The 144,179-nt window shown below is 42.0% G+C and overlaps 2 protein-coding genes across 4 annotated transcripts in view; both read left to right on the top strand.

Moving 5' to 3' along the window:
* Nucleotides 1–45,209, top strand: part of LOC127033210 (cholesterol transporter ABCA5-like) — a 68,053-nt gene extending 22,844 nt beyond the window's left edge. The window contains exons 10-40 of the mRNA XM_050920992.1: nucleotides 731–878; nucleotides 2,408–2,576; nucleotides 4,285–4,343; nucleotides 5,094–5,204; nucleotides 5,475–5,650; nucleotides 7,563–7,682; nucleotides 8,600–8,738; nucleotides 8,937–9,027; nucleotides 9,263–9,402; nucleotides 11,539–11,658; nucleotides 18,809–19,010; nucleotides 20,519–20,688; nucleotides 21,756–21,883; nucleotides 25,171–25,308; nucleotides 26,798–26,911; nucleotides 27,648–27,818; nucleotides 29,010–29,123; nucleotides 30,309–30,446; nucleotides 31,066–31,140; nucleotides 32,027–32,118; nucleotides 32,662–32,785; nucleotides 33,642–33,759; nucleotides 33,891–33,982; nucleotides 34,145–34,320; nucleotides 34,784–34,859; nucleotides 34,955–35,049; nucleotides 36,307–36,426; nucleotides 36,665–36,814; nucleotides 37,912–37,991; nucleotides 39,690–39,745; nucleotides 40,097–45,209. Of these exons, the coding sequence (XP_050776949.1) occupies nucleotides 731–878; nucleotides 2,408–2,576; nucleotides 4,285–4,343; nucleotides 5,094–5,204; nucleotides 5,475–5,650; nucleotides 7,563–7,682; nucleotides 8,600–8,738; nucleotides 8,937–9,027; nucleotides 9,263–9,402; nucleotides 11,539–11,658; nucleotides 18,809–19,010; nucleotides 20,519–20,688; nucleotides 21,756–21,883; nucleotides 25,171–25,308; nucleotides 26,798–26,911; nucleotides 27,648–27,818; nucleotides 29,010–29,123; nucleotides 30,309–30,446; nucleotides 31,066–31,140; nucleotides 32,027–32,118; nucleotides 32,662–32,785; nucleotides 33,642–33,759; nucleotides 33,891–33,982; nucleotides 34,145–34,320; nucleotides 34,784–34,859; nucleotides 34,955–35,049; nucleotides 36,307–36,426; nucleotides 36,665–36,814; nucleotides 37,912–37,991; nucleotides 39,690–39,745; nucleotides 40,097–40,204 (3,810 nt within the window). The 3' untranslated portion in view covers nucleotides 40,205–45,209. The remainder of the gene's footprint in view (nucleotides 1–730; nucleotides 879–2,407; nucleotides 2,577–4,284; nucleotides 4,344–5,093; nucleotides 5,205–5,474; nucleotides 5,651–7,562; nucleotides 7,683–8,599; nucleotides 8,739–8,936; nucleotides 9,028–9,262; nucleotides 9,403–11,538; nucleotides 11,659–18,808; nucleotides 19,011–20,518; nucleotides 20,689–21,755; nucleotides 21,884–25,170; nucleotides 25,309–26,797; nucleotides 26,912–27,647; nucleotides 27,819–29,009; nucleotides 29,124–30,308; nucleotides 30,447–31,065; nucleotides 31,141–32,026; nucleotides 32,119–32,661; nucleotides 32,786–33,641; nucleotides 33,760–33,890; nucleotides 33,983–34,144; nucleotides 34,321–34,783; nucleotides 34,860–34,954; nucleotides 35,050–36,306; nucleotides 36,427–36,664; nucleotides 36,815–37,911; nucleotides 37,992–39,689; nucleotides 39,746–40,096) is intronic.
* An 11,335-nt stretch (nucleotides 45,210–56,544) lies between these two features.
* Nucleotides 56,545–133,809, top strand: LOC127033211 (ABC-type organic anion transporter ABCA8-like). Of its 3 annotated transcripts, XM_050920993.1 has the most exons (39): nucleotides 56,574–56,807; nucleotides 62,548–62,657; nucleotides 63,318–63,528; nucleotides 67,203–67,361; nucleotides 68,526–68,626; nucleotides 71,318–71,544; nucleotides 73,622–73,760; nucleotides 83,786–83,971; nucleotides 85,338–85,485; nucleotides 87,261–87,432; nucleotides 88,520–88,578; nucleotides 89,374–89,484; nucleotides 90,534–90,709; nucleotides 91,830–91,949; nucleotides 100,078–100,216; nucleotides 102,053–102,143; nucleotides 103,038–103,177; nucleotides 104,428–104,547; nucleotides 106,394–106,595; nucleotides 108,225–108,391; nucleotides 109,826–109,953; nucleotides 112,626–112,763; nucleotides 113,624–113,737; nucleotides 115,439–115,609; nucleotides 117,113–117,226; nucleotides 119,577–119,705; nucleotides 120,892–120,960; nucleotides 122,912–123,003; nucleotides 123,834–123,954; nucleotides 124,763–124,880; nucleotides 125,133–125,224; nucleotides 126,423–126,601; nucleotides 128,836–128,911; nucleotides 129,631–129,725; nucleotides 131,161–131,280; nucleotides 131,581–131,721; nucleotides 132,005–132,084; nucleotides 132,181–132,236; nucleotides 133,193–133,809. In XM_050920993.1, exons 2-39 carry the CDS (start codon nucleotides 62,556–62,558, stop codon nucleotides 133,289–133,291), a joined length of 4,902 nt encoding a protein of 1,633 aa, XP_050776950.1. In that variant the 5' UTR covers nucleotides 56,574–56,807; nucleotides 62,548–62,555; the 3' UTR covers nucleotides 133,292–133,809. The 3 variants fall into 3 exon arrangements, 2 of the variants coding, with proteins under 2 accessions (XP_050776951.1, XP_050776950.1); XR_007769019.1 differs by lacking the exons at nucleotides 129,631–129,725; nucleotides 131,161–131,280; nucleotides 131,581–131,721; ... (1 more) ...; nucleotides 132,181–132,236; nucleotides 133,193–133,809 and having other exon boundaries at nucleotides 56,545–56,807; nucleotides 126,410–126,601; XM_050920994.1 differs by lacking the exons at nucleotides 126,423–126,601; nucleotides 131,161–131,280; nucleotides 131,581–131,721; ... (1 more) ...; nucleotides 132,181–132,236; nucleotides 133,193–133,809 and having other exon boundaries at nucleotides 56,546–56,807.
* The last annotated feature ends 10,370 nt before the right edge of the window (nucleotides 133,810–144,179 follow it).

Below are 144,179 nucleotides of genomic sequence, written 5' to 3'. Positions count from 1 at the left end.
CCCTGACCACACTATAGCAAACCTTAAAGTGGCCATCCTGCAGCAAAAAAACTTCAGGACCAGACTTCAAAGAGAAACTGCTGAGCTTCAGTTCATCTGCAAATTTGACACCATCAGCTCAGGATTAAACAAAGACTGTGAATGGCTAGCCAACTACAAAACCAATTTCTCCTCCCTTGGTTTTCACACTTCAACTAATAGAACAGGGCCTCATCCTCCCTGATTGAACTAACCTCATTATCTCTAGCTTGCTTGCGTATATATACCTTCCCCTGGAAATTTCCACTACATGCATCTGACGAAGTGAGTATTCACCCACGAAAGCTCATGCTCCAAAACGTCTGTTAGTCTATAAGCTGCCACAGGATTCTTTGCTGCTTTTACTTGTCAAGTTACTAATACACTGCAAATATTTGTCTTACCTCAATGTTTAATATTTTTCTATAAATTTGTAATTTTTTTATTTTTTATTCATGGCCTAAAGCATGACTTTTTATAATTCCCTGCAACAAACATCTTAATATGAACTAAAATACTGTGTGCTGTTGTTTTTTTCTTTTGAAACTAGCATTACATCTTTTTTGCATGTGTTACCATGACAATCGCCCACCCTTAGTTCTTATATAACATTACTTTGTAATTTTATTTTTGTACTGTGTTGTCATGTTTTAATTTCAGGTTGGTGAAAATGCAGTTTGTAGCATCTAAACTTTTTCATGTTGGTTTGCAGGTCATGTATCTGGAAGATTATGAAGATGGTGCAATATTTTCAAATATAAATCATGGCCCTTATCCACTAGTTATTTCTCTTATTTTACTGGTTCTGGATAGCATGTTTTACCTACTTCTAGCTGTCTATCTTGATCAGGTCATTCCAGGTATGTTGTTTAGAATCCGAGATAAATATTGAAGAGAACCACATAGATCCTGAATTTCATAACTTGAAATCTGGCAGCTTTGGGTGTTAAAAACTTCTGAAAACCGGACCTTTAATTGATGGCTCTAACATACGGGAATTAAATAAAATGTCCAAGATACTTTGGTATATAGTAATGCCGCTTCTGTGTTCTTCTTTTTCTTTAACTTCATGTAAAGCAACACTCATGTCAAGCAAAAAGATGAGAAGTGTGGCTGTTAAATATTTAGAAATGTTTTAAATGTTACTTTAAAATATATGGTTTTTCATTCAAATAAATTTTACTTTTCTGAAATATACTAATGAAGTGGGGGAAAAAACACAGATTAGGGTTTGATTCTGCTTGGTTGTGTCTTGTTGTATCTATTTTGTGGTCGTCCCATCTCAAAAAAGATATATTTGAATTGGAAAAGGTTCAGAAAAGGGCAACAAAAATGATTAGGGGTATGGAGCATCTGCCACATGAGGAGAGATTAATAAGACTGGGAATTTTCAGGTTGGAAAAAAGACGATTAAGGGGGGATACGATAGAGGTCTGTAAAATCATGAATGAGGTAAAGAAAATAAATAAGGAAATGTTACTTAATCCTTCTCATAACACAAGAACTAGGGGTCACCAAATGAAATTAATAAGCAGCAGGTGTAAAACAAACAAAAGGAAGTATTTTTTCACTCAGCACACAGTCAACCTGTGGAACTTCTTGCCAGAGGATGTTGTGAAGGGCAAGACTATAACCTTGTTCAAAAAAGAACTAGATAAATTAATGGAGGATAGATCCATCAATGGCTATTAGCCAGGATGGGCAGGGATGGTATCCCTAGCCTCTGTTTGTCAGAAGATGGGAATGTGCGACAAGGAATAGATCATTTGATGATTACCTGTTCGTTCGTTCTGGGGAACATGGCATTGGCCACTGTGAGAAGACAGGATACTGGGCTAGATGGGCATTTGGTCTGACCCAGTATGGCCGTTCTTATGTTATGTTCTTATTATTGTTCCAGAATAATTTTCTTTCCTTACTGACCAAGCTGTTATCACAGTCTTTGCCATTGTTGTTCTTGGGAATTGTCTGTCCAAGATGTTATGTTATGTTATTGATGTGTTAATAAGTATGATACATCTAGGAACAAATTTATTAATACCTGTGAACATATTCCTCTCTACTGCATGCCTGAGATCTTTCAATAGAAACTCCTTTGCCTCTGATCTTTCTCTTTATGACCTGTGTATTTAAATCACTCTTCTCAAGATCCTGATTCTGGAAAGTGTTTAAGTACTTGCATAAATCTATCACTTCTCAGCAAAACACTTAAGGATAAACTTCGCTGAATAGGGATGCTTTCCTTAATCAGAACCTTAGTGGTGGGTTTAATGCCAAGATAAGGACTGTGGCATGATTAGGCCCAGTTTTTGTAGCCAAAATTCAAACACTGAATCATATTTGTGTTTAACATTCAAAAGGCTTCCTTTCTTTCTTCCTTATTGCTTAGGTGAGTTTGGATTACGACGGACATCATTTTTCTTTATGAAGCCCTCATTTTGGTCAAAACGTAGAAGAAATTACAAGGAGTTATATGAGAGTAGTGTTAATGGACTCTTAAGTTTCAGTGAGATGGTTGAACCTGTATCTTCAGAATTTCAGGGAAAAGAAGCTATCAGGTATAACTTCCTGCTATGGCACAGATTCATTGTCGCACTTCCCCTGTTTCGTGTGTGCCTGGGAATTAACAGTAATTTTCAGTCTGTTGATTCAGTTAGCATATGGTATGCATTACATCTAGTTCTTTACACATTTAAATAGCCTTGTCCATTTTCTATGTAGCCACGTTTTCCGTTATATGGATGTTTTCCAAAGACGACAAAGTTGGTTTTGGAAAAGGAAATGTTTACCTACTGTATGTCAATCAAATCAAACCTCCTGAAAATAGTTTTAGTCTAGCAGGATGAAGCAAAATGAAATCCAGGTTCTTTGGTTTCAGTGATGCCATAAGTGGTTTCAGATGCCGAAGTCAGGTGGGTTTACAGTTCAAGAGAAAAATACTTCTCTGTTAAATCTTGCAAACTGGATTCAGATAGGTTTTGTAAATCCTTTTGATATTCATATGAAGAATTGCACATTCCACGAAAGCCACAGAGGGGAGCCACTAGACTAGCTTTCCCGGGACATGATCTACAACAGCACCATAAAAGAAAGCAGTAAAAGTGATCCATTTCCAGCACCTTTTGCAGTCCGTGTGGAAAATGACATTAATTCTCTTACATCTGTACCTTCATATATTCCCAATATTTTAATATCAGCGTTTATTCTCAGTCTGAGCTATTAAATCACTGCTCTTGTTATTTGCTGTTATGGTGGCATGATAGACATTGAGAAATAATCTAAATCTCCATTTTTCTTACATGGTTCCGTTAGTCTCAAACAAAAATATTTGTGTTCAATGGCCAGAATCAAACTAATTTTTTTTTTGTTAATGTCTCAAAAAATTGTTTTGAATAAATCACTTCAGTGTGAAGGTCAGTTTTTTTTCCCCCAGATCTTCCTAAGATGGATCATTCTTACTCGTTGTCTCATTTCACATCAGCCAACGCTTTCCCCTGAGTCAGTGGTGTCAGCATCATCCTCCCATATTTGTCATCTTCTCACACAAAGATTTCATACCCTTTTCCCCCACCTTGCTCTCTACACATAGATCATACCTCCTGACTTCATCTGTATGTCCACTACACTTTCAGAGTTCAGATAGTTCTCAAAGATCTACCTCTGTCATGGTGCCTTTGGAGAAACTAGCTGAACTACCTTTATCTTAATACATTTGAGGCGTAATTGTGGGGGAGGACAGGGATTTCATATATCCTTCTTAGGAGAGAAAAACATACCAGAGTTAAGTTAGTCTGTCTTACCACCACTTTGTCCACTCTAATAATACATTTCACCTCTTCTGTCTGCCATCTGCCTGTCTCCTGTGAGATGACTGGGGCATAAACTGGGCCTTCTTTTCTGTTTAGAAAGTGCCTAGTACATTGTTGGTGCTATTAGAAATAAATAACAATATGGGTTACTTAAAGAATTATTCAGTTGCCATGATAGAAAATACTGAAGTCAATGAGGAAACACCCCTCTGCCCTGTATTGCCAGCATAGAGAGGCAATAATACAATAATTCAAGCAAAAGATTGCATAAAGATGTCCACTCTCTTGGTTTGCTTACATGTTTCTCCAACACATTTTGTGTGATTTCAGCATAGCTGGAAAATATGTCAAAACCTTCCTATATCAGCATTGCAGGGTGGTTCATCTTGATCTTTTTTTGCAAAAGAAAATGATATTTTTAAGCTCTTCTTTAATAAAATGACATGTCTTCTTTCAGAATCAGCTGTGTTCAGAAAACATTTAGAAAAAAGGGTGAAACTGTGGAGGCTCTCAGAAGTAAGAAAATTTCTACCTTCTAAGCTTCGTATCAAAAATGGAAGGAGAAATGCTTTTTCTTTGGGTGGGAGCATGAAGTGTTTAAATATGGTTATGTGTTCTCTCTCATGTCTATAGCCAGTCTGCCTGTAACGGTATGACAAAGGGGGTCGGAACAGACGCTATAGGATTTCTCTCCTCTTCAGCCCTTTTCCTTGTGGGGGGTCGTCTTTCCCTTCATTCTCTTAGTCCCCTTCTCTGTCTCCTAACTCCAGTGAGTATGCACAGAGGAACCTCTTATTGACTCCTGTGAGCTGGTGGTATGGGAGCCTCTAACTTGGTGGTTCTCAAACCGCGGGCTGCTTGCGGCCCAGTCAGCACACAGTTGTGGCCCATGTCACATCCTCAGGGCCATACAGGAAGTATATATATCGGGGGGAATGTGGCCCACGTAACACAAAGAGAGCTGCATATGTGGCCCACAATGGTAAATAGGCTGAGAACCACTGCACTAACTGCTTCTAAGCTCAGGTCTCCTCATGGGCAGTGCTCGCAGGGAATCTAATCCCCACTTCTATTTATTGCTGTTGTTGCAGTTTTACCAGGCTATGTTAAAAAGTTGAGGTAAGATGTTCCTTGGAATACAGAGTAAATGCATAGCCTATATGTCAGTATTTTAATTTACTGCAGTGACCATGAGCCTGTGCAGAATAACACAACAGGTGTCATTAACCTCTTATTTCACTTGTTCCTTTCGTCTTTCTGGGTTAGGTTTATCCTTTGACATATATGAGGGTCAGATTACAGCTTTACTTGGGCATAGTGGAACAGGCAAGACAACACTGATGAACATTCTTTGTGGACTCTGCCCACCTTCTGATGGTGAGAATTCTCTGGCTTTAGGAAAAATTAGGAAATGTATGGCTGTAATCTACTAATTTTAATGTCCTTTTTTCCTTCTTTCAAAACCTGAGGCCACTGACGTTTGAGGATATTTCAAGTTACACTCCTTTTCTCAGGCTATTTTGAAATAGGTTAATTTTAAATTATACATACATTTTAATTGGTGGAGTTAGCCCGTCTATGCTGATAATCAAAGTAGTGGTTGGGTTTAAAAAACACTTCAATTTTTTTTTACTTTTTGTTCTTTAGGGTTTGCATCTGTCTATGGACACAGAATCTCTGAAATTGATGAAATGCTCAATGTACGAAAGATAACGGGGTTTTGTCCACAACTAGATATACATTTTGATGTATTAACTGTGGAAGAGAATTTATCAATATTTGCTCATATTAAAGGGATACCTCCCAATGCTCTGATACAAGAGGTAAGTCACTCAGGTAAAAATTCTATACAGTGTGTATTCGCTGTTTATTAAAATAGTTTTATTGATTGCATAATGGAAGTCGCTTTGCAAGTCTTGTTTACAATAAGAGACCTAAATACACTGTTTTATTTAAGAGAGAATATAGCAAGATACTTTCTTTAAATAAAGATTATTGAATTTGTTCTAGAAGAACAAAATAATGGAACATCTAAATACTAATGCGTGTTTACAGACATTGGTCTCCTGTAATTTATCCATTCTTGATAGGTTACACTTCAAGGCCTTGATCCTGGAATAGACACTGTGTTGACAGTTGGTACCGGGGTTTGCCTCCAAGAAGCTCATTCCAGGAAAGAGTCTTAAAAATGTTAATGACTTCTCTGTTTCAGTCTTCACTGAGAAGTCTGAAGGAATGCCTAACAGTGAATGCTAATGGGAAGGGGGTAGGTTTAGGTTAGAAGATAAAATAAAAAAAGAACAAGTTAAAAATCACTTAGAAAAGTTAGATGCTTGCAAGTTACCAGGGCCTGATAAAATGCATGCTAGAATACTCAAGGAGCTAATAGAGGAGGTATCTGAGCCTCTAGCTATTAGCTTTGGAAAATTATGGGAGACGGGAGAGATTCCTGAAGACTGGAAAAGGGCAAATATAGTGCTCATCTATAAAAAGGGAAATAAAAACAACCTAGGAAACTACAGACCAGTTAGTTTAACTTCCGTGCCAGGGAAGATAAGGGAGCAAGTAATTAAGGAAATCATCTGCAGACACTTGGAAGGTGTTTCAGAGTAGCAGCCGTGTTAGTCTGTATCCGCAAAAACAACAGGAGTACTTGTGACACCTTAGAGACTAACAAATTTATTTCAGCATGAGTCTGTTTTGGGACCGGCTCTGTTCAATATCTTCGTCAACGACTTAGATATTGGCATAGAAAGTATGCTTATTAAGTTTGCAGATGATACCAAACTGGAAGGGATTGCAGCTGCTTTGGAGAATAGGGTCATAATTCAAAATGATCTGGACAATTTGGAGAAATGATCTGAGGTAAACAGGATGATGTTTAACAAAGATAAATGCAAAGTGCTCCACTTAGGAAGAAACAATCAGTTTCACACATACAGAATAGGATGAGACTGTCTAGGAAGGAGTACAGGAGAAAGGGATCTAGGGGTCATAGTGGACTGCAAGCGAAATATGAGTCAACAGTGTTACACTGTTGCAAAAAAAGCAAACTTGATTCTGGGATGCATTAACAGGTGTGTTGAGAGCAAGATACGAGAAGTCATTCTTCCACTCTACTCTACGCTTGTTAGGCCTCGACTGGAATTGTGTGTCCAGTTCTGGGCAGCGCATTTCAAGAAAGATGTGGAGAAATTGGAGAGGGTCCAGAGAAGAGCAACAAAAATGATTAAAGGTCTAGAGAATATGACCTATGAAGGAAGACTGAAAGTTGTGGAATCTCCATCTGTGGAGATATTTAAAAGTAGGTTAGATAAATGTCTATCAGGGATGGTCTACATCAGTGTTTCCCAAACTTGGGACGCCGCTTGTGTAGGGAAAGCCTCTGGCGGGCCGGGCCGGTTTGTTTACCTGCCATGTCCACAGGTCTGGCCAGTTGCGGCTCCCACCAGCCCGTCCCACCAGGGGCTTTTCCTACACAAGTGGCATCCCGAGTTTGGGAAACACTAGTCTAGACAGTATGTGGTCCTGCCATGAGGGTAGGGGACTGAACTCAATGACCTCTCGAGGTCCCTTCCAGTCCTAGAATCTATGCATGTTAATTAGAAAAATTTTAAATGATCAGTAATTTGTCAAACTATAGCATAAGATTGCTGATAATTATGCCAGTCATGTTTTAATCACTATATCTCATTTCTATTGACATGAAACACTTTTGTTGGTATATTTTTAAAGGTGCAGAAAGTGATGAATGATTTGGATATGCAGCCCATCCGAGATAACCAAGCTAAAAAATTAAGTGGAGGGCAGAAGAGAAAGCTGTCGATAGGAATCGCTGTTCTTGGGAGCCCAAAGGTAAGGAGGCATAAGCACAGTACTAAGTTACTGCTTGTTCCGTATCTATGCATGCATAGTGTACCTGTGCTCATATTACTTGGCAATTAAAGCAACGCAAATGAGGCGCAAAAATATGTCAACTGTTCCTGTGTTTCATACCAACTCTGGCTTAAACAGTTAAAATTGCCAAGTTGAAGCATGCAACCTTTACACTGCAAAGAGTTAACTGTGTTAGTGAATGTAGTAACTGGATTATATCATGCTTTTCTGTGGTAAATTAGCATAAAAAGTTACACTTCATCTGGAATGGAGGGTAGTGCATTCCACCCTCTAAAAACAGTACAGTACAAGTTGTCAGAGAGAGCAGGCTCCTGGCCTGAAAAAGCCATGCAAGCACCTGGGACATGACAGAGAGTATATGGCGCTATCTGATTACAGAGTTCAGTGGTTGCTATTTGTGACCTGTAAGGTGTGATGCTCGTTTAGACTGGGTACATGTTTAAAGGCTGCAGTGTACAAATGTGACAATCCCCTTCATGATTTCCTGCCTTTTTTTAAAAACATACATATTTCATTTCACCCACTATTGGTAAAAGGAACCAATGTGTCTTTTTACCATTGTAGTTTAAATTTATTTGTAGTGGGAACTGAACGTATCCAGTTGTGAAGATGCATTTCTGTGACATAGCGTGTGATTTTTCTGTTTATCACAAACAGGTGATGTACTTTTTTTTAAAAGAAAGTAGTGGTGATGGCTGTTTTGCATAGCTTTTAGTTGGTTAAAGTAAGAAAATTTTCCCACCCTACCTTTTAAACAATAGAGCATAACTGCCCTTGAATTAATAGTCTTCCTGGTTTCTGTAGATGTGGGTATCTCAGATGTGACTATGGAGGGTTTGGATTTTTTTATGCCCTTTTTCCTAATCATTATTTAGGTTTTACTCTTGGATGAACCAACTGCTGGTATGGACCCATGTTCTCGGCACATTGTTTGGAATCTCCTGAAAAACAGACAAGCCAATCGGGTAACAGTATTCAGTACTCATTTCATGGATGAGGCAGATATTCTTGCTGGTGAGTTTTGCTGTGGCCCTTTGGGATATATTTACTGGGGGCTTGCAGAGTGTAAATTAGAATTGTATTTAGCATATAAGGTGAACAGGTGCCCCTTCCACTGTCAGTCGTCAGCAGAGTTTTCTCTCTTTCGTCATGCCATTGTTTTATGAGTAGATTGAGGGTCCTCAGAATAAAAACACCTGTTTTTGTTTCTAGATCGAAAAGCTGTGATTTCTCAAGGAACGCTGAAATGTGTTGGCTCGTCTCTCTTCCTCAAAACCAAATGGGGAATTGGCTACCGCTTGAGGTATTATTTTGTAGTTTATAAGCCACCTTCATTGTGTTACGTTATATTTGCTTTGTCTTCCCATTAAGATGTAGGATAATTTTAAAATATCCTACTAAATTTTTAAAGATTTTATTTTTCTTACATTTGGGAAAGTCAGAAATCACTTTCACTCTGTTTTGTTGTTCTGTTGGCTACACTTTCAAAAAATGGCAATGAAGAAACAAAGAGGTTTTAAAATACTCTGTATTTTTAGCATGCATATAGATGGGTATTGCAATACAGAAGCTACAACAGCCTTGATCATACAGCATATCCCTGGAGCCAGCTTGGTACAACAGAATGAACAGCAGCTTGTGTATACCTTACCTTTTAAAGACGTGGACAAGTTTTCAGGTATGATGATATTGTAATTCAGTGCTAAGCTTTTTTGTGTGTGTGTGTATGTGTGTGTGTAGGGGGAAATCAGTTGATCATAATGGCACCTTCAGAGAAGTATGTTGTCATTTTTCTTTATATATGTACTTTTTCTGATGTTTATAATTAGACAGTGAAAACTGACAGTAATGTTGAAAATTTGTAAGTATGTTCTTTGCCTTAATTCCCAGTCACTCATTCATTTCTTGGGCACGTGGGGACTAAGGCCTACTCTACACCTGAAACTGAAATCAACCTAGCTACTTTGCTAAGGGGGTGTGAAAAATTCACACCCTTGTGAGACAGTTAAGCTGACCTAAGCTCCGGTATAGACTCTTCTAGGTTGATGGATTAACCTAGCTACCATCTCCTGAGGGTGGCTATATTAAAATGACAGAAAAATCCCTTTCATCACTATAGTAAGTGTCTACACTACAGCATCATAGCAGTGCTGCTGGAGCACTTGTAGTGTAGACATAGTGTTAGCCCTGGTCTACCCTAAAGTGTTAGGTCGATCCAGTTAAATTGCTTAGCGGTATGAAAAATCCACACCCCCTTAATGGCATAGATAAACCAACCTAACCCCTGGTATAGACGGTAATAGTTTGATTTGAAGAATTTTTCCATCAACTTAGATACCATCTCTCGGGGAGGTGGATTATCTACGCCAACGGGAGACGCTTTACCATTGGAGTAGGTAGTGTCTGCAGTGGTGCAACTGCTGTAACGTTTCAAGTGTAGACAATCCCTACGACTGCTTTACAGACTGTATTCAGCATCTGGAGAAGAGGGGGTCCATCAACTCTTTCTTTCTCCTAGTAGCTGCTCAAGGCAGCCTAACCTTCCTCGACAGGAAGCCTGATACGTTAACTGTGAGATGAGGCTTTGGCAGTAAATACGTAAAGCAGAGGAGGATGGGTTTTAACAATGGAAATGCAGAGGACCCTCCTCTTGGTCCAGGATAAAGCTCTTATACTACGCATGCCCTTTTTGCTTTTATCAAATTGAAATAAAAAATAACTTGGACCATTTTAATGTACGGATGGCAAAAGAGATACTAGCCATACAGAGTCCGAGCCTGTTGTGAGCTGGAAAGGACATTGTGTCATCACAGGGAAATTTGCTGCTATGAGAGAGGGATTGTGGAACAAATATAATAGATTGAATGAAATCCCAGACAAAAACTGCTTTAAAATGGAGTTAAGGTTGAGAGTATAGATGTAAAATACATTGCAGGGATCTTGCAAGGTTGTTTGGGTGCTCTGACTTTGCACTTCCATACCATAATACTCTGCATGGAGGTAGGACATATAGAGTCAATCCTCCTCTGAATCGGATGGAAGGAAAACTTGAATCGACAAGTCCTACCTAAGCGATGAGTCCCTTAAACTCCAATCTAGAGAGTCATTCTGTCTCTCTCTATGGCCCAATGAATATTTATGTAGTCATAAAAAGTAGAGCAGCTTCAACAGAAGAGATTGGTAGCGGAATGCCTATAGCCTGGTGATTAGGACCCTTTATCTGAGAAGGGGGAGATCTGAATTCATGTCTCTGCTCAAGAGTGGGGATTCAAACTTGGGTCTCCTACAACCCAAGCAACCACTGGGCTAAAAATTACACAGACACATGGAGTTTCAGGGGTGTGTGAGGAGGGGGTAGGGACTGTATGCATCTTTTTGTGAATAAACCATTCAGAAAATTTCACGGAGCTCTATTACTAAGATCACTTGGGACAAAGCATAGGTCTGACAGGTGCTGCATTTCTTTAACGGCTCATTTTTAAATTAATTTTAACTCATAAACTATTTAATAGACTTACTTGTAAGTTCTCAAAAGATTGACTTTGGACTTGGAGAGTAAATGCTGTTGTTTTGGGGAGAATGTGCTGTGTTTCTCATACCTAACATACTGATTGAAGATCTGCTTTAAACGCAAAACTCATCTCAGCATTAACGACCTGGGTCTCTATAATTAACGTATTGTACATATGTTGTGTGTATTCATTAAAGAGTCTCACCTTGTGGGGCACGCTATGAGTTTTTATTAAATGAGAGGCAATTCTGGTGGGCAAATGTAATTTTGTTGCCAAGCAATCACATTATTTCACCTCTACAGGATTGTTTTCTGATCTAGACACTCATTCACATTTGGGTGTTATTACTTACGGAGTTTCCATGACAACATTGGAGGATGTGTTCCTGAAGCTGGAAATTGAAGCAGAAATTGATCAAGCAGGTGAGAAATAACTATATTAGCCTTTTTCTTTGTGTCTTGATTAGTCGTGGTTAATTTTTGTAAAATTGTATTGAGCACTTTTCACTATGAAAAGCAGAAATAATAACACAAATGTGCTATCATAGAATATTACATCAAACAGTATGTGACACTTAAGAACACATGCTGTTGTGGGGCTCCTTGAAATACCTGACCAGAACAGCAAACAGGGGGCAAAGAGGTTGGAAAATTATCCCTATCTGAGGTCCAGAGCTGTACAGGTCTTGTGCTGAACCTCTGTACAGGGATACAGGGAATGTCCTTTTCTTTTTTTTAATAAGGCTGAATCAAAAATATACATTTCCCTATGGGATTTTGCACTTGCACTCAATTGTGGACACAGGAAATACAATTAGATTTCCAGCCACTTGATTTGAAAAATGTATTTGTACCTCTAAATAGAATTTAAATATCTAACCATCATTTATACCTACAGTTAGTTGCACGCCATATGATTGTTGGTGTAAAGTCAGAGGCCTGTTGGAAATGTTTCTTACTGTCCTTTAGGAGATTACTCCAAAAGTAAGCAATACCCTTCTAGGTTCTATGTTTAATAGATTAAAGTATCCTCACCTTCTTCTTCGAGTGATTGCTCATATCCATTCCAGTTAGGTGTGTGCGCCGCGCGTGCACATTCGTCGGAAAACTTTTACCCTAGCAACTCAGTGGGCCGGCAGGTCGCCCCCTAGAGTGGCGCCATCGTGGCGCTTGATATATACCCCTGCCGGCCCACCCGCTCCTCAGTTCCTTCTTACCGCCCGTGTCGGTCGTTGGAACAGTGGAGCGCGGCTTAGCTGACCTCCACTTCCCTAGCTACTCGTAGTTCTCGTATATAGTTATGCAGTTATAATCCTTTTATATATATATTTGTATAGTTATACGTTTTTTTTTTCTTTGCTAACATATTTAGTTTAGTAATTGTTAGCGGGTTTCAGGAAGTAGCCCCTTCCATGAACCCGGTGCCGGAGCCCATGCACGGCTCGCCGGGTTTTAAAATGGGCTCGGCCTGCCAGAAGCCGATGCCGAAGGGAGATCCACACGACTCCTGTTTGAAGTGCCTGAGGGAATCGCACTTGACAGCTAAGTGCCCCATTTGCAAGGCTTTTAAGCCGAGAACAAAAAGGAGCGGGACTTTCACTTACCCCTCCACCTTTGGCGCCGAGCGATGATCAAGCGGCTGGCAGAAGCGCCTCCTCGGCACCGGACCCCGCCGGTACTGCCAAGGCCTTTCGGCACCGGCCGTCGCCGGCACCGAAGTCGACTCGGCACCGCTCCCTTCCTCCGAGGTCGAGAGAGCCTACAATTCCTGCTGGTGCCTGACGGCTCCCCGGCACGCGCCGTGGTTGAGCCCCCTGCTCCTGCTGCTTCCGTGCCACCTGCATCGCAGCCAGAGAGCTCGTCTAAGTCGGATTGCCCGACACCGACACCTGCAGAGGCACCGATGACATCGGCACCGTCGATTCCAGTCCCCCAGGGCCATTGAATCCGGTGCCTGACAGCTCCCCGGCACGCGCCGTGGTAGAGCTTACTGCTCCTGCTGCTTCCGTGCCAACTGCACCGCAGCCAGAGAGCTCGTCTAAGTCGGATCGCCCGGCACCGACACCTGCTGAGGCACCGACGACGTCGGCACCGTCGATCCCGGTCCCACAAGGGCCGTAGAATCCGGTGCCTGACGGCTCCCCGGCACGCGCCGTGGTTGAGCTACTGCTCCTGCTGCTTCCGTGCCAACGGCACCGCAGCCAGAGAGCTCGTCTAAGTCGGATCGCCTGGCACCGACACCTGCTGCGGCACCGACGACGTCGGCACCGTCGATCCCGGTCCCACAAGGGCCGTAGAATCCGGTGCCTGACGGCTCCCCGGCCCGCGCCGTGGTTGAGCTACTGCTCCTGCTGCTTCCGTGCCAATGGCACCGCAGCCAGAGAGCTCGTCTAAGTCGGATCGCCCGGCACCGACACCTGCTGCGGCACCGACGACGTCGGCACCGTCGATCCCGGTCCCACAAGGGCCGTAGAATCCGGTGCCTGACGGCTCCCCGGCACGCGCCGTGGTTGAGCTACTGCTCCTGCTGCTTCCGTGCCAACGGCACCGCAGCCAGAGAGCTCGTCTAAGTCGGATTGCCCAGCACCGACACCTCTGAGGCACCGACAACGTCGGCACCGTCGATTCCAGTCCCACAAGGGCCGTAGAATCCGGTGCCTGACGGCTCCCCGGCGCGTGCCGTGGTTGAGCTTATTGCTCCTGCTGCTTCCGTGCCGACGGCACCGCAGCCAGACAGCTCATCTAACTCGGGTCGCCCGGCACCGACACCTACCGAAGCTCTGACGACCTCGGTACCGTCGATCCCGGTCCCACGAGGGCCGTCGAATCCGGTGCCTGACAGCTCCCCAGTATGCACTGTGGTTGAGCCTGCTGTTCCCTCCACGCCGGAGACATTACCAACGGCGAGGGATCTCATTGCCATGACAGAGTCGATGCTGCCTGACCCCGGCACCGCCGGTGCGGGTAATACAGTCTCTTCATGTGACCGTCCTCTGTCAGCACAGCAGAGCGGCACCGTTCATGATCACGGTCCCGCAGACACTCCAGATCCTGTCGGCACGCCCGACACCACTTGCAGTCCCGGTGCTGTTTTCCTCATCGGTACTGGTCGCACTCGCTGCACCGGTCGGTATCCCGTTCGCCGACCCGCTATTGGCACCGTTCCGACTCCCGGCACCGCGACAGGTACCTTGACTCCTGTAGCCTCTCCCCGAGCCTCGAGATCTCGGTCGACCTCCAGGCACCATTCTGGTTGCGGGTCTGGATCTCGTTTCAGGTACCGGTACGCCTCCCGGTGCCGGTTCCTGGTGCCGAGTTGGGCAAGGTCCGATAGAGTCAGAGACTCTGCCTGTGCCTTCTTTTAGTACGTCCATGGCCATCCGGACACGCATCCGTGTCATCCCACATGCGCAGATCTTATGCTCAGGACCACGATTCTGATACGATGGCCAGCGGGCGCCAGCCCCGAAACCGAATGAGGCTTGGCGAATGAACCGGTTTGGCCGCCAGGTGTACTCTGCAGAAGCCCTGCAGCTCTGGGTAGCAAAGCAACAAGCCTTGCTTAGCTGCAATAATTATAGCACCTGGGTGAAGGTAGTTTAGTTTATGGAGTTTCTCCCTCAAAAATCCCGCCAAGAGTTCGCTGCCGTCTTGGAGGACGGGGGAAAAATGGTACCCAGAGCGTCCCTCCAGGCCTCGTTGGACGCTGCAGACTCTGCAGCCAGGACTCTGGCCTTTGGTGTCGCCATGAGGTACATCTCATGGCTTCAGGTTTCAAACCTCCGGCCGGAGCTGCAGTATGCCATTCAGGATTTACCCTTTGTTGGTAAAGGCCTTTCGCGGCAAAGACAGCCCCAGGCTGCCAAGCCTGATGGACAATAGGGTCCTAATGCGCTCTCTCAGCATGCATATGCCAGCGACCAAACGCAGGCCTTTCTGTCCCCAGCCGCCATACTCTGTGCCTAGCCAGAGACAGGACTTTGGCAAACGACGAGGCCAAGGTGGTCGCAGACGAACGTCAGGACCCCTAAAGAGCCAAGGTCAAGGTCCCTCGCAATTACTACTGGGACCAAAGACGAACCTTCCAAGGTGCGCCTGAGGGCGGTGTACCAGTCACAGGCCGGGATCCCAATCCCGCTTTCTCCTGGCGTTGCCCCAGTTAATTTCAGATCGCTGGATCCTGCGCACGGTGGAGCATAGATACCACCTCTAATTTGTTCCAGCCCTGTCCCCCTTCAGGGACCCCTCTCACGAGCAATTCCTCGTACAAGAGGTGCAGACGCCGATGGACGAAAGGGGCAAGGGGTTTTGCTCCCGTTATGCCCTAGTCCCCCACTCGAACGCAGGTCTCAGACCTTCCTAGTCCTGCACGGACTCAACCGGTTTAGAATAAGGTTGAAGTTCCGCACGGTATCCCTGGGAACCATTATTCCATCCTTGCCTCCTGGGGGCTACTATGCCGCCCTGGATATGAAGGACGCGTACTTTCGCAACGCCATCTTCCCTCCGCACAGGAGATACCTCCGCTTTCTAGCCAACTGTCAGTACTTCTGGTTTACGGCCATAGTCGCCGCCTACCATCGCTGATGTCGGATATGCGTTTTTCCGTATCTGGACGATTCGCTTATCCGAGGAGACTCTGAGACACAAACCACTCAGCGCGTGGGCATCGTCACGGTCTTATTCACAGGTCAAGGCCTGATGATTACTATAGAGCAATCCACTCTGGTTCCCACGCAGAGGTTGGACTTCCTAGGGGCTATCCTGGTCTCCTACCTAGCCGGAGCCTGCTTATCACAACTGCGGTTTTAGGCGATGGCAACAATCATCTGAGGTCTGCAGGCTTTCCCAACGACCTCGGCTCGTACTTGTCTCAGTCTCCTGGGTCCATGGTTGCCCGCAAGTTTGTAACCAAACACGCCAAGCTCCGCCTCCGTCCTCTCCAAGTCCGGCTCACCTCGGCGTACCACCCGGACAGGGAGCCAATGGTCATGGTAGTCACCGTTCCCTCGAGCACCTTAGGCTCCCTAGAGTGGTGGCTAACTCCCTCCCTGGTGTGGGCAGGGATGCGGTTTCATCCGCCCCAGCCCTCACTGCCCCTGACGACGGACGCGTCATCTCTCTGCTCAAGTGCTCATGGTCACCTCCGAGCTTAAGGCCTTTGGTCTTCTCGGGAGCTGGCATTCCACATCAATGCCCCAAAAATGAGAGTAGTCCGCCTGGCGTGCCAGGGGTTCCAGCGGCAGCTGCGAGGCCGTTGTATCTCGGTGTTTACAGCCAACACAGCGGCCATGTGCTTCATAAATATCCAGGGAGGGACATGGTCCTCCCCCATTTTGTCAGGAGGCCATCCATTTCCGGGACTTTTGCATGGCCCACTCGATGGAGCTGGTGACGTCCTTTCTCCCAGGCGTTCGGAACGTCTTGGCGCTTTGACTCAGCAGGTCTTTCCTGTCTTACGAGTGATCACTCTGCCCCATGTGAGGCGTTCTGCTTTCCAGAAGTGGAGATGTTTCCTCACATAGACCTGTTCGCTCACCGCGAGAGCAGAAAATGCCAGATGTTCTGCTCCTTCCAAGGTCCCTCCTCGGGATCGATCTTGGATGCATTCCTGATGCCGTGGAAAGGCCAACTCCGTTATGCCTTCCCACTGTTCCCACTGGTTCATTAGGTCCTGCTCAAACTCCGCAGGGGCAGAGCGCACATCATCATGATCACTCCAGAGTGGTCCAGGCAGCACTGATATACCATGTTGCTCGGCCTGTCAATAACAGACCCAATTACCCTGCCACCCCACCCAGACCTCATCACTCAGGGCAACGACAGGCTTCGTCACTCGGACCTGCAGCCTCTTCGCCTCACGGTGTGGCTGCTGCGTAACTGAGCCGGGGTGACAGGAAGCCTTCCACCTGGTCAACGTACCGGGCCAGGTGGAAGCGTTTCGTCTACAGCTGCAATACGCTCAATCTTGCTCCGGCTGAGGCCTCGATCCCCTCTATTTGGCCTGCCTCTGGCCTTCAGCGGCAGGACCTGGCGGTATCATCGCTGAGGATACACTCAGCAGCCATCTCTACCTTCCAGCCAGGCTAAGGTGGACGTTCCGTGTTCTCACGCTCTATGGGCTCGAGATCCCTCAAGGGCTTGGAGAGCTTGCACCCTCGGGTGCGCCGCCCAGCCCCAACCTGGGACCTCAACGTAGTTTTAACCAGACTTATGTCTCCCCCACTCGAGCCGTTCACGACTGGCCCTCTGCTATACCTGTCTTGGACGACAACTTTCCGCGTAGCTGTTACATCGGCCAGACGGGTCTCCGAGCTCAGAGCTCTTACGGTGGTTCCGCCGTACACTAGGTTTCACAAAGACAAGGTGCAGTTATGACCGCAACCAGCTTTCCTCCCTAAGGTGGTTTCGGCCTTTCATGTTACCCACAGCTCAACGCAATGGGCACAACCATTGCACTCCTTGGACATCTGTGGAGTGCTCGCATTTATATTGCGCTGCCAGAATCATTTCGTAAGGTGCCCCAGCTCTGTCATGGTAGCGGGCCAAAGGGAGGGCTTGCTTGTTTTCCTCTCGGAGGATCTCATCTTGGGTGATGGCGGACTTCCGCACTTGTTATGATTTGGCTCATATTTCCCCAAGCCACATCATCGTACAGTCTACCAGGGCTCAGGCTTCATCTGCCGCCTTGCTGGCTCGTGTTCCTACCCACGAGATCTGTCGCGCAGCTCCATTGGTCCTCGGTCCATACCTTTGCTTCGCAGTATGCCCTGGTTCGACAGTCAAGAGATGCTGTAGCCTCTGGCTCAGCAGTTTTCATGCTGCCACATTTCACTCCGACCCCACCGCCTACGTAAGGCTTGGGATTCACCTAACTGGAATGGATATGAGCAATCACTCGAAGAAGAAAAGACGGTTACTCACCTTTGTAACTGTTGTTCTTCGAGATGTGTTGCTCATATCCATTCCACACCCGCCCTCCTTCCCCACTGTCGGAGTTGCTGGCAAGAAGGAACTGAGGAGCGGGTGGGCCGGCAGGGGTATATATCAAGCGCCATGATGGCGCCACTCTAGGGGGCGACCTGCCGGCCCACTGAGTTGCTAGGGTAAAAGTTTTCCGACGAATGTGCACGCGCGGCGCACACACCTAACTGGAATGGATATGAGCAACACATCTCGAAGAACAACAGTTACAAAGGTGAGTAACCGTCTTTTTCTAGGCTTCGTTATTAACTACAGGGTATTGAACTATCCTATACTCGGAAAGTTGTTTAGGAAGAGTTTAACAGCTGAATACTGCATGATATCTAGCAATATTGGTAGTTGCATAGGCTAAAATAATTAGGCTAATTAAAATCTCCATCTTTTGGGTGTATGCTGGTTGGATAGGGGATCAGAAAGGAGTTTTTTGCTTCTGTACAACATGGCACAGTTGGTTTAGATGCATTGTATAGACTTTCAACCACCACCATTTGGCTACTCCTGAAGGCAGGATACTACATCATGTGGTCCTGTGACTTGATCAGGAACGGTAGATCCTATGTTTCGTTTATATCCCCCTCTTTCCCTGCAGATTATAGCATATTTAATTCCCAGTCAGCAGGCGAGGAAATGGATACAAAATGGCTTGATGAGATGGAACAAAGCCTACTGATACTCTCTGAGACAAAATCATCTGCAGTAAGCAATACAGCTCTCTGGAAAGAGCAGGTCTCTACTATAGCAAAGGTTCACTTCCTTAACTTAAGGCGTGAAAATAAGTCATTGGGACTTATGTAAGTATTAAGATGGCTTCCCGTTTCATTTACCAAAATCCATTTGAGTGTCAGAAGTTCACATGCTTTAGATATGTTTTAGTAGCTTGTTTTATGTCTGTGGTGTTTAATGTAGCTTTTCATCATGGTTTTTAAACTGGACATTAAGAACTTTGAGTTGGATGATGAGTTGGAGGGCGTGACATTGGAGTTTAGCTCTTTAGTTTATGGAGATGATGTCCTATAACTGGCAGACATGTTTGAATTAATCATGGGTCTCTTTGCTACCATGGAAAATCTGTGTAGTAGGCTTGAACTTACAATGAAGACATAGTGGTTGCATCTTGGAAAAGGAACAGTAGAAAAAGTGTTGAAATGCAGAAGACATAGAACAAGTGGAATCTTATATGTGCTGCCGAAGCTTGATCAGTGCCAACGATTCCACCAAGGATTAGGCTAAAAGATGTGGCTTAGCCATGAGTGCTGCACAGAAACAGATGACAATACAGACTGATCAAAATATTATATTTGGTACCAAGGTGAATATTTATCACACCAGTGTACTAACAGTATTACTCTGGGGTCTGGGAGCAGTGGCATTAAATGAAACAGACCTCAGAAAGCTGCAGGCAGTAGTGGTGAGAGTTTTTTGAAAGATGGCAAGTGTAATGTGGAATGATTTTAAGACATGAAATTAAATGGCCGGGGGGGGGAATGTGAAATTAGGGCATGGGAGTGATTACAATAAAAAAGATTGCAATGGTGAGGACGCTGTAGAATAGGGGTTCTCAGCCTTTTCCTTTCTGAGACCCCCCACAACATACTATAAAAACTCCAGGACCCGGTGGGGTCAGAAGGGACTTGGGCATCGGTATAGTTTGACTTCTGTTTTGGGTGGGCAGGGATTTGGGCTGTGGATTTTAGCCATGCGGCCCCGCAGCCCCCATGAAACGGTTCATGGACCCACTGTTGAGAACCGCTGCCATAGAAGGCAAACAGCTAATAGGATGCCAAAGAAAATAATGCAAACACAACCAAAGTCAATCCGACTAGAGGCTGACCACTGTCTAGATGGTGTGACATCATATGCTGGCGCATGATCAGGCTGGGTTTATTGGAGGAACAAGCCATGAACGTGTGTGTGTGTGTGTGTGTGTATGTATGATAAATATTCGCTTCCCTGGGTATGAGCCTCTTCTGTAGATAATACTGATGATACGATGTATGTACTGTTTTGGTTACGTTGTTGCCTGCTGTAGCCTCCAACATCACTTGCTTTTTTCCAGAGCAGTTTTGAATTATGGTAAGAAGTCAATAATGAGCTTTGCCTTTTACGTGTTTTAGTTTTTGTTAATTGTAGTCTGTGAACAGAATCAGGATGTGGGTGATTAGACTTCCATTAACCAAAATGATAAATATCTATTGTGAGTCTGAGACTAACACCTGAGGGACGACTTGTTTTAAATAATGTGCAAATAATTAGTATCAGTTTCCACTGAACTTTACTTAAATCACTTCATTTCTTTCAGGTTGTTGCTTTTTTTAGTGTTCCTTGTCATTCAGATTTTAATGTTTCTTATACATCACTACTTTAAAAATCCTATGGTTCCCATCAAGCTTTCCCCAGATTTGTACTTGCTGAAGCCTGGAGAAAAATACTACAAGTACAAAACAAGTCTCCTCCTTCAGAACTCCACAGGTGAGAATTAAAAAAAGCAAATACAGTTATACTGGATTACTATTGTGTATTTAATACTCCAGCTTTAATAATGTCTTTTTAAATGTAACATCCCATTCGTGAGAGACAGTAAACCATACAGAACGTGAAGGGAGGTGGAATGGACCCTGGATCTTCAAGAAAGATCACTATAATGAATGGCTGGTGGTTGAATTTTTTTAATTTGCAATGTAGAGAACATGAAAGCATCTAATATTCTTTAAAATGGGAACATTCCAGTGTTAATCACTCATGGGTGGTGACTAAACCTGAGTGAACCTCTATCCAAACTTGATTAAAAACTGCTGTCAGGAGCTGTTTGATTAAGATCCAGAAATTTTTCAGTCTTTCCATTGGGTGGCATTCTGACTCTATATGCTGCTGTGGGAATGAAAATGGCTTTCTTCAATGACCCACCCATGCAATTTAAGGGTGGGACTTTCAGAAGTTCCCAGCATGGATGTCAGAGGGAGCAGAGTTAGGCCAATGTAGTGTAGTTCAATTCCATATCCATCCACCCTTATTTTTTTAAGGTTTTGCTGGGTAAAGTCCGTGTACCTCTAGTTATGACAATAAGAGAAACACATTGGTCCAATATCTTAGACACATGCCATTTGTTTACCTTACAACTTCCATTGTTTGAATCCTGTTTTCCAAAAGAGAGTAATATCCTATCCATGATAGATAACTCCAGTTAAAACGAGTCCCTCTCACTGAAACTTTGATTATCCAAACTTATGATATTTTGAGAAACCATTTCTGAACTATAATTTACTTTAATTTGATGTACAGGAAACAAAACTACTTTTTTTCTAAGCTTTTTGTGTGGAGGGAGCTGAACTCAAAACATAAGAACTATTTAAAATATTTGAAGAGTCTCTATACGTGTAGAGAAACAACAGTAACTTCTCATAAGGAAGATTATATGGGGAAACTACTCTCTCATTATCTTGATATAAATGCGTTCATAATTTCAGTGTAAAGTTTGCATGCAACTAAATACTTCTGTGATGAATAGTCATGTGTGCTTTTTTATTGCCTTATATTAGGATCAGCTATTGATGATCTCATTGGTGCTCTCAGAAGCCAGCAGATATTGACTGAGATGTTCAATGAAAGTGATTACATGTCAGCTGCACCCCACAGTGCAGCTTTAAATGTGTCGCTTTCAGAAAAGGTAAGTAAGATGGGCATGTGTTGCGGTGCTGCTGGCCTTTTCTCCATACCTCAGAAGTAGTTTTTGGTGCTTTGTTCTCTGAAAGTTGTTTTCAGGAGATGACACTATTGCTCATATTTAAAGTAGGGCTGTCAAGCGAATAAAAAATTAATCGCATTGTTAAACAATAATAGAATACTGTTTGTTTAAATATTTTTGGATGTTTTCTACATTTGCAAATATATTGATTTCAGTTACAACACAGAATACAAAGTATACAGTGCTCACTTGATATTTATTTCTGATTACAAATATTTGCTCTGTAAAAAACAAAGAAATTGTATTTTTCAATTCACCTAATACAAGTACTTAGTGCAATCTCTTTATTATGAAAGTTGAACTTACAAATGTAGAATTATGTACCAAAACAACTGCATTTTAAAAAAAAAATGTAAAACTTTAGAGCCTACAACTCCACTCAGTCCTACCTCTTGTTCAGCTAATTGCTCAGACAAACAAGTTTGTTTATATTTGCAGGAGATAATGCTGCCTGCTTCTTGTTTACAATGTCACCTGAATGTGAGAACAGGCATTCTAATGGCACTGTTATAGCTGGCATCACGAGATATTTACATGCCAGATGTGCTAAAGATTCATATGTCCCTTCATGCTTCAGCCACCATTCCAGGGCACATGCGTCCACGCTGATGATGGGTTCTGCTCGATAACAATCCAAAGCAGTGCAGACCGACGCATGTTCATTTTCATCACCTGAGTCTGATGCCACCAGCAGAAGGTTGATTTTCCTTTTTGGTGGTTCGGGTTCTGTAGTTTCCACATTGGAGTGTTGCTTTTTTAAGACTTCTGAAATCATGCTTCACACCTCATCCCACTCAGATTTTTTAAACCTTGGGTCAGGTGCTGTGGCAATCCTTAAAACTCTCACATTGGTACTTTCTTTGCGTTTTGTCAAACCTTCAGGGAAAGTGTTCTTAAAAATACACATGTTGGGTCATCAGCCAAGACTGCTATAACATGAAATATATGGCAGAATTCAGGTAAAATAGAGCAGGAGGCATACAGTTCTTCCCCAGAAGTTCAGTCACAAATGTAATTAACACATCATTTTTTTTAACAACCGTCATCAACATGGAAGCATGCCCTCTGGAACGGTGACTGAAGCATGAAAGGGCCTACAAATGTTTAGCATATCTGATATGTAAATACGTCGCAATGCTGGCCACAAAAGTGCCTGTGAATGCCTTTTCTCACTTTCAGGTGACATTGTAAACAAGAAGGGGGAAGCATTATTCCCCATAAATGTAAACAGACTTGTTTGTCTTAATGGTTGGCTGAACGAGAAGTAGGACTGCGTGGGCTTGTTTTACATTTGCTAAAGTTTTACATTGTTTTGTTTTTGAGTGCAGTTATGTAACAAATATGGATATTTTTGTAAGTCGCACTTTCACAATAAAAAATTGCACTATGGTACTTGTATGAGGTGAATTAAAAAAATACTATTTTTGAATAATTTTTACAGTGCAAATATTTTTAATCAAAAATAATAATTTAAAGTGAGGACTGTACACTTTGTATTCTGTGTTGTAATTGAAGTAAATATATTTGAAAATGTATAAAAACATCCAAAATATTTAATACATTTCAATTGGGACTCTCTTGTTCAACAGTACAATTAAAACTACAAGTAATCGCGATTAATTTTTTTTCGTTTGCATGAGTTAACTGCGATTAATCAACAGCCCTAATTTAAATTAGAGTGATAGTAACAGTTAAATATAGTCTGTGCTGTGCACCTGAACCTCCACTAGCCTCTCCAGACACTTAGGGTTTTTTGAGAATAAGTTAATTCTAGAGCTTTTCAAATGTGGGGTAATAACACAATGAAGAAAATATTGCTTTTTGCCTGGCAGAAGATAGTTTGTCTATTAATAGACTGGAAATTTTAGCAAGGTAAACATAGCTTCAGTATACTAGTAACATTAGCTTAGTAAAATTTCCATTGCACATTTTCCATATTTTAATCAAAAGTCAAGCGAGAACTTATTTAATTTGTTTTTATCTGCCTGCCAGTATGTAAACGCATGGCATATAAATCAGTTATTTCATTTGTAAATTATCCAGAATGCTGGGGTTAAGGTTCTATGTAACTGGGATGTGAAAACATGAATGGTACCACAAGTGATTAAATTTCTAGCTGAATAGAAGGCTCATTCTTTGGTGTAATTGACATTGACTTTATTTAAATAAAAAACAAACCCTCACATTTGCAGTCCTTCTAAACACCTCTCATTCAAAAAAAAAAAAGTAAAATAAAAGATATTTTAGCATATGCTAACGATGGATTAATACTGTAAATGAGGGAATTTCTTTAAATATATTTTACTTAAATGGTCTTTTTAGTTAAACATCAAAAACATCTCAGAGTTTAATACATTAAATCTGTGCACCCAACGTGATCTCTCTTCATATTAGACTGTCAGCTCATTCTCAGTTCACCTTCGCAACTCACCCAAACTGCTCTTGCAACAACGCTCTAGTATGGAAAGAGAAGCGTGTGTATTGGAGTGCATGTATTAATATGTAAATCAGAGCACTGTCTTTCAAGACCAACGTGTGATCTGAACTGGAAGAACATGGTAAAGTTTGAAGAAACATGGATTGTACCTCATGTTACTAAGAGGAAACAATGTGGAACACTAAAGTCCTGCCATTTGTTCCCATTTCTTGGTAAAGTTAACATCAGATTGTTACAGAACAAGGGGCGGATCCTCAGCTAGTGTAAATTGTTATATCTCTGACTTTAGTGGGACTATAACAGTTTATAACAGTTGACTATCTGCCCCCATATGTCATAAGTGTTATCTGAGGAAGACTGCTGTGTAGCTCGAAAGCTTGTCTCTCTCACCAACAGAAGCTGGTCCAATAAAAGATATTACTCCCCCCCCCACACTTGTCTCTCAAAGACCATGGGACCCAACCCTGCTGTCTCTCGAAGACCATGGGACCCAACCTTGCTGTAACAGCACTCCAAACAAGTATTAAAGTTAGCTAACAACCAACCTTGTAGCTAAAGGGCACATTTTCATAAAGTTATTTTCGTTGGAATTAATTTGGTTAAATTTCTGTCCTTTAGATTGTGAATATTTTTACTGCATTAGGATAAGTGTTAGTAACACTATGCTTTTAGGGAGTTCTATATTTTACAAAGGGTTTTTAATCTTCCAACGATATCTCAGTACTAACCTTCATGCTGCAAATTTAACACTTAAAATATTTTTCTTTTGTAGAGCTACATCTTTACAGCTGTATTCAACAGTACTATGGTGCACGCTCTGCCTGTTTTGATGAACATCATTAGCAACCTGTTTCTCCACAATTTAAATGTGACTGAGAATATTCAAATCTGGAGTAACCCATTCATTCAAGTAGGTGGATTTCAAATCAGGAGGTATCATAGGCTTAAAATTGCATAACTACAAAGGAAACAATAGCAAAATTGCAGTTGTGTATGCAGTTTTGTGGCTTTGAATATTTGGGCACTTCCTATATTGGAGCATGTGAAAAAATGTAGCTGTAAATCAAAAAGATTCAATAAAGTTCCAAGTGTGGCCATTTAATTCAAGCCGATTTTATTGCTATCTTTTTCACCATTTGAAGCCTCTAACGTAATGAAATATTGCACATAACGCAGTACAACTTTGAATTACAAAAATCATATTCAGATTTTTTTAATATAACTATTTACTACATATAATTTATATTATGGTGATGCCTGAGGGCCCCAATCCAGGGCACTCTACAGACATAGACAAGAGATGTTCCCAAACCTAAGGACACAAATAGAGCATGAGTAGGGGGTTGAAATATGACACAGAGGCAAATTAGTATGGTGATGAACTAGCACAACTTTGTTAATGTACTGTAGGGCTGGGACTTTTTAATTGGTTGTTGGGGGTAGCAAGAAATGGAGTGGGAAAGGGAGCGGGCAAGAGGAGTGATCAGAGCTTGTCACCCACCTAGCTTTGATTAGACTGTGATAGAGGGGAGTCGTAAGGAGGGATTTGGAACAGGATAAGGTAGAATTTTATCAGTGTTTTTCCCGCGTATAAGGCACAGTCTGGGAGAAAGCACACATTTGTATAGGGTTGAACTGGTGGGCAGTAAAGGCTGGGAATGTTGGCAGAACAAAGGTGGAGGTCAATGTTTTGATGGGTTACTAGTTCACCTGGGTAGGGTGGATCTCAGTTTTGAAGGGCTTTAAAGATAAGGACAAAGGGTGATATCCTAGTCCTGTTGAATTTAATGGGAGTTATGCCATTGACTTACCGTAATTGGGACCAGGATTTCACTCAAGAAGCTTGTATATGATGGGGAGATGAACAAAGAGCCAGAAGAGAGACTCAAAATATGTGATAATGTGATTAGCGCAACAAGATGATCTTGACAGCAGAATTCTCAATAGACTTGAGAGGAGCAAGGTTGCAGTTATCAAGGATAGCAAAGAGGAAGGTTAGTCAACTATCCATTTTCTTTCTTTTCTGACTATATTAATTTTATAAACTGCACAAAAATCTACACAAAATTTTATTGCAGTGTTTTTATCTCAGCTGCTATACAAAAGGTCTTAACAGCTATGAAACTAAATGGAACTAAATGGTAATCAGTCCCATCCCTATCATAAACGTCACTTTTCAGATAGAATAGGCTTCTGTATTGCCATACATGCTGCATATACAAAAATGATATTTTAAAGTTTTGTATGCTTTTATAATAAGCTGTAACTAAAGTGTTAGGAGTCTAGGTACAAGAGCACAGGAAATCATGTTTAGAAACTTTAAAAAGAAAGTTTGAGGAGTTGTTTTTTGTCTCTAGTATATTCTAATTTCCCAGTGTTGAAGTCTAATTATTTTTCAGGAAATTGATGACACAGTTTTCAGACTGGAGGATTTTTTTCAAGTGATGTTACTAGGAATCATTGTAACGGGGGTACCACCATATTTTGCCATGGAAAATGCAGAAAACCATAAGGTAATCTTCAGTTTGAACTATGCCGTTTGGGTTGTTTTAAATCTTCAGTATGTAAACAAATGTAAAACCTTCATCTAAGGTCATTACTGGATGACTTGGTAATGGCTGTTGTCTGGGACGCAGTGGTGGGATGATTTGTAGAGTATACAACAACTTCAGAACCAAGTGGTCTGTCAGGAATCCTCAATTTTCAAATAAATTTAAATGTGTCAGACTGTTTACTGGATGCACCTACCCAAAGAATAAATGTACATAAGTTAAATTTTATATAAGACTAACAAGTAGTTGTGGAGACAAATTATATGAATCAAATATGAATGTGAGCGGAAACAATGGGTTTTGGCATAGAGAGGAACTGGTTGTAGATTGGAGATGGAATTGGGCACTCTAGTCTTTTCATAAGCTACCACCAGCTGGATGCACAACTGAATCTAAAGAAAGTAGGATCATAGAGGGCACTCAGTCTGTATTCCTACTGGGTGTTTTGCTTCTACCCTTCTTCTCAAAACGAACAGGTCCTTTTGTGGAAAAATGTGGATACACAGACCTCCTCCCCGGCACCTAAAAATTGCAAATTGGGAATAACTCCAGTGAAGACACTGGAATGATGCTAGTGTAAAGCCTGTATATTTGAGAGCAGAATTAGGCCCAAGTTGTTTAAGCATTGATAAGAATTAACATAACTGCCATTTGTGGCATTTTTGACCCCTGTTGTAATTTTTTTTCCCTCTAACAGATCAAAGCTTACACTCAACTTAAGATCTCAGGTCTTTATCCATCTGCTTACTGGAGTGGACAAGCAGTCATTGACTTTCCTTTATTTTTCATTAGTGTTGTTCTGATGATAGGAAGCTTATTTGCATTTCATCGTGGTGTTTATTTTGATACTTGGAAGTTCCTTGCTATTGTAAGTCTAGTTTTATTTACTTCTCTGTTCTCATTAAAGTGCTTTATCAAAGTGTATATGAAATATGACTTGTTCATTTTTGTTTGCTGGTCGGAAAAATTTCACCCAAACGTTATTTCACTGGACTTTGCTGGATCGCTGAAATCTAAATGTTTCATGGAGGCCGTTTAGTTTTGACAAAGTTCTGATAGAACCTGGCCTGCCAGGCAGATTTATGTTAGAAACTTGACTAGCTTCCTACCAGCACACCCACCTGCTAGGTTACTGGGGATTACAAACTTCCAAGCTGCCACCTTCACAGCATCCTGCCTGGCAGATTGACAGGGTGCTAAGAGTCCCAGCTCCCATACTTGGGACTCCTTGACATCTGAGGCTGACAGTCCCCTGTTCTGGGGAAGCTTGCCAGGGTCCCCTGCCCTGGGGCTGAGGATCCCAGGCCTTCCAGGGCCCATGCTTCAGGACCCTGGAGCCAGAGCTCTTCTCTTAGGTGAGAACTATGAAACTTTGAGTTTTCCTTTTGAGCTTTTCATATTTGGAATGCTATCATTTGACTGTGGTTCCATCCCTTCCCCCAACTTGCCTGCTCTTGTTTTAATTTCTGCAGAAGTCAGTGAAATTAATTGAGGATGAGACTTGCAACACTTACCAAAATATGCATGTCATTAGTGTTTATGCGAGTCCCAATAGAGCCACTTGAGAAATGATTTAAGGAAAAGATTTAAATTTAACTGAAAGATGGGACTTGCTGCCCTGCTTGCATTTTTTATCAGAAAGTTTTAATAGCACATATGATGCTGAGTACAGCATCTCAAAACAATTAAATTAGCTTTTAACTTACAGAGGGTCAACTGCAGATGAAAATGTACTCTCAAAGTATTTAGGCATTTACAAAATAAATGTCAATAACAGGTTTGTACCCCTGGGTATGCTGAATATTGTGACAGCACAGTATATGATGAATCTTTCTAAGACAGGATTTCTCAAACGGGTCACCGCTTGTGCAGGGAAAGCCCCTGGTGTGCCGGGCCGGTTTGTTTACCTGCCCCGTCCGCAGGTCCGTCCGATCGCGGCTCCTGCAGATGAGGCAGGTAAACAAACTGGCCCGGCCCGCCAGGGGCTTTCCCTGCACAAGCGGCGACCCCTGATTGAGAAACCCTGTTCTAAGAAATGTCTTTTTTTTCCCCCTTGCAGATCTTCTGCCTTATTGGCTATGTACCATCAGTAGTGCTGTTCACTTACGTGCTCTCTTTCACCTTTAAAAAAGTGCAAAATGCCAAAGAATTTTGGTCGTTTATTTTTTCAATGGTAAGTCAGTCTCTTGTTGTATTTACTTAACTTTAAACATTTTCTCCCGTAAAGCCAAATCAACATTTTTTTCAGTTATCATTTTTGGAAAATAATCCCCTCCTATTTAAACCATTTGACATTTCTCTAACTTGCAACTGAAAAGGAAATAAATTAAGCAAATGACAAATGGTTTAAATATGAGGCAATATACATGTTTCTTTTCTTCCTTGCCAGAGCAACAGACACTTTTGAATAATTATACTCAGAGTGGAGTAAGACGAGGGATTACTTGTGTTACAGTCTCTGGGCTGGCTGTTCTTTCAGAGACCATCTTCCAGTCCCCTCAAGTGCATCCCTTTCTGGTAGCAGGCCTGGCCCTCCACGTCTCTTTGGTGTAGGATACTGCAGTCCAACCACTCTCCAACCAGGTCTCTGGGTTATACTTCTCTGGGCGCCAACCATGTTACCTAGTAGGTGCAACTGAGCCAGAGTTCTATTTTGGCAGCCAGTGGTCAGTAATAGTGTGCAGAAGCAGTTTCTTCAAAACAAAGATGCTCAGATGGTACACACAGCTGAGAGAAGTGGATTTAAAAATAACAAAGACCTATATGCATGGTGTCTTGCTCACATGTGGCATTCCCCTAGGTAGGCACGACAATGTTGCTGTCCCCCATTCTCTCTGGGCGTCAAGTTACACATAACTTGCTCCCAGACCCTGGGACTCAAGTTATTGTGTCTGGATGTCAGCCTTGCTGCGTGCTGACTGTGTCCCTGTTAGCTTCCAGCTGAACTGACCACTTCTTCCTTCCCTTTCTGCCAGGGCAATTTTTTAATCCCTCAGCGTCTTTTCATATCCGCCCTAGCCTTGAAATAGGAAAACGTGCTAATTTGGTTGGTGCCAGCCAGGTAAGTTCTTTCCCCCAGTTGAAGGCTAAGTAGGTACCTGAGAAGCTGTCTCTTCTGTGTCATTGTTTTACTCATCCTAGGTACCTTAACAGCCCCCATTAGAGCCTGCTTTAACTGCATTGAGTCAGACGACAATATAAAATTGAACAAGGAAACAGAGTCATACATAACATTCCTAAGAAATAATACAGACAGTTTTCTAACTTATCACAACTTGTATTAAATTTATCACCATGTTAGTTTGTGAGATAAGCTGGGATAAAAATACGTGTTTTTTTTCTTTTCTTTTGTTTTTAGGCTGCTTTGATCTCTACTGTTGTCACTGAAGTGGCATTCTTTATGAAATATTTCATGGTAACCACCATTTTTCATTATGTGTTCTGTGCCTTCATACCAATCTATCCTCTTATTGGATGCCTGATTAGTTTTATAAAGGTAAGCTTTTGGGGTATTGGGATGTTGGTTGATTCCTTTTTATGAGGAATTTAACTTTAGAACTTTGAAACTCCCTTCAGGGGCCCTAGTACATGGGCTAGCAGAATACATATATATATTTCAAGGTAATGTGGTTGATCTACATGTAAGTGAATGGGGAGTTTGCCTTCTGCATTGATCTGTAATATGCCTGATGTCCTTTTAATGGATTGTAAATAGCACCAACTGCTGAAAAAGTTGCTTGTATTATCCCCTTGTAAGCTAAATGTTGTTGTAGTTTCAGAAGCTGGAAGAAACAGAGCATTTGTTAAATACATAAAGGCAAATTCCATGTCCCTCTGTCTGTAGAGTTGAGCTGTTTTGATTACTAGGAGTCTGCAATTGACAAAATACATTGGTACTGATTTTCATCTCTCTCTTCTTCCATGTAAACAAGGAACGACTCCTCAAAAGTCAATGGAATCGCACTGATGTAAAGCCAGTGCAAACCTGAATCAGGCTCATAAAGTATATAAATAAAAATGTCTTAAATAGTTCATTATAATCTGCAATTAAATTTAGATGTAAAACGTAGCATTTGATGAAAAGTTCTTTGTGTAAATATTCATCACATTGTCAGGTATCACGGAAACACCTACAAAAGAATGAAAAATACCATGAGCCCTGGGACAAACTCTTGGTAGCAGTTATCGCGGTAAGCACCAGTTATTTGTCAGAAATGTTAGGAAATGTTAACTTTGAATGGAAAGCCACTTCCTAAAGACATTCCTGTTGTAAGGTGTTTAAGATTTTTATTTAATGCTTATAAGAGATAGTGAATTAACTACTGCCCTGCAGCCAAAAAGTGATTACAGAATAGACAACAGCAGCGTAGGTTGTCCCACTCCCTCAGCTCAACACCTGCTGCTCCCCTAGTGTGGCTTAGCCCTACTCTTGGAAGATAAGACTGCTGGTTGGGATCGTGGAAAAGTTCAATCTTTTTGTGTTCAGTCATTAGCCTCCCTATTGAGTCTGTCAGCGAGTGCCCAGCTGAGGAGATGTTTTTGAGACATAGACTCTTGTCTGCTGGGAACTGGACTGAGACATACTGGCTCATTTAACTGAGGCCAAGTTACAGGCTTCGCATAGTAATAAAGGGCCTGGACTGTGACAGATTTGAGTGGATCCTTTAAAAGAGAAAGTTACCATATCCAGTTTACTTAAAATAACATTTTCCTCTCCCCTCCATTCTGTTTTTTGGGCCAAACTTCAGAAAACCATTTCTGAAATATTAATTATGAAGAACTGATTTAAATCATATTTCACTCTTAAATGACTCATTTATATCTTATACATACCTGGAAGTATATTCTAATTATAACAACACATACCTCATGCCATATGAAACAGTTTTTGGAAATATACCCCTCTGACTTCCGATGGAATTAGTTAGTGACATGATTTCACTGTCATGGAGTCTGTCATGAACACCTTCATGGTGGGAGGAAATCAACATTTCGTAGCATTCATCCCATAGAAAACCATTTGGCCTCAAGGGGCTAGAAATGTTTTGATTAACTGTCATTGTTTTTCTGTCCTAGCCTTATTTGCAATGTGTAGTGTGGCTGTTCCTCCTGCGATATCTTGAAGTGAAAAATGGAGGTAAATCGATAAGAGAAGACCCATTTTTCAGGTCTGTGTTGGTTAATAGGGTCACCTGTTATTCTATATTGGAAAAAAACATCTTAAGACAGTATTGGTAGCACTAACTGGGAGTAGCTAATGTGCAGCAGAAGGCACACCAAAGATCAAACAAAAATCCCTTTCTCACTGGCGTAATATGTCCTATTGCATTATACTGCTGTTTTAAAATTTTAATATTCACTGGTTTCTGTAGCTAAGAATCAACAGGAAAGGGCTTTGTTTACATTTAAATGATCTGATTTTCTATGGTGTGAACTTGCAGTAGCCCTATTTTAGTGCAGTTTTTTGCTTATTCTCTTTGATAGCAGTTCTTTTTAAGTGACAAATGAATTTTATTTTTTTAAAGACTTATTTTCCACTGATTTTTTTTTCTCTCCTTCACATATGGCTAGTTGCATGAGTTTATTGCCTAACAAACACAAAGGACTTTGATCTTTCTGTCCATAAATGGGCAGCTCTCCAGTGAAATCCCAGGGAGCTTTGTCTGTTTAAAGACGACTGAACATAAATTAATATTTGTTCCTTTCTTTAGAACTTCTACAAAGATCAAAACATGGAAATTTCGAGATGATCCACATAATGAGAATGAGGATGAAGATGTAAAGGCAGAGAGATTGTGGGTCAAAGAAATGGCAACCTGCCAGAGCTGTGATGAGGTAATTGTGTTGTGTAATTATGATTGAATCACAGGGGACGAGGTGAGATCAGATAAAATTGCTGTCAATAAATCAACATGTGCCAGCTCTGAAATAATAAACTAATGCTTAATTGTAAATATTAGAACTAGGTATTGGTTTTGTCTTCTGAATTAGTTATATTTGAACTATTTTGTATTAAAAAGATTCAGATGAACGAATAGGGTTCTGTTTTTTTCACGTGATGTCAGTGCGTGTTTTCTCTTGTTTCCATTGCCTTCCTTGTGTGTGTCAATTTATTCCACTTACCACCTCTTACCCATGGTAAAACCTAGAATTATTGCCCTAAGAACAGCTCTGTGTCTGCCTGGGTTGGTACTTTTAGATTCCAAGCTAATGGGTACTCGCACTTCAGGCTAGTAGGGATTGGGTGCCTCATGCCACTGAGATCAAGTCTGGAGGAGGAGGAGATGTGCTGTGTAATGTACATGAGCAACTCTGACAGCAATCTTGAGCATAATTCTGCTGCTGCTTCCCAGTAGTTGTTGTCTGCATGGGGTCAGGTGCAGAATCGGACCCTTAACATGGTTTTGCAGTGTATAGAGACAATGAGGACTTAGAAGTGAAAAACAGGGACTCTTGAATGGAGATAATGGTGATAACCCCTACTTGTCCCTAAGAAAGAAGTGTAGTCATGGTGAAGCAGAAATGCAATGATTTACTAAAAAGACAGGATTATCTAAGTCTATCTGTCTAACCTCGGTAAATGTCAAAGAACCTTATTTTATGCTGATAAACTTTCAGTTTGTCCATTTGCGAGAGTGTTTTTGTCATTATGTTTTAAAAAATAATTAATATATTCTCTTCTGTTTTTTAGAAACCAGCAATTCTGGTCAACAGTCTGCATAAAGAATATGATGAAAGGAAAGATTTTCTTCTTGGGAGAAAAATAAAGAAAGTGGCAACTAAACACGTCTCTTTTTGCGTAAAAAAAGGTTGGTATTAAATGAGTTACCATTGAACTACTATATTTTTCCAGGGGAAAAAAACCAGTTCCTTTTTGTTCTTGGGACGCATGGGTAACACTTCGTATGTCATTTGTATTTATTTATTTATTTATATTCAGGAGAAATACTTGGATTGCTAGGACCAAATGGAGCTGGGAAAAGCACCCTGATTAATATGCTGGTGGGAGACGTTGAACCAACTGCTGGCCAGGTATGTGACTGAAAACTAATAGAAAATGAATTAGGCTATCTATTTTGTTTGTTTGTTTTCTTACCATTTTGGTCACCAGCATCTATAAATAATTTTTTGGTCTTTATAAAGACATGCAAACCCCATAAAAATACTGTTGAGTAAGGACTGTCTTTTCCACAGGTGCTGATAGGAGACTATTCTTTAGGATTGAATAGTGAGGATAATTCTGCTAAATTTGTGGGATATTGTCCTCAGATAAATCCACTATGGCCAGATATTACATTGCAGGAGCATTTTGAAATATATGGATCTATCAAAGGAATGAGTAAAACTGATGTGGAAGAAATCATAAAACGGTAAAAACTAATTGCAGCATTTTTTGCTTGCACTCCTATTATAGCTGGGTTCTGTTTAATAGTCTAACAATAGATGTCATAGGTTTCTTGTGCTCTGTTTTTATCTGACTATTGTAGGCTGCTTTTAGTAGTTTGAGCAAGATGACCATGGTTTGGAACGGAAAAAAACAACAATATGTAATGCCTTTGATTTTTATATATATTTTATTTCACCTTGAAAACATACAGCATACTCAGTAATTTCTAAGTGAGAGGCATAAGATCTAGTAAAGTAAAAACTGTTATAAGGATTTTTTTTAAAAACATTATTAGAATAATTTTTGTAATTAGCAGAGTAATCAGTTATTTAACAATTGTACTAAGAGGAATGACAAAGCATATTTTGAGGGTTAATAATCTGCTTTCTTAAACAATGTTCTCAGTGATTTGATGAGACAGATATTGTGCATTGGGTGTTTTGCAGCATTGCAAGGGCCCTTGAATTGAAAACCCATCTACAGAAAATGACAAAGAAATTAGCAGTCGGAATTAAGCGCAAGGTATGAAGACTTTTTAAAAAAAAAGTTGAATTCAGTATTTTCATAACATGAAGCCTATTGTATAATCATATTTAACCTTCTTTCTTTCATGTCAGTTATGTTTTGCGCTAAGTATGCTGGGTAATCCCCAGATTACATTGCTAGACGAACCATCTACTGGTATGGATCCTAAAGCGAAACAGCACATTTGGTGAGTGTAACATTATGCCACACTTACAAGAGACTTTTTTTTAAAAGAGACTACATTGTAGGATAATATGGTAGTAATACTCTTACTCCAAAGCTCACAGTGGTAATATGTCATAGATTAATATAAGCAAAGTATTTTTTCTTCTTTCCAGTCATGTGCATAACTGTTGTTAGCATTAAGGACAGCTACCTCTGTGCATTGCCGAGAATCTAGCTTTGTGCAGGCTGCTTTCATCTGCATGTTGTCTTCACATCATTTGCAGATTAATTGCTTATTTCCCTTTGAAGATAAATCTTTCATTTGATTTATAACAATCAAAAGCATACATTAACAACTGAGTGCTGTCACAGCAACTTAAAATTCATCATAATTAGAATACAATGGACAAAAATAATAGAATCCTTCATAATATCACCCCATTGAGGAATAAGAAACCAAGCTCCTCAAATTCATCCTCTTCCTGCAGCTGTCCCTCCCCAGATGCCTAAGACACTGGGTAGGCTTTGTAATGTGATGGGAAGGAGAGTTCGTTTCAGAGTTGTGGGACTCTCTTGGGTAGTGCGCAGCTGTGAGGTTAAACCAAAGGAGCTCCAGTTTGAATTCCTCTGCTTGTCACCACTGTGGTAACAAAAGATGGAGAAAGAGGCAGTGCCTCTGGAAGCCAGGTAGCAAACCATTTTGTGTGTTTGGTACACGATAACCATGCTTGTCGTAGTAATATCCATGGGATGAATTCCAGAGCCAGCTGACAAATTGCAGAACCACGTGATAAAAGAATTTATCGTGCACATTTGATCATTGCAACCACTCTAACGATCCAAACTTCTGAGCAGTTTCTTTCATCATTTTAAAGAAGAATAACCTACCAAAGAAATGTTTCCTTCTTTTCCCCCGCATTGTGACATTTCCTTCCAGGGCCCAGCATAGGCAAGATTCAATACAGGATCAGTAACTGCTTCTTTGTGCCTACACAGTATTCACTTTTCATTTTAAAATTAGCGTTTTCTTTTCATAATAAGGCTGTTGGGATTAAGAAACTGGTGGGCATCCAAATCCCTGCAAAATACTTACATTAATATGTTTGTATTGAGAATAACTCAAAAGAAATAGATACATTTGCTTTTCTTTGCCCTAGAATGAAAAAAGCTGATGATGTGGCTAAGGATTTGTTAATTATAACTAAACTATTTTCCCAACATGACATGTCATGTTAAAGGTAATTTGTAGCTGTAGTTATTATTTTTCATTAATTTTCAGGATGGCAATTCGAGCAGCATTTAAAAGCAAAGAGAGAGCAGCTATTTTGACCACTCATTATATGGAAGAGGCTGAAGCTGTGTGTGATCGAGTTGCAGTCATGGTGTCTGGACAGTTAAGGTATTGTAGACTTTAGTAGTCCATGAATATTTGGAACTTTTGCTTAAAAGAAAACATGGTGTGTCTCGGCTTGAACATATTTATAGCATTAAAAAAGTACAGTCACATTTGTTTTCATCTCAAACCTCTCATAAATTAATCTAATTCATAAAAAGAAACTATTGAAAACAGCTCTGCCTTTTTTTTGTTTTTTGTTTTTTGTTACATGACAAACGATATTTGTCTCAACAATCTGTAGGTGTATTGGTTCAGTTCAGCATCTAAAAAGTAAATTTGGCAGAGGCTATTTCTTGGAAATGAAATTAAAAGAAACAGCAGACGTACAACAGGTGGAGTTCCTTCGCAGGCAAATTTTGCACATCTTCCCAAATGCATCTCATCAGGAAAGGTAAAAGTTATTAAATAGAAGACCGGTCCTTACAAGGAAAAAATATATTTGCATTAATGCATGCTTCATTTTTGTCAGTGTGTTATGAGTAAGTAATTATTGATGATATGTTAGCCACATTTTAAATAATATATATAGACTTATTTATATATATATATATATATATATATATATATATATATATATATATATATATATATATATATATATAAGAAAGAGAACATGTGAAAGCAAGCAAAGAAAAATACCTTTATTGATAGCAAGAACAAAATTATGCTTGTGTAACAGTTGTGTCTGGTAATTTCCTTGCTGAGAGTGACCTCTTTCCCACTCCAAGAAATTTGGATAGTCCCCATGGTCCTGCAAATGCTGAAGGTAGTTCAGACTCTTCTAGGAGGCCTCAGCATTTGGCCCACATCCTTTTTGTCCCGTCATCAAGAGTTCTTCCATAAATCTTCTGAAACACTAAATTACTTGAATTTCTGTCAGTGGATAAATGCAAACTCTTAACAATAATATCTTATTCTACTTTGTTTACTGTTCACAAGGACCCAGGAAAAGGCCATCATAGAAATACCCAAAGAATTTTTTCAGGTGGGGCAGTTTTGGTGGAGAGGTCAGTCTCAGAAAGGAGATCATATGGTGACAGATTTTCTATTCTGGATCTTTACCCCTGCCCTGGTCCAAGAAATTTGGGATGTAACAAACCTTGGAGTTTCCCTTTTTAAATGGACTAAACCAGGTAGTTGGGAGATTTTTGAACTGTCCACCAAAGAGAATACCTGATTAGTGAGGACAGTGCAGATGATTCTGTCTCAGGTGCCAAAGACGGGTGACACAGAATTTTGATAGTGTCTTCAAAGGAGTCCTGGCTGGTTCTGGCCTCTGTCAGGTTAGTGAACCAAATAATCTGATCCAAAATGGTAATTCCTATGTCCCTGTGTTACTATATGATTAGCTTGCAGTGCTTTTGCCTGCTCTTTTAGAAAATAAATTTATGCTCAGTCATGTGAAACTTTTTTCTTTCCTTTTGTTTTCAGCAATTTTGGCCTGGGAAAATATCACACTGTATTTTGTTTGTTTGTTTTTTCCTCCAGTTTTGCCTCTATTTTGGCATATAAAATTCCTAAGGAAGATGTACAGTCGCTCTCTCAGTCTTTTTTGAAACTGGAAGAAGGTAAGACCAAGTATTTGCCAAGCAAGCAAGGTAAATAGTAATCATTTTGCCTACCATGCCACTGGAAATATTTCCCCTGATCCTGTGTACCATGTAGCGTTACTCTTATTCAAACCTTTCCTCAAAATTCACTTGGTTTGGTTAGCTTTTTAATGCCAACCTCCAGGCCATGACTCGTGCCCTTTTAACTTTCTTTCCTCATAACACATTAACTTATATAACCCTGCTGTACTCTTAACCTATGTACACAGTTCAAGGTAAAAAGAACTAAACAGATGTGAATTCAGCAAGGACTGGTTCAGTTCCCATCTCAGTCTATAAATACCTACAGTGGATGAATATATTTAATTCTAGAGAGTTCTTTAATCTAGCAGACAAAGGACACAACAAGCTTCAATGACTGGACATTGACGCTAGAAAAAATCAAACTGGATATAAGGTGCAAACGTTGAACCATAAGGGTAATTATCCACTGGAACAGATTGCCAAGAGATGTGGTAGATTTTTCATTGTTTAATCTTTGAAGTCAAAATTGGATGCATTTCATAAAGAGATGCTGTAGTAAATCAATGGCCAGATGGCGTTTTATAGCCTGTGTTATGCAGTTCAGAATAGATTAACATAATGGTCCCTTCTCGCCTTAACGTCTCTGAATATGTGAAGTCAGTGGTGTTGATCAGACCCCAATAGCGTGTTTTGTATCACTGTAACCTTGTCTTTCCCATATGCCCACCACCAAATGCACACACTTTTGTGAATCATTGCAATATTGAACTCAGATTGTATATTCCTTTTGAAAGAAGCCTTTTTTGCATTTGTCTGAATAGCCACTTTCACAGCCCTGGCACTGTACAGATAATTTAAACATCATCCCTAGGAGTCTGGGAACTACCTTGTATTAGCATATCAGTTCAAAATGCCCGGACCTGAGGGGGTAAACGTATCCCTTTTTTTTTTTTTTCTTTTTCTTATTTTTTTTTTTACAAGGCTATCAGAATATTGCTTGGAGGGGTCACTGGGTTTCTCAGTGGAAATGGAGAAAGTTTATGGTGGTTGTAGCCATCACAAAGGTAGGGCTTGGGAGTTTAGGCTAAACCCATAACAGTTTTTACTTGTGGAATAGGACCTTGCTGCACCTCATGCAGCCCCAAGACACCTTCAAAGGGTGAGCCTGACTCTATACAGGAGAGGAAGTTCTTGGGAGAGGATTGTCACTGGGCACGGGGATACCCATATGCCTTTAAGGCTTGCCAAGAAAATAGGCCATAAGGACTGAGGACCATCGAGTTGAGTGTTGATAAATATATTCCAAGGTTTAATGTTAAAACAGTTCCGTAAAGATGCAGCTAGAGACCTTTACATGAGACGTAGTCTTAAGAGGTTGTTTTGGTGCTGCTGGATGGATGACTGCCAGTGATTCTTTTCCACCTCTAATTCCTATGACTGTGTGGATGCCACCTTCCAGTCTTTATTCCCATTCCCTGCCACTCTGGAGAGAGGGAGACTGCAACCAAAGACCTGCACTAGTTGCTCTCACGTGGCGTTGCATTCAGCTGGGTCATCTAATTGTAAAACTCCTCTGTATTTTTAGTGAATTTAACAGTAGATATTTGAATATATAGATTTAAATAAAGTCATTTTGAGGCATTTGATGATTAATTGTTTTTAAATGAGAATTCTTTCTAATCCTTTTAACAGCAAAACATGCCTTTAATATCGAAGAGTACAACTTTTCTCAAGCAACCCTGGAACAGGTATAGGAAGCAAATTTTGTTTCATAATTATAAACAAAAAAAGTCTGTGGATTATAGTTTTATAGGGTAAAATTTTCAAAAGTGCCTAAGTAAGACCTGATGTGCCATTTCCAAAATTGACATAAGCACTTAAGATCTCTTACTTACACTCCTACTTTGAAAGTCAATGGGATTTATGTTCTTAAGTCTCCATTCTGAAGGGTCAGTATACCTATTCAGATACTGGTGCAATAGGTACCACTTTTGAGATTCGTTTCTATGAATTTTCTGGAATTGGTAGGCACTCCGATCCTTGCAGTCTGAATACTCTTACACGGAATACACTGTTGATGCCATTTTCATCCGTTTTAGGTTTTTATGGAACTTGCTAAAGAACAAGAAGAGGAAGATAACAGTTTTGGAACCTTAAACAGCACGCTTTGGTGGGAAAGAAGACAGGAAGATAGAGTCATTTTCTGAGCTCTTTAAATACTGTAGGAGTCAATAGATGTGCACTGCAGTTCACATTTGTCTGACTCGTTTGTTTGTTTGTTTCTTGTAATGTGTGCTGAGTACTAAGAAAGCAATTGAGATTGAGAAAAATATCTGACTTGGAAAAACAAAAATAATATTTGGAAACTTTGAGCATATTTCCCCTTCCTGGCCTTATCCATCGATATTGTGCAAGTGTGGGAGTGCCTTTATTTGTGAGGACTCTCATTGCTAGCATATAATTTGTCTGTTTTTTAAAATTTCTGATCCACTCGCCTTACTCTGTCCTGTTTGGAAGCGAAATGGTAAATAACAATTTAGTTCTTTATAATTTCCTGTTTGTTTTGGTCAGTCTGTTCTCTGTGCTTCTAGAAATTCCAACCTTGAGCTTGTTCAGCTATTCAGTATGTAATGTCAGTATATAATTGATCAACTCCAGGATCCAACTTCTGCCTTGCTTATCTTTCAAGAGGCAGCTTCCACCAAAGGCAGAGGTCCACAAAACCAGGACAACAGCACTGGAAAAGAGTCACAAAAACAGAAGTCAGCAATGAGGATATAGCAATGCTAGAAGTCAATGACTTGTCTGAGTTGGAGTAAACATGTAGCTATAAGGTAGATGTTCAAAGAAGGTCAATTTTGAGTTCTAACTGCCTGATAATGTTCTGCTAAGCTTTATTATCACATCCTCTGCATAAAATTCCATGTAGCATACGTTGCTCTACAGACTTAACTGCCTGATTCCAGGATTCATCATGGAATATGATGCTGGTTAGTTCAGCCTAAATTGTTTATATGATACCAAATACCAATACCTAAAATTCTGTTAACCTGTAGGCTGTCTTTAAATTCCCATTGGATCCTGCTGATCAAAATCCTGATACTCCTGTTTGGTATGTACATTTCAGGTCAACTCTCCTTATCCAAAATAATCAATATAGTACAACAGTGCCTCTATTATGGATCCTGCTCCATCACCATTCATCACTAAATAGGGCCCTAACTTATATAATAAACTTAGCTTGGGATCCACTCAACATAAAAGTATTTACACGTTAGTATAATATGGCACGTGGTTAATCGTTATGTACCTTTTTAATGTAAATTAGCAGGTGTAACTCTAATCAAGTTACCTTTGCAGGTTGCATAAAAATGTATCATGCATGCACTTGTAAGTTTAAATGTGGTTTGCAAAGATGGATAGGTTCCTTTCAGTCTCTATTTGTAAAAGCATGAACACCAAATGAATATATCTTTATGGAATTTGCATTAATGTGAGCATTTTTAATTGTATTCTTTGATAAAACAACCTGTTTTATTGATCACATGTTCTAACACATGTGTAAAAGGCATTTGTTTAGATGTGTTCATTTTTTGTGACAGCGAATTTACAGGCTTATGCACCAATACTCTCTAATATATCTTTTTTGTGATAGTAATGAGGCAATACAATACATGTCCAGTTCACTGACAGTGCTTTCTTATTTCTATCATGCTCATTTTCTCTCACCATAAATCAAAAAGAGTAAGCTCCAAATGCAGATATTGTCTTGTCTCTAACAATACTTTTGTTTGCTTTCTGGCAAAATTGTTCTTTGAGAAGAAATAATAAGAGAGCCCATGCGTGGTTCTACATCCTCAGATCTGAGAGCAAATATTTATCCTGTTTGTGGTTTCAAAGAAAAATATTTTTGATTTAAAATTGAAAGAATTGATTAATCTAATTGGCTATTTAATCTGAACTTTTTAGAATCAAAATTCAGGTTTTTGAACAATCGATTGCATTGTAGAATGTATTAATTGAAATGCATTGTGCAAATACTCTGTATATCTGAAGACACACGACACATAAGACATATCAGTTATATATGTTTACTTTAAGATTAGAAAATTCCTATATCTTCCTTTCTGAAATGTTCAAAACTCGGAAAACTATGCTGTAAATCAAAGTTTTATGCTCCCAAACATTGTGTCGCATTGGGCAATAATTAATATAAAATTGATTGCTTAATTCTGTCTGTGTAGGCTCCCATTTATTTCAATGTAAGTCTTATAATTGACAGAGGGGGCAGGAGTGAGCCCAATATGTGTATAGGTTTTGCTTCTTTCTCTGTCCATCTAGGATTGCATGGAATTATGTGGATCTTGTTTTCTTACATATTGCACGTGAGCCTGTGAATCCCACTTAGACCTTGATACCCTGCATGGTGCCGCTATGCTGAGTGGGAAGGGAGAGGGTGCATTGCCTTTCAGGAGCTGGTATACAGTCAGTCTGTCCACTTTAATAAGCCACATATAGTGGAACCATCTTGCACTGAAATGTGGCGTAATGTATATTGAAATAGAATGATTATCTGCTGAATTGTTTTAAGGCACTAACTGGGCCAAATTCTGTTACACTGATGGAATCCTATTGCTATTGTTGTAATGTATTTATTTAACATTTATATTGCAGTAGCATCTAGAGCAGGGGTCGGCAACCTTTCAGAAGTGGTGTGCCGAGTCTTCATTTATTCACTCTAATTTAAGGTTTCGTGTGTCAGAAATACATTTTAATGTTTTTAGAAAGTCTCTCTCTATAAGTTTATAATATATAACTAAACTATTGTTGTATGTAAAGTAAATAACGGTTTTGAAAATGTTTAAGAAGCTTCATTTAAAAATAAATTAAAATGCAGAGCCACTCCAGACTGGTGGCCAGGACCCAGGCGGTGTGAGTGCCACTAAAAATCAGCTCACGTGCCGCCTTCAGCACCCGTGCCATAGGTTGCCTACCCCTGATCTAGAGACTGATGCCCAATTATGCTGGGTGCTGTACAACTGTATAGTAAATGAGCTTACTGCTGACTTAAATCAGTCGATTAAATTGCAGTGACAGAGCAGACATTTGTTCAATTTAGTAAGAAAGTTTCTCTGTATCTATAACAAAGATGAGGCTGAGAATAATCATTACCGAGAGCTTGTGTTGATGTGCTGTCTTTGTCCCATTTGTTCTACATATCTGTTTTACTCTGGTACTTTCTTTATCACTACATGATACCGCATTACCTCTGACTTCATATCTACTGATATCATATCCCATTCTTAAACTCTTAGGGTCTGATCCCAAACCCATTGAATCAATGTACATAGTAGGAGCCTTTCCATTGACTTCAGTTTGATTTAGATCCTCAGTAAATGAGTAATAATCTGCACTACACATTCATTATGTGAATAAAATGTAATGCTTATGCCTTATATCTTGCCAACATAGTATTATTTTGTTGCTTTTTATCATCTTAAAGTAAACCTATTATATAGACTAACTTTACTTATGTATAAGCATTGGGTAGTGTTTGCAGTCTTATTTGGTTAATATGAGAAATCTGATGTAGCGTTTCACTTTTTTCACATTCAAATACATTTTGAAATAATAAATCTAGTTAACTCTCACACACCGGCAAATTCAATACATATCCACTGCCAGTAGCAGATATAATAGCTTCAGAAAAACACAATTGGCCAAAAGGATTGAAAAACTTAAAAATAATAATGAATCTTTTCTTTCTCCAAAAGGTCATAGATAATAGACTTCAGGAGATCCTCCATCCTCCTGCCTTTTGGGCAAGTAAGACGTTTGTCTTATTCCCAGAACCAAATTTTCTCCAGACGGTACAGGTTAAATTCCCTTATCCTTATCTACAAACTTATACATGCTAATCGTGACTTTCATGCTCCCTAGAGTTTAACAATATTATTCTTCGGGACAAAGTGCCCCAAACTGTAGAGTACTCCATCTGGTCTCATTTTGCCTAGTCTCTAAACTCGTGTCATTTAGGTCACTTCTGCCTTTCACTGTGTTCACAATTACTCCCACGTGGTGTCATCTATATTGTTAATGTACAGTTTGCTCTTTCTTCTGATGTATGAAAATACTGTTTGTGCCAGGTTAGGGCTCTTTATTAGACTTGATGTCTCTTTCCAGTTTGATTCTCTTTCATGAATAATTCCTCTGTTGAGTTATAACCGTTCAAACAGTTCTGTATTCTATCAGAATAGCCAAGTAACATTGTTCTGACTTTTCTAATAGGGTTTGATTTTCTGATAGGTTTGTCACTGACTTTTCTATCAAAGGCTTTATTAAAATCTAGGAGAAGTGTGCCCAGAATTGTTCTCATCTACACTGCAGTAACCCCATTGATGATTATTCTGAATTTACACAGATATAAGTGAGAGCAGAATTTGCCCAATTAAATCCACAACATATCTGGTGCCTAATAAAGTTCAAAAACAGAGAAAATTCTATGGAAGATCAAATATATTGAAATACAAGGAAAGACAATTGATATCAGCTTAAAACTTTAGGACTAAAATGTTACATTTGCGCTCTGTGGGTTATGTTGGTACTTTACTATAAATAATAAACTCAACCCAAACTGTACATAATAGAGAAATAATACACAACCTCAGATGACAGTATAACAGGAAGCCAGGTAGTTGTGGATTCTTGTTCCAGGACTGACCTTGATAATGCTGGGTGACCTTGGGCAATTAACTTAGTTCCCCGTCTGTAAAATGAGTATAATACTTACCTATCTCACAGGGATGTTGTGAGGATCAGTTAGTAAAAGTGAATACAAAACTTTGAAGATAAAATTGCTTTAGTAGTATTAAAAGGATGTATTTTTGTACTGGAGTTCTAATAACTCAGATTTTGCTCACATCATGGGAAATCCTTATTTAAAACATATTGTAGAGTTGCATATAGTTTATCTATATGATATGTGCTATATTTTATAGCAGGAATAATTTTTATTTAAACATTGTTAGCATTCTTTTAATGCACATCCTGATATTAATCATATGTTTTCTTGGGCTTTTATGTTTAATTTTGTACATATGTTTATTTTTCTTTTATCATTTTGCTGTATTTGTAAAACAATTAGCAATTCTTTTTGGTTTTCCCAATAGAAAGTGCTGTTGAAATAAAGATGGATTGGATTGCTAATGCTCACATCTTTACAACGTATCTGTTTTTCTGCTGTGCTAAATGTAAGGAATAATGGGTAGAATATTCAAAAGCGCCAAAATGACTTAGGAGCATCAATCTTGTTCATCTTCAATTGAACTTAGTCTCCTAAGTCACTTAGGGCCATGACAATGAGGTTGTATAGATGACAGGTGTCTGCCTGTGGTGCAGTCAGCCATTATTTCTAGTAGCTGGAAAATTCATGCCTTCATGTCCTAAAGTGAATTTTCAACTTTTACTTACTTTTCATTTTTTGCTGTTTATTTAGTAACTATGAAAAGTGCTGGACAGCCACGCCTAAAGGCTGAGGTCCTCAAGCCACAGAACACGTACAACAAAGGCAGAAGCATTTCAAGTTTCTCCATATTTCCTGGCCAGTGCCCCTACATTTTATTCTAGAAGGATCACCAGCTATAGAGGAGGGAATGCACTGCTTGTAGAGCAGCTATAGGGTACATACCCACAGGGTTCAAATGTGTTTTGACTTGCCTAAGCAGCACCTCTCTGTCTACACTACTATTACACGTGTGCTAGGGGGCATGCAGTGTATGTACCCTACATGCCACCGTAAGGGGTGTGCTGTGTAGACATCCCTTGAGAGAAGGGAGATAATTTGCCCTGGTCCATTTAATCCTTGTTCAGTTTATTGAGACTTCCAAAAAGCTTTCCAATCATGGTGATGTGATTTGTGATGTGGACCTCTAGGAACTGGACTATGACCAGCACGTAGTTCACTAAACAGCCTTTGCATGATAACCTTCTGTCAGTGCCAACTTGGGCTTTATTTGAATGGATCAGTACCATTAGGGAAACAAGTTGTTACTAAATAACTATGATAGGTTGTTGCCCAAAGGTATGTGATGATATAAGGCCTGAATCTCCACTGCCTTGCACTTTTTGTAGTTATTGCACCTTTTCAGGTGGATGTTTCATACTGCCTGTAAATCAGTGGAGTTATATCAGTGTAAAACTGGCTGAAAAGATGAAAGAATTGGGCCTTTGTCCTGTCACGTTTTTTCACATAAGAAGGGGATGAGTTGAGGGTTCTGTAGGGGGCTTAAAAACACAAAGCTAAATAAATTCAACTAAAATTATTAGTAACCTGTTCGTTAATATGTAACTATAAATGGTATATGTCCTGAGCTTTACTTCAGACTTAAGGAAAACAAAGCCAACCATTAGAGAGCTTTTTTCTCCCCTGAATGTGAGAAGGAAAACTAAATGTCGTAAATAATCCACTTATCAAACTACATTTAACTGCAAAGGGGGAAATGGTGAATTTTAAAAAGGTGTCATTTTAAACAAATGAAATGTAAATGGCCACAGGATGGCAGTACCCTTCAAGAAATGAGAAATGCTTGTAGTGTGTTTTAAAGAGACCTTTATTTGCAAAAGCAACAGTGAAATGATAATGATAGGAGTGAAGTATCAGAGGGGTAGCCATGTTAGTCTGGATCTGTAAAAAGCAACAAAGAGTCCTGTTGCACCTTATAGACCTAGAAGATGTTTTGGAGCATAAGCTTTCGTGGACAGGAGTGAGGGATCGTGGACTAGTTTATTCTAAAATCAGATTAGAAAGGATACAAATCCATTCTCAAAAAAAATGCAAAGGTTTATATTTCATTCAGTGTTTTTCTTCAAAGTCTGAATGATTTAGTCCGTTAGTATCAGAGGGGTAGCCGTGTTAGTCTGGATCTGTAAAAGCAGCAAAGAGTCCTGTGGCACCTTATAGACTTAGTCCTTTAGGTTTTAGTATAAAAAGTCTCCATTACTCCAAAACTGGCTTTCTGCTCTGGTAGGTAGTCTTTTTCTGTCCTTCTGCATGACTCTCCAGCCTCTCCCAGTTCCTACCCTACTCACCCTCCAATAGTCATCAGGCTCTTCTGCCTTTGAAAATCCTGTTGGGCTCCACATTTAATTTTAGAACATCCAAACTTTTAAATGACGTGGCCCTTAGCGCGCCAGCAGGGAGATTACAGGGGGAGGCAGGTCAGTGGAGAATCAAGGTGGTATTGAAAGGTTTAGGCAAGGGGGACAGCAGGATCAGGAGAGAAAAAAGTAGTTGTTTCTGGGATTGACTATTCAAAGGGAAATAGGAGAGTCAGGAGACTACTGGAGGCTCATGGAGTCAGCCATACGGGGCTCCCCACTGACAATCCTAGGTATTCCAGATGGAAAACATGTATTGGGCCTGCCAGTCCCATGGATTTTAAATATTTTCTTCCCATAACCTACCAGTCGGATACATTTTACCCATGACCCCCATGTTGTATCTAGTACCTTCTCATTCCAGTTTTTTTGTCATCTTCCAGAAATAAAAAACCAGCACCCAAGTATTTCAGGCACCGCTGAGTGCTTTACTTCTGACTTGGATTGGAAAGAGAGCTTCCCTTTATCTCACTGCTATGCATGGAGGGAGCAGGGGGATCCACTGGTTGGTTTTAGTTTTTTCCCATCATTTAAGGTCCTACAAGTAGGGAGAGGCTCCATTCTTTCTCCCTGGTGGATAATGGCAGTTCCAAACTGTCTCCCATTCTGGCTGCTCCCCACTCTCCCAGTCTCCTCCTGGCTGTTTCAAACAGAGAAGTTGCATTTGCAGGGAAGGCTGTGAAGAGGCAACAGCAATTCTTTCTCAGTGCCTCTCGAGCATGATAGCCTTATTTGCTCTCATGGTGCATTGCACTCACGTCTGCCTGGTACATGTGTATGCCTACTGATTAGAGTTGACAATTTACCACACACATGGTCCCAGATGATGAAAGAATTATGCATGAAGTTCACCTTGTCAGCATTCAGCCACTAATGACCTGGAAGTGGAACAGATGAGCATTTTTATGAAGCTGTCATCTAGGTAGACTTCTCAGCCTTGGGCCTCATGTCTCCGGAGCAAATTGTATGGGGAAACTCCCCTAGCTTTTTGGATCTACGAGTTAACTGTAAGCCAGTTTGAGGGCTCTGCTCTATTGAGCATTCTCCAACAACAGGGCCTTCAAGAGCTCTGGAGAGCTACTGCCATTACTTTTTTGACTAAATTTCGCTCAGGATCTCTTGCTTAATGGTTCTAACTGCTTCAGCCTTGTGTCATCTGAGGAGTGAAGCTTCAGAACCTTTTTGGACACCATTTTGGTATCCTTTCATAAAATGTTATGAGGGACCCTGAGTCTTAGACTCGAGACTAGAAGATAACCAAGCTTTGATGCCTCGAGGGAAACTACAGGCCAGTCAGCCTCACCTCAGTCCCTGGAAAAATCATGAAGCAGGTCGTCAAGGAATCAATTCTGAACCACTTAGAGGAGAGGAAAGTGATCAGGAACAATCAGCATAGATTCACCAAGGGCAAGTTGTGCCTGACTAACCTAATTGCCTTCTGTGATGAGATAACTGGCTCTGTGGATGAGGGGAGAGCAGTGGATGTGTTATTCCTTGACTTTAGCAAAACTTCTGATACGCTCTCTCCAGTATTCCTGCCAGAAAGTTAAAGTGGCCTGGATGAATGGCCTGTAAGATGGATAGAAAGCTGGCTAGATCATCAGGCTCAATGGGTAGTGACCAATGGTTCCATGTCTAGGCAGCCAGTATCAAGCGCAGTGCCCCAAGGGTCGGTCCTAGGTCTGGTTTTGTTCAATATCTTCAATGATCTGGAAGATGGCGTGGATTGCACCCTCAGCAAGTTTGCAGATGACACTAAACTGGGAGGAGTGGTAGATATGCTGGAGGGTAAGGATAGGATAAAGAGGGACCTAGATAAATTAGAGGATGGGCCAAAAGAAATCTGATGAGGTTCAACAAGGACAAGTGCAGAGTCCTGCACTTAGGACAGAAGAATCCTATGTACTGCTACAGACTAAGGATAGCTTATTGATAATTGTGCTTTTTCCAGCTTCATTGGGTCCTAGTAATCCTAATAGCTCTCCTAGAATAAATATGCATCAATTTTTAGAAAGACTCACCCTTCCTGAGCATATCATGCCCTAATGTAGACACTTCCTGTATCAGCGGAAAGGGTTTCAGTGTAGGTAACCCACCTCTCCGAGAGGCAGTCTGTGGATTGACGGAAAAATCCTTCCATCAGCCTACCTATGTCTACACTGTGGGTTAGGTCAACTAACTATAGTGTTCAGGGTGCAAAATCTTTCATACCTCTGAGTGATGTAGCTAGGAGTGAAAAACCGAGAGTTTATGATAGACAAAAAATTGAGTGAAACCAAGAGCAATGTAATTAACACAGGGGCATTTTACATTAACATTAAGTATCGGATCTTTCTTCAATAGATCCATGGGGGAGAAAGATTCCCTGTGCATAGATTTACCTGTCTCTGGTCAAAAAAAGTTTCCATTATCTGCCCCCAAAATTTAAGAGGCCACTTCATGTGGTCCAGAGTCTATCTCAGGGTGGAGTGTGTTTCTCATACATATTTAATGTGAAACCCTTGTAATGAGATGCCTCGCATATTGACCAACTGAATTATGTCACAATACCCTTTAATAATAAATGTTGATACGAGTGCAATCCTGTTGCCACTGAACTCAAAGTGAAAGCTCCTATTGACTTCAGTAGAAGCAGAATCAAGTGGGTTTTTAATAGAAAGCCTTACGATTTCTTTGAACCATGCCAGTTTTTCAATATGGAATTATAACACAGCTTGATGTTTTCACATATTTTGGTTTAAAATGTTGATCCTAGAAGAGGATCCCCATTTTGCACAAAATCTTTCAAGGCCAAGACATTGAAAATAAATGTGAATGAGGGTTGTTTCACATATTCCTTTGAGTCATTTACAGTCTGACGTTTAATTACACATATGATAACTACTGAAAAATTTTGGAGAAAAATATTATTGCTCTTATTGATTTGGTACTAAGTGGTTTGAAGCAGAGAGCATCAAAATAATAATCAATCAGGTGTCGGTGATGTTATCCCCTGGGGATGTCTTGTATCCACAATTGTTTGTAAAGTTGTGTAAATCCCAGATAGTGCCCAGAGATTCTATTGAGTGAAATTTTATGAATGATGCAGATTACCACCCCAGTCTAATTACGATGGAATAATCATTATTTTTCTGGCTGTGTGGTCCATAATATTTCTTCTTAAGATAAAAGAGTAAAACGTTTCTAGGGACACTTTTGTTTATCGCAAGATCCCAGGAAATCCGAGCAACAAACTGTTTGTGCAGGTGCTGATGAAGGGGAAAGATGCAGCTGCCTCTTAACCAGAGGAGGATACAACTGACTTCCTGAGCCACTGGCCTCAGGCGAACCCTCTCACTGGCCAAACCTTATTGTGAAAGAACATCTGGAGATTTATCCTGCAGTGAAAAGGATGAGGAAAGAGGAAGCTGTCGGCACAAAGACAAAATAATGCCAGTTACGGTTTTGTATCTCAGAAAAGAGAGGGAGTGACAAAGGAGAACTTCACTGAAAACCAGATGGTACATCTTAATTGAGCTCTCCTGAATGCTTCTGAATCCCTCAGTAGGGGCCAGCTTCCCCCACGAGCACAGGGGAATAAATAGAACCTACTTCTTCGATTGTGCTGTCTCATGGGACAGTGTTTATTCACAGATAAGCAAGATGTACACATCATCAGACCATGAAATGTTCCTTTTATGAATTTTCTTTCCTCCTTCCCACAGAATGATGAAGGCTCTGAAGCTTCAGGAGTATTTTTAAAAAACAGCCAGACAATTATCTGCTAGGATAACTAGAAAGGTGTTCTTATATAGAACGTTGGGCCAGATTCTACTCTCATTCACACCAGTGCTGCATCTGAAATAACTCCACTCAAGCTGTGCATTTGTACTGGTGTGAAAGGAGAGCAGAATACGGCCTTTTGTGCACTAACATGATTTTTTGTAACAAATATGGTGAAATTTCTATTTTGGAGCAAAAACTCAAGTTGTGTCTTGTGAATTATATTTAGGAAAATATTATGGCAAGCTTCACAGAGTCTGTGAAAAATTAAGTTAGTGAGTTTTATGGGTCTGGACCTGCCCCCAGTTACGTAGACAAGATTCTCATTGCTTCCCATGACCCAACAGACCTGGGAGTGCATTTTGGTTCCTATAATTTTTGAAGGGAGTTTCTTCTGGATCATATAGAGCAGAAAATTGCACAGGATGCTTCTCATGTATTTAAATCAATTTCTTAAGTCGCTGGACGCCAGTTAACCCAGAACCTGAGCATCAGTGTGTGCATGCATGAGTTTTATTTATTGGCACTGGAAGGTGTTATTTGCAAATCTATTTTGGATTATTTTTAGCCAATGTATTTTATTTTGTTGCACACAGGATACTTTCTCTGAGTGTCTCTTGCTCATGTATTATTTAGATCTGAATTAAGAGATTGTGTTTTAAAAAGTGAGCCAGATCCTTCGCTCGCTTACCCTTTGACGAGACCTCTGGCTCCAGTGAAGTAGCCTAAGCAGAACAAAAGGCAGAATTTGGCTCCCAATGACTTTCCTCCATTTTAATTGTGTTTTGTACTGAGCATGCTGGGTAATCTGACAGTTCTGCTTCTGGATGAACCATCAGATGGGGATGGATGCTAAAAGACCGATGCCATATATGGTGAGTAATGCCTGAACTAACTATGCGGCCTGTTTAACTGAAGGCCTAAGTCAATTCAATATCAAAGAAGATTAGAGCTTTAGGCCATTGACAGAGCTGGCCACGTTCGCTTTAGTGCAGTAATTATTGGACAGCCAAACGGCCTCGCCCTTAAAGGAGCAGTACATCAATATCTTGCCTCCTGCCAGATGGTTGGGTAGGAAGAAAGGTTCTCTGTGTCTACTCCCTAAGCTCTTCACTCACCCATGCGAGGACAGTTACTATTTAGCCCTTAGAATTAGCGCTGTTGAATTTTAGCTTCATTGAAAATTCTGAGGAATGCTCATATGTAAATGAGGCAGAACCTGCAAAAGACCTTAGGGCTCTGATTTTGCCCAGGACAAGCAAAATTTTAGACCGTTCTTATTTTTTTTTCTGAACTGACTAACCCTCTTTCCTAAGTGGTTCCAACCATGTTACCTGAAATGAAACTATTCTGATTCTGACATGCCAAAATTACAGTCATTTAAGCTACCGTAGGTACAAAGAAAGCTATTAAAAACTGCCCGATCTAATGAATTCTGGCTATAGCAAATTTTATTTCAGAACAATCTATAGAATGGATTCTAGTCATAGATGGAAGTGTTCTTAGTTTCTTTAAAGTCCTTCATGTACCCATCCATCTGTGGTTATTTTTGCTTAATTTAATGTTTCCTTTGGTGTTTGTTGGGAAAATACAACAGGAAAATTTGTTTGTCTCTTCCTCACAGCACCCTTGTAAAGTTGCAAAGAGTCCTGTGGCACCTTATAGACTAACAGACTTATTGGAGCATGAGCTTTCGTGGGTGAATACCCACTTCGTCAGATGCATGGAACTCATGCTCCAAAACGTCTGTTAGTCTATAAGGTGCCACAGGACTTTTTGCTGCTTTTACAGATCCAGACTAATACGGCTACCTCTCTGATACCCTTGTAAAGTTGGCATTAGCCCCATTTTACAAATGAGGCCTGTGGAGGTTTAATAACTTGCTCAAGTCTCACTCTGCGAGTCAAGTGTCACATTGGGACAGCTGGGAATGGAAATCAGAATTTCTTGACTTCCTGTTTGTCTCACTTCTCCAGAATGAAGTGAATAATTGACATGTATTAGTCTATGCTAAACAGGTAGAATTCAGCCTTTAAAGTTCATCTATATTGTGTATAACATTAATAAAAGCAATTGTCTACATTATGATGTGGCCATTAATACACCGTTTGTCTCCTTACTGGTGTGTTTTTACGCAGCTAGCCTTCAGTTCCAAGAGGATGAACTCAAACACAACCAACAACCTAGCCAGGTGAGCAATTAGAATCTTTTTAGCTTTTTCAAGAAACTACCCTGGATTTTACCTACCGTATCACTGTCGCAGTTAGTTATCACTGCTAGTTAATACATCTGAGCAAGTTTCAGGTAGACAGAGAATTGCCTTTCTATGTTTATTCCCTGGTGTAATAGGATAATTAGGGATTTCAGCACTGGTGGAGATGGTATGTACATAACGTAGGCTATGCAGTCTGGATTTTGAGCTGACATTTGTCCTGCAAACTGATTTCTTGAATATCAAGGGGGGGGTGCAGTGTTAGCCAAAGAAGTTGAGGATGCAGAACCTGTGACACCACAGAGAAAGCAGTGTCTTATGGTTCATTGGTTGCTCTACAATATTATTTACTTGGGAATTTGTTCCTTCTGGTAACTGACCATGGGCCTCTATGTTGGCTACAGGCCAGGAAGTACCACAGTCCCAGGTTTGCTTGGTGGTGGCTGGCTCTGCATCATGTTTTCCTCATTTGCTACCACCCTGGGAAGCAGCTTGCTAATGCTGGCTTCTTTACCAGCTGAGTGATGGGATAACAGCCTGTTTAGAGCAGCCCCCTGGCAGTGGTGTGTGAAGTGAGTTGGACAAGCCCTTTCAGATCCCAGAGAGAGCCTCTGTGAGCCAGAAACAACCTGCCTTTCTTTAGTGGCCACATGTCCAAAGGCTGGAGAAAGAAAACTGCCAGGCACAGCTGCACCCTTCTCTCCACTTTGATTACAGGAGAACAGGTAGATCCTACTGCCCATATAAGTGGGTGATTTATTCCTGGAACAAATATTCTGTGCCCTGAGTTAGTGAGACTGAGAAGACTGCCTGGGAAAGGGTTTCAGATTTTTCTGAGGCTTCAGTGAGCAGAGCTTAGCCTGCACTGCTGACTCCAGAACTGGTCTGTTTCCACAGCTCCAGGAAAGAATGAAGATCTAAGGCCAGATTTTTCTATGTACTCGGGCCCCTTACCACCACTAGAACCATGCAAAACAGCTGATCTAGCCCAGTATCAGTTCTCTCATCATAGGACAACTTCCAGCTGATTCAGAGTCAGTCTATTAAGCTGCTGCACCACCCCTTACCTGGCCTCGTCCTGGGGACTGGCCAAAATTCACTGCACTCCAATTATCCCCAGCTGGCACATTGCCCCATGCCCCTGCTGGCATAGAATTAATCTGCCCCCTGGTCAGATCTAAAGAATGACTATAGCCAGTACAGGTCTACCCTGTGAAACCGGGAGCCGTAACAGGCTTCCTGACACCCCATTGTCTAGCATCTGTTGAGCTTCATTTTTTCCAAAAATAAATAAAAGGAATGTAATGGCAGCAAATCTTTCAATTTTGTAAATTAAAGGGTTGTTCTTTTAAGAAAAATATTGCGTTCCATGAAACTTCCTCCCCACCCCCATTAATTTAATGCAGCGTTGAGACATGACATTCCTCTCCACATTCTGGGATATTATGATGAATTCCTTCCACTACCATCTGGGTGCAGAGGGAAGCCAGCCAGAGACTCCAAACAATAAGGGCAGAAGCTGCCAAAGTAGGAACCCCTGGAGCCCTGGACATTCAGGGAACTGTTTGGACTAGATTCAGGGCTGCCCAAAGAGGGCTGAGGGGGCAAGTGGGGCAATTTGCCCCAGGCCCAGCAGGGGCCCTCAGAGTTTTTCGGGGTCCCTGGAGCGGGTCCTTCACTTGGGCCAGGACCTCTTTAGTACTATGTACAGTGCCTCACATAATGGGGTCCTGCAGCAAAGCTGGAACTCCAGAAAATTCCCTTATGTCCAGATGGAGTGATGCCTCAGTTTCCCCAGTGTCATCTTTGGCCTACTTCAGTCATAAGAGTAGTAGGCCAAAGGAAGACTAGAGTGCCTCAGGTGCATCTGGTGAGGAAGAGGTAGAGTTGTGATGCTGTAAAGTGGCATCACAACTCTACCTCTTCCTCACCAGATGCACCTGAGGCACTCTAGTCTTTCCTCCTGTCTAACCACAGGCTGATGCGCCTCGATCAACCTCACAGCTCTGGGGCTAGCACATTCGTTACTCAGAGGTTCAGGCAGGCTGCAGCTCCTCAGAGCCCGTGTCTCCAGTCAGACATGCCACTTGCCCCTGGGAGGAGCCTGTCAGCTCTTCTCCCCTTCCCCCTTTTCAAGTCCTGCACCTGGCCTAAAAGGCAATGCAGGTGCACCCTGGGACAGGCTCCTTGGAGGAAAATTAACTACTAAGATTGGTTTATATACCCTGTCACAGGCCCCACTTTTGCTTGGCTGTCAAGCACTAATGTTAAGTGAATAATAATACACTTTTTTAATCTACGACCATAGCATTTTTGGCCTCTTTTTTACCATGCCTAAGAGCCAAGTCTCACTACTGATGCTTGGTGCATCGCTCACGTTTGCCTGAGTTTTCATGAGCTACACAGTACACAAATCACCCTGGACGTGGCTGCAGCAAACCACTTCTGGGCAGTGTCCTGCAGGCTGAGTGCTGCTGATCTCCTCTAGTCCGTCCTCCAATACAGCCTTAGCTTCAGAACATTTTCTTTTGTTTTATCCCAGGTCATTCTGAATACTTCTGACTGTGGAGTTTCTACCATCGGCCTTGGGAACTTAGTGAGAAACCGATGTACACATCCCTAGTTTTCACTATTGAATATGTGCCATAGAAATCTGCCTCTGGCTGTAAAAAAGATATAGAGATCGGATATAGTGCAGCTTTTTAGCTTAACCTCTATTCTATACAGATGAAATTCTAATTCTCTTTTAAAAGATAGTGTTAGGGAAATTAATGTTATTTGATGTGCCTCGTTTCCACATGATAAAGGGGAAAAGGGATTTCCAGCCAGTTGGAGTTACTTTACAGAACTCTGGTATATACAGTATTTTGCCAACAAAATTGTTGATTTGCTGAGTTCTGCCCTTTTATCTACATCAGGGGTCGGCAACCTTTCAGAAGTGGTGTGCCAAGTCTTCATTTATTCACTAACTTAAAGGTTCGCGTGCCAGTAATACATTTTAACGTTTTTAGAAGGGCTCTTTCTATAGTTTAGATATAATATATAACTAAACTATTGTTGTATGTAAAGTAAATACGGTTTTTAAAATGTTTAAGAAGCTTCGTTTAAAATTAAATTAAAATGCAGAGCCCCCGGATGTGTGGCGAGGACCTGGGCAGTGTGAGGGCCACTGAAAATCAGCTCGCATGCCGCCTTTTGCACGAGTGCCACAGGTTACCTACCTCTGGCCTACATCAAAACATCATTGAACTACTGGTACAGTCAGCTACTACTCTTGCAGAAAGGAACAAGAGATTTTACAAGGCAGAGCTTGTTTGTTTTTGTTTGTTTGTTTTGTTTTTTGTATTCAAAGTTTCAAGAGTTTCCTGAACCTAACTTTTGAATGGAATTTTCCTTCAGCAACTAGACAGCAATATCCTCTGTTAGCACTATAGAAAAGAAAGCAATCTGAAGAACTGCCAAAGAGGAGGCAGCTAGTGAAATAAACCAAAGTGGTCGTGTAAGCCAGGCCTTTTTGGCAGTTAGTGAAAAAAAGGGTGGGAGGAGCCTCAAAGAAGCGTGCATGGAGTGTCATTACAAGGATTAGAAAGTAATGGCAGGAAAAAGAACACATCTGCATTATTTACAGATCCATTACAAGAGCAAATATTCTGAACATTTCTCAAAACTTTCCCCCTAAGGTAAGATCTCTATTTTTTAAAATTCCATTTGAAGTCTCATGTATGAAAACATCTGGTAATTAAAAGCTCTAAAACTAACATTGTTCCAGTGTGCCCTGCTGTTTTGTTTACTATAAGCTTGTTTTAACTGCCTGATTAGCAGATGCAGAATCTTTCTAAAGTATGAAGTTTAAATTCTTTCTACTGAAGTTTTATTGCCATTTTAAGGCTTTATTACTTTATTTTTTCTTATTTGTGGTCTAATAACAATACATTAACAATTTTTCAGCTTTTCATAGAGCATGATTTTCTGCAGCGTGTATTCTGGTTTTAAAAGAAGGCATCGGATTAAATATTGCATATATATAATATGTATAAAAGTGGCATGTTTCCTATACATGTTTTTTAAAAATTCTAGTGGGGAGATTTTTTTTGAAAACACAGATGAAAATTCCTCCGTGCCGTTTTCCACCCTCTACTGCAGCATTGTGCTAATAAAGGGGAATGTCTGCACTAGCAGACTGTCTCAGCATAGCTGTGTTGGCATAGCCCTGTAGTGTAGATGCAGCCTACATGGACAGAAGGGTTTTTTTCTGTCAGTGTAGGAACACAAACTCCCAACAGACAGCTTAATCTACACTTGGAAGTTATATCGTCATAGCTACCTTGGTCGGGGGGGGGGGTGAAAAAACCCACACTCCTAATTCAGGTAGCCATGTCAACATAGCCACCAGTGTAGACACAACTACGTCAATGGAAAGTGCTTCCATTGATGTAGCTAATGGCATTCAGGAAGGTGATATACCTACCTGGACAGAACAACTCCTTCTATCAATGTAGACTGCATCTACACTACAGGGCTATGCTGGCATAGTAATGCTGGTTGAGTCTCCATAGCAAAGACAGACCTTACATTAGACTGAAGTGCTCGTTCATTGACTAAACTGCATCTACACTTGACAGTTATGTTGGCATAGCTCCGTGGGTCAGAGGAGTGTTTTTTCACAGAGCTGACCAGAGCTTATGCTAGGCATAAGCAAAATAAGTAATTGTTTAGGGCCCCAAGCCACTCAAGGGGGCTCTCTACTCTGGGCAGGTCTATACTACCGGTGAAGTTGATCTAACTTACATCACTCAGGGGTGTGAAAAAGCCCACCCTCCCCCCAAGCAACACAAGTTTTGCGCTGTCCACGCCAGTGTTATATTGGCGGGAGATGCTTTCTCGCTGATATAGCTTCCGCTTCTTGCCAAGATGGAGCTCTTATGCCAATGGGCGAGCGCTCCTTCACCAGACCAATGTAGTGCGGTAGTGTTGACTTGCCCTCTGTTTAACAAGTTTATTAGTATGCGTTGCAGGGGGGAATCCCAAAAATGTTCTTTCTTAGGGTCCTCAATGGACTAGCACCACTTCTGGCACTGACCCATGTAGCCATACTGATATAACTTTTGGGTGTAGACCAAGCACTGTCCTTTGGTGAGCTAGTGTTCCTACACTGACAAAAAAACTCTTTCACCATCTACACTATATAAGCTATATGAGTGCAGTTTCTATAGTGTAGACATAGTCTTTGAGCTGGTCTATGGAGGAAGGACAGTAGAGGTGGTATTAGTAGCTGATGCCTTATTTTCTTTGCTATTCCCACACGAGGAGTTTCAATTTTGTGATGTTAAAGTTGCAGGCATGTATCAGCATTTCCAGTGTATATTATCTTTCTAGAACACTGGAGTTTTAAAAATAAAATTAGAAACCCAGGAAATGTGCCATAGAAATCTAGTAGGTGTGAAAAAAGAAAGAGATCTGCTATAGTGCAGTTTTACTGCTTAACTTCTATTAGGATAGAAAACAACCAAGGAATTGAAAGATAAAATTGTACTTCCACATTATATGTAAATCATCACCACTAGATTAACTCTGCCCCAGAAGAATTGCTCTAATGTAGTATTCTCACACTCATTTAGAAAGTATTGCACAGCATTATTTTTGCAGTTTTGTGACTGGTTAACTTACTTGTCTCTTATAGATGGCTAAAAGAGTAATAGTGAAATTGTTGACGTTGATTGCTTGATGCAGTTGTGTGGTTCTTGTCATGAATGTTTGGTTAGGAAGATAACGTAAAATTGTTTTCTGTTGGCTCGTCTGCAGAGTGACGAAATGCATTTCTGGAAATCTGTAAAACTGCAGCTGACTTAACTTGGAAGTAAGTTTATTATAGCTGCTCTGCAGAAAGCTCAATTCCAGCTGTACAAGGGAACTGTTTTTTGTCCTCTCCAAGTACAAATGTTGATTTTTGTTATCTCTTGGAGCAGAGTTTGGATTGTGGTGGTGATTTGTCTGCAGTTATGTGGTTTGCTGTGGGAGTTAGAGTTTAACTCTGAATTGCCTGGGTTTCTGACTTCTTCTTTAAAATTAATCTTCTGAAAGAAAATTTTATACACATTGGTATGAGTCTGCAACCTAAAATTCTCCACACCCAAGTGTCTAATGGTGAAAATTCTTCAATTTTTTTTAAAAAACATCCACTCCTCTCATGAGAAGGGCCCTGTGCTTGCAGACGCTTAGATTCCTTGATCCCTTACTTGCTCATTCTGATTTGCTCCCCAAATCTTCAGTGCAATGACAAGCCTCCATCTCCTATGCTCTAAATCCCATCTGATCCTGCCCATTGGAGTTAATGGGCATTTTGTCATTGGGATCGGGATCAGACTCTTGCAGTCAGGTCTTGCGCAAATCACTTCACTTTGCTTCCATGTTGTTTCCCTGTATGTAAACTGGGGATAGGACACTCATGTGAGATAAATGTTATGGGTTAGTTCATATTTGTACAAGACATTCAAGGATGTAAAGTGCTCTATATTACGTATGTATTTATGAGACCGGCATAGTAGAGGAGGAAGCTTGAAATATGGAATTAATTTTATAACCAAATTTCCTGTAATCTTAGTTTTCTAATTCAACATTTCCCATATATAAATAACTAGCAGCAGCGAGTTGTTCTACTAAGAGGTACTTTTTGGCCTAAAATGAGAGATGTGTTCCATTACGAAATGACTGGAGTAATTTGTCCCTGGAATAGCCTGCCTCAGTCCTGCTCTTTCAGTTATAGTGACATTCCTTCTGGCTTTAGTAGCAGAGAGAAGTTCACCTGTAATAATAATAATAATGATAAAATAATATGATAAATAACTTTAGTTTGTGCCACTTTTTTGTGTACATTGCTACTTCAGAATAGCAAATCACGTAAGCAAGAGGTGAACGTGTGATGTGTACTTCTATCTTTTGTCCTCCTTCTTTTGCACTCTTTGTCATCAAATTCCAAGTCTGAAGAAAAAATGTTAACAAGACCAACTATATCATGCCAAGCGATCTCAAATCCCATTGAAATCAACATCAGGGGAGGGTGCACAAGCACATTCCAGGATAGGTTCCTGGGTTAGCACTGAAGGAGCAATTAAACAACTGAACCTATTGCATCTGGAGCAGGCAAATGTTTTACTCCCCACCCCCACACCCCCAAAAAGGAAACCACACACAACAATAGTAAGGGGAACCGAGCTGTGTAAGTGCATTTGGCATCATTTGTAAGTAAAGTCCAGCTGTCCAGTCAGCAACATCTGGAAGCAATATTCAAAAGGAAAACAATGAAACACATCCAAGCTCCTTTTATTTCAGCTACGGACTTCTTAAAAGATCACGTGTAAAGATGTCTTATCCTGAGCTGTGCATGTGTCATGGTAGTTGTGGTGTTTCCTGGATATTAGAGAGGATAATATCCTTTATTGGACCCATTTCTGTTGGTGAGAGTGACTGAAGAAGAGCTCAGTGTGGCTTAAAAGCTTCCCTCTCATAGACTTATAGACTTTAAGGTCAGAAGGGACCGTTATGATCATCTAGTCTGACCTCCTGCACAATGCAGGCCACAGAATCTCACCCACCCACTCCTGTATCAAGCCTCTAATCTATGTCTGAGCTATTGAAGTCCTCAAATCGTGGTTTAAAGACCTCAAGGTGCAGGAAGAGACCCACCAGGAGAAGTTGGTTCAATAAAAGATATTCCCTCAGCCACCTTGCCTCTGTAACTGAGCTCTAATGCTTGGAAGGTCAGGACATCTGTTTGTATGAAAGCATAAGTTAACCATACCATAGTTGATTGCATTATGGCTTTGTGATTGTGATTAGATCTAGGAGACCTATTATTTCACATATGTAACCCCGTCAGCATTTCCCCAGTTACTCAAACTTGACTGATTTATGTGTACGTAGCTCACCCTTATGAATTGATCAAACTATTCTCTACAACTAATGCTTTCAGTGTTCACTAGATGTGGTCTTTGAGATAGGCGATACTTGGGCGACCAAACATGTTGTTTCTGCTTCGATTGGATAACTCCCAACTTGAAAGGAATTTTAAAGGTGGCAGCCAAACACTTCATAGAATCATAGAAGATTAAGGTTGGAAGGGACCTCAGGAGGTCATCTAGCCCAATTCCCTTCTTAAAGCAGGACCAACACCAACTAAATCATCCCAGCCGTGGGTTTGTCAAGCCGGGCCTGAAAAACCTCTAAGGATGGAGATTCCACCACCTTCCTAGGTAACCCACTCCAGTGCTTCCAGATGAATATTCTCACAAACATGCATTAGTTACTCTTTCTCTTTACGTGACTATCATTGGGAATAAAAATTCACTCAAGAATGTCCCTGGGCTTGTTCCTTGAAGATGTGGAAATGCCTTCAACTCCTATTGACTTCCATAGAAGCAAAGGGTGCTCAGCTCACAGCACCTTCAGGAGTTGTTTGACACTTTGCAGGATCAAGCCCTTAATGAATAAGAGGGGCTGAATTCAAATTCAACATTGTAGTGGTGGTTTGAACAATACTTATTTGTCTTGCTCACTCATCTCTATAATGGTTATTTAGGGCTAAATGCAGCACCCCTACACATAATTCCAAATGATTTGAAGGACTGCAGGCTCTGTTTCTTAAAACTATGTATACATTTAAAATAAACAGAAGAGTTTGACTTTAAATTTTAAATTAACACTTTTGTTTACTAGTAGACCAAGATATGAAAATAATGATTTTTCTAGTTTTTTAAGGTTTTCTACCATTGTTAGATTGTTAAGGAGTCCACTGAAGATTCAAAACATATTTTGTATTTCTTAGTACCATTTTGCATACCCAGATATACATGAATGCATATTAGTAAGTTGGGTTTCTATTTTTCGCATTACAAATATCGTTTGGTTTGAGGTCCTTTTAGGAAATAATACTTTCAAACTAAAAACAGCAGAATGCGTATATACACTTTTTCTGAAAGTATCACTATAATTAAAAATGAAGTACTACTGTATGTTGTTTAAATTCTAGAGAAAATTTTCTGGAGAAAAAAGTTAAACCCCTGCATCTACAACAGAAAAGTTTTCACTATCCTTGTATTTCTCCCCACTCCTAACATTTTTAGTAAAGGAGAGCACCTGAAGTGAGTTCTTTAATTATCAGAGCCCCAGGAAAGGAGATGGTCTATTAGTTAAGACATTGGGTCAAGGAGCAGAGAGATCTGAATTTAATTTTTCTGCCAACACAGACTTCCTTTGTATGAAGAAACCTTGGCAAGTCTTTGGTTTCCAAATCTGTAAAATGGAAATATTGCTTAGCTTGGTAAAGTGCTTTGGTATCCTTGGATGCAAAGCATTGTACAAATACAACTATTTTTTCTTTGATTTGTTCTATTAGAATTTACATCCTTTTGTTTCTCTGTCTAGATCCAGAAATGCAGAGACTTCAGAGAAACATGAGTGTGTGTCAGCAAACTAAGGCTCTCTTGTGTAAAAATCTACTTATCAAATGGAGAATGAAAATGCAGACCTTTCAGGCAAGTACAAAAAAAATAGTTTGGGAACAAAACAAAAAAAAGCTGGGTCATGTGAGAGGGTTATTCTCCTCCTCCCCCTCTCGCTCCCCCCCAACCCCCCCCCCAATTTATATTTGAGAATAGTAAAAGTGAGACAATATTTGAAAAGCCCCAATTGTTGCAGTTTTTTTGCAAGGCTTTTGCACTCATCCTAGTTCTTTTCTCATTGCTGCAACAGACAACAGCAGAAACTCTGTCACCTGTGGATTGTTATAGAAGCCACTCTTCACTTTTAATTGTTGCTCATGGTTTTGTGGTGACACACAGAGCACCATCTTCATATTATATCCACTCGTGTAAAAACAGTGACCTTTTTACGAAGAGTTGAGCTCTGTGTTTCATTGACCTAATAGGCAATATTACTCTTTGTATTTGCATTGCTGTAGCTCGGATTTTCAGGCATTAGCAGATGTGAAAGTTGTAAGCTCTGAATGGTGTTAAAGTGACTATATTCTGCGACAAGATTTAGATTTTGCTGAAACTTCATTTTTTGAAGGAAAACTGTTCCATCTAAAACGTATTGACTGGCTTTATTGTTTATCTGATGATCAGGGAGGAACCATTCTCTCTGAAATTGTTGTGCTGTTCTCACTGCTCACTTACTCTTTTTCCATTACCCAGGAATGGATCCTGTCACTCCTATTTCTCTTTCTGCTGTACTCGGTATCTACGTTCACAATAAGTTACCGAAATCCTGAAGTGCCTCTGGCTTTCCTGGGACGATTAGATGACCCTGCCTATAATGCTACTGGGATTACAGTTGCTTATACACCCATGACAGACAGCACGAGACAAATAATGAATAAAGTGGCTTCAGAATCTGTCATGATAGGTACTTTATGCCCATTAAATATTTAGGTTTGTTATTACTTTAGCTACCGTACCTGTACTGTGTCTTAACATGTTCTGCTAGTGTACAATATTCATAAGAACATCAGAACAGTCAGACTGGCTCAGACTAACAGTACATCTAGCCCAGTATCCTGTCTCCTGACAGCGGCTATTGCCAAATGCCTCAGAAGGAATAAACAGAACAGGGCAATTTTGAGTGATCCATCACCTGTCATGCAGTTCCAGCTTCTGGCAGTTGGAAGTTTAGGGACACCTTGAGCAATGTGGTTGCATCCTCCTTGAATATATCTACCGGAATTCTTTTTTTTTAATCCAGTTGTTACTTTTGGCCATCATTCTATACCATTCGTTGTCACAGATAGTTGTGTATTCATTATTCAATACCTGTAATTTTCTCTGAATGCTTGTGAGTTTTTTGTTTTAGGAGGAGTGTTAACAGGCAATTATAGTAACTAATTTTCCATTCCTGGTGGATCATGCTAACAAATGTTCACAGTACAGCACAACAGCATCAAGGGAAACATACGTTTATTCCCTTGTGGAATAGTCCTGAAATTCAGTTTCCTGAAAATATTTAGTAGCCTGATCCACAAGCAATGTTCTGACAAACTTGACTGAATTTTAATAGTTTTGTCATTATTTTAGAAACTTCATTAACTGCACCTTAGAGTCCAGCAGTGATAGAAGGGGCTTCAGAAAGGAAGACAGTGGAGTTGAAATAATATATGCTTTCCCACTGAATACTTGATTATAAATTAAATTAATTAGCTGCTAGCTGGCATTGCAGTTGACATATGTGGTGCCAGGTTTGGGTCCTAATAAGAAATAAATAACTCAGATCAGAAACTTTCCTTAGAATAATATTATAAAACTATATTTAAAAAATGACATAAAAAAACCTTTTGTTGACTGGGAAGCGGAGATGGGGCTTGTGCCATAAAACTGTGATCCAAATTTCAAACTCTCAGTAATTAGAGTACAATGCACTCCTTTTATAAGAATCACACCTAGCCTGGATAATTCGATTCTTATAAGCAGTTGATTCTTACAAGCAGAATTGCAAAGAATGGATTAAATTGACCACTACATTTTAAACAACTGGCTTTTTAAATTCAATTGAGAAACATCTCATTTACCATAACTAAATTCTTTAGACTTTAAACATATTCAGCATGGAACAAAACCAACATTCTACCAACCATACCAACATTTTAACTGAGCAACATATTATTAGTTGTTATTACCCAATCTCTTACCTGGTGCTTTTTTTCAAGGCATTAATAATACTGTGCAGCATGTTACAACTTTACACAAAGTGTAAGTTACTGGAGCTATATATCTCTTAATGTAAAGATCCAAAGATACACATTTTAAAAATCTCTCACATAAACTGCAACAAACGTAACATACTAAAGTGCATTACACTGACTTTTATAGCGTAAATATCTATGTAAAACAACAAAACAGGTGGTATAATATGAATATTTATTTCAGCATATCACCATATCTTCCTTTTCGAGGCGATGCAGGAGGTTAAAATCATTGAATCCCCTGTACAATAGACCATTAGTTTTCATTGCATCCTTCATTTGGGTCAAGGATGGGATGATTACCATGTCATCATGAGAGTCCACCTCTGCATCGTTTTCAGATTTCACTTCAAATTGGTTTCTGAACTCAGTCACAATGTCATCATCAGAGACAGGTTGCATAGTAAAAGCATTGTCATTGATGTCTATCCACTCTTCAAATTCATGTCCATTGAGTCCTCTTGGTGGCTCAACAAGAGTTGCTTCTGCCATAGTTGCAATCACCAGACCTTCTTTTTTCCAGCAATTGTTGAAGCACTGACGTCCGACCAGGCATTTGCAAGCATTAGAATGGCATCTGAAAGACTGATCTTCCTGGCCATCTCCACAGCAGGAGCTTTGTTGTTCTTATCATCATCAATGTGATGAAACACTGTGCGAGCCATTTGCTTATGAAAGTATGCCTTATCAGAAATGCCAATTCCCTGGTCACGTGGCAGAAGGATAGAAGTTGTGGTTTTGGGAGGAATTCAGGTTGGATATTCCTCAGTGTTACATCTTTCATCATGTGGGCTGCGCAGATGTCCACAAGTAGCAAAATCTTTCTCCTTTCATGGCCCCAACTTTTTGATTCCAGTCCTTCAGCCACTCACCGAATTGATACCCCATCATCCAGGCAGATGACTTGGCAGCATAGTGGACTGGAAGATGTCTCCGATTTTTAAAACACCATGGGTTTTGACTTTTCCTGATGATGAAAAGGTCCTTTTTCTTACCAGTCATGGAACAGGTGACTAGAGCAATAATTCTTTCTATAGACCTCTTCCCTCCTTTTTTATTTTCTGTTTAAATGTGAGAGTGCCGTCAGACAGGGCTTGAAAGTAAATTCCATTATCATCTGCATTCCAAATGTCTTCTTCAGCAAAATCATGTCTCATTTTGATCCACTAATTTTCTAACCATTCTTCACGTGACCTAAAGTCCGTGTCTTTGACTGCTCTCTTAAAAACTATCCCATCCTGTTTTTGAAAGTGCTCAAACCAGCCAGTGTATGCCTTGAGCTTGGTAACGCCCAGGGTCACCACTAGCTCTTCTGATTACTGCATCACCAACAGTCCACATAGGGGGGTATTTCTCTCTCTGGCATTTCTGATCTACTTTATAAACACGGCCTCGACCATACGTACCTTGTTTGCCCACATTGTTTTTTATCTCCTTCATTTTGTACAATACTGTCCCTGCTTTAAGAATCGTAGACAATGTCAGTTGTGGAATGCCCAATTTCTGAGCTGCATATCTTTGGCTGGTCTTGGGAAGACTATTTCAGGACACCAGAAGAGGGCATTTTTTGTCTGCAAAAAGCATCTTTCTTTTTTCTAATATGTTGATCGACTTTCACATAAACGGCACAACTTGTTTTTTTACACAGGGATTATACTTTATATGCGTTACATGCCCAAAAAACGCAAGATGTCATCAAATTCAAATTCAGAACAGCTTTATTGGCTTATTACATGTCATTGCTCTTGACTGAATATCGCATTACATGTAGTCAGTGTGCCCCTAAGTGATTCTTATAAGTAAAGTATTTTACCATGGTTAGTGTAGAAATGATTTTATCCCAGTGGTTTTGATCACTGTATGTGGTTGATGCTTATATCAATAATTCTTATAAACGGAGTGTACTGTATTACAATCTAGGTTTTCAGTCAACCCATTATTGAGATAAGGACCAGCTGCAAAGTTCAGTTGTATATCTACATGTCGTTTCCACAGTTTCTAGTAGAAGTTTGCAGGTGTTGGATCCTGGGTGTTTTAGTTTGGGAGTATTTTATTTTTATGCAGTAGTTATTTCTAGATAACTCTAGATACATTGCCATCTGTGGAGTAAAATATCTACCTCTTGTTGCATTCACAATTAAACTTAAGATTTTCTTATTAACTTTTTCCCAGCTAATCAAATTGAATGTGACCCAAAGCATCTACAAATATACCTGGCCTAGAGAACAGAAACTCAGAGGGGAAAGATGCACAGCTGGCAAAACTGGCTACATGTATAAAATTCCTGTGCTGACATTTTCAGTGTTGTAGTTATTAATCATAATGTCTTTTGTATAAACCAAAGGTATAAAAACAGAAGTGATGGAAGATGGAAAAGCACTGGAGGCAGCATGGATTTTGAATGAGGAAATTGTAGGGGTTGTATTTAACGATGACTTCTCCTATTGCCTCAGATTTCGTCCCAGCAATGTGATTGCTCCAAATGAGCATTTTGAACAGATAGGTAATTAAAAAATAAATAAATACGGCCAGATCCTCAGTTGGTGTAAATTAGCGTAGCTTCACTGAAGTGGATTTGGCCCTTAGTCTATATGAGAGTTTCTGACCTAGAAAGAACCACCAATTTAAGTCTGTTTCATTGTTTGTAACAAAATAATAAAATCCAGCAACACCAACTTGCTTTTATAGATGGTAGAAACTGTTTGTTTGTTCGTTTGTTTGTTTTTAAATTGAGGATTTAGGCATATTCCTCCCTTTTACCTGAAATATTCCATCCCACTTGATACGTTACATTCCATTTAAGTCTTTTTCCGTGTCTCATCACGTAGGGTCGATGCATGACAGATCAGCCTTGTGGTGTAGATTAATATGCGTTTTATACTTTACTTTTGCCCTGTAGTCTATTTTACACATCCGAATGCACTCCATATAAATAATGAAAATTACTAGCAAAATGTATCAACTGATGGTCCATGAGGACTGAACTAGCATCCTCAGGCCTCTGCTCTTTTGGGAGGCTACATAGTGAAGTGAAGAACTGATTTGGTGTGGAGACTTTGCCTTCACTTCTCACCTTGAACCACAGTTGTTCAGGGCAGGAAGGAGGCACTTGAGTGTAGCAGGGTATGAAAATGCCTTCAGCACTGCAAACAATGGTATACCAGGTTTTTTGGTTTCTTCTTTGGTTTTGGGTTGCGTTTTTTGGCCAGCCAAAGATCCCAGTCAAGCAGCCTGTATTAGAAACTGTAAAAACGCTAAAACATTGGGCATGTTGTAAACCACCTAAAGAATTAAAATAATATGCCCAGATCCTTAGTACAGAGCTGATCCTGTGCCACTGAAGTAAATGGGAGCTTTGGCATTTCACATGCACATTTAAGGCATTCAGGTGGGGAGCAGTGAGAAAAGAGAGACGCTGTCAGGTGTATCCACTGCAATAGGGTCCTGCTATTATTAGATGGGATGACACTGAATGAGTCCAATACACTGCTGATCCTTTGATATTTCCACTATCCTTGGGAGCTTGTTGCTGTTGCAGAGTTGTTGTTGTATTACCATTAAATCTGAATTTCTTGACTTTTGTGGGATTAAAATCTCAACCTTGATATTGCATTAAAATGTTTGTTGCACACAATTAAGTAATGTACTTGACCTTTCATCTTTGCAGATTCTTGTTATAACTTTTCAGAACAATACTGTCAGAGTCCAAAATATTGGTACAGAGGATTTCTATCACTGCAATCAAGCATTGATGCTGCTATTATAGAAGTAAGCAGAGTTCTTGCACTGAAATTATTTTCTGTTTCTTCTAACTTGACCCTTAAACATTAAGCAAAATAAATCCTTCTGTGATCAGGGTTTTTTTAGTGCATTGAATTATTACAATGTAAAAAAAAAAGTGATGGATCGTCTTGTGTCGGGAACTTCTAGCAAAGAACAACGTGTGAAATAACTCAGAATCCTGAAAGGTTTGCAGGAATTGACTACTTTTACTTTCATCTAGAAAACATGCACCTCTCCTAATCTCTGTGCAAAATTACAATCAGTTTTAAAAGTCATAAAATAGAAATGGTAAACGTATTGATACAAATAACTTCCCAGACCACGAGTGAAATGCAACTCACACTTGCCCAGCAGAATCCAACTGGAACATCTAGTGGGTACTGACATACAGATTATAGCTGGATGATTGTCTTTCAGAAGTAGCCAAGGCCACTTTATATCATTTGAATCTGGCAAGGAAGTTTCAACTGTTCTTTCCACTATGGACCATTGGACTGTAATTAATTCCTTTGCCATTTTGAGACGACAGCTCCATTTGGGACTACATTTTAAATCCATTCAGAAGCTAAAGCTAGTGTGGAATACATCGGTCCATTTGGTAATTGGAGTATTTGGCTGCAAGCAGTCTCAACCAATGTGTCATAATCTGGGCTGGATAGCTGAGGTTTTAGGGTAGGGTTGGTATTGACCTAGGTCTAGGTTGGATATTAGGAAACACTATTTCACTAAGAGGGTGGTGAAACACTGAAATGGATTATCGAGGGAAGTGGTGGAATCTCTATCCTTAGAGGTTTCTAAGACCTGGTTTGACAAAGCCCTGGCTGGGATGATTTAGTTGGTGTTGGTCCTGCTTTGAGCAGGGGTTGGACTAGATTACCTCCCTAATATTCTATGATTCTATGACCTCTAAAACCCTAAATGGCTTCAGACCTTCTTAAATGAGAGAATGCCTCTCTCCTTGTGCTATGCTGCAGCAGTTAAGATCTGCAGAGGCACTCCCCTCGACCCAAAGGAGGAGCTTTTGGAAGGGCGTTCTCTGTGCGGGCCTCTTTTCTTTGAAATGTTCCTCTTGTCCTTGGTCAACAATGACCCAAATCAGTTAAACTTCAGAGCATGCTGTACAGCGTGCCTTTTTAAGAAACCTGCTGAATGAGCAAATATTGTTAGTGATTGTGTGTCTGGAAAGCGGATAGTTTGGTTTATTTTTGTGCTGCATGGCTGTGTGTTATGGAGTTGCTATTTATTTTGATGATATATCGGTCTTGAAATATTTGGCAAAGGAGCCTAGAGCATTCTGAGAGGTGCCTCTTGTCATTTTAGAAAACGACAAAACATGACAATTGCTCATCTTACCCACTAAAGGTCTGAGAGATTAGGTACGGGAGCCCTTGCAGCATGTTCTAAGGGCTAAAAAAATTGGGATTTTTCAGATCAGCATAGGATGTAATCTCAGAGCTAGAGTCTCACCTCTGAGAATTCTCTTCAGCCAGTCCCCAGCAGACCAAACGTAAGGAATGTTGTCAAGAATGCGCAGCCTGATCTCCACTGTTGGCATGATAAAGAGGAGAGGGGCTATCACTAAGGTAACCTGGCCTCAAAGTTTAGGGGGAAGGTTTTAAAAGACACAAGTGGTATTTAGTCATTTAACTCCCAGTTGCACCTTCAGAAACTTCCCCCTAGGTTCAAATTTGTGAATGCTCAAGAACGAACCAATTCTTCATGATGGTTTCCATCTACTGAGATATTTACAGGGACATCCTTGACAAACTAGGCCTCAAGTCTTATCTCACGTCTATGTCTCATGGCTTGAAAGGTTTTGGCTGCAATACGCAGCGGAAACCATTATAATTTCTAGCATTGGCATAGATTCCAAGGCCAGAAGGGACCCCTGTGATCATCAAGTCTGGCCTCCTGGGTAACGTGAGGTTTAAAGAGCAGTTGATGTTGGTTTATGCTTTAACTTCACCTAATTTCTTTTTTAAGAAACGTTGTTTTTAAATGTTTTGTTTGTACATCTCTGCCCTGTTGCAATTCTGTTCAAGTTCTTATTTTCAACCCATCTTCATTATGGGTCCTAGCACTGGATTTCATTACGTGCAACATTATAAACTCAGAAAGGGAGGTGTTCTGCTGAGAAATTTAGTGTTGTCAGTGTTAGTATTAAGACTAATTTTATTATGTAATTATCTTGTATTGGGTACCTAGAGTGCCTAGAGGCCCCATTGTGCTAGCACTGTACACATATGTAATAAAAAGACAGTCCCTTCCCCCAAAGAGCTTACAGTCCAGGCATATGCTCCCAAATGAATGAAAACCAGCAGGGGGAAGAGGAGAGAAGACCAAGACAACACTGAAATGATTAATATAATAAGCCGCATTCTCAGCACGTCAGTTTCCTAGCTATTGAGTGTTTTGTAGTAGTAGTGAGCTTTAAGGTGGAACTTGAAGGAGGATGAAAGCAACATGCTAGGAAGACAGTCTCAGTGTCCATATTTTGAGTAGACCTGAAGGGGGAAGTCTGCATTTCTCAAGGCCAGAAAGGAGAAGATAACAGTCATCAGAAATACATGATCTGTTTACAGCACCACTAACATTAAGTGACATGTTATAACCCTGTACTATGACCTTATTTCATTACATAAAATATAAAATTAATTGCTAACTTGAATTTTTTAGATAACGACAAATCATTCTGTCTGGGAGGAAATGAAATCCATTAGTGGTATCCGTATGGGATCATCATCTGTCATACCATCAATTACCCTGGAACATAGTTTTATCATTTTTACTGTTGCAATGTGTTTCTCTCCATTTATGCACTTTATGTCAATCAGTCTTACAAGAGAAAAAAGGAAACTCAAGGTGTTGATGAAGACTATGGGGTTACAGGATGCAGCCTTCTGGTGAGTAACACAAGTAGCTGATGTGCTAGGTTTACTGCCTTAAGTTAATAGTTGCCAGAATACATATATTCTTCAGTATTTGTAAAATGAATTGACAATTTCCGTCCAGCTTCTCGTGGGCAGGAGGAACTCACAGAAAGAAAACAGCCAACCTCAATTAGATTGGCGTCCTTATGTATAGCCTAAGCGGAGAGGCCAAGGACTGAGTGCACATTACCCCATTACCGTTAAAAGTTGTCCTTTCAGAATGTGATCGAGGTGCATTGTTTGGGGCAGCGTGTGGAATCTTACTCTGCTACTACCAGTATTTTTTTGAAGGGGATGGAGGCCTTCTTCAGTTTTCGAGGATGATATCCTAACAGGAACTCCACTGGAAAACTTTACAAAACAATGCAACTCTTAGGACTTGTGAACATCTAGTTAATGAGCTAGTGCCCTTACAGTTTGGTAACTTTTTAATTAGATTTTTTTGTGCCTAACATGTATTTACTTAACATCAATAAGGACTATAACAGTGGTAAAAGGGATAAAAGTAGAAGAAAAAGGAATAAACACTAGGAAGCTAAGCAGAAGTTAGAGAGAGCTGATGATATCATTGATTTTTGCAACCTGAAAGAGAGGCAATGTCATATGAGACCTGTAATAAGGCAACATGTGTGGAAGTCAGCCATGAATCTAGTATGTTTGCTTTTCTTAAAAACCCTGGGACCCATTGTACCAACTAGATCTATGTATACATCTCTTCTTCTCACAGGGCTGAGGGCTCAGACACTTCCAGGGTAACTTTCCCTCCTTGTCTTTAGACTCTGTGCATACAGAGAGGTTGGTTGCAGTTATGAGCATCATCTCTCATGAGACTTATGGAAATGAGGGGGGAAATATAATACAGCCACAGATTGTAGTGTTTTCCCCTTCTCATACACTACCAAGTCCCTGATATAGGTATAGGAGTCCTGGCTGCATAGTCATAGCTGGCCTGGAGACTGACAGCTGACACAGATGGATGAGGCTTCCAAGCAGATGGCATTGAAAATCATTGGTCCCCTGATATCTGTGTTGTTTGGGGACAAACAGTACCTCCATTGGTGGAAAGATTAAGGAGTACCATCTAAGGAAGACCTGGCAGAACTCTCCTCCCCTTCAACCTTCTTGCTCATTTCCCATGGGAGGGACAGATGGGTTCCCAAGCTCATTGTCTGTCAATCTCCTTTGTATAATGCCTTACTAATGTCACAACTGTACGTGAAATCCCTTCCACCCCAGGGGCACCTGTTCCAAACCTCCCGGAGTGAACACAGACACCCAGAGGATATAACAAAGGGAGATATTTATTTACAGAGGGAAGAGAGGAGAAAAACAACAAGGGGAAATATAGGGGGAGCAGTAGAACAGGGCTGCATCCAAACCAAGGGCCCAGTGTTAGCACAGTCTGGAAGGGCAGACACTGAGCAACGTGTCTGCACACAGAGTTTGGGAGTCCTGAGCAAAGTTCCAGTCCAGTGGTGAGTCACTGGGGGCTCCTGGTCATCTTCGGTGCCAGTGAAACTTTTCCCCAACAAACCCTTCCGGTGCCCTCTCCCACCGCTCTCTGCAAAGTCACCCAGAGCGACCACCTCCCCACTTAACTAGCTACAACCTCCCTCCTTGTTCCCAGTGCAGAGTCACAAGCCACAATACTCACAGCCCCATGCAGCTCTGGGCAGCTTGATACTGGGTCCGGGTCCAGCTCCAGCCTGTCCTTCTCGGGCGATTCCCCCCTGGCACAGGGCTGCTCCTGGCTCCTGTCCTGGGCTGTCCCTGATTGGACCTGTCCTCCTCAGGCAGGAGGACAGGTCCTGTTTCGCTTCTCCAGGGCCTGCCAACTGCCCTTCTCCCTTCCTGGAGCTCCAGTGTCACCTCCTGGAGTTTCCCTCTTTTTTTTCTTACTCTCCCCCTCCGCCCTGGGAAAAAGATTTAAAGGGGCCATGCTCTCTAAACCCCAAAGGGGTTACACTAACAATGGGATTTGCCATATGGCTGAAATCATGACAACAGTAATCAATTATCCAGAAAGATAACAATATATTTTCATTTTCAGGTTATCCTGGAGTTTGCTGTATGCTGTTTGTGTTTTGATTATGGCCAGTCTGCTGACAGCTGTCACGATTAATGAATATTTCTACACAAGCAGCTTCTTTCCAATATTACTTCTATTTTTCTTTTATGGCATAGCATCTGTAAGTTGGGATTTTAAAATGAAATTTCTCCATGTTCTAAGCTTAAAATGTCTATAAGCCACATTGCTACTAGTCGTAGGGCAGATCAGAGAGTGGCCCAACACTGTAGCTTTTCTGTAGTCACAGTAATTGAAGAAACGATCTCTCTAAATCTCATTTCATCTCATAATTGGACATTATTTGAATTACCATTCAAAGAATTTACAGACACCAGACTCTGTGGGCTATGGACAAAAGTGAATTTTAATCTCAAATCCATCCACAAAGACCAATTTTCTTTACAGAACTTTGAGAGAGGGAATATATAATGTCTGTGCCCATGGAATCCTATAGTGGCCAGTAAATAATGAAATGATTTCTGTGCTGCATGCCACTTTAATTTTATGAAATAAAACTACCCAAATATAACTTTCTGAATGTCCCCCTTCTTCCTCACTTCCATAGGTAGAAGATGAGAGAGTGATTCCACTAGGCTCTTAAATGACAGCAGTCATGATATTGATCAAGATTTCCCACATGAACATGATTTGTTGGGGGAAGAGTCAACATGGCTATTATAAAGGGAAATCATGCCTCACCAATCTACTAGAATTCTTTGAGGGAGTCAACAAACATGTAGACAAAGGCATTTCTATGGATATAGTATACTTGGACTTTTAGAAACCTTTGACCAGCTTCCTCACCAAAGGCTTTTAAGCAAAGTAAGCAGTCATAGGATAAGAGGGAAGGTCTTCTCATGAATCAGTAACTGGTTTAAAGACGGGAGGAAAGGGTAGAAATACATAGTCAGTTTTCAGAATGGAGAGAGGTGAATAATGTGCTGGGACTAGTGGTGTTCAACATATTCATAAATGATCTGGAAAAAGGGGTAAACAGCAAAGTGGCAAAATTTGCAGATGATACAGTCTGCTTTGGACCTAACTATCCTGAGTAATATTGTAAGGAGTTACAAAGGGACCTCACAAAACTGGATGACTGACAACAAAATGGCAGGTGAAATTCAGTGTTGACAAATGCAAAGCAACACACATTGGAAAATATAATCCCAACTTCACAGACAAAATGATGGGTCTAAATAGGCTGTTAGACAATTAAAGGAGGATATGGTAGAGGTCTATAAAATCATGAGAAAGGGAGTAAGAAAGGGTTATTTACTCCTTCATATAACACAAGAACTAGGGGTCATCAAATGAAATTAATTAATAGACAACAGGTTTAAAACACACATAAGGAAGTACTTCTTCACACAATGCGTAGTCACCCTGTCATAAACAGATAGCTAAGGGTTAATGTCTCTTTCACCTGAAGCACCTGACCAGAGGACCAATCAGGAAACCGGATTTTTTCAACTCTGGGTGGAGGGAATTGTGTGTCTGAGTCTTTTGTCTGTCTGCCTGCTTTCTCTGAGCTTTGGAGAAGTAGTTTCTACTTTCTAGTCTTCTGTTTCTAAGTGTAAGGACAAAGAGATCAGAGAGTAAGTTATATGGTTTCTTTTCTTTGGTATTTGCATGAATATAAGTGCTGGAGTGCTTTGATTTGTATTCTTTTTGAATAAGGCTGTTTATTCAATATTCTTTTAAGCAATCGACCCTGTATTGTATCATCTTAATACAGAGAGACCATTTGTATGTATTTTTCTTTCTTTTTATATAAAGCTTTCTTTTAAGACCTGTTGCAGTTTTTCTTTACTTCAGGGAAATTGAGTCTTTACTCACCAGGGATTTGGTGGGAGGAAGAAATCAGGGGAGATCTGTGTGTTGGATTTGCTAGCCTGATTTTGCATTCCCTCTGGGGGAATAGGAAAGTACTATTTGTTTCCAGGATTGGAAACAGAGAGGGGGAGTCCCTCTGTGTAGTTTCACAGAGCTTGTGTCTGTGTATCTCTTCAGGAGCACCTGGAGGGGGGAAGGGAAAAAGGATTATTTCCCTTTGTTGTGAGACTCAAGGGATTTGGGTCTTGGGGTCCCAGGGAAGGTTTTTCAGGGGGACCAGAGTGCCCCAAAACACTCTAATTTTTTGGGTGGTGGCAGCAGGTACCAGGTCCAAGCTGGTAACTAAGCTTGGAGGTTTTCATGCTAACCCCCATATTTTGGACGCTAAGGTCCAAATCTGGGACTAAGGTTATGATATGGTGTAGCAGTGGTGGGATATAGACAGAATCCAGAAGCCAGTAGGAATATTATATTTTTCTTTTCTCTGCTAAGGGCTTTTTAGCAGAGAGAAACAGTTGGTTTTAAAAGGGAACCAGAGAGAATTTTTTTTCTGCTCTCTCTGGCAGTTTGTGGCTTGCATGTTAAGCGAGAAGCCATTAAGAGACTGTTAAGGGTCTTTTGTCATGCAATAGCCCTCCCATTAGGAGGCAAGTACCAGCACTATATAAATGCAAATAAAGTGGTTTTTCAGGTTTACTTAACATTGCAGATTAGCTAAAGGCACTGTTGCTAGGCAGACTTCAGGAGGCAACAGAGAACCTGCAGTTCAGAAGATAAACACCGGAGGGCACCCCAACACAAGAAAACAGGACTCATGACTTCTAAGGCAAAAATTGAGGCCGAAGAGCAATTCAGAGAAGCTGAACACAGGCGACAACTGGAAATAAAACAAAAAGAGATGGAGATGAAAGAAAAGGAAGAAAGCATCAAACTGGCAGCCTTCCAAAGAGAACAGGCAGCCCAAGAGGCAGCACACAAAAGAAAACTAGAAGAAGAAGAGGTGGCCTACCGAAGGAAACAAGCAGAAGAAGAGGCGGCCCACCGCCGAGACATGGAAAAAACACCAAAAAGAAATGGAAAAACAACAAAAAGAAATGGAAAAACAACAAAAAGAGAATGAAGAGAAGGAAAAACAGAGAAAACATGAACTGGAGTTGGCCAAAGCTGGGCTGCATGTGCCAGCCAACCCTAACAACCCGGCGCCAATTATTGCTCCACAGCACAGGAAATTTCCCACCTACAAGGCAGGTGATGACACCGAGGCCTTCTTGGAAAATTTTGAAAGAGCCTGTCTTGGGTACAGCATTCCCGAAGACCAGTATATGGTAGAATTAAGGTCACAGCTCAGTGGACCTATAGCAGAGGTGGCAGCTGAAATGCCTAAGCAGCAAATGAATGACTATAAACTTTTTCAAACCAAGGCCAGATACAGAATGGGGATAACCCCAGATCATGCCCGTCGGCGCTTCAGAACCCAAAAGTGGAAACCAGAGGTGTCATTTCCCAAACACGCCTACTACATTGCAAAAAACTATGAGGCCTGGATAACAGGAAACAACATTCAAACCTTGGAAGAACTGCACCTCCTCATACAAATGGAGCAGTTCTTGGATGGTGTTCCTGAAGACATCACACGGTACATACAAGATGGAAATCCCAAAGATATCGCTGAGGCGGGGGAGATTGGAGCCAAATGGATGGAACTGGCAGAAAGCAAGAAAGCTACTGTCAAGGGGAACGATTACCCCAGGGGGCACACAGACCATAAACCCTACAACCGAGGACAGCCAAAGACCCCACATACCACCCAAGTAAAGCCACAGATACCCTACCCTTCAACCTCACCAGTCTCCAGTAACTCACCTCGGCCCAGTGACCCATCAGATGGAAGATGCTTTTAGTGTAATGAACTGGGACACATCAAGGCCAACTGTCCCAAGAACACCATGCGAGTGCAATTCATTACACCACCATCACACCAAAGATCCCCAGGCCCGGATGCCTCTCAAATACCCTTGGAGCGAAGGGAAAATTTGAGAGTGGGCGGAAAGAAGGTTACTGCGTGGAGAGACACGGGGGCACAAGTGTCAGCTATCCACCAATCCTTCGTTGACCCCAAATTCATCAACCCAAAGGCCAAAGTTACAATTTACCCCTTCATGTCACAAGCTGTAGACTTGCCTACAGCTCAACTGCCTGTCCAGTACAAAGGCTGGTCAGGAATGTGGACTTTTGCAGTCTATGACAATTATCCTATCCCCATGCTACTGGGGGAAGACTTGGCCAACCAGGTGAGGCGGGCCAAGAGAGTGGGAATGGTTACACGTAGCCAAACCAGGCAAGCTTCCAGACCCGTTCCTGTTCCTGAGCCGTCCACAGACGCCCCGTCTGTGTTACCAGAGACCCAGACAGAGGTAGTGGACCCGGATTCCATGCCTACCACTGAAACAGCCACAGCATCTCCAGTCCCAGGCCCGGAACTGAAACAGCAACCAGCACCAGCAAGTGCAACCACATCTTCAAACTCAACGCCAGAGGGCGCCAGCGAGCCAGAACTGGCAGAAGCAAAAGACAGCCATACCCAAAAGGCTCAGCCAGAGCCTGAAATACCCTCAGGCGCACCAGCGGAGAGCGGTTCACCAGCAACGGAAACAACCCCATCACCTACATCGCTTCCAGAGGGACCAAGCCCAAGTCCACAGTCTGAGGAAGAACTGGTGACCCCAGCCTCAAGGGAACAGTTCCAGACTGAGCAGGAAGCGGATGACAGCCTTCAGAAAGCGTGGGCGGCGGCACGGAGCACCCCACCGCCTCTCAGCTCTTCTAATCGATCCCGGTTTGTTATAGACCAAGGACTTTTATACAAGGAAATTCTTTCTGGTGGACACCGGGAAGAATGGCAGCCGCAAAAACAGTTGGTGGTTCCAACTAAGTACCGGGGGAAGCTCTTAAGCTTAGCCCATGATCATCCCAGTGGCCATGCTGGGGTGAACAGAACCAAAGACCGGTTGGGGAAGTCCTTCCACTGGGAGGGGATGGGCAAGGACGTTGCCAAGTATGTCCGGTCTTGTGAGGTATGCCAAAGAGTGGGAAAGCCTCAAGACCAGGTCAAGGCCCCTCTCCAGCCACTCCCCATAATTGAGGTCCCATTTCAGCGAGTAGCTGTGGATATTCTGGGCCCTTTCCCAAAAAAGACGCCCAGAGGAAAGCAGTACGTACTGACTTTAGTGGACTTTGCTGCTCGATGGCCAGAAGCAGTAGCTCTAGGCAACACCAGGGCTAACACTGTGTGCCTGGCCCTAACAGACATCTTTGCCAGGGTAGGTTGGCCCTCTGACATCCTTACAGATTCAGGGTCTAATTTCCTGGCAGGGACCATGGAAAAACTGTGGTAAACTCATGGGGTGAATCACTTGGTTGCCACCCCGTACCACCATCAAACCAATGGCCTGGTGGAAAGGTTCAATGGAACTTTGGGGGCCATGATACGAAAATTCATCAACGAATTCTCCAATAATTGGGACCTAGTGTTGCAGCAGTTGCTGTTTGCCTACAGGGCTGTACCACATCCCAGTTTAGGGTTTTCACCATTTGAACTTGTGTATGGTCACGAGGTTAAGGGGCCATTACAGTTGGTGAAGCAGCAATGGGAGGGGTTTACGCCTTCTCCAGGAACTAACATTCTGGACTTTGTAAGCCACCTACAAAGCACCCTCCGACACTCTTTAGCCCTTGCTAGAGAGAACCTAAAGAATGCTCAGGAAGAGCAAAAGGCCTGGTATGACAGACATGCCAGAGAACGTTCCTTCAAGGTAGGAGACCAGGTTATGGTCTTGAAGGCGCAACAGGCCCATAAGATGGAAGCATCATGGGAAGGGACATTCACGGTCCAAGAGCGCCTGGGAGCTGTAAACTACCTCATAGCATTTCCCAATTCCTCACTAAAGCCTAAAGTGTACCATGTTAATTCTCTCAAGCCTTTCTATTCCAGAGATTTACAGGTTTGTCAGTTTACAGTCCAGGGAGATGATGCTGAGTGGCCTGACGGTGTCTACTACGACGGGAAAAAAGACGGTGGCGTGGAAGAGGTGAACCTCTCAACCACCCTGGAACGTCTGCAGCGGCAACAAATCAAGGAGCTGTGCACTAGCTTCGCCCCATTGTTCTCAGCCACCCCAGGACGGACTGAACGGGCATACCACTCCATTGATACAGGTAATGCTCACCCAATCAGAACCCCACCCTACCGAGTGTCTCCTCATGCCCAAGCTGCTATAGAACGGGAGATCCAGAACATGCTACAGATGGGTATAATCCGCTCATCTACCAGTGCATGGGCATCTCCAGTGGTTCTGGTACCCAAACCAGATGGGGAAATACGCTTTTGCGTGGACTACCGTAAGCTAAATGCTGTAACTCGTCCGGACAACTATCCAATGCCACGTACCGATGAGCTATTGGAGAAGTTGGGACGTGCCCAGTTCATCTCTACAATAGACTTAACCAAGGGGTACTGGCAAGTACCGCTAGATGAACCTGCCAAGGAGAGGTCAGCATTCGTCACCCATGCGGGGGTGTATGAATTCAATGTCCTTCCTTTCGGCCTTCGAAATGCACCCGCCACCTTCCAGAGGCTGGTAGATGGTCTACTAGCTGGGCTGGGAGAATTTGCAGTTGCCTACCTCGATGATGTGGCCATTTTTTCGGACTCCTGGCCCGAACACCTACTACACCTGGAAAAGGTCTTTGAGCGCATCAGGCAGGCAGGACTAACTGTTAAGGCCAAAAGTGTCAAATAGGCCAAAACAGAGTGACTTACCAGGTGGGTCGAGGAACCATAAACCCCCTACAGTCCAAGGTGGATGCTATCCAAAAGTGGCCTGTCCCACGGTCCAAGAAGCAGGTCCAATCCTTCTTAGGCTTGGCCGGATACTACAGGCGATTTGTACCACATTACAGCCAAATCGCTGCCCCATTGACCGACCTGACCAAAAAGACCCAGCCAAATGCCGTTAAGTGGACTGATGAGTGTCAAAAGGCCTTTACCCAACTTAAGGCAACGCTCATGTCTGACCCTGTGCTCAGGGCCCTGGACTTTGACAAGCCATTCCTAGTAACCACAGATGCATCTGAGCGTGGTATAGGAGCAGTGCTCATGCAGGAAGCAACCGATCACAACTTCCATCCTGTCGTGTTTCTCAGCAAGAAACTGTCTGAGATGGAAAGTCACTGGTCAGTCAGTGAAAAGGAATGCTATGCCATTGTGTACGCCCTGGAAAAGCTACGCCCATATGTTTGGGGACGGCGGTTCCAACTACAAACTGACCATGCTGCACTAAAGTGGCTTCATACTGCCAAGGGGAACAACAAGAAACTTCTTCGTTGGAGTTTAGCTCTCCAAGATTTTGATTTTGAAATTCAACACATCACAGGAGCTTCTAACAAAGTAGCTGATGCACTCTCCCGTGAGAGTTTCCCAGAATTCAGTAGTTAAAAAGTGTTCTTAAAATGTAGAAGTCTGTTAGTTATATACTTAGTAGTATATGTAAAGGTGCATGTGTTGTAGTAATCTGTTTATTTTCAAGTTCTAGAAGGAAATCGCCGCCAGTGAGCTTCCCCACTGTCTGCAATTTGGGGGGCGTGTCATAAACAGATAGCTAAGGGTTAATGTCTCTTTCACCTGAAGCACCTGACCAGAGGACCAATCAGGAAACCGGATTTTTTCAACTCTGGGTGGAGGGAATTGTGTGTCTGAGTCTTTTGTCTGTCTGCCTGCTTTCTCTGAGCTTTGGAGAAGTAGTTTCTACTTTCTAGTCTTCTGTTTCTAAGTGTAAGGACAAAGAGATCAGATAGTAAGTTCTATGGTTTCTTTTCTTTGGTATTTGCATGAATATAAGTGCTGGAGTGCTTTGATTTGTATTCTTTTTGAATAAGGCTGTTTATTCAATATTCTTTTAAGCAATCGACCCTGTATTGTATCATCTTAATACAGAGAGACCATTTGTATGTATTTTTCTTTCTTTTTATATAAAGCTTTCTTTTAAGACCTGTTGCAGTTTTTCTTTACTTCAGGGAAATTGAGTCTTTACTCACCAGGGATTTGGTGGGAGGAAGAAATCAGGGGAGATCTGTGTGTTGGATTTGCTAGCCTGATTTTGCATTCCCTCTGGGGGAATAGGAAAGTACTATTTGTTTCCAGGATTGGAAACAGAGAGGGGGAGTCCCTCTGTGTAGTTTCACAGAGCTTGTGTCTGTGTATCTCTTCAGGAGCACCTGGAGGGGGGAAGGGAAAAAGGATTATTTCCCTTTGTTGTGAGACTCAAGGGATTTGGGTCTTGGGGTCCCAGGGAAGGTTTTTCAGGGGGACCAGAGTGCCCCAAAACACTCTAATTTTTTGGGTGGTGGCAGCAGGTACCAGGTCCAAGCTGGTAACTAAGCTTGGAGGTTTTCATGCTAACCCCCATATTTTGGACGCTAAGGTCCAAATCTGGGACTAAGGTTATGACACAGCCTGCGGCACTTGTTGCCTAGGGATATTTGTGAAGGCCAAAATTATCACTGGGTTTGAAAAGAATTAGATAACATAGGAATAACCATAAAGGGTCAGACCAATAGTCCACCTAGCCCCGCACCCTGTTTTCTGACAGTGACCAATGCAAGGTGCTTCAGAGGGAGATAAGCTCATGGAGGAGAGGTCCATCAATGGCAATTAGCAAAGAAGGTCATGGAGGCAACCGCATGCTCTTCGTGTCCCTACCCTCTGACTGCCAGAAGCAGGGAGTGGATGACAGGATGAATAACTTAGTAATTGCCCTGTTCTGTCCATTCCCTCTGGGGCACCTGGCGTTTGCAACTGTAGGAATACAGGATACTGGGCTAGCTGAACCTTTGGGCTGACCCAGTATAGCCATTCTTATGTTCTTAATTAATTGACTAGAGATATGTTTACTTGTGCAAGTACAAATATTATTTATTGATGATACTTGGTCACATGCATGCATGAAAAGAGAGACCACCTGGAATTAACCATTTCTAGTGTTACCTAAAACTTGAAGGTTATCTTCTCCCGAGCTTTGACATTACTGATGGATGTAGAGCTAACCTGTTTTCTTTACCCTAGTTATTTTCATCGTTTTTGTGTGCCAAAAAGAGTATTAAAAACCCCACAAAATTATGTGAATCAGTGACAAACTAATAGTTAAGGAGAATTTAAGAAAACATAAACCAACCAACCCAACAAAAAATTAGGCCTTCACTGGGAGGGAGCGGCTACCTGAAATCTGGATGTGTATTAAATTAGTAGGTGAAGAAAAAGAAAGAAGAGAGAGTTTATAAGTGAAATTGACTGAAACAATTTTACTAAAAGGACACCCAGCTACTACATAAAATGAAACACACACACAATTAATATAGTACACATATATACCCTAGAGCAGGGAGTCTCAATCTTTTTCTTTCTGAGGCCCCCCCCCAACATGCTATAAAAACTCCACAGCCCAGTTGTGCCACAGCAACTGTTTTTCTGCATGTGAAAACCAGAGCTAGCATTAAGGGAGTAGCAAGCAGGGTGGTTGCCCAGGTCCCCACACCGCTAAGGGCCCCACAAAGCTAAGTTTCTCAGGCTTTGGCTTCAGACTCAGATGGCAGGGTCCCAGGCTTCAGCCTTGCATGGTGGTGCTTTGGTTTCCTGCCCCGGGCCCCAATGAGTCTAATGCTGGTCCTGCTTGGCAGCCCCCCTAAAACCTGCTCATGGCCCCCCAGGGGGCCCCAGACCCCCGGTTAAGAACTACTGCCCTAGAGACCCTGAATATGGGTTCGTTTAAGTCAGAGCCGGCTCCAGGGTTTTTGTCGCTCCAAGCAGCAAAAAAAAAAAAAAAAAAAGAAAAGCTACAATCGTGATCTGTGGCACTTCGGTGGCAGCTCTACCACCAGCACTTCATTCTTCAGCCGCAGGTCCTTCACTCCGAGAGGGAGCGAGGGACCTGCCGCCAAATTGCTGCTGAAGAGTCAGATGTGCCGCCCCTTCCCCTTGGGCGCCCAAAGCACCTGCTTGCTGCGCTGGTGCCTGCAGCCAGCCCTGGTTTCGGTCTAAAGTGTTCACAGCAAGTCAAGTCATGAACTTCTGCGGATAGGCCACATCTCACGGTGCTGCACGGGTCCAGCTCCCACTGACTGTAGCCTGTCCAGCTTGTCTCCTAAAGGCCAACTCTTAGCTCGGTGTCTCTCCCTAGCATGTCCGACACAATGAGTATGATGCATTTTAAACCTCCGATGGAAATGTGTTCCGCTAACTGGAAGCTTCCTTATCTGCAGATCCACTTCTATTTCATGCTCAGCTCCCTCTTAAAGAAGCCTAAAGTCACCAGCTCTGTTGGATTCCTCCTCACCTTTTTCTCTACATGTCTGAGCTTTATTACCTTGGTGACAAAACTTCCTGCACCCTTGGAATGGGCTTTGGGTCTCCTCTGTCCCTTTGCGTTTGTCACTGGAATCTCAAAGGTAGGGTGAATTATTTGGATCATACGTGCAGGAAAGCTGTAGCTGGTTGCTAACCGGCTGTATGTGCCTGACAGTTGCCAGGCTAGGATACTGCTTATTATGTACAATGGTAGTATTTAAAAATACTAAAAAATGGTCAAAAAAGCAAACAGGATGTTAGGAATCATTAAAAAGGGGATAGAGAATAAGACTGAGAATATATTATTGCCCTTATATAAATCCATGGTATGCCCACATCTCGAATACTGTGTACAGATGTGGTCTCCTCACCTCAAAAAAGATATTCTAGCACCCTGAAAAGGTTCAGAAAAGAGCAACTAAAATGATTAGGGGTTTGGAGAGGTTCCCATATGAGGAAAGATTAAAGAGGCTAGGCCTCTTCAGCTTGGAAAAGAGGAGACTACAGGGGGATATGATAGAGGTATATAAAATCATGAGTGATGTGGAGAAAAAGGATAAGGAAAAGTTATTTACTTATTCCCATAATACAAGAACTAGGGGTCACTAAATGAAATTAATAGGTAGCAGGTTTAAAGCAAATAAAAGGAAGTTCTTCTTCACACAGCGCACAGTCAACTTGTGGAACTCCTTCCCTGAGGAGATTGTGAAGGCTGGGACTATAACAATGTTTAAAAGGGAACTGGATAAATTCAGGGTGGCTAAGTCCATAAATGGCTATTAGCCAGGAAGGGTAATGAATGGTGTCCCTAGCCTCTGTTCATCAGAGGATGGAGATGGATGGCAAGAGAGAGATCACTTGATCATTGCCTGTTAGGTTCACTCCCTCTTGGGTACCTGGCATTGGCCAGTGTCGGTAGACAGATACTGGGCTAGATGGACCTTTGGTCTGGTCTGGTATGGCCGTTCTTATGTTCTTAAAGGTGCCAGTGTTCTAAGTGCTGTACAAACACTGCCCCAGAAAGTTTGCTGCTTGCTAGTTTTCAAGTGTCCAGGAAGTGCAGTTTTCATGCATGCTTACACGTTGGTGAAAAACTGTCTGTTTGCTACAGTTTCCCCGTATGAAGAAAGCAATCATGACATGTGAATGTAATTTGTCTGTACTGGATTATATTGCCTCCAATAGAAAATCTGACATATGACCCAAAATGATGATATGAAGTTGTACTTCGCTGGTGTGAATCTGTTTCTAGAGCACTTTTGAATGAAAACTTACACATTGCCTCTCGTTAGTAGAAATATGTTTCTAGTGAGGAAAAGAAACTAAACGGAGGGTGGGAGGAATATAGTGCTGGACTTCCCAAAGCAACTTTGGATAACTACGTTGCATAAATTTCATCAAAATTCTGACCTTATGTGCCTAGTTTTTCAGCTGAAGATTCTTAATCTTTGGTTTTTTTCCTTTCAGATTTTACATTTAGAAAAATATGGAATAGGTTTCTATTTTTCTAACATTATGGAGGAATCATATGCTGTATTTACAGCCTATGTCCTACTGATTTTTGACAGTGTTTTATATATGCTATTGGCTATCTATTTTGATAAAGTTTTGCCTGGTAAGTATATTTATAATTAAAATACCGTATATGTTCTTTTATACATTCACTTGCTCCATTAATTCCCTCTCTCTCTTCCCCTAAGCCCCCTGCCCCCACTTATTTCAAAGCAATACAAGTAATGATAGAATAACACTGAATGAAGGAAAATGTAGAATTAGTATTTACCATCCCACATCGGGGGGATCAGCTAATGTCTTTTTCATCTGTAACTGGCGTTAAACAGTATTTCCAGGCAACAGACTGTGGATTCCTAAATAAGACCACATCTCATAAGGAGCCCCTTTGATCCCCTCTTCCTTGTCCTCTTCAACCAAGAATCAGCTTTCATATCACACTTTAGGTAGCCTCAACCTTTAAAGTAAAATTAATAGAGACAAGCTATTAGCTTCTTGTTCAGATTTGGCTGATGTTCACAGCTGGAAATACTAACAGTCATATAAAATTTGGACCCTGGAATATGAAAATATCATCCAAAGCTGAATGTCCCACTGCTCCAGTACATGCTTTCTGGCATCATAAGCTGTATAGAACAAAGTTAAGGCAATCCATAGCCCCTGCAACATGACCCTGCTCCCCACTTCCAGTGTTAGCAACATTCCCCACCCCTTCCTGTCCCCCAGCAGCAGAACCTCCCTTTCCTCCAGGGGTAGTAGCAAGTAAGGTCATATACAAAACTTATCCCAGCAGCCAAGGTGTTTCTGCTTGCACGGGGCCCACTGCACTCTTTCCTCCTGCTATGTGCACAGTGGGTGAGAGCCCTCAAAGAAGTCCTGGAGCAAACCCCTATGGAATGGGTCAAACTCTTCACACCTATAGACTCAGGTGGACGTTTCTGCATTCGGTTTCCTTCAGGTCACATTCTCAGCATTTTCTTTCCAATGACAAGGACTCAAAACAGATGTTTTTAAATAGTGTCTGAGATTCAGAGGTCATTAAATGATTCCAGGAGCCAGAGCCCTAAGCACAGTCCTATAGTGCCTGTGCCTTAACCCAGCCCTGTGATGGGAGCAGACAAGGCCAGGGAAGCTAAAGAAATACCGATGACATACTCCTACCTCTTAAGCCATTGCTGTCAGCCTGATAAACTGGCCAAAATTATTCAACCATGTTTGGGAAATGTGATTTCCCCCTTCACCTTCCATTTTGCATGTGTATCTTCTCATGATAGCTCAAATGCTGAACCCAGCACCTGGTGCTAACAGCTAGGACGGCCACTTGAGAGATTAACCATGGGCCTGATCCTCAGGCTGAAGTTGCAGGACAGAGTCTACTTTAGCCTAATGATTAAAGTAACCTGAGTAGAGGCTTTACATGAACCGGCTGTGCTGAGGGATAGGTGGAAACATCTGCAGAGCAGTGGATTTCCTCCTGTCTCTTAAGTGCTGTTATGCCCAAAATGGATTCTGTAACACATGGGCGTGTGAACCCAACTACACGAAGCCCTCCTATTTTGCTAGAGAGATGTACCAGTTCTTCTAAGAGTTGGTCTTTTGTGGCTGTAGAGAGTTGGATTTGCCCAGTGCTGAAATCAATAGAGAGTCAGATGTTTAAAGGTAATTGGGGGCCTCAAGATGCTGAAAGGTGCCTAATGGGATTTTTAAAGGCGCTAAGGGTTTAGGTACATTTGAAAATCCTACAAGGTGCCCATCTGCATCATAGGCACATAAATACCTTAAAAATTTTTGACGCTAGAAGTGTTTAATGGCATGAATTAAGCTTTAGTCTACTATGCCTGGATAAACTAAAGATTCATCATCTTTGTTCCCAATTAGACAAATACGGTATGAAATATCCCCCTTTGTTCTGCCTGAAGCCATCATACTGGTGTAAAAGCAAGAGAGGTTATGCTGATAAGAGACCTGAAACTGAACAAAACCATGAACGTATCTTCAATGACAGCATGGAGCCAGTGCCTCCAGAGTTTGATGGGAAGGAAGCCATCAGGTAAAACTCTACTGAATATAAGAAGAAACCTATAATTTACATATGGTATCAGAGGATTAACAGAGCTCACCTGCAGCTGTTGCTGTCATTGGTCCAGCTATCAATTTAGCTTTACTTCAGCCTACTCCACTTTCCCCTAGGTGGGATTTTTGCGAGAATACGTTCTTTCACAAAGCGCTGTTACCATGCAGATGAGATTAGGAACCAAATCAGGCCAGTCATACGTGAACTGAGCCAAATTGTAAATTGGTTTTGTGATGTTAATTTTGTCCAAAAATAACTATGGCAGGGGGAAGCCAAACTCCTTGTACCTGCAACCTACTTCAGATCTGATCTCCAAGGCCTTCAAAAGTAAAAAGACAATCTGATGTAACGTTATATATTTATACATGAAGGGGCTGATCTTCCACTCTGTGTAGACATTGACACTTGTGAAAGGGGATTGTAAGGGTACGTCTACACTGCCCAGATCGGCGGGTAATGATCGATCTATTGGGGATCGATTTATCCCATGTAGTGTAGACACGATAAATCGATCCACAATATCTCCTGTCGGCTACTGAACTCCAGCAGTGCGAGAAACGGAAGCGAAGTTGACAAGGAAGCCACGGCGTGCCACAAGGACACGAAGTAAGTAATTTTAATTCGATCTAAGATACGTCAACTTCAGCTACACTATTCTCGTAGCTGAAGTTGCATATCTTAGATTGATTTCCCCTCCCCACCCAGTGTAGACCAGGCCTAAAAGGCTACCAGATGAGGTATACACTGCCTTGAACAGGTGTAAATTACTAGGGAGGTCAGGTGATCTAGTGGAGAGAGGACTGGACTGGAAGTCCAGAGACCTGAGTTCTGGGCTCTGCTGTTTGTTGACTGACCTTGGGGAAGTCACTCTGCTGCCTGTGCCTCAGTTTCCCCATCTGTAAAATGGGGATAATGTTACTGACCTCCTTTGTAAAGCACTTTGAGACTTACTGAAGCAAATCATTATATATGATCAAGGTGGTATTATCTATTATGGTGCAAGGCAGTATTTACTCAATAATTAGAATCCAGTACTAATGATAACTTACTTCCCTTCCTTTAGACTCAACAATATTAAAAAAACATATAAAACAAAGAGCAAGAAAATAGAAGCTTTGAGAGGTATGAAAAGTTTCTTAAACATTTTTGCTTGGATTTTAACTAAAAATGAACCCAAACAGTTCTGAAATCTTAGGGCTGCTCTTTTCTTATTGTGAGACGATACCATAATTCTGCTTATCTGTACTTATTAACGTGTAAATCTAGGGACATTGCAAATGTTTTCTTTGCAACATTTAATCCCTGTTAAATAAGAAGAAAAAATAGTAGCTGTAAAAAAAAGTTGAAATCAAAAGGTGGAAGAAGTGAAGAAGCAAAATTTGTATCCACCATGAGTGTTTGAAAGACTATCCCAAAACCTAATTCATGCAACTGATGATTATCCTGTGACTGTATTTCTATCTTTACTAAGAATAAAAGGGAGTGAGCATTGTAGGAACAGAATAAAGTAATTGACGATATTTCTAAAAGTTATTACATCTGTGTCTCTTTTAGGGTGACCAGATAGCAACTGTGAAAAAAAGGGACCTATTTAAGAAAAAGTCCCAAAAAACAGGACTGTCCCTATAAAAACAGGATGTCTGGTCACCTAGTCTCTTTCCCCCCGTTGCACCCTCTTTACTAGTATAATGAAAAACTTCTTGCAAGGTTGAACCTGGTTACTGAAGATGTAACTTACATTATGGGTTCTGAATTTCTGACTTTGCTTATCTCTTCCTAGACAGAAATCTTATTTCTTTAATTGTCATGTTTGGCACCTGGACACCAGACTTTGGTGATGGGCACATAGAAAGAGACAGGAAGGACTTAATTTACTTCACAAACTTTAATCCTAACATAATACTATTTTTATACTAGGTTTGTTCTTAAATATTTATGAAGGCCAGATCACTGCATTACTTGGTCATAGTGGAGCTGGAAAAACTACTCTACTAAACATCCTCAGTGGACTTTCCCAGCCATCAGATGGTACGATGATACACTTCTAAACTGAAAGGAAGAGTGCGCTTGATAACAAATTTCAGCGTAGTAGCCTTGTTAGTCTGTATCAGCAGAAACAACGAGGAGTCCTTGTAGCACTCTCCAGCTGCTCACCTCACTTGGCTCTGGACAGCCCCAGTTCCTGCTTCAGTGCGGCTGCGGCTCTGCTCCCGGCCCAGCTCTGTTCTCTGGGCTGGTCCTTTCTGGTGCTGCTTCCAGCACAGCTCCAGCCCCTGCTCTCCCCTTAGCTAGGCCCTGCACTGCCTCAGGCAGCGCCAGCACACACGGAGGACCTTGGAGACAAACAAATGTGTTTGGGCATAAGCTTTCCTGGGCTAGAACCCACTTCATCGAATGCATGGAATGGAAAATACAGGAGTAGGTATAAATATATGAAAGGATGGGGGTTGCTTTACCAAGTGTGAGGTCAGTCTAACGAGATAAAACAATTTAACAGCAGGATACCAAGGGAGGAAAAATCACTTTTTAAGTGGTAAGAGAGTGGCCCATTACAGACAGTTGAGTAACAGAAGGGAGAAATTAGTATTGGGGAAATTAAATTTAGGTTTTGTTATGACCCAACCACTCCCAGTCTTTATTCAGGCCTAATCTGATGGTATCCAGTTTGCAAATTAATTCCAGTTCTGCAGCTTCATGTTGGAGTCTGTTTTTGAAGTTTTTTTGTTGAAGAACGGCCACTTTTAGGTCTGTTATTGATGTCAGATTTGTGTGATTCCTGATGTCAGATTTGTGTCCATTTATTCTTTTGCATAGAGACTGTCCAGTTTGGCCAACGTACATGACAGAGGGGCATTGCTGGCACATGATGGCATATATCACCGATCCTTTCGTATATTAATGCCTGCTCCTGTATTTTCCACTCCATGCATCTGATGAAGTGGGTTCTAGCCCATGAAAGCTGATGCCCAAATATATTTGTTAATCTCTAAAGTGCCACAAGGACTCCTTAATTTCAAATGTGCTTGGGTGAAAGAACAAAGGACATATCATCAATCTTTCTTTGTTCATGTGTACAGGTTCTGCAACTATATACAAGTACAAACTATCAGAAATAGAGGATCTGGAAGAAATTAGAGCATTATATGGGGTTTGCCCACAATTCAACGTTCAGTTTGAAGTTTTAACAGTGAAAGAAAATCTGCGAGTTTTTGCTGAAATCAAAGGGATTCGCTCCGTTGAAGTAGAGTATGAGGTAAGTCAGGGGTTCTCAAACTTCATTGCACCGCGACCCCCTTCTGACAACAAAAATGTCTACACGACCCCAGGAGGAGGGGGCCGAACCCTCAGCCCACCCAAGCTCTTGCCGCCTCTGGCTATATGGGGAGGGGCAAAGCCGAAATCCAAGGGCTTCAGCTCCAGGCAGGGGGCCTGTAACCTGAACCCCACTGCCCAGGGCTGAAGCTGAAGCCTGAGCCCCGCAGCCCAGCGCCAAAGCCCTTGGACCCCATTAAAACAGGGTCGTGGCCCACTTTAAAGTCCCAGCCCACAGTTTGAGAGCTGCAGAGGTAAGTATATGTTCACTTGGAAAGGACTTCTACTTCACAGCCTCATATTGGAAATGGAAAAGGTTCAGAAAAGGGCAACAAAAATGATTAGGGGTATAGAACAGCTTCCATATGAGGAAAGATTAATAACACTGGGACTTCTCAGCTTGGAAAAGAGGCAACTAAGGGGGGATATGATAGAGGTCTATAAAATCATGAGTGGTATAGAGAAAGTAAATAAGGAAGTGTTATTTACTTCTCCTCATAATACAAGAACAAGGGGCCACGAAATGAAATTAACAGGTAGCAGGTTTAAAACAGACAAGAAAATATTCTTTCATGCAATGCACTCTCAACCTCTGGAACTCCTTGCCAGAGGGTGTTGTGAAGGCCAATACTATAATGGGGATCAAAAGGGAGCTAGATAGATTCATGGAAGATAGGTATGACATCTCAATCCACATAGTTTCTGCAGGATGAGTAGAACTGGAGGTTTCAGGAGTGATCTAGTTGAATGTGACACCCGGACCTCAGGAGCGCAAACCTGGCCAGGCTGCTGTCAGATTAACACAGGTCTCTCAGTATGTAACGTTGGCCTGTGGTCATGCTTAACCAAGATCTTACTACAATTCTTCTTGCTCTTCTTCTTGCTGCGTCATTGTTATCTAGCAAAAAAGCATCCAGGACCAGCTGACAGACACACATGTTGTTGTGTAACCACTGTAGTTATGTGAAACAGTTACTTGGCAAGTTTATATTTTGGGAATAATAGCACCCAAAAGCCTAAACATACCAGTCCTTGACATTTATTTTTCTATCGTTTTCCAGGTGCAAAAAGTTTTGAAACTGATGGATATTATCAACATTCAGGACACCCAAGCTAATAAACTGAGTGGTGGACATAAAAGAAAGTTGTCTCTTGGGATAGCCATGTTAGGAGATCCACAGGTAAAAAGGAGTGGTCGTATGCACAACTGGTGTTTGTATTGTATGTATTTAAACACGGTCTCTGATCCTGCAGAGACTTACGCACATACTTATGTCATAAACAGATAGCTAAGGGTTAATGTCTCTTTCACCTGAAGCACCTGACCAGAGGACCAATCAGGAAACCGGATTTTTTCAACTTTGGGTGGAGGGAATTGAGTGTCTAGGTCTTTGTGTCTGTCTGCCTGCTTTCTCTGAGCTTTGGAGAAGTAGTTTCTACTTTCTAGTCTTCTGTTTCTAAGTGTAAGGACAAAGAGATCAGATAGTAAGTTCTATGGTTTCTTTTCTTTGGTATTTGCATGAATATAAGTGCTGGAGTGCTTTGATTTGTATTCTATTTGAATAAGGCTGTTTATTCAATATTCTTTTAAGCAATTTACCCTGTATTGTATCATCTTAATACAGAGAGACTATTTGTATGTATTTTTCTTTCTTTTTATATAAAGCTTTCTTTTAAGACCTGTTGGAGTTTTCTTTACTTCAGGGAAATTGAGTCTGTACTCACCAGGGAATTGGTGGGAGGAAGAAATCAAGGGGAGATCTGTGTGTTGGATTGCTAGCCTGATTTTGCATTCCCTCTGGGGGAATAGGAAAGTACTTTTGGTTTCCAGGACTGGAAACAGAGAGGGGAAGTCACTCTGTGTAGTTTCACAGAGCTTGTGTCTGTGTATCTCTCCAGGAGCACTTGGAGGGGGGAAGGGAAAAAGGATTATTTCCCTTTGTTGTGAGACTCAAGGGATTTGGGTCTTGGGGTCCCCAGGGAAGGTTTTTCAGGGGGACCAGAGTGCCCCAAAACACTCTAATTTTTTGGGTGGTGGCAGCAGGTACCAGGTCCAAGCTGGTAACTAAGCTTGGAGGTTTTCATCCTAACCCCCATATTTTGGACGCTAAGGTCCAAATCTGGGACTAAGGTTATGATATGAGTGGCAGCCGGTGGGATATAGACAGAATCCAGAAGCCAGTAGGAATATTATATTTTTCTTTTCTCTGCTAAGGGCTTTTTAGCAGAGAGAGAAACAGTTGGTTTTAAAAGGGAACCAGAGAGAATTTTTTTTTTCTGCTCTCTCTGGCAGTTTGTGGCTTGCATGTTAAGCAAGAAGCCATTACCAAGCTGTTAAGGGTCTTTTGTCATGCAATAGCCCTCCCATTAGGAGGCAAGTACCAGCACTTATATGCATGCAAATAAAGTGGTTTTTCTGGTTTCCCTTCATTGAACATTAGCTAGAGAGAGAAAAGGAAAAAAACACTGTTGCTAGGCAGACTTCAGGAGGCAACAGAGAACCTGCAGTTCAGAAGATAAACACCGGAGGGCACCCCAACACAAGAAAACAGGACTCATGACTTCTAAGGCAAAAATTGAGGCCGAAGAGCAATTCAGAGAAGCTGAACACAGGCGACAACTGGAGATGAAAGAAAAGGAAGAAAGCATCAAACTGGCAGCCTTCCAAAGAGAACAGGCAGCCCAAGAGGCAGCACACAAAAGAAAACTAGAAGAAGAAGAGGTGGCCTACCGAAGGAAACAAGCAGAAGAAGAGGCGGCCCACCGCCGAGACATGGAAAAACACCAAAAACAAATGGAAAAAACACCAAAAAGAAATGGAAAAAACAACAAAAAGAGAATGAAGAGAAGGAAAAACAGAGAAAACATGAACTGGAGATGGCAAAAGCTGGGCTGCATGTGCCAGCCAACCCTAACAACCCGGCGCCAATTATTGCTCCACAGCACAGGAAATTTCCCACCTACAAGGCAGGTGATGACACCGAGGCCTTCTTGGAAAATTTTGAAAGAGCCTGTCTTGGGTACAACATCCCCGAAGACCAGTACGTGGTAGAATTGAGGTCACAGCTCAGTGAACCTTTAGCAGAGGTGGCAGCTGAAATGCCTAAGCTGCAAATGAATGACTATAAACTTTTTCAAACCAAGGCCAGATACAGAATGGGGATAACCCCAGATCATGCCCGTCGGTGCTTCAGAACCCAAAAGTGGAAACCCGAGGTGTCATTTCCCAAACACGCCTACTACATTGCAAAAAACTATGAGGCCTGGATAACAGGAAACAACATTCAAACCTTGGAAGAACTAAACCTCCTCATACAAATGGAGCAGTTCTTGGATGGTGTTCCTGAAGACATCACACGGTACATACAAAATGGAAATCCCAAAGATATCGCTGAGGCGGGGGAGATTGGAGCCAAATGGATGGAACTGGCAGAAAGCAAGAAAGCTACTGTCAAGGGGAACGATTACCCCAGGGGGCACACAGACCATAAACCCTACAACCGAGGACAGCCAAAGACCCCACATACCACCCAAGTAAAGCCACAGATACCCTACCCTTCAACCTCACCAGTCTCCAGTAACTCACCTCGGCCCAGTGACCCATCAGATGGAAGATGCTTTAAGTGTAATGAACTGGGACATATCAAGGCCAACTGTCCCAAGAACACCATGCGAGTGCAATTCATTACACCACCATCACACCAAAGATCCCCAGGCCCGGATGCCTCTCAAATACCCTTGGAGCGAAGGGAAAATTTGAGAGTGGGCGGAAAGAAGGTTACTGCGTGGAGAGACACGGGGGCACAAGTGTCAGCTATCCACCAATCCTTCGTTGACCCCAAATTCATCAACCCAAAGGCCAAAGTTACAATTTACCCCTTCATGTCACAAGCTGTAGACTTGCCTACAGCTCAACTGCCTGTCCAGTACAAAGGCTGGTCAGGAATGTGGACTTTTGCAGTCTATGACAATTATCCTATCCCCATGCTACTGGGGGAAGACTTGGCCAACCAGGTGAGGCGGGCCAAGAGAGTGGGAATGGTTACACGTAGCCAAACCAGGCAAGCTTCCAGACCCGTTCCTGTTCCTGAGCCGTCCACAGACGCCCCGTCTGTGTTACCAGAGACCCAGACAGAGGTAGTGGACCCGGATTCCATGCCTACCACTGAAACAGCCACAGCATCTCCAGTCCCAGGCCCGGAACTGGAACAGCAACCAGCACCAGCAAGTGCAACCACATCTTCAAACTCAACGCCAGAGGGCGCCAGCGAGCCACAACTGGCAGAAGCAAAAGACAGCCATACCCAAAAGGCTCAGCCAGAGCCTGAAATACCCTCAGGTGCACCAGCGAAGAGCGGTTCACCAGCAACGGAAAAACCCCATCACCTACATCGCTTCCAGAGGGACCAAGCCCAAGTCCACAGTCTGAGGAAGAACTGATGACCCCAGCCTCAAGGGAACAGTTCCAGACTGAGCAGGAAGCGGATAACAGCCTTCAAAAAGCTTGGGCGGCGGCACGGAGCACCCCACCGCCTCTCAGCTCTTCTAATCGATCCCGGTTTGTTATAAACCAAGGACTTTTATACAAGGAAATTCTTTCTGGTGGACACCGGGAAGAATGGCAGCCGCAAAAACAGTTGGTGGTTCCAACTAAGTACCGGGGGAAGCTCTTAAGCTTAGCCCATGATCATCCCAGTGGCCATGCTGGGGTAAACAGAACCAAGGACCGGTTGGGGAAGTCCTTCCACTGGGAGGGGATGGGCAAGGACGTTGCCAAGTATGTCCGGTCTTGTAAGGTATGCCAAAGAGTGGGAAAGCCTCAAGACCAGGTCAAGGCCCCTCTCCAGCCACTCCCCATAATTGAGGTCCCATTTCAGCGAGTAGCTGTGGATATTCTGGGCCCTTTCCCAAAAAAGACGCCCAGAGGAAAGCAGTACGTACTGACTTTAGTGGACTTTGCTACCCGATGGCCAGAAGCAGTAGCTCTAGGCAACACCAGGGCTAACATTGTCTGCCTGGCCTTAACAGACATCTTTGCCAGGGTAGGTTGGCCCTCCGACATCCTTACAGATTCAGGGTCTAATTTCCTGGCAGGGACCATGGAAAAACTGTGGGAAACTCATGGGGTGAATCACTTGGTTGCCACCCCGTACCACCATCAAACCAATGGCCTGGTGGAAAGGTTCAATGGAACTTTGGGGGCCATGATACGAAAATTCATCAACGAATTCTCCAATAATTGGGACCTAGTGTTGCAGCAGTTGCTGTTTGCCTACAGGGCTGTACCACATCCCAGTTTAGGGTTTTCACCATTTGAACTTGTGTATGGTCACGAGGTTAAGGGGCCATTACAGTTGGTGAAGCAGCAATGGGAGGGGTTTACGCCTTCTCCAGGAACTAACATTCTGGACTTTGTAAGCAACCTACAAAGCACCCTCCGACACTCTTTAGCCCTTGCTAGAGAGAACCTAAAGGATGCTCAAGAAGAGCAAAAGGCCTGGTATGACAGACATGCCAGAGAACGTTCCTTCAAGGTAGGAGACCAGGTTATGGTCTTGAAGGCGCAACAGGCCCATAAGATGGAAGCATCATGGGAAGGGCCCTTCACGGTCCAAGAGCGCCTGGGAGCTGTAAACTACCTCATAGCATTTCCCAATTCCTCACTAAAGCCTAAAGTGTACCATGTTAATTCTCTCAAGCCTTTCTATTCCAGAGATTTACAGGTTTGTCAGTTTACAGTCCAGGGAGATGATGCTGAGTGGCCTGACGGTGTCTACTACAACGGGAAAAAAAGACGGTGGCGTGGAAGAGGTCAACCTCTCAACCACCCTGGAACGTCTGCAGCGGCAACAAATCAAGGAGCTGTGCACTAGCTTCGCCCCATTGTTCTCAGCCACCCCAGGACGGACTGAACGAGCATACCACTCCATTGATACAGGTAATGCTCACCCAATCAGAACCCCACCCTACCGGGTGTCTCCTCATGCCCAAGCTGCTATAGAACGGGAGATCCAGAACATGCTACAGATGGGTATAATCCGCTCATCTACCAGTGCATGGGCATCTCCAGTGGTTCTGGTACCCAAACCAGATGGGGAAATACGCTTTTGCGTGGACTACCGTAAGCTAAATGCTGTAACTCGTCCGGACAACTATCCAATGCCACGCACCGATGAGCTATTGGAGAAGTTGGGACGTGCCCAGTTCATCTCTACAATAGATTTAACCAAGGGGTACTGGCAAGTACCGCTAGATGAACCTGCCAAGGAGAGGTCAGCATTCGTCACCCATGCGGGGGTGTATGAATTCAATGTCCTTCCTTTCGGCCTTCGAAATGCACCCGCCACCTTCCAGAGGCTGGTAGATGGTCTACTAGCTGGACTGGGAGAATTTGCAGTTGCCTACCTCGATGATGTGGCCATTTTTTCGGACTCCTGGCCCGAACACCTACTACACCTGGAAAAGGTCTTTGAGCGCATCAGGCAGGCAGGACTAACTGTTAAGGCCAAAAAGTGTCAAATAGGCCAAAACAGAGTGACTTACCTGGGGCACCAGGTGGGTCGAGGAACCATAAACCCCCTACAGGCCAAGGTGGAGGCTATCCAAAAGTGGCCTGTCCCACGGTCCAAGAAGCAGGTCCAATCCTTCTTAGGCTTGGCCGGATACTACAGGCGATTTGTACCACACTACAGCCAAATCGCTGCCCCACTGACCGACCTGACCAAAAAGACCCAGCCAAATGCAGTTAAGTGGACTGATGAGTGTCAAAAGGCCTTTACTCAACTTAAGGCAACGCTCATGTCTGACCCTGTGCTCAGGGCCCCGGATTTTGACAAACCATTCCTAGTAACCACAGATGCATCTAAGCGTGGTATAGGAGCAGTGCTCATGCAGGAAGCAACAGATCACAACTTCCATCCTGTCGTGTTTCTCAGCAAAAAACTGTCTGAGAGGGAAAGTCACTGGTCAGTCAGTGAAAAGGAATGCTATGCCATTGTGTATGCCCTGAAAAAGCTACGCCCATATGTTTGGGGGCGGCAGTTCCAACTACAAACTGACCATGCTGCACTAAAGTGGCTTCATACTGCCAAGGGGAACAACAAGAAACTTCTTCGTTGGAGTTTAGCTCTCCAAGATTTTGATTTTAAAATTCAACACATCACAGGAGCTTCTAACAAAGTAGCTAATGCACTCTCCCGTGAGAGTTTCCCAAAATTCAGTAGTTAAAAAGTGTTCTTAAAATGTAGAAGTCTGTTAGTTATATACTTAGGAGTATATGTAAAGGTGTATGTGTTGTATTAATCTGTTTATTTTCAAGTTCTAGAAGGAAATCGCCGCCAGTGAGCTTCCCCACTGTCTGCAATTTGGGGGGCGTGTCATAAACAGATAGCTAAGGGTTAATGTCTCTTTCACCTGAAGCACCTGACCAGAGGACCAATCAGGAAACCGGATTTTTTCAACTTTGGGTGGAGGGAATTGAGTGTCTAGGTCTTTGTGTCTGTCTGCCTGCTTTCTCTGAGCTTTGGAGAAGTAGTTTCTACTTTCTAGTCTTCTGTTTCTAAGTGTAAGGACAAAGAGATCAGATAGTAAGTTCTATGGTTTCTTTTCTTTGGTATTTGCATGAATATAAGTGCTGGAGTGCTTTGATTTGTATTCTTTTTGAATAAGGCTGTTTATTCAATATTCTTTTAAGCAATTTACCCTGTATTGTATCATCTTAATACAAAGAGACTATTTGTATGTATTTTTCTTTCTTTTTATATAAAGCTTTCTTTTAAGACCTGTTGGAGTTTTCTTTACTTCAGGGAAATTGAGTCTGTACTCACCAGGGAATTGGTGGGAGGAAGAAATCAAGGGGAGATCTGTGTGTTGGATTGCTAGCCTGATTTTGCATTCCCTCTGGGGGAATAGGAAAGTACTTTTGGTTTCCAGGACTGGAAACAGAGAGGGGAAGTCACTCTGTGTAGTTTCACAGAGCTTGTGTCTGTGTATCTCTCCAGGAGCACTTGGAGGGGGGAAGGGAAAAAGGATTATTTCCCTTTGTTGTGAGACTCAAGGGATTTGGGTCTTGGGGTCCCCAGGGAAGGTTTTTCAGGGGGACCAGAGTGCCCCAAAACACTCTAATTTTTTGGGTGGTGGCAGCAGGTACCAGGTCCAAGCTGGTAACTAAGCTTGGAGGTTTTCATCCTAACCCCCATATTTTGGACGCTAAGGTCCAAATCTGGGACTAAGGTTATGATAACTTATCTCTACCCACTGTGAGCATCCTAGCTCCTGTTGCTTTCAATAGGACTCATAGGGCGTAAAGTTAGATACATAAGTAAGTCTTTGCAGGATTGAGACCATACAAAGTACATTTTCATGCCATTAATTTATAAACATCATCTCAAACAATATGATGTGTACAAGGAACAAGACTGGAAAATACTAAATGATTCCAGAATATTGACTGACTGAAATTTACTTAACAGACAGAAGAAAGATACATTGAGGCTACTTCAATACCATGTTTAGCACAAACAAAAAGGATAATAAATAAATAAACTAGGAAAACCGGTAAAAATACAGACATAGGGCTTGTCTCCAGAGACACATCCAAGAAAGTTAAATTGAATTAACTAAAGGTCTGGATTTAAAGTGGATCATTTAAACCATATTAAATCTCTGTGTGGACACTATCATTCAAAATTAAAGAGGCCTTAATTCAGTTTAGTTTAATTCACTTCCAAAGTTAATTAAAGCCACTTTAATTATGAAGAACAATGGCCACACAGGGAGTTAGTGTGGTTTAACCAATCCACTTCAAATTCATACCTTTAGTTAATTCAGATTAACTTTCTTGGATGCCGCCAAGGAGAAAAGCCTGTGAAGTTGCACTTTGATGTTAAAATCACCTGAAAAGAAAATTAAGGAGTTAAAACTACTCAAATCTGTGAATATACCAAAAATTATTCATTGTAACTGAATCTGAATGCAGTATTGCCAACCTCAAGTGTTTTGAAAATCTTGAGTCAGGTCCCAAAATCGTGCATTTCATATAAAAATCATGATATTAAAAAAAATCTAAGGGTTCTGTTTATTTGCTTTCTGGGTTTTGTGCCAATAAGTGCCCTCAGATCATGTTTTCTGTCATTTCCCTGCAACCAAGAGGGATGCAAACTTTATTAAAACATGATAGCTGAGACTCTCATGCAATCTCTTGATTCCAGCAGCTGGAGCTGTAAGAGAAACATCAATTTTCACGAGACTCGCACTAAAATCAAGAGAGTTGGCAACACAGTGAAGGTCTGATTTCACTCCTGTTTGCAGGTTTTGCTATTAGATGAGCCAACTGCTGGATTGGATCCCCGTTCCAGACACTATGTGTGGACCCTACTGAAAGAACGCAGAGATGGTCGAGTGACTCTATTCAGTACCCAATTCATGGATGAAGCTGATATCCTTGCTGGTGAGACCAGCTTATCTCATTAGATAGTAAGATTTTATGAGTAGATGGAATAAGATTTTATAAGCAGAGTTTTCTTTTAGAATGGACCTCGCTCAGGCTAAACTCTTAGGGTGAAATCTTGGTACCATTGAATCAATGGGAAAATTCCCATTGACTTTAATGGTACTGGGATTCCATCCTCTTTGCCTTTAATAGAAGTTTTGACTCAATAAGGACTGAAAGGTTGGGAAGAAAAACTCATTGAACTGCAATTAAGCAATTCAGGGCTTTGTGCTTCACTAATAAGTTGGGTTTCACTATATCCAAGTTCACCGTAAACTGGTTCTGCTTTAGAATCATAGGGTTACAAGGGGCCACTTATAGTGTGAATTCATGTCCATCTGCTATTGACTATTTATCCTGGAGAGGGGTGTGTGTGTTTTTTTTTTTTAATTAAAATATATCATTTTAATAGTCCTCTGGTCAGAAATGAGGAAGCTTTGCTGCAATACTGAAGCACCAGTCTTGTCCTGCGAATGAATGAGCAACTCTGTAGTCCAGTTTGCTGTCCTACCATTTTCACTAAATAATTTCCCCTTTCATTTCCTGATATTAGCATCCTTCCTTTGTCATACTCTTGATCTGGAGGCAGAGATTATTTTAATTCCTTCACATCTCTATTAACATTACAATAACATCTGAGATACCATTCTAATTCTGAATGTACATGTGGCTGTGAAATAGTCTTACTGTGTCATCCTCACCCACAGCAGCCTCCTTACCTAATCTCACCACAACCTCATCGTACCCTTTCACTGCTTATGCTCTTTGTAAGAGACAAGGTAGATGAGGTAATATCCTTTACTGGACCAACTTCTGCTGGTAGAAATGAAAAGCTTTTGAGCTTCATGGAGCTCTTCCTCAGGTCTGGAGAAGGTAACGAAGCTAAATACAAGATGGGGCAGATTGTAAAACAAGGGATTCACACATGTTGTAGGAGACTGCTTAAAATGAAGCAAGCAATTAGTACTTCTGTAGTCATAAGACAACGGAGGGTTAGTAGGCAGCAGGTGTGTTACAAATTGTTGTAATGGGGCCATAAAACTAGTGTCTCTGTTAAGTTCATGGTTTTCAGTGTCCAATGTAGCCATGAATTGAAGTTTCCAGGCTCATCTTTTGAAGATGCTATACAGGTTTCCTCTGAGAACAAGGCTTGGGAGGTCAGACATGGAGGACTTGCTTTGTGAAAAGTGTTTTGATGGGGTGTTTTTGTCTTTTATCACTGTTCTATGAGAATTCATTTGAGAGCAGAGTAATTGTCTGGGGTATTTAATGCACTGGATGAGTTACACCACATATTGTGATGGGCATGTGCAGAACCCTTGGATTTTGAAAGGTGTGTTGGGGGGCGGGTATCCATCATCATAGCTGTGGACATATGTCTCCAGGTTTTGCACTGCACTTGTTGCTCTGTCAGGGTCAGGTTGCTTTCTGTAGTCCTTCTATTGTCCTTTTCCTTTGTGTATTTCACCCTTGGCATTCTGTTTTTTATCATATTGCTCCTATTCTTGCAATGGTTTCCCATGTGTCCATCATGCACCCCATCTGTCTTAATTCCTCTTTAAAAACCCACTTCTGCTGGTAATCCTTCCTAAATTATTCTCTTCACCTCTAACCTCTGCATGTCCATTCTTTCTTGAATTATCACTCCATGTCTTGTAACTAGCATTCTATGATCTGCTTATTAGATGCTGTACTTTAGATTCTTAGATTCTTAATTTTATTAATGACTCAAGAAGAATTTATTCAGAAAGTGAGTACCATTATATAAATGATTTTGTTTTTCTCTTTCCTTAGACCGGAAAGCTTTTATTTCACATGGGAGAATAAAGTGTGTTGGATCTTCTCTGTTTTTGAAGAAAAAATGGGGGATTGGGTATCACTTAAGGTATTTTATTTTATTTTGTTTGAAAATATTCCTCACAGTGCTAAATTTGCATCACAGCAGCAGAAGAAACAGTATTTCATTCCTATCAAGCAACATCTCTGGGAATTTAAATATAAATGCTTCCTAATATAGCTTAACTGGAATGAGTATAAAAACTACAAAATGTATTGAGGAGACTGTGTCAAAACATTCCCCTAACCTGGCACATGCAATATCTATGGTTCCAGTTATGAAAAATAAATATATTGTTGCTGTTAATTTTATTTTTAAGGCACTATGATCTGAGATCACCTTTCAGCTGATGTTACATCTTGGGTATACAAACTCAGCTTACAGCCAGTTAATTTATTTTTCTCATTATTGTGCCGAATTCCTTAAATCTTAGTAACACAATGCTCCACGAAGCAGATGTGATTCACTTCCTCAGGTAATAGCGCTGTTGGCTCAGAGGGCACTCCATCCTAAAAGTCATCTTTCTTTTCAGCCTGATCCTAAAATTCTGGGCATCTCTTACAAGGTGCTGTGTACCCTCATCTCCTTTCAGTAGGCACTGAAGATCCTAAGCACCTTGCAGAATTGGGCACTTTGTAAGACTCTTTTTGCCAAAATCTTCCTGTGGATACCGTTAAATCGGTTGGTTATTCCTAACCATTTGTTTTATTACATTAGCCAACATATGAGGTTGGTATAACACAAGGAGTTGGTAACAAATCCTTCAATCCTTCCTTAGACAAAATTTCCACTGAAGCTTTGTCTAAATAAGATCTGATGCAGGGATTGGATATTATTCCAGAGTAAGGACTGATGGATTTGGCTTTCTTGGTATATGACATCATAACGATAAATACATTGCTCTTGTGAAAATGTAAGCCTTTGCCTTCTTAATATGAACAGGATGCATGTCAGTGAGGTTTGTGACTGTGAGAGCATCATATCACTGGTCAGACAGTACATCCCTGATGCCACTTTCTCAGGACAGAGTGAAAATGAACTGAGTTATACGCTGCCCTTAGAAAATGTGGATAAATTTCCAGGTAATTATGTGTTTACATAATCCAGAATCTACCATGCATAGAATTATTTCTCTTTTTTCCATTAATGTTGAAAGATATTGTATCTGGCTCCTGAATTCCATCAGGAAGGTAACCTACTGATGATGAACTTTTGCATAAGGAATTTTTTCCAAGATTTTAGTCTCTCTATGTATTTAAGATCAAAATATGTGTTTTTCTTCCATTCATGAGGATGTACATAAAAATCGAAGCTGACACAAATATTTGTTTGTTCTGTTAAATGCAGGGTAATGATGAAGGAGACTGAAAAGAATCAATATAGGTGCTGGTATTGGGGGTACTGCCACATACCCTGGCTTGAAGTGGATTACATTATATATATATAGGGTTTACAATTTGGTTCAACGGCTCTTAGCATCCCCATTATATAAATTGTTCCAGCATGCCTGGGAATAAGACTTTAGTTTCAGTTTAATTATTTAAATTTTGATATTTCTTTGAGTCTGCAAAGGGCCAGAATTTTGAGTCCATGCAACCTCATAAGAGTTCTACTACTTTTGTGTTTCCAGCTGGGCTGGAAATACTGTAAGCACAGGCTGTCTTACCGCAATTTGGCATTTACAGGTCCTCCCCTAGCCAGAGCCTGAAAATGGACAAAAGGTTGAAATTTGAAAAATAATGGTAGGAATGTAAATTAAACACAGAATGAGGAGAACCCAAGAAAATAATGAAATGAAACTGGTTGGTGGGAAAGGCAGTGGTCCCAGTGAATCAGCTGTCTAAACCTTGCTGGGTTGTTGGTTAAGGCATAATAGCAGCTAAGAGTTCTAAGGATGTTTGAGAAAGAGGATAGTGAGTTGCCTTTGCAGATCATTGCCAGGAAACTCCTGCCATGCAGAAGAGGTAGCATGGGAGAATGGGTAAAGGTGGTTTGAAAATTTTAAAAGCGGACAATCAAAATTGGCACCTGGTATTTTTTTGACTCTTGAGCATACGTATTCCAGTAAAACTTCAAGTCAAACTTTAAATACTCAGCAGCATATTGTCAAACATGAAGACTGATTAAAAATAGAGACCTGGAGATTTCGGTAAACCCATAGTTCTAATGGTTACCCTAGGATTAGAAGATAGGGTTAAATTCTGCTTTCAGATACAGAAGCAAGTCAGGAATTACTCTAGATTTACATTTCTATACCTGAGAGCACAATTTAGCCCAGATAAATTTTAATTTTCTTATGCCTTCAAGGTACGTGTGTTCTTCTGTCATGCAGATCTGTTCTGTGGCCTAGACAGCCACTCTGACCAGGGGATTATTAATTATGGCGTCAGCATGACAACTCTGGAAGATGTCTTCCTGAAGCTGGAGGGTGAAACTGCAACTGATCAAAAAGGTAAAATACTGAGTCAGCCAAGAAAAATTATTTTTAAATTCATCTTATGCTCTTTTTATGCTAAATATGAATCCTTATCTTAAGGGGGATCCTCAGAGATAGAAATGACTAGCTAAAATTGCTTTGAATAGTTCACTACATTTTTAAACATGGCTAAAAACAATTGGAAATCAAAACATGTAGGACACAGAAAGAGGACTTTTTTTTACTCCTGACTTGCTATCAAATATTAAATGGGTGATGAGGTAAGTGCCTATGTAATTGTTTCATAAGATACAACAACAAAGAGGCAGGCATTCGATTTTTAGAAAAGTCTGTAACATAGACTTCATTATGCAACTTATTTTGCAACGTCCACCTGAATTGTCCAGGGAAGAATGTGTGGCAGTGCCCAGTTTTTCGATTGGATTGGGTTTCTTAAAATCCATACCTTAAAAACAGAGACAAAGCAGGTTGCTCCCTCAGACAGAGATGCAGAACTCAACCCATCTTGTTCTAGTCAGACTCTTTGCAGACTCCCTGCTGAGAGGCCAGCTGCCAGACTTGCCTGCAGAGCCCCCTTAGCCTGCAAGCTGGACCAGGAAATCCATAAAACTTGAAGTGGTAGCCTGTGATTCTAACTGTAGTTTTTCTAATTGTTTTAAGTGATCTCTGCTAAGGATGCAAAAACAACGAGGAGTCCTTGTGGCACCTTAGAGACTAACAAGTGTATTTGGGCATAAACTTTCATGGGCGAAAGCCCACTTACGGCTACCACTCTGAAACCTGCTGAAGATGAAATCCCAAACTTTGGATTTTTGTTTCAGGTTATAGAACTAAGGACTGTATCAAACACTGATTTTTTCACATTTCAGAAAATGTATTTATTGTTTCTGTCTTTCACTCAAGAATAGTTTATTGTTCTTATACTTTAACTGCGTCTAATAAAATTGACGATGGGCCTAAAACTTTATGCATTTAGAGCCTGATCCTGCTCCCTGGGAAGTCGGGGTGCAGAATCAGGCATGTAGGACAGTATGCTAACCAGAGCTCAGTGAGTATTTTGTTCTTAGTGACTCTGATTCTCAAATCCAACCCGTCTATGTACACTTTGTGTCTGAGTATTATACATGTCTAGTCTTTTATTTGTTTATTTTTAATTAATACAGTGAATCCAGGTGGTATTCCACAGAGTGCCCCCAATTCCTAGGAATTCTATTTTATGAAAGCACAGGTTTCCATGACTGCTGAACATTTCCTTTTGGAGGGGTCTCCATGGTGACTTAGGGGTTTATTTATACCTGAAACATCAGATTTAAATATGAACAATTCTACTTAATACTTTAACCTTCAGGTGTCCTTTACTAAAGTGTATAACTATTGGGGGGAAAGCCTCACGAGTAGAAAACTTAGAGAGATCTCTGGATACAGAACAGTGGATGAGAGATGGATTTTCTGTAAATCCTTCAAGGTCCTAAAGTGTTTTCTATTACTTAATACTCCCCAAAGAGCCCATCTTAACTGAGATCTCTTCCCTTGTAGCAAACTAGAAGATAGTTACGTTCAACCTGCCATGTAGTACTGGTCAGTAGTAGATAATTGTGTGTATTCGTGTCCCTGCCAGTGTTTCTGTTCAGGAGCGCTGCCAGCTTTTTTGGCGCCCTAGGTAGTGGAAGGTTCCGACCCCGAAATACCAATGACGATCAGGACGGCTGAAGATCCGGTCGCCGCCCCCCAAATGTTAGCCCCCTAGACGACCACCTAGGTCGCCTGATGGGTTGTGCCGGCCCTGTTTCTGTTTTTATTACATATGAAAAACATTGTCAAGGAGTTATGTTGAACTACGTACTTTGAAAACTCTTTGTAGATTATGGTGTTTTCAGTGAGGAGCAGGCAGAAGAGGAAAGAGATGCCTTCTCTGCTGATGAAATGGAACAAGGTCTCCTGTCACTCTCAGACATAGGAAAGGCGACTGTAAGTGGCACAGCCCTTTGGAGACAGCAAGTCTGTGCCATGGCAAGAATTCGCTTCTTAAAGCTGAAGCATGAAGATAAGACTCTTAGATCCATGTACGTGCTAATGTTTCTGACTTGTTTAGGTGAAATCAGTCTGTGGGAGGAAGTTCATAGCACAGCTGTCTGTGGAGTGGGCTAGGATGGAACTTCAGGGATCCATTACCCCCTCACCTTGAATGTTCCTGGAACATTAGAAATAATTCAATCACTGCAGTGTTTGCTTGTAAATCACATATTTGCTCTAAATGATTCATGACATGGAAAGCTGATCAACCAGTGTTCTGGGAAAATGCCTACCTTGCCAATTCCAGCTACACAAAAGCTTCCCTGACTATGCATCCTCAACCCATTATTAATTTATTACCAGGAGTTTCTTGCACAGAATGATACATAATGGTACCTAATGATACTGAATGGTACATAATTAAATGAGCCATATGATTATTGGTGCTAGTTGTAAAGCCCATGTTCTTTCTTTAAAAAATCATTTTGAAATATAGTTTTTTTTCACGGCTGGGAAAACTTCAAAACTAAAAGAATAAAATTTTCATTTAATCTTGGTATTTAAAAAAATGTTTAAAAATATTTTTTTCCTTTTGTATTTTTTCCTTTCCCCATAATGTCAATGAATGCAAAGAATGAAATGTTTGTCTGTTCTTTCAACTTTTTATTGTTTCTTGTTTTTTTCCCCCTAATTTGTACATTTTCAAAACTTCTCCAACTTTGGGGGAAAAAAACTGTAACTTTTCCAAAGTTTTAAGGAAAAGTTGTGAAAAGTTAGAACTGAGAGAGAGAAAAAGGAGAAAGAAAAACCCTAGATATTCATTCTGTTGCATTCAATGGCAGAAATGAAAAAAAGATAAGGAAAAAAACAAAAAATCCTAAATTTAGAATCTTTTTTTACTTTCTAAAAGGAAACTAAATATAATCTTTTAATTTAATTTTGTGTAGAAGTGTCCTGTCAATGGGGAAAAAATTAAACATTTTTCTGTGAAGAAAAATTGTTTTCAATTAAACTCTTTTTCCAGCAGAAAGTCTTATTGTAAAAAGCTTTCAACCAGCTCCTTGGTTATTACGGTTAGAACTGGTTGGAAGTGTTCATTGGATCCCTTTTCCTCCCCCACCAACCCAGGAAGTTGCAAGAGCACCTTCCATCTGGTGTCTTCTGAGGAAGGGATGGGCCAGTGGATACATGTGTCTGTGCCTGGAGGCAGGGGTCACCGGAATCCCAGCTTTTTTCCCTACACCACCTGTAGAGTCTACCTGCTTCTGAGGTTCCCAGTGCTGCATATGCTGCTGCTGCTTTGGCAGTGGTGTCAGCCCAGCATTAGATAAGAATGTTCATGTTCAGTTGTTTTTTCCATGCTACCATAATTTTTCTAAGGAACACAAGCAATAGAAGGGAAATGGTGATTTACAAAAGTTTATATCTCAGCCAAACCTAAATGGAATTTCATGGGTCAAAGAAAAGGCACCTCTCTAACCCTAGAGCTTTCTTCCTGCGGAATTTTAAAGGCCTGACATACACAATGGGAATGTTACAGCTTTTCAAAATCGAGTGGCAAGAATCTTTTTTTCTTAATACAATCGAAATATATGGGTTGCTACCAGCTCCCCCTACAATAATGCAGCTTGCAAAATGTCTTGTCTCCAAACTCATTTGTGATCTGTTCTTCGATCTAGATTACTGCTGTGTGGAGTTTTTATACTACCTATAGCTATCCACTTAATCATACTTCACTTATGGAAACAATTAAATTCTTGGGAGCTGTCCTCTGGTCTGTATTTTTTTCCTCCTGGAAAACAATCTCACAAGGAAGTCACAAGCCTTCTAGTCTTCAATGAAACAGGTGAGGGCAAAACAGAAGAGCAAGGTTGGTCTTTTTCTACGCCACTGCTTTTAGCTTTGCAAGGAAATTTGATGGGGGAGGGGCGAATGTTGGCAAAGCAGATGTTATAGAGGGCAATATAGGGCTCAACAAGGACAGCAGCCCAAGAAGCAGAGAAGGGCAGGGTGATCTGGAGATGGTGGCAAAATGCTTATAATGGATGTGAGGCTGAATGAGAAGCCAGAGGAAGGATCTGAGGAGAAGAATGGAATTGTCAGATCACCTGGAAGGCAAATCACTTTTATAGTTTCATTTCGTATTGAACGAAGGAGGGAAATGTGTGTGTCGGCTACCTGAGAGAAGGATGCTGCAGTACACCAACCCTGAGCATTCAAAAATTATGAGCGAGCCCTCAAAAAATCATAAGACTAACCTAAAAATCATGATTTTTTTTACTTAAAATATATATATTAAATTCTTTTTATTTGCTGTCAAGATACATTTGCTTAATCTTTCCAATTTTTTCACAGCAAATATGAGGGCTAGATATTTTTAAAAAAATGAAAGCTGAGATTCTCATGCAGTTTGATTCCAGAGGGGCTTTAATAAAAACTACCAATATTTTGAAACTACTGATAAAATCGTGAGAGGTGGCAGCCCTGATACTGCAGTATTTGATCATATGAAGCTCTGAATGAGAGGACAAAGGTGGAGAAGAAGCTCTGAGAATTGTAAAGGAAAAGCAGATTAGACACCCAAGTGGAAAAAAAGAAAAACAGATTGGAAGGGTCCAAACTGGAGCTGGAGAAGGCATCAATGCGTTGGTTGTGGATTGTGCTTTTGATGGATGGCAGGAATGTGATGGGATGGTAGCTGGAGAGGCAGTAGCCAGGTTTTTTGAGGACTGAGGAGACCTTGCTTACGTTGTGAGGAGAAGGAGCCATGGGGCACAGAGAGTTTGAGAAGGAATGGGTTGTGAGCACTGTGGCAATGAAAGCAAGGAAGAGGGAAGGAATTTAATTAATAAAGCAGGTGAACATGAGATGAGAGACTTTGCGTTCAGTGACAGGAGAGAAGGTGTTAGAGAGAAAGACAGAATAGGTAGCAAAGAAGTAGTATCATAAGCATGATAGCAAGAGAACAGAAATTAATAGGAGTAGTAAAACAGCTGAAATACAGAACAATTAGGGCAGTAAACTAATTTAAACAAGCAGAGAATCAGCAGAGTAGTGAGTCAATTCATAATGCAAAAATTTGGAAGCAGCAAGTTAACTAACTGTGGAGAAAATGCAATGGATTATTACACAAATGGTGTATGAATTCTATAGGATTTATTTTATTATTATTTCTCTGGTCCTGGTGGGGACTTTACCAAAGACCCAAGGAGAACTTTTATTGTAAAAAAAAAAGAAAAAAATTCAGATTTTGAATTCTCTGCTGTTGCCTTCATACCAGGTTCAAGCATTCAGGACTTCGTCCATGCTCTCGAGACTCAGAACATAATGCTGGAAATAGCAACAGGGAAAAATATCACAGAGAAGCTAACACATAATGGGGCTATACAAGTATCCCGTGAGCACCAGGTAGTGTGTGTCTCCTTTTTTCCTTAACAATTAACCAAGATGCCAATGTGGATTCTGTGGAACGTGTCTGAATGAAGCTCCTGATGGATCAGCGTCAAAGACATGAAGGTCAAACATAAGCCAAAGTGAAATTCACAAAATTGCAAAATAAACACATCAACATTTAATTCAAATATGGCCAGATTGTGACCCTCCTGCATCCAGGAGAAAAGGGGCTTGAGGTGCCATGGCACCACTTCTAGTACAGGGGGAGTCAGGCTCTTCGAAGCCACTTTGTCCCCCTTCCTGGATTTGCACTTGAACAGGACAGGGCAGAGCTGCACAGGTGCACTGGGAAGTGTACGCTGCACCAGGGACAGGCAGATCATAGCACGCTCCCTCCTCAAAGTAGTGGGGAGATCAGAAAGGAGACTGTGGTTTTAGGATTCACAATCCCTCTTCAAGGCAGCTCCAGAGTCTGCTCCTTACACTGGGCAAATCACAGACTGATGACCTAGACCATCTCGTATTAAATAATATGCAATAATCTTATATGGGTAAGCAAATGGGCTTATATTTAGCCAGAAAAGGCCTGATTTTGAGCTGGGTCAGTCACACACTTAATTTTTGTGGTTGCAGTTTTACCCTCGCAGTGAATTGTGGATGCACTTTATTGATCTGCAAAACCAGGAGTTGTCTCTAGAACTTGCCCTAAAAGTGGAACCGCGCTTTATTTTAAATGCAAAACAATCTGATGATATATGACTGTGACAGATACTGCAAACACATGCAGTATCTTGTGAAATATGGCTTTAACTTTATAAATATTAACTGTATCTTTCACCCCGTCCTTGAAAGCATGAAAACTTCAGAGGCTAGAATAGAATATCTAGAGGCCTTTGTGTCAAGGCATGCTAGATGGATTTGTGCATTCCTGGCTCACTGGGCACGATTTCCTGGGGGATCTGGAGTCACTCAGGCTGTGTCTACACAGGGATAAAAAACCCATAGCTGGCCTGGGTCAGCTGACTTAGGTTTGTGGGGCTCAGACTCCAGGCCTGAAACACTGCTGTGTAGATGATCAGGCTCTGACTGGAACCCGAGTTTGGGACCCTATGAGAGCGGAGGGTCCCAGAGTTCAAGCTCCAGACCAATCCCAAACGTCTACACAGAAGTTTTTAGCCCCTTAGCCCAAGTCAGCTGACACAAGCCAGCTGTGGTCATGCCAGGGGTCTGTCATCCCTGTGTAGATGTACTCTAAGAGGTTGGTATTTTCCATGAATCACACCGGTTATGCAGATACCCAGCCTTAGTAGCCCTCTCCCTGCATCCAGGAAAAAGGGAAGTGACAGTTTTTACCTGATTCAAGAGACCCAGGAAACATAGAAAGAAGCGGGGGGCATAAAGGGCCACCTTGAACTGACAAAGAGGCCAACAAATTGACCTTTTGTCCAGTGGAGAGGCCAAACCCTGTGTGAGGATTGGAAGGACTAGAATCTACCAAGGTCTTCATAGGAGTCAGAGGTGGATCTATAGTAAAACACAGGGCTCCCTAGTGACAGGGGGTCCCAGGGCCAGGCAGCTGTGGGGGCAGAAGCTTGGTCCCACTGACAGCCAAGCTCCCCCCTCCCCTGCCTCCTCCCCAAGTGTGCCATGTTCCTGCCCCTCCTCCTCTCCCTCCCAGCGCTTCCCACGCCACCAAACAGTTGTTTGCCAGCGCTCAGGTCGCTCCGGGAGGGAGGGGGAGGGGAGGAGTGGGGCCACAGCGAGCGCAGGGGAGGGGGTGGAGAAGAGGCGGGGGCAGAGCCTTGGGGAACGGGGTGGAATTGGGGCAGGACAAAGCAAAGGTGAGGCCCCCATACTCCCCCTACACATACCCTCCCAACCCTCTGCCCTGCGTGACTCCTGCACCCCCCTACTCCTGCCCACTCTGACTCCTGCATCCCTCCACATCCCCACCTGCACCCAAACTGGAGCTGTCCCAGGTAAACACTCCACACCCCAACCCCCGTACCAACATTTTTTTTTTATAAAGCACTCTTATCCAAAGCACTTTGCAGTAGTTAGCTAATGGTACAAACAATCTTTGGGAAGATCATTAAGTGGTCCGCCGAGACCTCAGTGATTTTCGAGTGGTCGGTGGAAAAATAAGTTAGGCTACAAAAACAATCAAGGTACTTCACTTTATTTTCATTTGCTTCCTATTATAGAAGGAGGAGGAAGAAAAAAAGAATGAAAAACGGGGGTTGGGGGAGATAAGAGAGAGTGTTCTTTTTCTTGGCTGGGTCCCAAGCAGGGTCCCCCAAAATGAAGCTGAGCACAGAGCCCCACTAACTCTAAATCCACCACTGATAGGAGAGGTGTCATGGTGCATAATTTATTGTCTTCATGGGACTAAAATGAGGGATGTTTCACTGGTCTGAGTCTGTTTGTCCATATACATGCGAGGTAAGCCTGACTTAAACTCAACCACATTCACTAATCTTCTGTAGATACAGGCTAACCCCTTTTGGCTCAATTTTAGCAGGTCAAGCTGTAGCCTAGACTCCTGCCAACATATAGGCAAAACTAATTCTCACATTCCTAGATTCATCTTTTAGTGAGTGGGACTGTAAACTGATGAATCGTTTTCCTGATTTCCCCCTCCGTTAGAAAACACCTTTGAACGTCTGTCTTATCTTGCTTTTCTTCAGACCTACAGATTTACAGTTATGTGCAGCATAGAAACAATCAACTGCTTTCCAGTGCTTGTGAACATTATTAGCAATGCATTGCTGCGAACCTTAAATTCCACTGCACAAATTCGAATCTGGAGTCATCCATTTTTTTCTGTAAGTGTCATAACTTCACTGCCAGGAATGCTTCTAAAACGTATGGTTGGGAAAGAGGCATCTAATTGCTCAATGTGTGATCAAGTTTTTTATTAGGAAGCAATTTTGTTTTCTCTCTTTATATGTATAGGTCCAAATTCACCACTCGTATAAATACATATATATATTTTTAGCAGAGTTGTGCCTACGTACACAAGTGGAGACTTTGGCTCACATCCTTTCGTTGTGAAAAAGAGAACTCTGCACCATAACCTGTCTGTGGGAGATCCTTCTTCAGGGGTTCATTGGCCCTCTCTAGTCATGAGTCTTGAACCACTTCCCTTTTGGTGCCTCCCCCTAATCACTGAGTCTCTGGTGTGGAGTAGGAGAGGGTATGGAGAGGAGAGGCTATGGGAGGAGACATGAAGACACAGGGGACCTCCTTGTAGCCTGGTGTTTCAGACACTCAGCCGAGTGGTTGGAAAGCCAAGTTCACATCCCTGTCCAATATCAGGCAGATGGGGTAATTGAACTAGCTCTCCTACATCTCAGATGAGTACGTTAATCGCTGGATTACAAGTGATAAGGGGGCGCCTCCTCCCAAATTTTATGACTCTAGACCTTTTAAAATGCTTGGAAGCAAAACAAATCAAGTGGAATGAAACGTGTCCTTCCACCTGAAACAGACTTTTTTGAATTTGTGGAAATCTTTCAGAATTTTCAGATTTGTTTTGACCTAAACCAATTTTCCCCCAAATTTTTCTGAACTGCCAGCAAACAAAAAAAAAAACCAACTCTTTGCCCAGCTCTGGTTGCGATACCCAGACTAATACAATGCAGATGTCTTCTTCAGATGTTTTCTGATTTTTTTTCACCCCCAGGTGAATCGTCCAGAAGTATGGGATTATTTTATTCGGCGCTATCTTACTTTTTTGCTTCTTCTACTTCCTGGTTTCCCACCTCACTTTGCAATGAACAGCATACAAGATTATAAGGTAAAACCCTTGAATTTTAGCAGACGTTATGTAAGAGGAGGCCTGGATAGATCTCAGTTTCAGTACTGCATTTGGTTTGGGCTGTCACATTCTTACAAGGACATAGCTTGCAGAGTTCAGAGGAGAGAAATCAAAATACTAAAAGGTTTTGAAATTAACCACTCTGAGAAACAGCTAAAAGACCAAGGCATTACCGATCAAGAGAAATAAAACTGAGAGTAGAGGCAGAGGGATAGCTGTGTACAAATATGTAACAGATCAAAGACAGGTACTCTCATGGTAGAAGAAGGCAGGTTTAATAGAAGAGAGGTTACATATTATATCAAATTGCAATTATAAAATTAGTTCGCAGACAGATCAGATGGACTTTCAGTGTTTCTCAAAAGCGGCCACCCGAGGCTTTTCTTGCGGCCACAGCCTCCTGGGCTGTGATTAGAGGAGAGGAGGCAGAGCAGTAGCCGCTCCCCATCCCTGTTGCTCCTGGATGTCCTGTCTTGGTGTTGGTTACTGAGGCCAGCAGCAGGGGTGCTCCTCTCTGGAGTCTCCTGGTGCACACCACTGTAGGAGCAGGCAGCTGATGAGTTCCCCACCTTTCCAGGTGTGGTGGGGCTCAGGCTTTGGGCTGAATAAATCTGCTATGAAAAGCGATACCTGTATGTTTGTTCATATCACTTTTCACAACAGACTTAACTAGCTAGCAGTAAATAAATAACAATGATTTGGACGTATATATGTGCGTATTTATTTGATTTGCCTAAAGCTAATTAAGTATTTCAGGAAAAAATGTGAGAGTGGCCACCAGCAAGAATTGGTGGCCACACTCTGAGGCCACCAAAAAAATTGTTCTGAGAACCCCTGGACTAGATGACTGACTTAGAGGTGATTATCTACCACTATGAAGGAATCTGTGTTCTGAAGTTTTTCACTGAATGCAACAGAGTTGTATCAGGGATCTATCTAGCTACCTAGGTACACAATGGCTTCCATCATGGTAATGTCTGAGGGTCTCCCAAATATATAAAAATAGACATGACAATAACAGTCTCTCTCTCTCTTCCCCTCGTCCCCCCCTCAGTCTTCCCAGCCTGTAGGAAAAATAACATGATTAATGGACAGCTTTCTGTTGGTGTGTGAGAAATACACTGAGAGAATATTAAATCTGCAAGCATGATTCCCTGATGTATCTCTTTATCCATCCACTCGATTGTCCTATTATACACAGCATGCTCATCTAAACTGAAACGAGATACATCCTTGGGTTTGCTTTAATGAATGCCGACAATCATCATCTTTGTTCTGGAGCTACCTTGTTAACATTTTTTAGACACCGGTTAATGAAGAATAAAAAATGAAAACCAATATTTCAGGGTACACTATTCAGATATTTTCACTGCCATCGGGGCAAGAAGCAAGGAGGCAGGGCAAAGAAGCAACTAAAGAAGGAAGGAAGGAACAAATGGAGTGAGAGAGATAGAAGCGGGGGAAATAGACATGTGAACAGGGAGGAGGAGCAGAGAGCAGCAATAGCTAGAGAGAGTGAGAAAGTCCTGTGATAACTCTACAGAGGAAAAAGAAATGGAGATTTGTTTGTACCTTTATTTCCCTGAACCAATTCTGAACGTAAAGTCAACTGATTGGAAGGACTGTTGTTGCTTTTAAAAACTCTATAATAATACCTCTCTTTTTCCTTTCCTCTCCTAGATAAAAGCTCGTTCCCAGCTGCGGGTCTCTGGGCTCGTCCCTTCAGCCTACTGGTGTGGGCAGGCTCTGGTGGATATTTCCCTGTACTTGATTCTTCTCTTCTCAATGTTTGGAATTATCTTTGCACTGAGTCACAAAATTACTATGAGTGCCGGTGAAGCTCTTGCCCTGGTAAATCTGATTATTTAGATAGCTGAAAAATAATTCACCCTTGAAAACAAGAGAGGGAAATCCAAAAGATAAAGTTTACCCCGCTCTCTTCACCAGGGAAGGGGAGCAATTAAACCAGTCAACTCCTGACTTCAGAATTTATTTAAATTGTAATCCCTTGTGCCAGTTGGATCTTCAAGTGCCTGCACCCATAGGTCAGAGAGAGGCAAAGGGGCCAGTTTTTTGCTGGACATTCATTTGAAAAGATTAAAATTTGATCCATGGCAAAACTTTGCCATTTCTGCCAGCAAGAATTCTGAATTTGCCCCAGATGCAAAAAATGGATTTCTCATAGTGAAATGAGATTCCTGTTTGTGAAAAAGGTCTTTTGTATTTCCCCTTGCTCTCTCCTCCCCACCTAGTAAAAAGAAAAATTCAAGATGAGCCTACAAGAGATTTCCCAACAAGTTCCTATTATGTATAAGTGTTCCCAGAATTGACGCCTCTGGAAGTTGTCGTCAGCATTGCAATTTCACTTCTGGGGAAACTGTGTCTAATTCCGTTTTAAGTTACACCGGTGCAAACCCAGAGTAAGCTCACTGATTTTAGGGATGAAATCCTGGACACAACCAGATCTGAGAGCAGAACTGTATATAGAACAGCAGGTTTTTTCCCTAGCAATAATAATCAAGCAAGGAGGAACATAATACATTACTAACAAGTAAATGGTCACAGGTTGCTTGTTAAAGAGCCACACAGTCTGAAGCTCAGATGCGGCTACCACATTCACAGGTGCTTAAATCTTTGTACTATTTGAGAGGAAAGATGGTCTAGTGGTTAAGACACTAGCCTTGGAGATGGGAAACCTGCATTCAGTTCCCTGCTCTGCCACAGACATCCCTGTGATCTTGGGAAAGTCACTAAATCTCTCTGTGCCTCAGTTCCTCATCTGTGCACTGGAGATAAGAGCTTTGCCCTGCCTCACAGGGGTGTGGTGAGGATAAATACATTACAGACGGTGAAGTGCTTTGAGGCCTACTGATGAAAAGGGCTATATAAGACCTAGGCATTTTTATTATTTGTTGCTCTATTTTTTCTTCTTCACCGTGTTGTGTCTGAGTTTCCCCTTCTGTAAAATGGAGATAATAAATCTTAGCCTTCTTATAGACTCATAGACTCTAGGACTGGAAGGGACCTCGAGAGGTCATCGAGTCCAGTCCTCTGCCCTCATGGCAGGACCAAATACTGTCTAGACCATCCCTAATAGACATTTATCTAACCTACTCTTAAATATCTCCAGAGATGGAGATTCCACAACTTCCCTAGGCAATCTATTCCAGTGTTTAACTACCCTGACAGTTAGGAACTTTTTCCTTTACTTATAAAAGTACTTTGCACTTAATTGGAGGGGGGGGGTTATCCCCTGATCTCAGTATTATTGTCATTTAAATTGAACTAGAGTGCTGCAGTTTTCTTTGTCCAGACCAGTTCACTTATCCCTAATAAGAGCTTTCCTCTCTATAGTTTACCGGTATTACTGGCTATGGAGCTTCTATGATCCTGTTTGTATATTTAATTGCCTTCACATTTCGAAAGCGATGCAACAGCTGTGATTTTTGGTCTTTTATCCTCATAGCGGTAAGCAAATGGCTAGATTATATACAGCATGCTAGAGAGCTTATGAAACTGTATTTCAGCTTTTGAGCATTCAGGTGATGATACAAATGGAAACACCCTGTGCAGCTCCAGGAAATAGAAAATGACAGTCATTTTATAACAGAGACAGCTCTGTACCTTTAACTATGATGCATTATTCACATCATTTGCTTCTTTAATATCCTCTCCAATCCTTTCTCTTTTGATACCGAAATTTCAAGTGGTTTGTGGTACCCTACCCAGAATTCCCAGCTTTCTATCGCTCCAAATTTTTGTGGTTGAAAACAGATTCCACCCCCCTCCCCCCAGTATTTTGCACAGGGTGAAATCTCATAAGCAAAGATTGTGTGTTTTTTCAAATGGAAATCCGAAGTATTCAGCGGCAGCTCCAGGCACCAGTGCTCCAAGCGTGTGCTTCGGGTGGCAAGCCGCGGGGGGCGCCCTGCCGGTCCCTGCAAGGGCGGCAGTCAGGCAGCTTTCGGCGGCTTGCCTACGGGAGGTCCCCAGTCCGCCAAATCCACCTGCCATGCTTGGGCAGCCTGCCTGCCGTGCTTGAGGAGGCACAAAAGCTAGAGCCACCCCTGAAAGTATTGTTCTTGTGACCTGCCTTTGTCTGTTAGAAAATCTTACTCTGGATCTTGTAAACCACAATTTAAATAACAGCAACAAAAATCCCCCCCAGAGTTGGTCTTGGGGAAACTGTACCACCCTGAATCCAGTCTTATTATTTCAGAGGCTCAACGATGCCTCATAAACAAATTTCTTGTCCTGAATAGGGCTGGTTCAAAATTCTCCGCTTAAACTGCTTTTTGATGGAAAGTTGGTGCTTTTGTGTGGGAAGAGTGTCTGCTTCACAGAGAAAACTTCTGGTTTTTGCAGCAGAAAATGACAGAGACATTTTATAAAGAGATGGTTTTGTACCTTGAACTAAACCTAAAAATCAAAAAACTTTGATTAAAACCTGAAATATTTTGATTCTGAAATGCTGCTGCAGTGCCTCATACTTCCATTCTCCTCCTTGTCCTGGCTCCCTGGTCAGACTTTGGCTTCTATGATGCACCATGGCCATGTGAGCCACCTCCTTTAGCCAGGGGGGAGACCATGGTGTATGAAGGGAGCTGTAGTCTGACCAGGGAGCCCAATCTATGGAAGAGAATGGGAGCATGAGGCACCTGAACTATGACTCCCAGGGGGTATTTCAGAATCAGAATATTTTAGTTTGTTTGCTGAAAACTTGAAACTTTCCCCAGAGAGGAAGAAAAAATAATTCTGACCAGATCTAGCCTTGAGACATCCTTCTATGCTGGTCTGCAGATTACTGAGTTGTAGCTGAATACACCTCAACTCCTTTGGTGCCTCTTGCAACCTAAATGAACTTTCCAGAGACACCCTTTTAAGGTTTTTGTGTACTGCCAAGGCTAGACATGAGGTGCAAAGGCCCTAGAGAAGATCTTTGGTTTGTACATCCTGCAGTTCTGGATCTAAAAAGGTTTAAACATCATGTCTTTGTCATTTTTCTACAAGGTTGGGGAAAGGATCCCTGAGAGGAGATATTGTTTACAGATATCTGCATATTCACTCTGAACTCTCTAAAAGCCTCATGGTAAAAATAAATAAAGAAAAAATCAACAAGCTAAGATGTTGACTGCCACCAAGCTAATTATGCTGCAGCTTAATGGAAGGTTCTTTCCTTGTATTTTATGTACTAGAATATGCCAATGTATGTAGTGCTGCCAATACCCTTGATTTTATTGGAAGTTTCATAATATTTGGTGTGTGTTCTTAAAGTCCCAGCTCCTGGAGTCATGTGATCACACGAGACTCTTACTTTTATTTTGAATTAAAACAATGTGTAATGCTCACCATTGTGGAGAAAAGGTTGAAGTATCTCACACACACACACACACACACACACACACACACACACACACACACACACACACACACACACACACACACACACAAGCTCGAAAAAACAGAAGGCAAATAAAAAGAATCCAATTTTTTAAAAGTTCTTGATAATTTTTTAGGACCTGACTCATGATTTTGGAATGCGTAGAATTGGCAATACGGCTTCTGACCGATAATAGGTGTTGAGGGTAAAAACCAAGTACACTCTAGAGGGCAATGGAGTGACAGAAATGTTCCTCTCTCCCAAGCTCCAACTCTAACCCATGACCCATGTGTTTTGTATTCAGTATTCATCATCTGATAAGTAAGTTGTGCAGTGGTCACCATATAATCCAAAATGTTGTGTCATCCAATTGTTGACAACAGTGAGCAAAGATTACTTTTTTTATCTAGTATGATTTACCTTCTTTCTTCTTTTTAGGTAACGCTGGTTGTCTTCATTATTAATGTCATCACATGGATCACTTCCAGCGAGACAATTTTGCATTATTGCTTCTCCATTTTGATTCCTGTGTATCCATTAATAGGTGTTATGGTCAGGTCTATGAAGGTAAACTATTGTACTATGTCACGAAGAAATTAGATGCGTAACTGGCTATGCTTTCTGGAAAAACAAAACAAACCTAATGGTTTCTCAGTGGGAAGCTGGCAGTAACACCCTGGCAAAGAGCTTTGTGGTTTTTCTAAGGCAGAGATTTTCAAACTGTGGTCCACAAGCTCCATTCAGGTGGTCCATGGATAGTTCCCTCTAAGGTGTTCACCTGCGCAGCCACACGTGAGAGAATGAAGGGCCACCCACCTAATTAGTGAAGCTGCACAGGTGTGGCTCCGCTAACTAGGTCCTGGACCCTGGAGAAGACGCACATGTAAGGTGAAGTGGTGGTCTTGGGGGAAATGAGGAGTAGGTGGGGAGGGGGTAGTGGGGTGAGAAGAGGGAATGGGGGGGTTGCAATGTGTAAGGCTGTGGCGGCCAAAGAGGTGACTTTGCCCAGCTCCAGGGCTGCGAATGCATGGGAGACACGACCGTCTTTCCCAGCCCCAGCTCAGCGGGCTGCTGTGGTGGGGGAGAACCCCCTACTTCCCAGCCCCAGCCCAGGGGCTCCACAGTGGGGGAGAGAGGGCACATCCATTGCATTAGAAAGGTAAGACTACTGTTGTTAAAATACAAGTTGTGTGTTTTTATTTGTAGAATAAAAAAACGTTAATTATTATTAAGGATTTTTTTTGATATAGTGCTTTTATCCAAAGTGCTTTACAATAGTTAGCTAACAGTACAAACAATGTTTGGAAAGATCATTAAGTACTCCGCCGACACCCTCAGCAATTTTCAAGTGATCCGCAAAAAAATAAGTTTGAGAACCACTGCTCTAAGCGGTCGAATTTTGAAAATTGCCCTCTGCAGTCCCCATTATAAGGCTCTCCTCTTCTTCCCACTTCTCCCCATAGGTGCTAGGGAGATCAAATTCTTGCACCTGATAGAGCTATTAGTCTTGGAAAGAAGAGTCTGATGATACTTGTATTTGGAGGTGTAACTTTTTCCCAAATAGTATTAGGACACCCAGATTCCAAAATCTATATTTGCCCTTCGCTGCTGTGAGGATTTTGAGTGAAATGACAGAAATGTTCACATAGTTCTGAAATATTTAATGACATGTATTTTCATTCTTCTAAAACTAGATAGTTTTATACTAAAGTTTTACAGGATTTCTACTGAATGTACTTTTTTCCATCCACAGATTTTTATAGAAAATGAGGATTATGATTCTATTGGGAATTGGAGAGACATATTCATATCTGTCTTTGCAGTAAGAAACAGTTTGAATATTGCATTATTGTTTTGCAGAGGACACACATTCTAATGTGGTGACTATACATTGCATTTGTATAATTCCCTGCAGCTGGCAAAATGTACATAATGTGACAGATGTTTCATGGTCATATCTCTTATACTGAGATGGAGAGTTTTCCAATGTAGCCTAATGCTCATTGGCAGGAGAGGTTAGTCCATAAACCCAGGACCTTGTCTGTCACCTTATTAGAGAAGGCGGGACTGTTTGAGGCTTTTTACCTATGAGAAAGTGTGGCAAGAATATCAGATTCATTCCATACAGAGTAGAACTTAGACTGGATTTGAGGAGGAGGTTGAGAGGCTGCTGGCCAGCACCCAGTTACTCAGAAATAATAATACTGCTCACCTGAAACATGCTAAGGAAAACAAAATAAGCCCCAGATCATGCAATGAGCTCAGCCTTACCTTTTGCCATTGTGCTTATGCATTAAAATGTGATTTCTCTGCTAGTGTAATCTGTTGTCGTTTTATGTATTAGTATTAGTTAATACAAATATGAACCTCTTGTACAATTTTAGATACTGTACACTTCAACCGAATTGATAAAATTCAACCCAAGTCTGAAGACTAAGTCTCAATGGACTAGACTCTTATTACCATTTACTACATCCCCCCCCCTATATATTTTGCTCCATTATTACCACCAGTTGTGCTCCAGTGGTAGTAGCAATGATGAGAAAGCTAGTGGAGACAAGGTGCCAGTGATTACTAACATTTTACCCCCATGCTGTCTAGGCCTGCTCTGAGCTGAGTTCAATGGCATGGAGGCTAAAACACTGGCAACTGACCTATGCTAGTTCCACCACCATTGCTACCAATAATGGGAAGCATTGCGGGGGGGAACCTAGGATATGCACAGCTAAATACCAGGAAGATCATACTTCAATATGACTATTAAAGCTGAAACATTTTCATTTAATTTGCTTTTTAGATCATATCAGAGGTAGCCTTATAGTTGAGGCGCTGCCAGCCCAAGGGCAAGAGGGTTTTATTTTGGCATTTATACATGAAGTACATTAAGATTTGGGAGATGCTCAGATTCTGTGTGAGTGGGGCCAGAGAAGTACCTGTGACGGACGGATGGATGGATGCAGAGGTGAAAGTAAGCTGGTAGGCCCTGCTACGGGGTACCGGCAAGAGCAGGTGCCCCATATTGCGGCAGCCTGGCTTCCCCAGGCGGCAATCTAAAGGGCCCGGAGCTCCCCAGGCCCTTTAAATTGCTGCCAGAGCCCTGCTGCTGAAGCCCTGGGGTAGCGGCAGCAGGGCTCCGGGGGGTATTTAAAGAGCCGGGGCTCCCACTGCCTCTACTGCCCAGGGACCTTTTAAATAGGCGCCAGAGCCTCGCCACTATCCTAGGGCTCCAGCGGCTATATAAAGGGCCTGGGGCGGTAGAGGCAGGGGAGCCCTGAGCCCTTTAAACTGCTGCTGGAGTCACCGGCTGCCGCTGCTACCCTGGCGGGGAAGGGAGAGAGCACTTACCCACTCCATCTCTGCCCCTTCTGGGGGCCAGGGCCAGCCCCAACCCAGCCCGAACCAGTAAGTTCCTATTTCTACTTTCACCCCTGGATAGATCCCTAAGAGGAATAAAGAGGTGAAGCAGATCAGGAGGCCAGAGTGATCAATACGGGATAAATACCCACCTAGATTAGATAAGAAGGAGACACAGGGAGAACTGAATTAAAATCTTCTTTTGCCTCTCACATTAGAATCCTAATGAAGTGAACCTAACATTAACCTAAAGTTAGCATTAAATAGCGAGGTAGCAGCTCAGGAGGTGACTAGAACATGAGAAGAAGCCGATCCCTCTTTTAAGGCACTTTACCTGAACTGTAATTAAAATGTATCAAATACAATGTTGCCATTTTCATTCATACAACATTGACTGTTTCTTCTTTTTCTTTTTTCAGCCTTACCTCCACTGTATAGTTTTCATTTTTCTTCTTCGATGGCTGGAGGTGAAATATGGAAGAGCGGTTATGAGAGAGGATCCAATTTTTAGGTTTGTGCCCACACATGCCCTTGCATGTGCACGTGTGCCCCCACACTCGGTCTTTTCTTGACAATACATTTTTCCACAGAAAAAGGTGATACTTTCAATTTTTCACAAAACATTTTGATTTTTTTTAAATCTATGCATAGTTTCCATCAGGTTCCACATGATACATTCCCCTCCTCCCAAGTATTCTTGCTAAAAAAAGAAAGGAAATTACATGTTGTTATTAATTTGTATTGTCATGCCTACAAGTCGCAGTCATGGACCTTGACCCCATTATACTAGGCACAATACAAATACAAAACAAAAAGATAATCCCTGTCCCAAAAAGAAGTGGTGTTAAGTTAGCAAAGCCACACGTTCAGAGGTTAGGAGAATCCCGTAAATAGATTGCAGGTGCACTTTGACACCGTCTTTATCTACAGGATCATGTACTATTTGTTCTTAAGCCCTGCCTCATTCAGAGCACAGAATGGACAGTGAATAAGTCAAAGGACTGTAAGACGAGAGAGGTTGTTCTTTTATATTTCAGCCACTGGTCTAGGACATACCAGTGCTGGGTTCTATTCCTGGCTTCTCCACAGACATACTGTATGATTGATGTTGGGCAAGGCTATCATCATCCATATGCAACAAGAGGGCTGAATTAAGTTCGTATGGGCAACCTTAATTCTGGTATTTCTTAACTTTTTGTGTGCTTGACTTTCCAAATAGCAAATAATAAAAAGCAGAAGTGTTGAACCAAACAGCCATTGGGTCTTGCTCTACACATAATACATCAGTTGTGAACTAGGACAAAGGATATAATGTTGAGTTTTGACTCCTTTGATCGGTAGAATTCCCCCGAGGAAAGAGATCAACCATCAAAATCCTGAAGAACCAGAAGAAGAAGATGAAGATGTGCAAGCTGAAAGGGCAAAAGTTAGGGAGGCAATAGCTTCTGAAAATCAGGAAGAGGTAAAACTTCAAGTTGTCCTTTTCTGTCTCTTTACTCTTCCTATTGGTAAATCACCCACTGGGGAAAAAATAATAAACATCAATGCAGAAATCCAATGTTTATTCCCTTATATTTTTCTACTTTCCAACTGGAATTAACAGATATCATCAGAACTGAGACTACAACTTCTAAATAGACCATAATTCTCTTTTGTTCTCGGGCAATCTGAAATGAATGATCTTTGAAATAAGGATTGTGACCTTTTCTCTTTCAACGTCAAGCATGTTTTTTTGGAGTTGAACTAATAGTTAATAATTCAGCCTGCATAATAGCTAACCTGTATGGGCAGGAAAGATGTCCCGTGGAAAGGGCATTAGCCTGGGACCCAGAAACCAGTTCAGTTTCCTGTTGTGACACAGACTTCCTCTATGACCTTAACTAAGTCACTTAGTCTCTCTGGGCCACAGCTCCATAACCATAGAATGGAAATAATAGTACTTTCCTATAAAACAGTAAAGAGGTGTTGTGCGTAGAATGTGAGGCACCTGGATATTATGGTAACGGAAGCCATATAGTTACCTAAAATAGTAAAAAGCTATATGGGATTAATAAGACTGTCTAGTAGATTTCACCACTGTCAAGCTTTTATCTCATCTCTTAGCAATGAAAATTCAACACATTCCAGCAGCAACAAAATATTCAGAGAAAGTGTTCTGAATAAAACCTGTATACAGCAACCACACACAACAGGGAGAACAACTGGACTGTCTTTTGTAGTGGGAGGGATTTGTTCTTTATAAATTCTCTCTCATTTCCCTCCTTCCCCAGAAACCAATTATCATTGTCAACGATCTGCGCAAGGAATATCAAGACAAGAAAGCCAGCTCGGTTTTTAAGAAAAGGAAGAAAGTGGCCACTAAAAATGTCTCTTTTTGTGTTAAGAAAGGTTAGAGCCCAGAAATATTTTACTATAGCTATTTTGATGATTGTCTGATTTGAAGATTACATGTGTAGACCACTCACTCACTGGAACATCTCAGTTCTAGACAGCCCTCGTGGAATTTTTAATGAATGTTATTTGATCACAGGTATGAGTAAAAGGTTTCTCTTTTGTTTGTTTTTTCTTTCGTGGTGAATATGCCTGATGTTCTGTTAGGAAGGGCAAGTCTTACTAAAAATTGATGCATATTCATTCTAGGAGAGGTATTCGGACTACTGGGACCCAATGGAGCTGGTAAAAGCACAACTATCAATATGATTACTGGAGAGACAACACTGACTGCTGGGCAGGTAGGTGAAAGGGTTGGACTTTAAAATAAAGATTGGAGTGAAGAGCCCACTGCTAATCCTAAACAATACATTAAGGGAAACAGAGGATACTTCCGCAACTACAGCTGGGTGGGGGGGTGACTTGCAGTTCATGTAAACTTACCCGCACTAACTGTACTCTCGCTAGCTTGTGAAAAATAGCAGTGAGAACAACATGCTGCATACTTTCAGCACAGGCTGCCCAAACTAGTATATACCTGAGGAGGAAAGGAGGTGTCAGTCAGGCTTGTGCAGTTCACTTCTATTTCTAGCCTGAGTACAGTTAGTGGGGGTGCATCTCCACAAGCTGCAAGTCACACCCAGGCTGTGATGTAGCTGTGCCCAAAAGGACGTTTGGACTCCAGCCCCATAGCCTAGCACATCATGTTCTGAAAATCGTTAATGAAAATTATCATCAGTCATTGTGATTGACATAAGAACGTGTCACTTGCAATAAGCGAACAAAATGACATGAACACTATTTCTGTAGACCAGCCAATGCCAGAACACTTGAAATGAAAGCCTGCACTCTATCCATACCCACTGTTTTATTTGCCTCAAAATAAATTAAAAGTAAATAATTTCAGGAATGAATCTTGAATTTTCGCTAATGCTGGAAATGGTCTTGTAAGTCTTTTTATTGTCATTTCTCACGAGCCATTCATAGTACAGTACCTGGAGCAAACATCTACCGCTATAGACTCTATCGAGCAAGAAAATGACCTACGTAAGGGCCAGCTCTACTACCTGTAGTCAGTGAAACTACTCAGATAAGCAAAGGTTGCAGATCAGTCCCTTACTCAGTAATTCTCCCTTGTCAACTGTCCGAAATGGGCCATCTTGATTATGTACAAATTTTTTTTCTCTTGCTGATAATTGCTCATCTTAATTAATTAGCCTCTTAGAGCTGGTATGGCTACTTCCACCTTTTAGTGTTCTATATGTATATATATGTTCTTTCTATAGGTTCCATTCGATGCATCTGATGAAGTGGGCTGTAGCCCACGAAAGCTTATGCTCAAATAAATCTAAGGTGCCACAAATACTCCTGTTCCTTTTGCGGATACAGACTAACACAGCTGCTACTCTGAAACCTGTCATCCTCGTCCTGTAATTTTAATCCTACACACTTATTGATCACAAGATTACACATGTGCAGAATAACAGATTGTTTGTTCAGGTGCTGAAAAAGGGGAAAGGTGCCACTGCCTCTCAGCTGCGAGAAAGCCCAACTGGCTTTCTAGGTCACTGCCCTCAGGAGAACCCTCTCTGGCCTAACCTTACTGTGCAACAACATCTGGAGGTTTATGCAGCTGTGAAAGGGATGAGGAAAGAAGACGCTGCTGTTACTATCAAACGGTATGGAGTTAAACAAATCAAGTTTTCAGTTCATGTTTCATATCTCAGAACTATAAAGCAGAGAGAAAATAGAATTTTGCTGAAAACCAGACACTTCACAGTCAAACTGACCAAATGTTTTCCTCTGGTGATTTAGCCAAGAAAATAAGCCACCCAGATTTTCTTATTAAGAATGAGTTAGAATTAAAATTAGTGTGCGTTAAATGCTGGATGTATCTGTGTCTAAACTTTAGATGGTAATGTCTGGCTCTGAAATGTGAAATTAGGGGGATAATCAGTGATGTACTATCCACTCTCGGCAAGGTGGAGAGGATTTATAATAGATTCTTAAAAGAACAGGAGTACTTGTGACACCTTGGAGATTTAACAAATTTATTTGAGCATAAGCTTTTGTGGGCTACAGCTCACTTCTTCAGATGCACAGAATAGAGCATATAGTAGGGAGATATATATATATATATATATAGATAGATATATATAGATATATATATATACAGAACACGAAAAGGTGGAAGTAGCCATATCAACTCTAAGAGGCTAATTAATTAAGATGAGCAATTATCAGCAGGAGGAAAAAAAACTTTTGTAGCGATAATCAAGATGGCCCATTTCAGACAGTTGACAAGAGGTGTGAGGATATTTAACATGAGGAAATTGATTCAATGTGTAATGACTCAGCCACTCCCAGTCTCTATTCAAGCCTAAATTAATGGTATCTAGTTTGCATATATATATTTTTCTCCTGCTGATAATTGCTCATCTTAATTAGCCTCTTAGAGTTGATATGGCTACTTCCACCTTTTCATGTTCTGTATGTATACATATCTCCTTATTATATGTTCCATTCTATGCATCTGATGAAGTGACCTGTAGCCCACAAAAGCTTATGTTCAAATAAATTTGTTTGTCTCTAAGGAGCCACAAGTACTCCTGTTCTTTTTGCTGATACAGACTAACATGGCTGCTACTCTGAAACTAATAGATTGTTGTTATTAAGACTACTAATAATATAATTCTTATGATAAAGAGAGAGATACTATCCTATTACGAACAGCTTCTTTAAAAAGCTTCTCTTGTTTAGTTTTGATGATCTTGTTGTTGAAAATAAAAAATTAGCAGACTTTCCAAAAAAAAATTGGACAGGGAAGCATGCTGAAACAGAAGGATTCTTGAGATTATGAAAAGACTTCAGAATGTGAGTTTTGGAAAAATTTGTACTCTTTGATGGGTTAGTGTCATTGCGTGAAAGTACACAGTCAGATAAGTTTATGGGCACCTTAGAAAACTGAAGCATCCATTTTTTTCAGCACCATAGTATAGATCGGGGTCGGCAACCTTTCAGAAGGCGTGTGCTGAGTCTTCACTTATTCACTCTGATTTAAGGTTTCTTATGCCAGTAATACATTTTAATGTTTTTAGAAGGTCTCTTTCTATAAGTCTATAATATATAACTAAACTACTGTTGTATGTAAAGAAAATAAAGTTTTTAAAATAGTTAAGAAGTTTCATTTAAAATTCAATTAAAATGCAGAGGCCCCTGAGCAGTGTGAGTGCCACTGAAAATCAGCTCGCATGCCACCCTCGGCACACGTGCCATAGGTTACCTACCCCAATATAGATCCACAAGAATTCTCCCGTGGAAGGCGGAAGTAAGCATTTTCTGGGGTTACACATGCCTTTTTCTTAGGAGAAGAGAATAAATGCAAAAAAAAAAAGTCATTTAGCAGAAAGAAAGCAACGCGCCTCCAAAACAAATCATCTTCAGTTGGTACCATCAGGAAAAGAACTAAGGAGAATGCTAAAACTGAGTGGCCAAAGCTTCACCAGTAGTGATGGAGAAAGGGGAAATGGACACCTCCTTTATCAGTGGGGGCAGAGCATTGTGTCATTCAGAGGAGCTGTCAGGGAAGAGCAAATCTCTGGGGGGTTCTGCTGAGAAGCCCAAATAATAGGGTATTGCTGGTTGCAGAGGGGGCATCAAGGAGATGTGTGTCCCAAGCAAAATCCATCAGGAGTCCCTACTGAGAAATGGAAACTAACCTCGCCTCTCAGACCTGTAACCCCTGTACTCTCTGTGGAAGAGACTTCCTCCCAGGGCCCAGCCACTCCCACAAATGGGAGGAACTGAGCCCACTCTTTCCATTGTGCTGTCAGTCTCAGGTAAAAGTGTTGAGTTGGGGAAAAACCAAATGTGCTTCTTTCTTTCTCTCTTTCTGTCTCTCTCTCTCACACAGGATAGCAAAGGCTCTGGAGCTTCAGGATCATGTCAAGAAAGTGACTAGAAAATTATCTGCTGGGGTAACTAGAAAGGTGAGTGTTTGCATTTTTCTTAGCTCAAACCCTGGGATGAATTTTGCTCCTTGTTCCCCAGTGTTGCATCTGGAATAAATCCACCAAGCTAGTGGAGTCCTTTTTGCATTTGCATTGATCTACATGAGAGCAGAATCCAACCCCTCATTCTAAAATGAATTTTTCTTTCAAATATACAGTAGTAAAATCTCTTTTTGGGTGTAAACATATTGAAGTTATGGCTGGTAAATTATCTCCAGAAAATAGCTGACATGTTTCTGAAATGTTCATAGTGTGAGTGAAAAATGTCATTGGTAAATAGAGGGTCTAGTTCTGTTTCCAGTTATATGGATGAGATTCTCGTTGCTTCCCCTGAGACAGTGGGGCCCAAGCATGCATATTGTGCTGTCTCACATCAAAGGGAGTTACATCCACGTAGTCAGTAGTACAGAATGTTGCACAGTATGTTTCTCAGATTGTTCAGCTTCTTTAAATCACAAGCATATATGTGTGTAGAGGGAGGAAATAAAGTCCAAGCACTGGTTTTTCAAAGGTTGACATATTTTTGGTTTGCTCTGAATTAGAGAATTCCAGAGTCCTGCATAGAAATGAATTTTATGCATCATTTTTTAAAGAAAATTAGTTACTTGCTCTCACTTACACTTGGGCAGCACCACTGGCTTTAGTAAAGTAGGCCAGGAAGACAGAACTTAGCTCTCAATGTCTAGTCTTCATTTTAGGTGTGTTTTGCACTGAGCATGCTGGGTAATCCAACAGTTCTGCTTCTGGATGAACCATCAACTGGAATGGACCCTAAAGGGCAAAGTAACATGTGGTGAGTAATCCCTGAACTGATTGTTAGGTCTGTTTTAACATCAAAACTAAATCAAAACAGCATAATAAAAAGTTGAGAGCAAAGACTTTTGAGATGGGAGTTTAGGCTTCTAAATCCACAATTAAGCACCTAAAAAGAGGCCTGATTTTGAGCATGTCTCCACTGGCATCGGAAGGTATAAATTCCAGCTGGAATAGACATACCCACATTAGCTGATTGAGCTAGTGTGCTAAAAATAGAAATGTAGCCGTGGCGGCATAAGCGGCAGCATGGGCTAACTGCCTGAGTACATGCGTAGGATCTCAGATAGGATCAGACTCAGGCCAGCTATCGCATCCTGCCATTTTCACTATGTTGCAGCTACACTCCTATTTTTAGCACACTAACTTGATCAGAGCTCGCATGTGTACGACTACATGAGCTGGACGTTACCCCCCCTGCTGGAATATAAACTTTCAAGTCAGTAGGAGCTGCCGGGTGTTAAGCATTTTTGGAAATCAGGCCACTTATTAAGGTACATAAATATGGATTTAGGAATGTAACTTTAGGCACAGGGAAATCTTGATGTAACCCATTGTTCAGGGTGATGTGCCCCTCTATGCCAGGTTCACAGATGATATGATTCTGTTACAGTTCTCAGCTACAGCACCTGATATTTTACCTCAAGCTATAGTGAGCTCAGGCTTTTAGCTCTGGAGGTTCCCCAGTTGTATCCCTGGTATCAACCAACATGTCAGTCAGCACACTGGCTTAATTTAATCCCCTAATGGCCAAGGTCTGTCTAGTGCAAGAAACATTGGACAGCCAAGCAGATTAGTACCCTTGATGAGTTGCATTCCTTCACAGTTGCATGGGAGGTTGGGTAGGCAGGTATATACTGTGCCTTCTCTACCGCCATCTGCGTTAGCATTGCAGGGACAGCTGCAAATTAGACTCTAGAACTGATGGTACTATGTTTTAGTTTCATTGAGAATTCTGGCGGAAGCTCACATCCCAACCATTCGCAATCTGAAAAAAACCAGTTGAGGCTCAGTTTCAGTTCAGGGGATGAAGCGAAATGTAGGCTGGTATTTATTTTTCTCTGAGCTGGTTCATCCCATCCCTTCTTAGCACTGTTGTCTACTTGACAACTGTCTCCTCTGAAATGACACTATCCTAATTCTTACTGGCCAAAGTGAAACACATTTCAGCTAAAGCAGGTACAAAAAAGAAGAACTTAACAGCCCCTCCCCACTAAATCAGCACTGTAGCAAATCTTATTTCAGAACAACCCCTCAATGGAATTTGGTCATAAATGGGAAGTATTTTCATGTAGACATCAATGTAAGGTGGTCGTTAGGTTTTAAATACATTTCCTTTGTCATTTTGAGGGGGAAATACAATAGAAGAACTTGTTTGGCTCTTCCTCTGAAGTAATTTTTGTCTTTCTTTTCAGGAAAGCTATTCGGGCTGCATTGAAAAACAGGGAGCAAGGAGCCATCCTAACAACCCATTACATGGAGGAGGCTGAGGCAGTGTGTGATCGAGTGGCCATCATGGTCTGTGGAAAGCTCCGGTAGGCTGTAACATAGATCAGCTTAATAGCAAGATGGACACTATAGAAGTTCTCAGGGAACAGGCAGATGTTATCGAGCCAACCTCATTCATTACACCCACCAGGATGTAAATTCTCACAGAGTATTTCCTAGAGCTCCCCATTTGCCCCCCATCCCCCAACATGCTATAAAAAAAACAGAGGGGTTGAGAATATTTACTGGAACTCTGCTCTGGACAGCTCCAGCTGAATTTATTCCCTGACATCCACTAAGAGGAAGCAAGACTCTTCATCCCACCGCGTTGCTTTCTTTGTCTCCAGGTGCATTGGTGCTGTTCAGTACCTGAAAAGCAAGTTTGGCAAAGGTTACTTACTGGAAATTAAAGTGAAGGACCCAGCGCAGGTTGATTGCCTCCATATGGAGATTCTGAGGATCTTCCCACATGCAGATCGTCAGGAAAGGTAACTGCAAAATACATCAAGGTCCCGAACCCCCCTGAAGAGTTACTTAGTGTATCATTCCCACCACTGCAGTTTGGCAGCAAACGTCACAGCCTGAGCAAAGATCTCTAGTTGGGAGAGATTAACGGGTTACCGTCCCTAGCTGGCAAGCAATAAGATACAGAAGCTTCTTGTACTTTCTCCTTCCCTTCTGGCCCCACACATGAGCCAGACACAGTTTGACTCAAAGTGGTGTCTATGAGCTAGATGCAGGACAATGGATGCAATTTCTTTTTCCCCTCAGGGTTTCCTCTTTGCTGGTTTACAAGATACCAATGCAAGAAGCACTGCCTTTGTCCCAGACGTTCTCCAAGCTAGAGGCAGGTAAGAGAGAAACTATCAGCAAAAGGTTAGGCTCACTCAAAAAGGACTTGTAAAGAGGAAACATATTTTTTTAACTGTATCTTCATTTCTCCACAGCCAAACGAACCTTCGGCCTCGAGGAGTACAGCTTCTCTTTGAACACTTTGGAACAGGCATGGGATTTCAGAGTTATATGCAGGACTCCAGGGCTATTGTAAAGGAATAGGCAGGGGCAGTTTGCATGTGCTGCAGAATTTCCGTGGGAACAAGGCAGCACAGCACAATGATCAAACTTTGGAAGGAAAAGAAAAGGGGAGGGGGGAATGCGTTTTATTGGAGAGAGATTTATTTTCAAGCTTCTACAGGGAATAATTATAGCAGTGAGGGTCAGATGGTGGCCCAGCCTGGAGAGCCATGAAGGGAGTAAAAGGGCAGATGTTGCCTTCCTGTTTCCCTGCACTGGTATCCATATCATGGGTAGCTGCATAGTGAGCAAAGCAGCCTCTGCAAGCCTCTGTTCCCGCTAAGGACTAGGCAGCACAACTACATTGGTGCACTAAAGGACAGCCGATATAAGGCTGGTGCAGGGGTACCTCAACCTCCTGGAGCAGGGAGAAACGGGCAGACAGATCATGACAGCCATAGTCTGCTTTGTGAGCTGCTCAATGCACAGGGCATGAGGCAAAGCCATAACTCACTCCTGCGTGAGTGAATTAAAAGGGGAAAACACTCTGCTGTGAAACCTCCTGTTGCAGTGCCTGTAGGGCATCATGCTGAGAACAGCCCCCGTAAAGAGCCATCATTACATTCCAATTGCAGAGTTCGGCTTGAAATCTGTGTACAGAAACATACATAGAAGTGAATCAAAATAAATATACAGTCTTAGAGAGGATGAGGGTCTTTTCCAAGTGTTGCTCCTGACCTTTGGTGAGCTGGTGAACAGGAAATCAAAGAGCACTTGTTGCTGCCCTGAAGAAAGCTGTATCAGCAGAAAACCTGTTTTCTGTGGTGTTCATCTTTGGGGCAACTGAAAACCCATGTGTTGCCTTCATAAAAATAGTAACAAATGTGTAATGTATTTGTTATCAGTGACAGCAAATAACCAGACTTCTGTTGTTGTCCGTTTCAGGTGTTCTTAGAACTCTCCCGAGAGCAAGAAATGGATAATTTTGATATGGCTTTAGAAGGAACTTTTGAGTGGAAAAGACTTCAGCAGGAAGACCTTTAAAATGTTCCATTATATTTTAATCAGTATTAATGTATATGATTTAATAATGCATATATTCACGATCATTGCCAAACACTTACCCCCACAATAAAAATTCAGGCCTGTAGCTTTGCAGCTTCTGTACTTTGGACAAGGGAATAATTTTTTTAAATTAGCCCCTCTTTTGAGAAAAGAAGATTTTTAAAGGTGAAGGCATTGCGGTGCTCAAGGTGAATTGCTCTGCATACAATACGTGTTCGAGAAAGTACAGGCCTGCAGCTGCAAAACCAGTCAGTGAACTGGACATATGGGTTGGGCTGGTTGCTATGGATGTGAAGCATGCTGTGAAGTGAACAGTTAACTAAATATGGATATGCCTTTTTAGCCAGAGTTTTGTTCTGTAGTTAAAAAAACATCTTCAGCCTCCGCCATCTAAATGAGACTCTGGGCAGGGGCGGCTCTATGTATTTTACCACCCCAAGCACAGCAGTCAGGCTGCTTTCGGTGGCATGCCTGCGGGAGGTCTGCCAGTCCCGCGCCTTTGGCGTGCCCACCACCAAATTGCCGCTGAAACTGTGGGACTGGCGGACCTCCCGCAGAAATGCCGCTGAAGGCAGCCTGACTGCTGCCCCAGGAACACACTTGGTGTGCTGGTGCCTGGAGCCACCCCTGACTCTGGGTCAGATCTTCAGCTCCTGCAAAGCAGCATAGAGCTGTCAATGTAGCAATGCCCGTTTATTCCTGCAGAGATTCTGCCTGCCTCGTTTACAGATGTTATATAAACCATGCAGTGAGTGCATAGTGCTTTACGTGTTCGGGGTGTAACACAAACTGTCCAGCTCTGAACTTGGAAGTAACTTTGCATGCTCCCTTAGGCTATGGCTACACTGGCACTTTACAGCGCTGCAACTTTCTCACTCGGGTGTGAAAAAAACGCCCTCCTGAGCACAGCAAGTTACAGCGCTGCAAAGCTAATCCTCTCGTGGAGGTGGAGTACCTGCAGCGCTGGGAGAACTCTCTCCCAGCGCTGGTGCCGCGACCACACTCGCACTTCAAAGCGCTCCCGCAGCAACACTTTGAAGTTTTAAGTGTAGCCACAGCCTTAGTCTGAAGATAGCAGCGTAGAAATGAGAGCTAAAGCTTCACAAACCCCATGAGAGGTAAGTATTAGCCCTATGGAGGTTAATGAGGCAAAGAAAGGCTAAGTGACTTGGGCAAGGTCACAGGGTGAGTTAGTGGCGGAGCAGTAACTGGCGCTCAAGTTCCTGTCTCCATTCCTGTGCACTTTCCTCTGAAGGGAAGTGAATAACTGAGAAACACCATCATCTAGTGCACAGAAATAAGTCAGTTTATATACAGTGCAACTTTCTATCTTTAATTATAAAATCTAAGTCATTATGTGGTCATTTATTGTGTTTGTCTCATTAGAGGAGAAGTCTATATGAAGTTGAGCCTTCAGTCGTAGGTGGATGACTTCAAACACATGGCAGTTTAGTCAGTGGAGTAACTAGAAATGATTTAGCGTCCATAAGAACATACTTGTGCTCTGCTTGCTTACAATATCACTATATCATGAGTCAAACCTGCTGCTGATTGGCGTCTGAACTAGCATCATATAGGTAGAAAATGTCATGTTCGGTTTCATGGGAATAATTTATTAGTGCTCTCTTGTTCATTTGCAACAGTTATAGGTATGTAGCAGCCTGCAGATTTGAGTGGCTTTTCTTACCACTCTGTATGTTGAAACATAAAGAAAAGATGCCGAAACAGCTTATAAAATTCATTCTTTTCCCTGTTTCCGATAATTTGCTGCATAAATCATCCCAGAACCATCCACCCCTCAAGTTGATTCTGTTGTGTACTACTCTGTTCGCTCTATTATATAACAATATATTTTGTCAGCTTGTGCTTTTAGGTAGGGTGCAGTGACTCTTAACTGTTCAGTGCGTTTACAATTGTACAGCCCAGCATACCTGCACAGCTTGGTGAGAATACTACCTTGGTATTCGATACCTCATTATCTTTAAATGTAGAATGACATTTAGGCCCAGATTTTTCAAGAGTGTTTAACACTGCAGGAGCCCATCAGTGGTTTTAAGTTCCTCTGTGCCTGCGTCCCTTCTGAAAATGAGATTTACGCTCCGAAATTAGTTAGGCGTTGCAATGCTGAATACTGCAACACCTCAATACCTTTACAAATCTGGGCTTTAAGTTCTGCCTTGTGGAAGCTCTACAATTCCTACAGTTGGGGCACCTCCCTAACTCAGAAAAGTGCCATGACAGCAAAAGTGCAAAAGTGCCATGACAGCAAATTGACATGTATGCTAATAGGGTAACATCATACATATACTAACCTATAGAAAATGGACACCTTAAGCTGAGGAAATACAAATAAGGACCTCAATTGAATATGCACTGAACATGGTAGCGTCAGCATAACCTACTATAAAAGTAACATCTCAGGGGCAGCAGATAGGTTGGAGAAATGTAGGCCTTGGGAGGGGCCAGAATGATGGCCACCAGGGAAGATGAGGATGATGACGGTGATGAGAAAGATAATGATTAAGCATGTAAGATAATGGTTAAGTAGGCTAAGAAAGATAAGGGTATAAGTATGGATGTCCAAATGTACTTTCTGTATTATCTCTATCTGCCTTGTTAAGTTTTTGTGTGTATAATCTTTGCTGAAAAATTAATAAATTATATATTTGTAAATATAAATGGAGAGAGTTCCTATGGTGTGGGTGTTGCACCTGTACACATCAGGGTTCCCAAATTATATGATAATTTTACAATAATCTTACTGGGCCTGATCTTGGGACATGAACCTGTTAATCCTCAAGTTACAATTATATATACCCAACTTTGGGTCAGGCTGGAAAGCCCTGGCTGGTATGATTTAGTTGAGTATTGCTCCTGCTTTGAGCAGGGGGTTGAACTAGATGAGCTCCTGAGGTCCCTTCCAATCCTGATATTCTATGATTCTGTGACAAAGATTCCACAGGCCACCTTCTATCATCAATGTCACCACTGCAAACTCCACTGTCGTCTTATTTGGCCCTTGGTTATACTTGCATGCAACACCACTCATTTATTTCAGTGGGTTCCTCTTTCAGGAGTGCTGTGCAGATGGTGTGATAGGATCGTGGCTTAAATCCCCAAAGCTGTTGTTACTGTTTGAGGAAGAACAGGGCCCATCTCACTCACACCTAGCTGTGTTGGCTTTGCTGTGCTAACAGGAGTGTTAAAATGGATTCTTGTCTCTATGGTGGCTTGAGCAACCGAAAAACTGAATAACTTGAAGAAACAATGAAAAATAGCTAACTTTATGGAATAATAGCTGCAAGAAATCCTATAGAGCCAGTTCTGCTTGGCCTTAAAGGGAACAGCAGTGACTCTGAATAGACATGGGGAAAACCTGTTGAGTTAATTTTCTGGGTAGAAGTGCATATTAGTACTGCCTGACTTGAGCCACAGATACCGTTAGCTGGTCCAGTCGCGGATGTGCACCTTGGGGACTTACTGACCTCTGACCTCAGGGGAGACAGGAACGGATATAGGCGATTGGTTGAGTACAACTCTTTTGAGAACCACAGAGATTGTGCGCTCTCTCCACAAACAGTGCCACAGAAGATATAAGAAGGATCAGAGTGGGCAGGGATAGCCTCTGAAAAAGGAGGACATCCTTGGCAGGGGCATGTTGGAGGAGGGAAGGGGCATGGTTGGGGCATTCCTATAGCCCAAGATATTCCTGGAGGCCACAACAACTTACTTCCCCTCTGTCCGTCCCAAACGCGCCCAAAACCGACTGCCCCAAAAAGAATCTACCCTTCACCCCTCTCCGATGAGCTAATCGATTTGTTCCTGGAATATCGGCAGTGGCCCGATAATCCTGTTCCTGTCCCTAATAATCCTCCCCCATATGGTCAGGACGATCAAGCGGGGGGTGGGGCAGGATCTGGAGATAGAAGTGAGACAGAAGACAACCGGGGTGGCCATCAGGACTCCTCGTCATCTCCCTCGGGTTCTAGTAGACAAACGCCTCCCACGACCCCTTCAAGTGAGTCCTCGTTCCGGTCTGCTATGTCGCCAGACTTGATAGAAGCCCTTGCCTTAATAACAATGGGGGAAACATTCATGAACCAATGGCAACACGCGGCACGTAAAGAAAACATAGATTGGGAATGCAGGGAGATTAATTGGGAAAAGGTATCTCCAAATTCGTCGTTACGGCGGTTGTCGGGTACTATAGCTGAAATGAAGGAACTCATAACATCGCCGAAGTATGACTCCCTTCTGAACATTCGCTCTCCTATCTCCGACCCTGATGCGGTGGCCTTTCATACTCGCCGTAGGACTTGGCTGCGTAAAGCTAAGAAAATCCCCACCCCGCCCGAAACTGTTACCAACTTTCCCCTCCGTCAATTACCAGCAGGCACGGGAGGGTTAATGACAGTCCATGCCCCTTGGTCACCTGGTGATCTTTATAAACTTATTGAAAAGTTTCCAAAAATCAGGGAAGATCCCGTTAAATTCTGAGAGCAATTAGACATGGTAGTCAAGTGTTATAACCCCTCACATGCTGATATGCACCGTTATCAGCTATTGTGCCCAAAGAGACCCTTACCCGCCTCTATGCAGGGGCAAATTGGCCAGCTGACCCCGACCAGCTGTCTGAGGTTGAATTTAACCAAAGAAGAGTTAACCTGATCAATGAAGTTCTTAATGTATGCCCAAAGAAAAAGGACTGGGCAAAAATAAACGCCTGCAAGCAAAATAAGGGAGAAAATCCGGCTGATTTTATGGAACGTATAAAGCAAGTGTTTGAGAGACATTCGGGGATTAATGATGCAGAACAGGCAGCTACACAGGCGATAGTGGCTGCCTTTGTACAGGGACTCTTGCCAAAGGTGGGAGAACAGTTAAGGATTAATATAGTGGATTGGGAAGGCAGAAATCTGGAAGGAATTCTGGCAGCAGCACAGCATTTTCACCGCCAGTTAGAAAGGAAAAAGGATGAAACAGAATCTAAACTTATGGCCTTGCAAATTCAAAATATGCAGGATTCCGCTGGGAAAGGGCCCAGGCGGAGATCAAAACAGGCTGTAACAAAAGCTCAACCCTCTGCTGGAAATAACCCCCTGACAAATCCTAGCTCCACAGCCTGCTTCTCATGTGGGCAAGAAGGTCATTGGAGAGCCAATTGTCCCCAATTAGGAAAAGACCAGTGCAGATATTGTAAAAAGGAGGGACACTTTATTAAGGACTGCCCTACCCAACCCCCTAGACAGTTCCCAAAGCAAGAGGGATTGTCTTTTCCTGCTCCGCCAGCCCCGGCCCTTAACTATTAGGAATGCCAGGAGACTAATAACGTCGTCGTTGCCCCCCTCATTTATGTGGACCAGACTGGTCCAACAGTTTCTTGCCTGATAAATGGTGTCCCTACCCCTTGCTTGGTTGATACAGGAGCTTCTAGGTCGACCTTAAGGGCACAAGATTTCTCCACTGTGCCCCTCTCTTCTGAGGTTGTAACTGCTGTGGGGGTGGGAAATACTCCCATTCCCCATCCTGTGTCATCTCCTTTATCTATATCTATTGGTCCTCTTTCTGCTGACCATGCTTTCCTTCTCAGTCCATGTTCCCCTGTAAACCTTTTAGGTAAGGATTTGTTGTGTAAACTTCACTGCACTATCTTTTGCTCTCCGGACGGGGTCTTTTTAGAGGTCCCCGATCCGGCTCACAACGAGGTTCTAGGTCTCCTCCAAATTGATCAAGCCCCAGATCGGGAACCTGACCGCAGTCCTTCCTTGTTGCAACAGGAACTACTGGCAAAGGTACCCTCCTTGCTGTGGGCTGAACATGCTAACCAAGTAGGACGCATTTGTTCTGCTCAACCTGTTAAAATTCGTCTCAATCCAAGCAAACCTCTTCCCAGAGTCAGACGGTATCCCCTCTCTCAGCAAGCTGAGGAAGGAATTCGCCCGGTTCTTTCTGCTCTGCTCAAACAGGGAGTCATAGTCCCGACAGTAAGTGAATGTAATACTCCCATTCTGCCTGTACGAAAACCCGGGAAAAACACCTGGCGATTCGTACAGGATTTGCGTGCCATTAATGCTGCTGTCCTCCCAACTTTTCCGGTAGTTCCCAGTCCTGCTACTATTCTCTCTTGTATACCTCCAGCTGCTAAGTATTTTTCTGTAATAGATTTGTGTTCTGCTTTCTTTTCTATTCCCATTCATGTAGATAGTCAGTTCCTTTTTGCCTTTACTTATCAGGGTGCTCAATACACTTGGACCAGGTTACCCCAAGGTTATACTGAGTCCCCTACTATCTTTTCTCAAATCTTAAAGAAGGATCTGGATGATATCTCATTTCCAAATGGGTCTGTCCTAATTCAGTATGTAGATGATCTGTTGCTTGCTTCTGACTCTCTGGAAGCTTCAAAAGCGGATACGTTGGTTTTGCTCCAAGCCTTAGCTCAAAAGGGTCATAAGGCTTCAAGAGAAAAGTTACAACTCTGTCTCCCTGTAGTGCATTATCTGGGCCATGATATTTCTGCAGGTAAACTCACTTTGTCTTCTTCGCGGGTACAAGCAATTCGAAAGATCCCCAGGCCTATTACAAAGAAACAGCTTGGAGGATTTCTGGGAATGGCAGGTTATTGTAGACAATGGATTCTGGGTTATGCGTCTCTTGTGCGGCCCTTACAAGATCTAACTCTTAATAAAATCTCTGACCCTATCCCATGGTCTGCGGAAGCAGAAGAAGCGTTTCAGCAAATCAAAATCGCTTTAACCAAAGCCCCTGCTCTTGGTCTACCCGATTACAAGAAGCCTTTTACTCTCTTCTGTCATGAAAGAGAGGGTTCAGCCCAGGGTGTTCTTACTCAGACTCATGGAGAAAAACACAGACCCATAGCTTATTTTAGTTCCTCATTAGACCCGGTAGCAGCTGGGTTACCCCCTTGTCTTCGGTCTGTTGCAGCGGCAGCGATGCTAACAGCAGCCTCGACCTCTCTCGTTCTCGGCAGCCCTCTCACAGTGGCTGTCCCTCATGCGGTCACCGCTCTTCTAACTAAAAGCAAAACGCAGCACCTCTCAAATTCCAGACTTACTAAGTATGAAATGCTTCTTTTAAATGCTGCAAATGTTACTTTAGTTAGATGCCCAGTACTAAATCCTGCTTCCCTTCTCCTCATGGCAACCGATGGGGAACCTCATGACTGCTTATCTATAACTGCTGAATTATCGGCTCCCAGATCTGATCTGCAGGATATTCCCCTGCAAAACCCAGAGTTGATTTATTATGTGGACGGTTCCTGTTTAAGGAATGTGGAAGGACAGCTGGCAGCAGGCTACGCTGTATGCGATCAACAAAGCGTTATAGAAGCATTCTCCCTCCCTTCAGTGAAGTCAGCTCAAGTTGCTGAATTGTTTGCTCTTACTCGAGCCTGTTGCTTGGCAACCGGTGTGTCTGTTGCTACTTACACTGATTCTAGATATGCTTTTGGAGTAGTACATGATTATGGGCAGTTGTGGAAATATAGGGGATTTCTTACTTCTACCGGAGCACCTATTAGCCACGGCCCGTATGTTAATGCTCTTTTGTCTGCTTTACAGTTACCCTCTGCTATTGCTGTAGTCAAATGTGCAGCCCGTAAAAAAACCCATGACGATGTTACTCGAGGAAATGCCCTGGCGGATGCCTCCACCAGGCAAGCGGCCCTTTCCGGGTCTCCGGCTCCTACTGAAATATTTGCTCTTTGTATGTCCCAGCCCGTCTCTTTAGTTGACTCTTTACAGGATCTAGCACTTACGCAAGAGTCAGCACCAGAGGATGAGAAAGACTGCTGGAGACAGTCTGGGTGTTCCAAACATCCGGAGGATGCCTTGTGGTATGCACCAGACGGCCGCCTGGTAGCACCCTTGGCTCTGCTTCCCCACCTTGCCCGGCTAGCACACGGGCTGGCCCATGTAGGCAAGGAGGGGATGATTACTTCTGTACTTAAGTATTGGTATGCTCCAAAGTTTACGAGCATTGCCCAGCAGTACTGCCAAACATATCCTACCTGTTCGGCATATAACAGTGGACGACCTGTTCGAACAATCCAGGCAGCACATCCGCCGCCATGGGGACCATTTGTGAACATCCAAATAGACTTCATAAGTATGCCTAAGTGTTGCTCATATGAGTATGTACTTGTGTGTGTGTGCATGTATTCTGGGTGGGTGGAAGCTTACCCGTGTGCTAAGGCAGACTCAACTACGGTAGCAAAGAAATTGCTCAAGGAATTTATTCCTCGCTTTGGCATCCCTGTCTCAATTAACAGTGACAGAGGAACCCATTTTACAGGTCAAATCACTCAACAAATCTGCAAGGCCCTCCGTGTGGACCAACGTTTACACTGTGCTCACCACCCTCAGAGCGCGGGAGCGGTGGAAGGGAAAAATGGGGATCTGAAAAACAAGTTAGCAAAACTGTGTGCGGAAACAGGCCTCAAGTGGCCAGATGCACAACCTCCGGCATTAACGCAAATGAGAAACACTCCCATGCGTAAACATGGATTATCCCCTCATGAGATTCTCACGGCTAGACCAATGAGGATGCCAATGTCCCCGCCCCTGCCCCCTAACTCCCAAAATTTGCAACTCTGTGATGAAAATGTGCTAGAATATTGCAAAGGGCTAATTAGACATGTTAGATTTGTTCATTCACAGGTCCAGAGTGCCCTACCAGATCCAACTGAGACTGCATGCCATCCCTTGGAGCCTGGTGACTGGGTTTGCTGTAAGGTGTTCCAGCGAAAGTCCGCCTTGGAGCCCAGGTGAAAGGGTCCGTTCCAGGTCTTGCTGACTACCCATACTGCAGTGAAGTGCCAAGGACTCCCAAATTGGGTACACGCATCTCATTGCAAGAAGGTAACACCTCCTTTGGATCCCACCAGTGCCCCGTTTGTTCCGCAGCCTCAGCCGGCAACGTCAACGGGTGAACCTGAGCAAGAACCCAAGTATCACCTTCGAAGTCAGCAGGTTATATAATCCATCATGACTGATCCGCGGACCAAAATCAAACAGACTGCACGAGTGCGGAGATGGCTGATGCCCTCTATCTGGTTCATCTCCACACTGATGTTTCTCATGTTCCTTCTAAACATTTATGACTCTTTCCTGCTCTCAGCTGCTGCCCGAAAGACTACTTCGCTGCGTTTCCTGTCGACAGCAAAACCGAAAGTTAAAACAACCACCCCACGCTATCCTATGTGTGGGATTGCGGCTGGAGAAAGAAAAAAGACGACTCCTCGTTCTGCCTTGTGTGATGAACAGACCCTTGCTGCCGAACAAACGGGAAAGGCGAGAAGATCTCGGGAAGCCTCTACAGCTAAACCAAAGACTCTTACTATTGAGGACGTTAAAAATTGGCCGTGGTATAAAAGGCGGTACATAATGTGGTACCAGGGAGGAACTTGTGGTTACGCGACATGATATTCTGGGGTACACTGGATATTGGGATTTATCCCCAGTGCAGCTAATTGCCGCCCAGGTCAGGTCCCCTGGCCATGTCAGATCATTCCCGAACTACTAGACCACACTTCCACTATTCCCCCCACTGTCCCTCCTTTGAGTAATCCTCCCGTAGTAACCCCATCCATCAATATCTCAGAAAGTCATACCCGCTCCGAGCCCCAAGCAGATCCATACTTACCCAAGACCTCAACCATCATGCAGTGGCCTAGACCCTCTTCCTCTGGTGATTTGTTCTCTTACTGTTTGACCAAGTTAATTTTCTCCTTACATGGTCAAGTATGCCAACGGTATGTTAAATGGAATGCATTTGGTATGGTGTATCTTAGTTACCGTAATATAACCTCTTATGTTACTTATACGGGAGAACCTGACCAATCTGAAATTTTCATAGATACATGGGACACTGACCATGATATAGACCTTGTGTTAGTCCCAGGTACATGTTGGCCTCTTACTGATGAGAGTCCAGAATGTTTTGTAGCTACACATGCCACCAGGACTAATGTCACTGTTGAAAGAATATGTTTAGCCACTGTAGGATTTGTTTGTGCCCAGGACATTCCCATCACTGCGAATCTCACCTGTACACTACTTCAATACACTCCTTCACATTCAATTGACACCACATTGGCAAAAGAGGGCATTCAGGTTAAAAACCAACAATTATGGTATGAGCCTACCGAAAAACCTCACTTATCAGGATTCAAATGGACAATTCTAAATGCTACTTTGGGAACCGTCCATTTCTCCCTACCCCTTACTCACTTTCAGATTACTAGCACTTATTCTAACTGCTCTAAGGGTGCGGCCATATGCCTAATGGAACAGCAAGCTCGACTTACAGATAGCAGAAAAAGGAGAGATATTTTTAACACTATGCTGCACGGTGCTAACACTGCAGAATCAGCTTGGACTGTTTACAAAACACAGGAACATGAGGGTCACCTAGGGCAACTAGACCAGGCTGCAGGATTTATCTCTGGGGCTCAGATTACTGAGGAGAAGGCCGGTATAGGCGCACTCCATACTATTTCGGCACTAAGCATTGTTACCCAGGACCTGCTTAAGCAAATGGTCCACCAGGTTGCTACATCAGGAAAGGCATTGCAGTGGGATCAAGCGTGTTCCGAAGTACAGGATTATCTCAACACTATCCTTTTCTCCTTACGCAAGGACCTCGAACAGCAGCGTTGGCCCACTGCCCTTGCCAATACATCTGGCATACCCCTCCATTTATGGCCGTGGAGGCATACTTGGAAGTTCTCTAAATGGAAGTGTTGGCGCTCACAGTGGTCCTTCAGGGCTTATGGACCCGTGAAAGGATTTTGGGCCCCCACTTATCGTATTCTTCCAGGCCCTTGGGGTGGTTGCTTGTGGGACTGGGT

This window comes from Gopherus flavomarginatus, chromosome 12 (genome assembly GCF_025201925.1).
Source record: "Gopherus flavomarginatus isolate rGopFla2 chromosome 12, rGopFla2.mat.asm, whole genome shotgun sequence".
Lineage (NCBI taxonomy): Eukaryota > Metazoa > Chordata > Testudines > Testudinidae > Gopherus > Gopherus flavomarginatus.
Note: the sequence above shows the minus strand (reverse complement) of the source record. Positions and strands in the feature narration are given on the sequence as shown.

Coding starts and splice junctions, on each gene's coding strand:
- LOC127033211 (XM_050920993.1), top strand. CDS start 62,556: ATGCAGAGACTTCAGAGAAACATGAGTGTGTGTCAGCAAACTAAGGCT. Junction 119,706..120,891: donor TTATGGTCAGGTCTATGAAG/GTAAACTATTGT, acceptor TTCCATCCACAG/ATTTTTATAGAAAATGAGGA. Junction 131,281..131,580: donor ATGGTCTGTGGAAAGCTCCG/GTAGGCTGTAAC, acceptor CTTTGTCTCCAG/GTGCATTGGTGCTGTTCAGT.